The 144,179-nt window shown below is 51.3% G+C and overlaps 2 protein-coding genes across 3 annotated transcripts; one reads left to right on the forward strand and one right to left on the reverse strand.

Annotated features, from left to right (window-relative positions):
• Positions 1-5,432: 5,432 nt before the first annotated feature.
• Positions 5,433-63,110, forward strand: LOC116947298 (protein Smaug homolog 1-like). Its single transcript, XM_076070504.1, has 15 exons — positions 5,433-5,579; positions 10,880-11,278; positions 43,584-43,927; positions 44,119-44,326; positions 44,652-45,089; positions 45,936-46,045; positions 47,167-47,253; positions 48,104-48,259; positions 49,331-49,424; positions 49,724-49,809; positions 52,080-52,201; positions 52,852-53,065; positions 53,716-53,845; positions 54,972-55,055; positions 56,626-63,110. The coding sequence occupies exons 2-15, from the start codon at positions 11,083-11,085 to the stop codon at positions 56,652-56,654; spliced, it is 2,298 nt and encodes a 765-aa protein (XP_075926619.1). The 5' UTR covers positions 5,433-5,579; positions 10,880-11,082; the 3' UTR covers positions 56,655-63,110.
• Positions 63,111-64,189: 1,079 nt separating this feature from the next.
• PAF1 (PAF1 component of Paf1/RNA polymerase II complex) lies at positions 64,190-79,404 on the reverse strand. 2 transcript variants are annotated; one of them, XM_032962860.2, is made up of 15 exons: positions 79,320-79,404; positions 76,759-76,791; positions 76,422-76,514; positions 75,132-75,253; positions 74,834-74,900; positions 73,683-73,784; positions 72,463-72,568; positions 72,266-72,334; positions 70,592-70,695; positions 69,970-70,086; positions 69,363-69,491; positions 68,621-68,732; positions 67,575-67,659; positions 66,916-67,167; positions 64,190-65,944 (listed from the first exon to the last, which is right to left on the reverse strand). In XM_032962860.2, the coding sequence occupies exons 1-15, from the start codon at positions 79,361-79,363 to the stop codon at positions 65,760-65,762; spliced, it is 1,620 nt and encodes a 539-aa protein (XP_032818751.2). In that variant the 5' UTR covers positions 79,364-79,404; the 3' UTR covers positions 64,190-65,759. The 2 variants fall into 2 exon arrangements, with proteins under 2 accessions (XP_032818751.2, XP_032818753.2); XM_032962862.2 differs by having other exon boundaries at positions 76,759-76,788; positions 79,320-79,378.
• Positions 79,405-144,179: the final 64,775 nt, after the last annotated feature.

Genomic DNA, 144,179 nt, shown 5'->3' on the forward strand with positions numbered 1-144,179 from the left:
GTCGTCACCTCGTGCTTGCTGCGCTGCCCTCCACTGGCCACCACCACCACCTTACAGGGCTCGCAGCGAGTTATGAAAATTTCACAAACGTCCACCGTGATCCACCAACCCCTTGCCTGCAGAGCGCTAGAAAAGAAAGCGCGTGTGTGCGCCACTAGTCTGCCGGTGCCCGGATCTGGTCTCAAAGGCCGGACACACAAGGCGACGTACGCGTGCGGAAGCTCCCAGCCCGTGCAGCGAAACGTCGGACACCGTGCCGAACAACATGTGGGAGAGCTTTGTCGTGAGTTTTGTCCAAAATTTTGCAGGCGTCTCTTAGCCATTAAAAAATAGATAAATCCGGAAACTCATGACCCCCAACGTGGCTGTGTCCCCCTCCCACCGCCCTCTTGCTCCCCCCCCCCCCCAGAGCTGAGAGTTGGGGTCGGGTCGAGAGTTCATATCCTGCGAGCGCTCCCCGCTGCGTGCCTATGCGTCTCTCCCCGTCTCCCTTCTCTCTCTCTCTCCTCGTCCTCCGTCCCCTTGTCTCTCCACATCCCCTGTCTCTTCCCGACTCCAGTCCCCTGTCTCTCCCCGTCTCTCCGGGGAGACTCGAGGCGGTGGGGGCGACAATGCGGAAGCGCTCGGGCGGCGTTCCGCGGATTGGGATGAATATTTGATGTCTTAAAAGGTGCAGCATCCGGGGGAAGCTGTTTGCCACATCCGTCGTGGTCTGTGCGTTTGTGTGTTTGTTGTTTTTGTCCCGTTGTTGTCTACGTTGCTGTTGTTTGTTGCTGATTTCGCAAAAAAAGTGATGATGACTTTGGACCCGAATGTCGCTTTCTGTATGTTTTTTTTGTCTTGGTGCGTTGCGTTTTCCAACACAGGTAAACATACCTGTCAACCCCTTATCAGTGCCTACCTTATTACAGGCCAATTAAGATCTCATAGGCCACCCCGTGTCCTTATGAATCTCAACGTTATTTCTACAAAGCCCCATCACAAGGGAGAAACACAAACAAATCGTCACATTTTTTTGTGCCCGTATTGAAACGGCTGTACGCCGTATGGACCTGAAAACCCAATTTCCCTGGACAAGAATACGGGGTGAACCATATGGGTCGAGAGCTTTGGGTAAAACGCGTTAACGCACAGCGGACAAGCTTCCATTGGCGGGGTGTCTCCTCGGCTAGAAGACGATTCGCTACGGTTACGGGCTCGATATAGATGCGAGTGTTATCGCTTTGTATTGTTGTAATTTGAACTTCTTTCGCACAGTACGTAGCCAACCGTGCAAATCGGAGGTGCCGGGGAAGGACAACAAACTAAACACAAAAAGCAGTATGTTTGTAATTCTGTCTCAAATGTTGGACACTTTGCCAACGGTCGTGGAGATGATCCGATCCGAATTCAACTATAGTGTCGAGTTGTGTTGCTCATAGGGACTCGTTTGATATAAATTTTCAAAGATTACACTCGTACTCTTAAAAGAAGTCCTAAATTCATCTCAAAAGATAATTAATTCATTAATGTTAATGTGAGTCGATTTAAACGTTTATTAAAATATATTTAATAGCCCTATTTGATTTGTTAAAATAAATACAATAACCCTAAGTCTTCTGACATTTGGGCCACCCTGAATACAAATAATAATAGTCACACCACCAGTTCATAGAGAATACTGGGCAACAGTGCATGAATCACCCTATCATGAATATCAGCAGTCATTAACTACTAAATAAAACAGAATCATTCTCTATCACCTCCTGGATGAATCATCAGCATCAACAATTGCTAACTAATGATGACAATAGGTAGTAGTAGTAGTAATACTACATTTAAAAGCAATGTGCGCCTGGCAGACTGATGCTATCCTGGCCTTGCGAGTTCTCTCACTCTTTTGTTAAAAAACTGAAAATAATCTCGATGTTGAGCGACGTCGCTTAAAAACGGCGTGCTCGAAGGGCTAAAGAGCTGAACGTTGGCACGAGTCTTTTGCTTTAAACTCAAATAAATAACAAAACCACATGAATCGAACTTGGGACCCCCCCCCATGCACGTAAATTACGGCGTGGAGGTTAAACCGCTTTAACTCTGGGGTCAGGAACATCTCAATTATTCACAACAGAGGCTTTTTTGGTTAGATCGCGTAAATATGCGTGTGTCGTTAAACCGGTCACCACCACCACCCGCCACAGCCAATTAGTAAGGTGTGTCGCGTGAACAGAACGTGCCAATTCGTCACGAGTACAGGCACACACCGGCTGCGTGTTGGACAGTAAATCCACAACATTTGCATGTGTTGGGTGGTGACGGGTTATAACGACACATTTATATTTACGCGATCTCACCCCCCCCCCCCCAAACCTCTATTATTGATAATATTGGTCGCGAAAGCCCGACTGCGTGTGACTCTCAACAGTCATGAATCGGTTCATAAAATGAATCGCCCTGGCTTTGACATTCCTCCTCATCGAAGACACCGGTGGTGTAACCATCAGCAGCATCGGAACGTCTTCGACAGGCCGACGCTGCACCCCAGCTCCTTCACGAATTAAAACTCAGTACAGACGCAAGCCACAGGGGTGAGATCGTGGCCCGTGTAAGCGAAACTATGGGACCATATCGTTGACCAATAGAGACCCGTAGATTTGCATAGAGACTCACGGAGATAAATAGCGTTACATCGAAGACAAGCTGCAGCAGGAAGGTGACCATGCAACACAAGCTATAGCCCAAACAGTAAACCCACTGCGGTCTGCGCTCTCCTTCAACGGAGGAGGAGGAGGAGGAACAGCAGCCACACGGACACGAACTCTGTCTCTGTCGTCGTGACAGCAGCAGCAGCAGGACCTCGACATTGGGCATCGAGCTCCTGAACTTATCGCCGCCACGCTCAAGAAAACAAAAAAGAAAAACCGCCGTACGCAGCCGCTCAAGCGGTAACATCGTCACGCACTTTGGATGAACGCTGGTGGGCTTCGTTTGCGCTGCTTGCAATACGCAGTGTGTCCGCCAGAGGGCGCCGCCACACCTGCCCATCCGATGCTTTCTACCAGGAGCCCGAACGATGTTATTAACCGGGTGATTCGGTGGTGCTGCTGCAGCTGGTGCTCAAACAACAACAACAACTCAACACGGAATGCCGGTATTCAAGCGTGGTGCACTAACCACGGCGCTACCGCTCGGTTTAAAAACAAATTTAAACTAAACTTTCTTTTATTTTACCAGCTAAGGCCCACTGAGCTTTACAGCTCTTTTTGGGAAGCCGAACTGGCAACAAATGACGGCTCAACGAAGTTGGCTTATATTCGTGTGGAAATGTATAGCAGCCAAATACTCCAAACGCACGTTTTTAAATTTGGAGAGATAAACCGCGGGACCCGGAGAAAAATCCACGCGACCACGGAAAGAGAGAACACGCAGATTCCAAATGTACAGCAGGCGTCACGGTCTGTATCAACCCACTACCTCTTGTATACCAGGCGAGGTAGTTTACATCTCGCTACCGCGGAGCCCATATCATGACGCTCTGGATGGATGAAGTTCTGTCTCCTTGTGTATAGTAGGCCTTAAGGGTTGGACTGTGTCACCTTCTCGCTGGGTTGAGACGTAGAGGCAAGAGAGAGGGAGATCGCTGATTATGATGGTGGTTGACGATGGTGCCACTGATGAGGATAGTCTTGACCACGGCGAGGACAATGTTACATGGGCAATTCTTTAAAAAAAAACCTACAGCAAGACATGCAGTGTTGGTGGCGAGATGTTAACTACCTCGCCTGGTGTTCACGAGGTCGTAGGTTAGATCCCGACCCTGATGCCTCCTGCTGTATATTTGGAGTCTGCGTGTCTCTCTCTCCGGGGTCGTGTGGATTTTTCTCCGGGTCATCCGGTTTTTCCCTCCACATTTAGAATCAACATCACGAGCTTAGAGTATTTGGCTCCTGTAAATTTCCACACGATTATAAGCCATTTCGTTGAGCTATCATTTGTGGCCAGGTCGCTTCTGGAAAAGAGCTGTATAACTCAGTGGGCCTTACCTGATAAAAAATAAAACATAGTTGTTAGTATGTTTGCTCCGTTGTCAATCCACTGCTGGATGAGAGCCTCCCGGGGGTTTATTTGAGCGAACGTGTCGCTTGTCAGTGCGCGTTGGTGAAGGGGGGGGGGGGGCATAGACGCAGGGGCATAGTACAGGACAACAATAGCTCTTTTTTTCTGCACTGCCCTCTGCTGACAACGTAACTCCTACACATTTTTACAAAAGAAAAACAACTATTGCATTTAGGAAGAGCGTCTGAGTATAGTTATATTTTGCACTGCTAAATGGACACCCAGTAACGTTAATATACCTTTACAAGGCTGTTGGGAAAAGTGCCGTTTGGGAGTAGCATCCGTGAAGGCCGGAACGGCACAGGAGGGGTTGGGTGGCCAGCACAAGGCCCGGCCGCCTTTGTCTCCCCTGTACTGGCTACTTATTTGAGGGTGAGTCGACCGTGAGCGGGAATCAAACTCGTAACGCATTGCGCTAGCCACACAATGGCACGCTGACATAACAACAGCAGCCGACAATTGTCACTAAGTGGCGGTGACGCCACCAGAGCGCTTGTGCCAGGCGCGGTGCACTTTGAGGCCACGTGAAGTGTCGAAAGCTCGCTGGCAGGTCACAGAACAGACCCAGGTGCCACGGGTTAACTGACCGAGATGATGGGCAGCTGCACCACCTGTGCTCCCCACTGTAGCAACTTGCTGCGTTTTATCCGCCCTGTGCTCCGTCCGTTGTTGTGAGCATCGCTCCTCTGCCCTCCGTTGTTGTTAGAGGGCGACTGCCTCCAACCGCCCAGTGGCAGCGTCCTTCACGAGCCTCCTCTACAGAGGCCGATTGACCCCGCTGGTACCATTCATGTGAGAGTCCACTCTGACCCACATCCTCCTATACCACATCAGCTCCATCTCCTCCCCAGCCCGTGCCGCGCCCGTTTCGCCCCCTCAACCCGGCCAAACAGAAGCTGCTTGGGCATGCGGTGGCTGGGCTCGCGGGGGCTACAATTACCCAGCCAACGCAGCATCCCTGGCGTGTCTTAGTAGCTATAACTGATGGAACTCTGACCACACACACACACGCACTGACACATACCATACACACACATTGACCCTTCCACTGAACTCCTCCCCCCACCACCCTTCCCAGCCTCCCCCCCCCCTCATTGCCAAAGCTCAGTACCAAATACAACCTGTGGTGACGTTTCGATCCGCCCCCCCATATACGGAATCTCCTCCCATCTCGCTTTCTCACTCCTCCCCGCCGCCTTGCCCTAAGCGCACTAACAAATCCAACTCCATTTCTTATCCCCCCCCCCTCTCTGTCACTCTCGCCGCCTTTGTCTAAGCGCACTGCGAAATACAATCGTCAGTGACGTCACGCTCCGCGCCCCCCCCCCCTATATAAGAGACCTCCCCCACCCCAGACGCGGCCGCCCGCGACGATGGCGGAGCGTCAGCAGAGCGCAGAGAGACGCGAGGATCCGTGACCCCCCCCACGCCTTACTCCCTTCCCCACACGCATCGCCTCCCCTCCCGTCTTTCTCCTCGCCTCGCAGGTAACCACGCAATCCCGGGTCGCGGCGGGCGGGAGGTTGGTCTCGCGGCCCACCTCGTACGTGAGATTATCGCCACACCGCCTCCCACCTCTCTCTCCGACTGGGCGGGGTGGGCGTGGGCCACCCCGGTTGGACGGCTCTCCGCGGCGCCCGAGCCCGCCGAGCGTTTAGGAAAGGCGTAAGGCTGCGGCCGAGGCCTGCTTTCTTCGGTCTCCGGTATTCGAAGGTGTTTGGGGAGTCGTCGCTTGCTGTGTTCGCTTTTTTTATTTTTTGGGCCGCTGACCCGAAGCTCGCTGCGTTTGCGCGCGAAAGGGGAAACTGTTAACTGGCCGTGCCCAGCCGTGAGATAATGGTTTATTAGCTTTGATGAAGCGGCTCTCTCTGAGAGAGAAGGGATTGGTTGTGTGGGGAGGGGACGCGTTCATTTGTGGCGAGATGGAGGTGGTACGGCTACTACTGTACCAGTTAATGATCGTCTCGCGTCCGTCGGCGCGCGACTCTTGGCCACCACGACGGCATATATAAAGCTCGCCGGGTTTTGTTGTTGTTGTTGGCCAACGATACGACGGACACTGACATTTGCGCAGACGCACAAACCTCCCACCCCCCCCCCCGTACGACAATTTGCACGTACGGCAAAAACGACCATGCCGCGCCCGTCCAGGCTACGGTCTCTCTGGCTGCCGTCTCGACGCCGCACGTGTTACGAGCCCCTGCAGTTCCCTCTCCGCACATGTTGCGAGCCCGTGCCGTCCCCTCCGCACGTGTTGCGAGCCCGTGCCGTCCCCCCTCTCCGCACGTGTTGCGAACCCGTACCGTTCCCTCTCCGCACGTGTTGCGAGCCCGTGCCGTTCCCTCTCCGCACGTGTTGCGAGACCGTGCCGTCCCCTCTCCCCACGTGTTGCGAGCCCGTGCCGTCCCCTCTCCGCACGTGCTGCGAGCCCGTGCCGTCCCCTCTCCGCACGTGCTGCGAGCCCGTGCCGTCCCCTCTCCGCACGTGTTGCGAGACCGTGCCGTCCCCTCTCCGCACGTGTTGCGAGCCCGTGCCGTCCCCTCTCCCCACGTGCTGTGAGCCCGTGCCGTCCCCCTCTCCGCACGCGTGCAGCAGCAGCCTCCAGGATTTCTATCAAAGCTTCTGCTGTGGCACCACCACGACTAACTACTACCACACTTACTGCAGCGCTACATAAGACATTCGCCATTACCACGCGCGATCAATTCTTATGCGTGTATCGATGGGCGTCTGCGTTTTTTTCTTTCTTTCTTTTTAAATCTTTGAAGTTGCGTTAAAGATCACCGGATGACGATCCGAGCGGGTGAGTTTGGTTCGGAGGCTCGCGGTGTTTTTGGTGATGGCTGTGGCGTGCTCGCATCACCAAAGCACCCACCACCACCACCCTTGCTTCGCGGTTGCACGATCGCCTCGCGGTGTTTGCGTGGTTGTTCACTGGACATGTAACGAAGTGTGCATGCAGTTTTGTTTTGTTTTAAATAACCCCCCCCTCCCCTTCCCAGGTCGACTCGGCCTTGATTGAGTTCCTGGCACGGTAGTGGGGGGGGCACAGGTGGTGCATCGGCCAGTCCATCTCAGTCGGTCAACCCGATGGCACCTGGGTCTGTCCCGTGACCACCTGCCAGCGGGCGTTCGACACTTCACGTGGCGCTTAAAGTGCACCTAGCCTGGCACGAGCCGCCGTGGTGACGTCGCCGCTAACTAGTGGCGAATGGCGGCTGCTGTTTGTGTGTAAACATCAACATCTTGGGGAGACGAAGACGGCCGGGCGTGGTGTTGCACCGCCCCCTCCACCACCACCTCGGGGTTCCCTAACAGCATTGATTATAGAGGGGTGTGGGGGAGATCTTGTGTTCTTTGTTATGTCATTTGTGCAATGTATCTGTTTCGCGGGTTGTGTGGAATGTGGTGAACCTTGGGCAGAGGGGAGAGATTGTACACAAGTTACGCTACGTGTTTGTGTGTGTGGTTTAATGTGGTGAACCTTGGGCAGAGGGGAGAGATTGTACGCAAGTTACGCTACATGTGTGTGTGTGGTTTAATGTGGTGAACCTTGGGCAGAGGGGAGAGATTGTACACAAGTTACGCTACGTGTGTGTGTGGTTTAATGTGGTGAACCTTGGGCAGAGGGGAGAGATTGTACACAAGTTACGCTACGTGTGTGTGGTTTAATGTGGTGAACCTTGGGCAGAGGGGAGAGATTGTACACAAGTTACGCTACATGTGTGTGTGTGTGGTTTAATGTGGTGAACCTTGGGCAGAGGGGAGAGATTGTACACAAGTTACGCTACGTGTGTGTGTGGTTTAATGTGGTGAACCTTGGGCAGAGGGGAGAGATTGTACACAAGTTACGCTACGTGTGTGTGGTTTAATGTGGTGAACCTTGGGCAGAGGGGAGAGATTGTACACAAGTTACGCTACATGTGTGTGTGTGTGGTTTAATGTGGTGAACCTTGGGCAGAGGGGAGAGATTGTACACAAGTTACGCTACATGTTTGTGTGTGTGTGGTTTAATGTGGTGAACCTTAGGCAGAGGGGAGAGATTGTACACAAGTTACGCTACGTGTGTGTGTGTGGTTTAATGTGGTGAACCTTGGGCAGAGGGGAGAGATTGTACACAAGTTACGCTACATGTGTGTGTGTGGTTTAACGCGAGTGTGCAAAGTTTGCAGAGGTGGTGTTAAAAAAAAGTGTCTCGGTGTGGGGTTTCCTTTTTTTGAAGGTTGAGTACAACGGTCTGTCTATTACGGGGACGTCCACGTTTTAACACGCTAAGATACAACGACGAGGACGACAAAAACACCTTTTACACTTGTCAATAAAACTGCGACCCTTACAATAAAAAAAGTAGTTAATGGTCGACGTTTCGGGCAGTTGCCCTCGTGCGTGGCGCGAAAGGATGGATGGTGTGAGAAGACAAGTGATCAGTGTGCCAAGTGGGCGCATTTTAAATCTGTGTGGCTATCATTGTTTTTATAAGATACGTAAAGGTTGCATGCGGGGAGTGCAGCAAAATAAATAATTGGGTTCCATAAGAAATGTCGTGGCGACGACACGTGTGTGTGTGCGCGAGAGGGCACGTGAGAAGTTTAGAAGTGACCAAATGTTAACTTTGCACGTGGTGGGTTCCTTCGTGTGTTATGGGGAGTGGTAGTGCAGCATTTGGTGCGCTGCAATGCGAACCTGGCGACCGGAGTTCGGTTCCCGCTCACGGCGACCACCGGTGACTATCTGACTCTGTTCTGGGCCTCCCCTAGGTCGACTCTGCCTCGAGTACCTGGCACGGTGTGTAAACATCGCCACTAAGGGAGACAAAGGCGGTCTGTGTGTGGTGCTGGCCTCCCTCCCCCTCGTGAGCTGTGCCGGCCTTCATAGGCGCTCGCCAACAGCACTTGCCCCAACAGTCTGTTAAGGTTATACGGGGTGATCTTTGTCTTTTTGTTGCACGGTACAAGTCAACGTCGCGTTACGGGAAAGTTCGAACAGATTAATTCTTAAGAGACCATGTCGGCGTGATGACCTCCTATAGAGGTTGTCTGATAGAAGTGTCCACAAGTGTGCAGGTATACAACGTATGGGACTGCTTGGTTTTATAAGGTACACTTACAAAGTTACGTGCTGGAAAGTTCACATCCCCCCCCCCCTCTCCCACGTGTATTAAGACCCATCTTGATCCGTACATGTGTGGAAATATATTTATTTCCTTGATGAAGTGGGCAAAAAATGCAAATGCTCTAATCATATATCTCAGAAGCCAAGGAGGGGGGGTTGAACCTGGATTAGATGGGGAGATGGCCACCACAGTCCACCAACAGGTTTCCATAGGCTGCTTGTTGGGCTACTTGGTGGGGCAATTCAAGGCAGTGTAGCAAAAACCATTGTTGTAATGTACTATACCTCCCCCTCCACGTTTATACTCCCCACCTTCAACCTCAACTCACCAGCCCAGCGCGGTGAAGTATGGTTTAATAAATCCCACGACATTGTGTGGAGGGGCCCTCCGTCCAACAAGTGTGTGACATGTGGGGTGCTGTGGCGGGGGTAAGCCTAGTTAAGGCATTGCTCCAGTGGCCTGGGTTCAATTCCTGGCAACGATGCACAACATCCGTGGCAGGTGGTATCTTTAACCTGTGCTGGGTCTCAACAAAGTCTTCGGCCTTAAATGAGTAACCCTGGTGCATCGTCAACGGCAGCGCTGGGCATGTGTCGCGCTAGCCGTGCCACTGGCCCTGTGTGCACTCTCCTTAGTAGGCGCTCGCCTAACATCACTGTCCTCCGCATCCTTGTAATGTCGAATGGTGCTAGTTTGTGTGCAAATGTAATGTTTATTCATGCATGCAGATTATGACGCTCCACATTCAAGCTTTTGCATTCTGCTTCGCATAAAGTTGTGCCATCAGTGAACGTATACAATGAATAAAAGATTAATAAAGACACCTACGATAGTTAAATTCTGATGGTACATTTTTTTAAATTTTCTTTTCAATTAAACTGGATACATTTTAACGACGTTGATTTGCATTCAGGAAAAGCTGCTTCACGCGTTCACTAGACCGATTCTAAGAAACCAGATGCATAGGCCGGTCAAAACCCTAGGTTCGCATTTAGCTTGCTACAACTGCCTGTGTTAAACGAGGTTCTCAGAATCAAAATATTTTACACTGTAGAAATCCGATGAGTTGTCCAGTAGGACTTGTCATGTCTACGGATCGGATGTTTTCACCCCAGTCACCAATGACGACATAAAAAAACGAATATTGCGATAAAGTTGGTCCTGCGCTTTATTTTTGACTAAAATTCCAGATCTAAAAATATCGGCTTCTATCATAGTGCGCTCTTGTACCAGGGTAGGTGTGAAAGTGCCGCTCAATACCATGTCGACTCAAGGGTTGTCTTGAAGAGACCTCGGGCGGTAGCTCTTTATCATGATATCCACTTCCGCGAGTGGTTAACCAATAAAGACTTTCTCTCCGACCGTTCCGAATGGGGTTCTTCGTCTCCTTGACGTGACGCCGACGGCAACATCTCGCTAAAGTTGGTGGAAAATGACAAACTGCAAAAAATAAATAAAGTTCTGGAACACAGCTCTAAGCCACACTGCCTGTTACCATATCGCTCAAATCTTGTCTTGTCTGCACATCCTCATCGCTCACTGTGGAGGATGTTGCTGTTTGCTGTATTCCTGTTGCTGTATGCCCCTGTTCTGCTATGTGCGCTGATGCCTACTTTATGGGTGATATTGGAACGTAAAGTAAATGTGTATTGATTCGCCCTTTCCCGTCTCCAGGTTGGCAAGCGTTTGTAACGTGCCAAACGCTACCAACCCAGCGCGCCACGACGGGCCGGCGAAGTTCGTGAGCGGTGACGGCGTGGGGGCAGAGCGCGGGCGCCGGCGCTCCCGCTACTGCTGCTGTAGCGCCGGCAGCGGGGGTGGTGGGAGCAGCGGTCGCTGCTGCTGCTGCTGCGGCGGTGGCGCCGGCGTCGTCTGCGATGATGTTTCGCGACCAGGTCGGCGTCCTGGCGACCTGGTTCAAGGGCTGGAACGAGTGCGAGCAAACCGTGGCGCTGCTGTCGCTGCTCAAGCACGTGAGCCGCACGCAGGCGCGCTTCCTGCAGCTCTGCCTGGAGCACTCGCTCGCCGAGTGCGCCGAGATCCACGCCCTGGAGCGCGAGGCCAACGATCCGGGTAAGCGGCGCCAGTCGCCACCGTGGCCTTGGCTCGCGTTGACACCACGCGTGTGGGCATGGCGCCACGTGTGTGCCCGAACGTCCTTACGAATGACTTGTTCTATGCACAGGTTGTCCTTGCGAAAGAGGCAGTTTTTTTGTGCATATAAACCGGGTCTTTATCCGCGATGGCACATGGCAATGTCGTCCCCTGCTGTGAACTTGGCAGGACCCTCTTGAAAATTCATCTTGACACTCGGTGAGTGTGTGTAAACAAGCATAATGGAAATTAAGTTGTTTTGAAAACTCTGGTCCTTGCTCCTCTGGTCCACCTTTTCGTGCTTCACCACTTGTCGTCTGGTCAAATCCTAATTTGAGTTGCGCAATACTCGCGGCGAATTGCTAAATGTCTGTATCTCAGCAATTTTGTAATCCTGAAGATGGGGTTCTTGTGGCCTTGTACTTTGTCCCACTTGTCATTCTTGGTCAGTCTACGGCTTTGAAGGCCAAAGGCTTCCTTGAGCCATCGCTTTGTCGCAGGCTTGTGATGTAACAGTCCGGCCTAGTATCTGCAAACGAGAGCCGATTTCATTGCTCCCGCACCTCCGAGTAGCCCCAAACCTCCGATTTTTTTTTGCACGATTGGCTACGTACATTGTGAATGAAGTTTCAAATACATACACACCTCTGCAGCGGGCCAATCTTCTTAGGTGCATTTGCTCCGTTGGCTGCCACTGCCGTTGGTCTCGAGCACGGTTGTGCAACACTCCTAACTGTTTGCTGAATACGCTGCGTGCGATGCAGTGCTGATTTTCAAATGGAGATGAAGGCTCCCTCCTACACTGAGGAGTTGTTGAGAAAGCTAGTCCACGAGCCCGGATACAGTGGACTTGGCAGTGCCACCTGAGGGCGACGTAGATTTGAGTGGTTCCAATTACGTTGTGGTCAAAAAAACCCAATTTGTCAATAAACCATGCTATCTTTAGTTAGAATAGCAGTCTTATTTAGACTGGAGGAATCCGATGAGCTATGAAGCTTTTTTTTTCAGATGTCCAGTAGGGCAGCTCTGCAAGTTGCAACAATAAATACAAATCAATGGTAAGAGTGCAAAAGTAGAGAAGGTACGCAAGTCATTTAAAATTAGTCGGTTGAGTTGCGCACTCTTATCGTCCGTGATATTTAAATGGATTGCAACTAAATTTGGGTGCCAATTATCCCGCTCTGGCCCATGGACGAATCATCAGCTGGTTGCAACCTGTAACGAATTAACTTGCATCTTAAAATCTCACCGAATCTCAAGGTGTACTACAGAAATGGCGGGCATATTTATATAGAGGGGGCAGGCGGTCCTGGGCAGAGGTGAAAAGGGTCGCATCTTGGGCCTGGACTCCACCTTCAAATCTCAATTTAAAACTCATCTGTTCAAAAAAAGGTCTTACAATCTGGCTTGATTTCTCTCCTTTGCTCTACCACCTCGTATATTCCGTCCCTTGAATGTTCTCTATGCTGCTCTTATCTTTTATACATGCTATTGTTATTTTCATGTAACATTTTTTAATCTATAATATTGAATACTTTTTCCTGGTTAGTGCTTTGAGCGTGGGCAAAAGTGCTATATAAAAAAATAATTATTATTATTACTTGAACAGGGGTAGGGAGTTGCTTGCACGGATGGCTGGAGGAATGGAGTTCCAGACTGGTGGTAGCAGAGGAGATCAAGCGGCCCCTCGCACTTCAGCCGATGGTTTAACTGTGGGTTTCAACCAGAGCTTCGGGACCAGTACGTGGTGGAGGGGAGTATTGAGATGAGAGAAGGAAGGGAGCTAGATGGGGGGTGGGAGGGGGGTGATGAGTTCCTCATGGACGATCTTGAAGAATGCGTGCGATCTTGACGTTTGCTCTAGGTTTTGGACTGGGAAGCCGGTGGAGTGAACCGAGTGTGGGGCGGGGGGGGGATGTAGTCTTGTTTACAAGTGCCGGTGACAAGTTGGGCAGTGCGGCATTTTGCTTGTTGGATTTCCCGGGGACGCGTAGGCGGCGGCCGAGGGTTTGTACGTGCAAGATAAAGAGCTCTTTTGGTTTTTGGATTCTGCCTCCATCTAAGCTGCCTCGAAGGACGGCGAGTTCTGTTTTTCGTGTATAATTGGATGCATCATCGCCTGGCTCATGTGAGCGGCTTGTATTGAGAGGGAACATTTTGTGAATTTTATGGAATTTTGCACCGCGGCGTCATGGCCAAAAGTGACTACAAGTGGTCTGGTCAGAACAGATTTGTTTATGTACAAATTTAATAGTAATAATTGGCTCTCACTTTTGGGTTTTCTCAGTCTTGTCATGTGTTGCAACACTTTTTTTTTGGGGGCGTGCTTCTGGTGAACACTGCCTCCGGGTTGGAGCTACTTTACTCGGGCAGTGTTTGCGTTTTGTTGAAAATGGTAAGGTGGTTTTGGGTAGGCCACAACGCTCTGGGGATGATGGCTTGGAGGAGACGAGTGATGGAATAACAGCCGAAGGGGGAAGAACTTTCCAGGGGACTTCCACTGCGGAGATGGAGCGATGCAACATTTCCATTTCTTCTTTTGCACATAGTTGCGCAGTGTGTTCACTTGAATTTAGAATTTATTTTCACATCTCTCAGTATAGTTTGTTTCCATTTGGCTCGCTAAAGTTAATTCCTATAAATGAACTGGCATGCGGTGTGTGTATAAAAAAACTATCGTCACCAAAACGTGAGCGGTCTCGTTGTTTTGGCGTTCTTTAGTTTTGCCTTTTCTTTAGTTCGTCCTGGAATAACCTTGGCGGAGCGTTAATTTTATTTTCGTGGCTTAAACGCGAGGCGGCCGTGGTCAATGTCGCTGGAGGATCCTCCCGCATTAGTGCCCTCCATCACCAGCTGATAAAGAGCCGCTTTGTTTTTGCATCGCTTCCCCCCCCCCCCACCCCAAGTCTAGGGCTGTTTTTTGAGCCCCTTTGCCAGCTGCTGCCCGTGGAACTTTGTCGTTGCTCCAAACCAGAGGGCTGAGGAATTGAACGGCAATTGCTGGTTTGTTACGGCTGCGTCGGTTTTCCGCCGTTGTGCCACGTAGCCCTCGGTGTGTACTCCTTCGGGTCGTACCGCGTGTTCGCGATGCCCGACGTTTCGTTCTACGTGCCGGGAGCTTCGTTCGGTTCTTGATGATGCTGATGTGTCGAAACCGCTCCAGAGTTGTATTTCTTTTTTTGGACCAACGGTTCAAGCTTGCCTGGCCCTGCTGATGAGTCACCGACTGTGGAAACCACTGCAGAGTTCGCTTCATTTGAGCCAATGCTGCTAAAATGACACACTCCCCATAGGCCATGTGGCTAATTGGAATATTAACAAATTAAATACTATTTGTATTGGAGGGACTTATATGGGGAGGTGGTGGGTCTTATGCGGTTGTGGGAATGAAACTGCCAAACTGGAGGTAATCAATGATGAGATTCCTCCTTCAACTCATCAGGTTCATAGTGTAGTGCGTAAACCCATGCGCCACCACCCCTCCCCTCCCCTTATCGTCTGTCTTGCCTTTAAACCAACTTGTGAGCAGCTCATAGGCTTGCCTCTAATTTATCCTTGTTTGGAAAGCACTTTTCATTTAAGAATCAAAATGGGTGCACTTTGTCTACATCGCGATTCCACCCCCCCCCTCCCCCACGGTCAGTCTAGAAACTCTCCCCCAGGAGGGGCGGGTGGGGGGGCGGTCGAGCCGCCATGCTTACTGCGGATTTCACAACAAAGATTTCAAACGGTCGCAGGTGGCCAAGTGGTGGTCGTGGTCCCTCTCCACGTGAGAACCGCTCGCTCGCTGCTTGCCGTGCCAATCCACGTCGCACGCCGCCAACGTGATTTTTTTTTCTGGCATCCCGTGCCCGAGCGCTTGCGTGGCAACCCCCGTGGTTGCTGCCCGTGCACGGCAGGGTTCCGCCGATTTCCAGGTGACGGCGCGCGAAGGCCGTGACCAGACGGGGGTGGGGTGTGCTATTTTCGGGCACTTTTCTCCCACCGGCAATCACCGCCGGCATTGTGTTTTTCGCTATGAGAAACTATGGCAACTTTGCACGCCATTGCCCGTGTAGTTGTCTAGCAAATGAGAACTGTTACGTTTGTTTTGTTTAACCAGGCGAGACCTCGAGACCAGGATTCTCCTAATGCAGAAGTAGGCTACGCGCGCAGTCATCTGTCGTTCGGGGCGTGCGTTAGTCTTGTCAGTGGGGTTGGGGGGCAATGATCCCTGCTATTGGTGCATAATCCTACTTGAGTAAATTTGCAGATAATTTTCCAACTTTGCGTATTTGTCCCCTGACGTTGGTGCGCTGGCCTGCTCTCGCGAATGACGTCACGGGATCTTTAACATCCAGTGCGAAGCAGACGGCGTGTAGTAAAACGGTTAAATACACACGCGGGGGTAATGATCGGGGGAGGTCGCTCGATTCAAACTGCGAACTTCCACAATAAGCGGCGAAACCGCGACCGCTGGGCTGCGTCCAGCGGTGATTGTCGTCAAGTGTCTCCCGACCAGTGATGTTGCTCTGCGTGATACAAAACTTCGAGGTATCCATACCCGTTCATTGGCTGTGAGTCTGACGGGAGTGCCATCACATTTGTGCATGAATGGAGGCACGGATGAAATTGGGTCGGGTTCAAGCAACAATTATTTTTTAACTTTTTAAACCAACTGCAAACTTTGTATTTGACCAGGCGAGGCCCACTGAGCTATACAGCTCTTTTTCAGAAGCGACCTGGCCACAAATGATAGCTTGACGAAATTGTATATCGCAGCCAAATGCTCTAAACGCGTGTTTCTGTAATGTAGAGGGGGAAAACCCAGTGGGCCCGGAGAAAAATGCACGTGACCACGGGGTAAAAAGATGCACGCAAGCCCCAGATATACAGCAGGCATCCAGGGTCTGGATCGAACCCACGAGCTCCGTTGTATTTTGCGCTACAATAGTGCGACCAACGGCGGGTTTGCGCCAGCTGCTGCCGATTGACGGTGACACCAAAAATCTACACCGGCATGTCGTGGCCTAAAGTAAATAATGATTTTTGGCGGGGAACGGGGGATTCTCCCGAAAGTTCCGCTGATAGTCTTTTTATATTTTGACGCTTGCAAAAGTAGAGCAGTTTTTTTTTTATTTTAGCCCCGTGGACTTGCAGGACATTATTGCATTTTGGGTTTGTCTGCCTTGGACGGTCAGTCCGTAGACATTGTTTGGTCTTGAGATCACATCCTGTTCAATTTCCCTCTGAGCTTGGAGGAAAGGAAAAAAAACTAGGTCAATGTTTACATGGGAAGGAGTTCGAGGGGGGCGGGGTAGAGGCTACGTCCTCAACAGCGTGTCTCCCACATACCTCCTTTCTCTCGCTGTGGAATCTTGGTGTTTTTTTTACTCTACACCGTGGCGTGCCCGAGGCTTGCCGTGCGTGCGTTTTGGTACTGGGAAACCCTCCTCGAATGTGGACATACGTTTCCAATACTTTCAAGGGGTGGCTAAGCCATTTAGTTTAATCGCGAAGTGACTTTGTGGGGGTGGGGGGGTGGAGAAGGTTTTTGATACGGTAGCTCGCAATCGGAAGGTTGCGAGTTCAAATCGTAGCTGGTAATTGGCTCGGCCCATCAGCCTTCCAAGGGTAGATAAAATAGCTACCACTTTGTGTGGGGAAATCAACAGTAGTTATCTGAGTTGAACCCGCCCCTGCCATAGTAATCTGGAACTTCCACCACTGGCTCTGGGCTGTTGATGGAAGATGAGCGTCGCCTCCATATTAATTTGAGCAGGAAATCCCTCTGACTTAAGAACGTAGTCCCAAATTGGTTGACGGTTCAACCAATGTGTCCACCTTTTTTAAATGTTAAAGTGCTGGGATGGTGACGGTGCGTTCACTTGTGAGTGCACGTGCGTCCAAATCAAATGAGGAATTTCATAGTAAAGCTTTCGATGGTTACCTTTTTATTTTCACCTCCGTAATGTACTATAAAAAATGAGGAGTTGTATAAAAAAATGTTGAGTTTAAGTTCATTTGTGCTGAACGGCAAACCTGCGTGATGGATAAATGACGCCGGGGTAACGGGGGGGGTGGATGGCATCGCCTGGGCAGGACCAACACCACCCTCTGAGCTCTCTGCTCCTTTGCCCTCCAATAATGCGGTGCAGGAAAACTTGTTGGGGGCTGGGGGGACCCAACATTAAACCAGCGGTGGGCAACCTGCGGGTCGCATGCGTCCCACGGACCCTCTCGCGGTGGCCTGGTCTGAACCCGGCGACCTGAGGGTTCGATTCCCGCTCCATGGTCAACACCAGCGACGATTATCTGAACTGGTCCTGGGCCTCCCCTAGTTCGACTCGGCCTCAAATGAGTACCTGGTGCGATGTGTAAACATCGCCACTGGGGAGACGAAGGCGGCTGGGCATGGTGCTGGCCACCAACCCGCTTCGTGTGCCGTGCCAGCCTTTATAGATGCTCGCTAACAGCACTTGCCCCAACAGTCTTAAGGCTACACGGGGGATCTTGTGCTCCACCTGAGGATGAAGGAGCGGGGTTGCTCAAACCTAACATTGTTAGGTTTAGGGGTGAGATTACCAAACCGGCATGGCTGAGAAACCTGCGTTTCTAAAAATAAATTGTTAGGAAGTTGATTGGCACCTCCCACTGACCCTGTAAAATCTGGACTTGCCTTAATTTGGCAATTGGTTAACGATTATAATTTTAAAGACTATGAACTTTTGTCGTTCGTTATTTTTTTTCCTTTGATACCCCCTATCTATTCGAAAAGAGCAATGTTGCTCATGCGGTGCCAGGCTCGGTTCACCGTGGGTCTCACCGGAGGTCTGCGCGAGCTACATCGCCGTGGATTTCATGGCCTTGCCTCCATGGGCCGGGCTACAAAGCGGGGTTTTCATTTGCAAAGTGAAGCAATATGGGCCGTCAGAATGCCCTTTGGCGAGTCTGGTTCCTGTGAGTACAGTGCGTATTTAGGCAGATTGTAGTGCGAATGGCTGCAGGAACCGATGGCTTAGACCGGCTTGCAGATACAAAACTACTATATTTTTTTACCGTATAAAGCCCACTGAGCTATTACCTCTCCGACCAGGCGACATGGTCACACACGATGGCTCATCAGCGGTGGCTTTTATGATCCTTGGTGGGAATTTATAGTTGCAGCCAAATAATGTAAAGCTATGTTTTGAAATGCAGAGGCCAAAACCAGAGCACGCTAAACTCCAAATAATACAAGCATTGGGGTTCGACTCGCGACCTGCATACCAGGCGACATCTCTTAGCCACCTGGCAGGCCAGTAACTTTGGGAGTTTCATAAATCTCAACTTGATCCACCAACGTTTGCCTTCAGAGCGCTGGATCGCAGTGTGCGCGTAGTCACCGTCCACGCACCACGGTCGTCGTTTTGGTGTCTATAATATTACATAATATAATACTATCTGGCAGTTCACCAGCATGGGTTTAAAGCAAACCCTGACGATGCTGATGAGACGCCGAATGGCGAAACCCTGTCCGGGCGTATTGCTTGTATTGGGCCAAATGCTGCCGAAAAGAATGCACACCCGCAAGAGAGGGCCGTGTGTGGCTGCTGGGGTCGTGAATGAAAATCTTTTATTTACGTGGAGGGATGCATCTGTGAAGGCAACGGGGGCTATATTGTCTGCCTATTTATTTTGGTTACTAATTCTCCACGACGACTATCGATTTTGTCTTTTTGAAGTTCCCCACTCGTGTGGTGTAGTAGGACCCAAAACAGATTTCGTCGTTATTGTAAACCATCCCCCCCCCCATCCTCTTTCCAAAATGGGTAAAGCAAATGTTTCTCGAGCTGCCTTATTTGGTAAAAATGGTTCGACTGCTTCCTGTTTTTTTTTGGGGGGGTGCGAGAGGGGTCTGTAGGAATGGGAGGCGGTGGCGGTGGGGTTGGTGTGCAGCTCTGTAATGTAAAATACACCCGGCCATGCATGCGCGCACGGCTCCGCCGACATTCCTATCCGTTGGAGTCATCCCGGGCTGCCTCTTTGCAGAAAAACCCAAAGCACTGCTCCAAATCTCCGGCCATTCTCAAGAACCAAACCTCGACGCCCTTCGCACCCAGCACACGCGCACCGCTCTTACCTCCTCCCGCCAATCCCGCCATCCAGAACCACTCCCTTGTGTCTCTCTCACCCAGCCAAACGTTTGCCCACCTCCTTAACGCTTACTCGCTCAACCACCCGCTCGCCCTCTGGGTCCACTCTCGTCGCCCCCCTGCTCTCTCTCGTGTTTTCAGCCGCTTGCTCAGTCACCCACTAGTCCAAATGCCTACTCGTTAGCCCAACGGAGCCATACATTCGCTTACCTTCTCACTCTACACCCTCCCCCCGCCTCCAACCACTTTGCCGACATTCCCATTCATTCTCTCTCCTCCACCCAGCCTCACACCACTCTCTGCATCAATCCCACCCCCCCCAGCGGCATGCGTGGGTTCGCGAACGGCACCGTGCGTCTTGCAAAGTGCTCGCCCCGCTGAGAAAATGCGTTGGAAATGAATCCTAGTGCCCGGTGGGAAAACCAACTTAATGAATTTCTTCGGACTCGAGCACGGGGACTTGGATTCAGACTTTGAAATGGGCCTCCCTGTTTGCAGGCAACACTCCTTAAATGCTTGTTAATTTGTTAACGATCCTTCCCTTCATTACCACCCAGGAGATGGCAATTCAGCAATGAATTCTTGAATCCATTTTGTGCCGCTGGCCTTGTTATTCTCCCCCCCCCCCACCCCTTCCTCGTATGTATGGTTGGATATTTGGCCAATTCCAATGTAGCAGGGACCCTCCTTTTGAAAAGCAGCGAGACGCATCAAGTCTCAAGTCTGTTGCCGGGTGAAGTGTATTATTATTGTGTATGCAAACATTCAAGTAATTGTAAAATACTCTGCATCTACCCGAACAGACTGGCTATGCTCGGTAGAAGACCCCTGCGCTTAAATAACAAACACATGATGATGGTAATGCCTCGTATTGCCTAACAAGCCCCTTCCGTTAATGTGAGGTTTGGCTTCGTGGGGGGGGAGGTGGGAACCGGTGGCTCTGGAGAACATACCCCACCTGAGGGGGGGGGGGTTTACAACGCAAAGCTACACATTGGTTCAATAATACACATTTGATGTGGTGTCCTCTCCTAGCAACCTTGCGGCCCCAAGTTGGGCATCTGCCGTCTGTGTTTTTTTTCCCCCCGTGCAGAAGGTCTCCCGTCCACGTGCGCTGATCGTGTTCGACACTGCTTGCCTTAGGACGGGCTTATTTTTCAACTGGTTGCCTGCAGGACAGACGTGGCTTACGAGGGAAGGCTCTCTTAGTGTGGGCCCCGCCAGGGAGATGCGCGCCTCTCCTCCGTGAGGATGTACAGAGATGCAGATTGGCGATTATGGCTCTACAATGGGGAGAGCTGTGCGAGCTGCAGACGAGAGCTCAAGATTAGTGGGATGACGATGCCGTTGGTGAAGATAAAAGAGAGACCTCGAGGCAGATTTTAGCGGTTGTCTGTACCGATCTTATGACGCCGTGACCTCCTCTCCCCCCCCGTGTTTGTACACGTGACATAGAAAGTCACGTGGCTTGCCCATGAGCAGCACTCCAACGTTATTGTTTGTCCCCCTGCAGAACAGCTGAATGGTCCCTCGTATACGAGATCAGAGCTGGAGCAATTGGCCAATTTAAGTCTGTAAATAATCGATACCCTGCCAATGAATGACCTTTCTGTACAGCGGCACTCGTGGGCACGCTTTTACTTGCGTGGTCAACCGATAATTATCGGTCATTAGATTTCAGTCACGATTATCTATTGTTTTAATAACAGGATTGCTGTGCGCTATCAATACAATCTGGCTGCATTCGGCGGCATCTGGTCCGTAGATGGCTGCCCGTGCCGCGGTTAGCCCACTGAGGCCGGTTACGCGGCAGCGGCACAGCTGCTGGGACGCGTCGGCGTCGCCGGCCGACCATTCGCCCGCCCGCCCGCCCGCCCGCCCGTTCTGCGTGCCGACGATCGGTGCGGGGTGGGGAGGGGACGCCGACTCGTCATCGGCGGAGTTCGCGGCGGCGGCGGCGGCGTCGCCGTTGCGGCGGCGGCGCCATCCCCTACGGCAGCTGTGTGACTCGGTCTGCGGTCACCGCACATGCCGGGGATTTACCGTCTATGACTGAACGCCGTGAATCTTCGTCGTAGAGCCGCCACCACCCGCCACCTTTTTGGAAGCGCTGTTGCGGGAGTGGGTGGGGGGGGGGCGGGGCCCCCGAGAGGAGGAGGAGGGGTTGCAACCCCGGAACGATTAACACGGCTGCGGCCGTGTTAATCGCTCTGAAATCGCTGCGCACAGAGCGTTTTGAGATGTTTGGCCAATTTACTTTTCGTTGCTCACTTGCGATGTTTGAACAATTTCCCAACGCGATCCTTCTCTGCATTTGTTCAGCCGATTTTTTTTTTAGCATTGGGTCCTGCGACCCTTGTTTGGCCAATTCCAAGTTGATTGTGGGAGTGGTTGCCTTGACATGTTTGGCCCTGTTGCATTGAAGAGTTTCTAGCAAGCGAGAAGAAACCTGATGGACTGGACACAACCCCCTACCGTGCATTGGGGGGGGGAGGTGGTGGCAGTTGTAACTCGTTCTGTGACGTCATATTCCCAGGGTCTGTTCTCCAACGCGCGGGGCGTTGTCACACGCTGCCTCTTAGGAAATTTGTGAATGGAAAAAGTCGTCTGGTTCGTGCCAGCGCTGTGCCACTGGCACGCTGGAATGTTAATTGAGGAATGAAGGAAAAACAAAACCACGGTGGGGGAGGAGGGGGGGGATACAATCGAGTTTGATGCAAAAAGTGTTTGGAGAGGTTGTCGATTGTTCCTTTCCTGGCCCCTCTTCCATGTGGTGGCTTGGCCACGATAGATGGACTCTACCCCCTTGCCACACGGGGCTCTCGGTCACCGGCGGTCAATGCAACCGAATTTTGCCATATTTTTTTTTTATGTAGCCCGTTGCAAGCAACGGCGTCCGTTACTAAAGCATTATAATTCCGCAGCAGTTTGTGCAGCTTTGAAACGCTGGCAGCATAAATACTTCCTCATGGCGATGATGATAATAAAGGCAATGGTGTCTTCCTGCAATTGCATCGTCGTATTTGCACGTGGCTACGCGCACAACTTTTGCCGATAAGGAAATGCCGACGGCAACACCGTCACGTAAGAAAGATCGGGGCTCTGCTGTGGTTGGAGTATCTCGTGGAATTTTACTGGCGTTGACTGCATTCTGAACGCCCCGTCGTATTTGACTTGGGACGGCGCTCTTGCGTGATGAACGATTTTTCAGACGTTGAAAGTTTCGATCGGCGGTGGATGGTGGCGAGATGGAACACTGCGGGGAGCGGTGGCGTAGCAGTTTTGCATCCTGCGCTACGAACCCACCGAATGGAGTTCGATTCCCACTTGCAGCCAACACTAGGTGGCGTTTTTTTTTAGCTGAACCTGTCCTGGGCCTCCCCCTAGGTCGACTCTGCCTAAAATGGGTTTCTGATGTGTGTAAATATCGCCACAAGGGAGACTAAGGCGGCTGGGTGCAGTGTTGGTCACTCCACTTGCTTGTGTGTCGGCCTTCATAGTTACTCATCGCTAACAGCACTTGCCCTGACAGTGTTAAGGCTACAAGGGGGGGGGGTATTTGGTATATTGTGTGTAAGGCCATCTCCTCAAGACGTCTGGTAAACGTGTAAGAGTAAAATAATATACCCTCTAAGAGTTCACTTTCGCAGAAGCCCTTTCGCCAGCAGTGGCGTGAGCAAAGCAATTGCAGGGCTGCACCTTTCCCATAATCTTACCTAAACTAGCTCCTAGCACGGAAGCTGTAATATCAAATATGTAAATTAACATTTTATTTTAACACGTAGGCTTTCGCGACCAATATTATTCATAATAAAGGTTTTTGGGTTAGATCGCGTTTATTTATAAATGTGTCGTAACCCTCCACCACCCGACACGGCCAATCAGCAAAAAAAGTCACGTTGACAAAAGACAAATAATTCACTACTTCAGCCCACCGGTGTGTTGAAGAGTTAATCCACATTTACAGTTTGAGTACGACGTTTCGCTGGTAAATACATCCAGCATCATCGGGCAATTCGCCAGAATGTTCTGCCACTGCCGACAGTTGTGTTTGAGAATTTAATATTTCTCTGATGTTCTTTTAGTCTTACGCTGATGTTACGTCCCGTCTGCCCAATGTAGCAGTCTTATCAAGACGCTCATACATCGGGCCAAAACAGTGTCAGATGGTGAGTCTAGTGAGAGAGATTAAACACGTTAAAGACGCACTACGACAGAATGGCTACAATAATGCTCAAATTAACAGAGCACTGAATGCCAAATCACGATCGCAAAGCAATACTGCTGAAAGCGACCAGATTGTTAAAACAATAAAAATTCCATATATCTCAGGAGTAACTGACAAATTAGCCCGTGTTTTGCAAAAGCAAAACATTACAGTAAGATTTGGTACAGTACACAAAATTCAAAAACTAGTATCTTGCACTAAAGATGCATTACCTAAACTATCAACAGAAGGTGTATATCGGATTAATTGTTCATGTGGCAGCTGCTACATTGGGCAGACGGGACGTAACATCAGCGTAAGACTAAAATAACATCAGAGAAATATTAAATTATCTCAAACACAACTGTCGGCAGTGGCAGAACATGCTTGTCAACAAGGACACTCAATTGATTTTGACAATGTTGCAGTGGTGTGTAAAACTAATTATTACTGGCAAAGACTAATTAGAGAATCCATTGAAATTGAGAGGAACAAGAATAACTTTAATCGCTCTGACAGCTACCGGCTTAGTGCGGCCTGGAAGCGTATTATTAAATAATACACATTACATTTTGATTTAAAGAATTACTAATCTACAACTCATTACTAATCATAACCAATGACTGATTACTAATCGATTATATAATTACAATACCCCCCCTCCGCCTCTAATCACTGCACCTGATATGAGTTAAGTGATGACGTCACCCTGCTGCCCTATATAAAACCGGGAGCAAGCGAGTGCTTTACCATTCTGGCGAATTGCCCGATGATGCTGGATGTATTTACCAGCGAAACGTCGTACTCAAACTGTAAATGTGGATTAACTCTTCAACACACCGGTGGGCTGAAGTAGTGAATTATTTGTCTTTTGTCAACGTGACACTTTTTTTGCTGATTGGCCGTGTCGGGTGGTGGAGGGTTACGACACATTTATAAATAAACGCGATCTAACCCAAAAACCTTTATTATGAATAACATTTTATTTTGGGTCTTTCAGTAGAGCCACGTAGATAGAAACAATAACAAATTTCAAAATCATAACGTTCTGATCGCAACACAGCAATCGTCTTCAGGTGAAAAAAAAGATTGCTTGTGTTGCGATTGAAACGTCGTGATTTTGATTTTGTCGTTTTTTCTATCTACGTGGCTTTACCGATAGACCCAAAGAATATGAATTATTGCCGTCACGAAAGCTCTAAGTCAAGATGTAAATTCACGTTTTATTGTGCGATTGTTAATTTTATTAGGAAATGTGGCACAATTTTCTTAACTTCTTAAATGAAATTGAGGACTTTGGACGATTGCTCGGTATGCGATTATTTTGTGTGAATCTCGTATCACTGTTCAAAAGGTTTCCCTGCAGTTGGCTATCCTTGATGAAAACTTTGATCCGCTGAGGATATTTAGATCTAGACAGAGCCACGGACAACTGACCCTGCAACTTGTTGATCGTCATCGCATACGCAGGAATTATCGGAATTTGCCGTCGTTTCAGTACGAAAGGAGGAGTGGCATCACTTAGAGCAAGGTCGAGTCTCGGGATGAAGACGATTTCGCCTCGGTTGCAAAGGCGAACAACAATCTCTGTGGCTGTTTCATTTGAAAAAACCCGTAGCTTCACTTTAGCACTGTTTTCAAATCACCTGAAGCTGTTAACTGGCTAATTTATCTTCACCGATGGATGCTTGATAGCAACGAGTGAAGAAAGTCGAGTGCTGATACTGTTTGAAGCAACTTAGAAAATAACGAAGACCAAAGCGAAACGGTAGAGTTACGAATAAATTGATCGGAGGATAATTTTATCTTGTCTAAATGTAATGGCAGGGAATATTGAAAAAAACCAATGTCGTCAAACACTTCACTGCATTTCACTGTAGCACTGTATTAATGGCAGTGAATGTTGCACAAAAGGAAGTTGTAAAACACCTCGCAGCATTTGAAGCAATTGGTGGGACTCCGGGGTCCCATCACTGCCCCGGGGTGGGAAAACCCGCGTAGCGACACGAGTCTTGCTGCCTTACCGACAACAACAAAACTAGTGTCAATCGATTGGTCCTCGTCGAGAGCTACTCGGGGCACTAAGTTTCGTAAAAAGTTGAAAAATTACATAAACACGTTAAATTCACTGCCTGGGGGGGAGCGGGCGGGGCTCGCCTTGGCAAAGAAGCTGAGGATCGACGGCTGACCGGAGGGCGTCGTCGCCGCGCGCGACTGCGGCGGACGCCCCCCGGGGCTTGCGTTTGTCCGGTGGGGTGGCGCCCATCGTGTCGATCGCCGCCTGCTGCTGCTGGCGCTTGTTGGCACGAGTCTGGGCGGGCGGCGCGTTGCTGTCGGGATCACGTAGTGGGAGGACTGAAAAATAATAATTATTATTGACCTGATTTTGGCGGGACCTTGGGGTCCCTCCAAATGATTCATTTGACCGCAGCACTGCATTAATGGCAGTGGTTGTTGCGCGCAACTGTGTCATAAAACACCTGACGTAATGTCACAGTGGCACTGTATTTAACGGACGTTCAATTACTTGAAATTCACTGCTCTGATACTTGCTTATCTTCCGCTTTCGCTCGCTGGGGTTGAAAACAATTGGAGTTCGATACGACATCTGCAAAATAGCGGAGAAATGTTCATCGTAGCATTATTTGGAAGTGTAAAGTAGACGCCTGCCTTTTGTTGGGCGTGCCGAATAAATAAATAAAGGCACCAAATGCACTGCGATGCTGCGTAGAATTATTTGTTGCCTTCACTTTCTATGAAGATAAGTGAAATCGAAAGCAAATTTTGCGTAAAAAAATGATCATAGCCGCTCGACCTTCTGCGTTAGTCAAAAAATCCAGGCACACGTGAATAATAATGAGGGGGGGGGGGCGCCCTGCCCGCATGTGGAGTGACGTCACGCACGGGGACACACACGGCCTTTTTTGGCTCGTTATATTAGTTGCTGCATTCTCTTCTTTATTAGCTTTACTTTCCATCACCTGTTCATGGTGATTAATGACGGGGGGGGGGGGAGGGGGTTGGTGTATGTGGAGGACCCCACCCTCTTAATGATTATTAATAAGGGGGGGTTGGTGGACGTGGAGTGACGTCACGCGCGTTACACACAGACATTATATTAGCAATGGCGTCAATCCCACCGCCACGTCTTCGCCAATGTTGGCCGTGGTTGGGAATTTAACTCTAGCCTCCGGGTTTGTGGCCGTGTTGTGCAAACGACCGACTGTTGCTGGGTTGTTTGTTCATTACCCACGTAAACGAATAAAATACAATCTCCGTGCCACCCCCTCTCCATTACAAACGGAGACGACAATGGTCCCCCGTGTGGCTCTGCGCGGCCTGCGGGGGCAAGTGCCGTTCGCGAGCACCCAATGAAGGTTGGTGCACGTCACGCGAGGGGGGATAAGGTGGCCGCCTTTGTCTCCTGTCTCCCCAGTGGCGATGCTTACACACCCGCACCAAGCACTCATTTTGAGGCCGAGTCGACCTAGGCGGAGGCCCAGGATCGGGTTCAGATACTCGGCGCACTGGTGTTGGTGGCTGTGAGCGGGAATCTAACTCGGGGGCCACCGGGTTGGTAGCGCATCGCGCTGACCACTCCACACGCACAGTGGCACACAAACAGACCATCTACACACAAGGTCTTTCCCTCTCTTTAAAGTCGCAACCAAAATATTTGCTCCCCCCCCTCCCCCGCCACAGACCAGAGTCGTGTTTGACTTGGCAGTGCCAGCGTTGGGTCGCCCAGCTTTGTTCAAAAGACTCTTCTGTTTTGGGGGCCGGCGCTGCTGTGGTTGTGACAGCGGTGCCGCCGTGTTTGCCCCGTCTGTTTTGCGTGTGGCCCCGTTTTTTTTTTTCTTGCTAGCACTGGGAGGACAGGGCAAGTGCTGGCTGAGTCGAACTGTGCGGGAGTGTGTGGCGCGTTGGGCTCTCGCGGTGCGTCCTCGGCATTCTCGACCTGCGTGGCGGCCGGTTCCCTCGGTAGCGTCGCCACCGCGCGGCGTGTTTTTTTGCGGTCCCGTGTCTGCTTGCCAGACGCATTTGCGACAACCCCTGCTCTGCTGTGGTTTTCTTTTTTAATGTTGGTCATCTCCTGGTCATCGTCGCACCTTCCCCCCCCCCATCGGCCACGTGGCGTGCCCTCCGACCCCGGCACTGCAGTATTTCGGCGGCCGTTGGGTTGAGCACCGTCGTCGTCATCGTTGGCCATCCAGTGAACAGATTTTGCCCTGCCACGTCCGTCTGTAATTCGCTCCTACTTAGAGTTGTTTCCTTCACTGTTCAGGCCATGAGGTTACGTGGTGGGGGGGGGGTTGCCGGTTTGGGAAACAGAGGGGGCGGTGGCATTTTTATAAAAAAATGTGTTGTTCCTTGCTGCTATTCCTACGCTGCGTTTATTTCTGACTGCCCCGTGGTTTTTCGGCGACTTATTTCTGTAGGCATTTTTGGAATAATAAAAAAAAATATTCCAGATTTGCTCGAACCCTTTTTTAAAAAGTGACTCACTTATTGTGCCAAAACGCGTGCCTTCTCCATTCCCGGAGGTGTTGGAGAGGACGGTATTTCTAACAAGGGAAATGCTAAAAATGGAAGGATGAATGCGTGAGGCTACGTTTGTAGATTACAGAGTTGGTGTGGCAGGGGGCGGGGAGCGTGCTGGGGGAGCTGGCTGGCGTGGTGACGTTGCTAGCATCACTAGTTTCTAGCATCAACTGCAGTGCAAATCTTTTTTGTTTTGAGGTGGCTCAGTGATTTGGGTGGGCGTGTGTAAAATGATGGTGTCGAACAACGGACCCGGGACACCTTTGTTGCGGCGTTTAAGTCTAGGTTTTGGCTTGCTGTGGTTTTCTTTAGCAAGTTGATGGGTTTTTCAGCCTGGCCACTGGCTGTGTATCCAAGATAAAAATCCTCACCCCCCCCCCCGTCCCCGTGGTATAGCCTTAACAGGCTGTTGGGGAGAAATGATGTTAGCGAGCACCAAATGAAGGTGGGCACGCCACACGAGTGGGTGGGTGACCAACACCACTCCCGCCTGGCTACCTTTGTCTCCCAAGTGTGGTGATGTTTAAACACTGCACCAGATAATCATTTGAGGTGGAGTCAATCTCAAAGAGGCCCGGGACTGGTTCAAATAATTGTCGCTGGTGTTGGCTGTGAGCAAAAAAAATCTAAATTCTGGATGCCAGGTTCGTAGTCCAGCACGCGTTAACCTCCTAGACTTCCGCTCCCCATGTGTGTTTTATGTACGTACGTATAATACACGGTCAAGGTATTTCTTGCTCGCATGAGCATTTAGGTGGTGCTCGTCTCCTGTTTGCCAGTGGTGGAAATGTGAAATACCGCAAGGAAAGAAATGTGGATGGGGGGGGGGATAACTGAACTTTTCTTTTGTTTCTTTGCCACGGACACTTGGCGCCGATTTTTTTCTTTCTTAAAAGCCACAGATTCTTCCAGGAAACTCCTTAAAGGGACGGCTAACCCGTTCCACATGTGAACAAGGCCGCGCTTTCCACGGCGCACTACCAGATCTCCCGTTGTTATTTCTCTCGTGCTCGGATAACATTTTGTTCCTTCAGGGAGAGGGGAGAGGCCTTTGGTACGAATGGATTTCGCTGCAGAGCAGGTGTTGGCCAACGTAAAAAGCTAGTCCTTCGATTACTTTTGAATTGTATAATATAAGAAAAAAAAATAAAAAAAAATTGCGGTGGTGGGGGGCCTTCATCCAGCAGAGTATATTCATCACAGATGGTGAATCTTGCCATGTGGTGTAGTGGTACTAAAGTGCTGCGGCTTGTAATTGGACGGTCGTGAAATCAAATCCCTGGGCTTAGAGGTTGTCTTTGCCCATCCCTAATCCGGAAGTCGCTACAGGAGTTGTGGCTCCGGCCGTAAGACCGTTATCGTCGCCACCATGATGTCACGGCTGTAAACGGGAGTTGATAACTCTGCCCACATTTCGCGTTACCAGGGAAACACTGTGTGTCGACCGGTTCTTTAAGTAATTCAATTCGTGGGTGATTGCAACATTTTTCTTTTATTGATGTGCATTGAACCCACTCTATTACAGCTGGCGGTATTGCACGGTATTTGACGTCCTATTTTCATTGGCGAACTGCACACTTTTTGTATTTTTTCCCTGGGGTAGATTTTATTGTACTGTTATTGTGTAAATTGAACTGTCGAACTGATGGAGCAAGGTCATGCTTTAACCAGTCCTCTGTTGGGACTGCAAATTAACTTTCCTATAAATCAATGAGATCAAGAAAACTAAACAAACAAATAAAAACATTTATTTTTGCCGGGTAAGGCCCACTGAATTATATAGCTCTTTTTCGGAGGCAATTTGGCCACAAATGTTAGCCCAATGACGTGGCTTATGTGGACATTTAGAGCAGCAAAATACTCTAAACACATGTTCATTCTAATTGTGTACAGAAAACTGGAGGAACCGGAGAAATCTATGCGACCGTGGGGAGAGCAACATGCAAACTCCAAATTATACCAGGCGATTGTAGTTAACGTCTCACTTCTGCAATATGGCCAGAGGTGTTGATGCAGCCACGTCTCGCCAACGTTTTCTACCCTCTGGAACAGCTGCGGGATGTGGCGGAGTCAATGCGCTACCTCCCAAGATTGCCCCGACGCTATCTTGTTTTGGACATGTTTGTTTTGTTGTAGTACGGAGTTAGACTGATGGCCTTAATCTAAGTTTTCTTGTGGTTGTTGTTGTTGTTTGACTTGCATCCCACTGGGATTTTTTGCACACAGCGTTGGTGTACGTTGCTTTTTTCAGGAATATTTTGCTGTGTTTTTTCATGGATCTTCGGTTTGCACAGTCACACAGTCACTTTAAGATGTTTTTTTTTTGTTCGTGTTTTTGTTTTTTTGTGGTTACACCCGATTCAAGAGCCGAATGGCTCACAGGGCTATATCAAAATAAATAAACTGAAAAAAAAAACTGAAACTGAAATCTTAGCACCTGGCCGGAGGCCTTCTTCCCCTTGGGTCGCCGGACTCGTGGAGCTCGCTGCAATCCTTGTCTCGGCGATAGGTCTTTACCACCATCCATCCTTACCACATGCCACCCAACACAACCGTTTCTGCCTTCTGCCTACAACACTTCTGTTCCCGACTTTCTGCATCGCTCATCCCGTCTTGCCATGGAATTCCCAGAATCTTTCTCACACACCTGGTGTCACATGGCAGCAACTTTATTTTTTGAGTTTCTTAGTTGGTTTTCTGCTCTCTCTCTCTCCGATCCATGCAGTTATACGGACAGCGCCGTGGATTGTGCTCTCGGCATCTTATTGTGAGACGGCAATCCATTTCCGATCTTTCGCAGAGCGGTGCAAGAGAACGGCCACCAGACAGCGGATATCACAGCGACCACCTGGGCTCCCCTTTCCCAAGTCGCCTCTGGCCCACACAGTGAAGGGGTGGTGGGGGGGGGTAGCACTTTCGCACTCACTCTGCATGGGAGCATGTTCATTGCATTGCCGTCAAACCGATATTTGAATTCTCAGAGCAGGAATTTGGTGAAACGTCGTGTGGAGAACCACTTGTGTGCGGTCATTGGTGACCGGACTAAGACTTCAAACTCTCTCCTGGTTTAATCATCATCACACGTGGCTGAGACCTGGATTAGAACCGATGATGGATGTCAACAGTGCCGGATCGGCCATCCGAGCCACCCGGCCACTTCCAAGAATAATTTTGTTCTGAATCTTTATGCATTGCATCAGCAGCCTTGGTGGTTTGACACCAGTAGGTTATTACTATATTATTAGGCTTGTTTACCTAGCAAAGCCCATCTCAAATGTCTCCTTTAGGAGGATCTTGCCAAGGTTTGGCAGTCAGGGGCCTATGCTGCTGTGCAATCTCAATAGAGTAATTTACAGGTCATATTTCAGTATTGGGATGCATGGTCAATACGAAGTGTATTTGTGTTTTCCCTTTTTACCTAATGGGAGGAACTGGAGAATCCGGAGGAATCCTATGCCAGAGCCAGGTGGAGAACCTACAAACTCCGCACACCACGCGTCTGGAATCGAACCCCCCCAGGCCCTTGTCGCCGCGGGGCACGAGCGGTCGCCACCTGCGCTCGCCCACCCTTTCCTGCCCAAGCGCTTCTCGCGGGCAAGCGAAGAGAGCTCCTGCGTCGTCTCTCCCCTCCCGTGAATATAACCATTTAAAGGGGCCAGCGTCCCTGCAACGACGGCGTGATGTTGCGGTCGTATTTTTAGGTTGACCTATTCATAGCGAGAGCCGCCCTTTTAAATTCCTCTTTTTTTGCAGGCCGCCCCCCCCTCCCCCTCTTCACTAAACATAGCCATTCCGCAAATAAAATACTCGTCGTTTGCATGCCTCGGGCTATAATAAAAGGCGGCTCGGGCGTCCTGTAAACCGGCGCACGGTTAGCAAGTGTTCGAGAGGCTTTGTACTGTACGCGCGCTCCTGGTCCCGTGTCCTCTCTCTCCTCTTCCGCCTTTGTCTCACCCGCCGTGTTGACGATGGGGGGGCGCCCCCCAGAGGTCGATCCCTGCTGCGGAGCGCTGGCCTGCGCATGCTGTTGTGGGTTCGACTCGGAGCCTGACACTGGACATTTCGAGTTTGCATTGCGCGCGCTCTCTCTTCCTCTCTCTTCCTCTCTCTCTTCCCGTGCTCGCGTCCTCTGGGTTGTCCCTCCGTTTTAGAATCGACATGCCTTTTTAGAACATTTGGCCGCTGTAAATATCCACATGATGCGCCACTTTGAGCTATCATTTATGTGACCAGGTTGCTTCTGAAGAAAATAGTTACCTCCTGGGTCCTCCCTGGTAAAATATATATTAAAAAAAGTAGCTTAGTGTGTGACAAAGCAGACTAAAGACGCAGAACACGGACATTGTCATTGCCGTGTGCCGATACTACGACCTGGGAGCGGTGATGCAGTTGGGTGCATTGCACTACAAGCTCGGCAACCCGCGGTCGATTCCCGCTCGCGACCAATAACGGTGGTGAAACATTTTAACAGGTCGTGGACGCCTACATCGTGTGTAATGTAGGTCGACTCGTCCTTTAAATGGGTAACCGGTATTGTGCGTCCGTTTTAACATCGCAGCTGGGAAGATGAAGGCGGCCGAGCTTGCGTTGCGCTGACTGCACCACTCCCTCCTGTGCCGTGCCGGCCTTTTTTAATAGTTGCTCCACCGACACCACCACCACCACCACTCTCCCCAGACGAGTCTGTTAAAGGTTGCTTGCTCTTTGTTGTTTGAGACTCGAGTGCTATTCTGGAGCCGACCACGGTTACGTAAGACGAAGGGCGAGGTGATGGAGAGAGAAATGAGCCTGCGGTTGAGGCGGTCTGTTATTTTTTTTTTTAACCAACGTAGCTCTCCGGGAGAGTGCCCCCGCGGCACGCCGTCGGAATTCCGTTGAATGCCACCCGTAGGCAACGCCCCGATACAGACTGAGAGAGAAAGGAGAGAGCATAGTGTGGGGGTTTTGGCCAAATGTTGAATTATAAATATTTCCACAGGGTTCGATGTACGTCTCTTACGTTCTTTTTTTTCCCCTCCCATTTTTTTTCTCTCCTCCCCCCGTTTTCAAGCGTTGCATCTCTTCTAGATTTGAAGCTTTCGCGACTGCTAGGATCCATACTCTTTGGTTCCATTGGGTAAAGTCACGTTGCATCGTCCGTACAATGTCGGCGACGGAGTTTCTGCTCCTGAGCTCCCCACCGAGCTCGCGCTGCACGTTTACACCACTTTTTGTGATCGCTGAGTAGCTCGGGAAGACGATGCCTTAAAACCACATCTGCAGTCCCGTTCACGAGGCCACTTAATCCACACTAGGTGTGCCATCGTGAACCCCCCCCCCCCCGTCTCGGATATAAAGTGCTGCCCTCTACCATGTGTGGACCCCTAGGTCAATGGAAAGATCTTGAAGGTAGCTCTGTGATATCTGCTTCCATTCGACCCTTCTCCAAGAGCTCCAGTTTTATTATTGGACACGATATAGCTGCCATTTGCGACGACGTCATCACGGCGCTTTGCCAGGTTGGGTGCACTTTGAGGCCACGTGACGTTTGTCTGTGGCTTGCCGGCAGTAGGCCAAGGGACGCACCCAGGTCTCATTTGGATGACTGAGATGTCATGATATGAAGTGTGTGTATAGCGCATTGATCCCGTGATGGGCGCCATCCCTCAGGCTTGGACTGGGAATCTCAGCAGTGGCTCCGTCTCCATCGCTGCCACGACAAAACCCGCTCTAATCCACGATGCCACCGTGGCAATCGAGTTTTGCAGCTCGATGGAAGTGTGCCGGCGGGTGACGATGCTCGTCGCGCTTAAAAACCAAGCATTTTTTTTTTCAGATTTGTCCATAGCGTCGTATGTTAGGGAACCAAATGACACTAACTGGGATTTTTCGAGCGATTGGCTACATACGGTGCAAAAAAAGTTCTACATGCGTACCTACAAATGAGATGGCAAGTCCTTGTAATGACACTGACGGGTTGGACGACGAGGCCATACCGATGACGCTGACGGCGCGCAAGTGGCACCCGTACAGAGGAGACCCAGACGGTAACCAAAGTGAGACCCCCTCCCCCCCCTCCCGCTGGTATCGACGACTTTCCCACAGAACGGCGATCTTGAATCGCAACGCCGAATCGAGGGTCGTCGCGGGTGATGTGTGCGTGCGTGGCGAATCGTCACACGAGGCCGTATTGGACGGCCGCGGGGGCTGGGATTGGCTCCAGAGTAAATAGTTTTGTTCCTCGCGTAAAGCCGTGTGCGCAAAAGGGGGGGGGGGGGGAGGTTGGGGGCAAAATATTCCGTCGCCGTAGGATTTTTACCGTTTGGAAATCTCTTGCGGCAACATCCTGTTATCATCCAAGGGGGTGGGGGTAGGCGTGTACAATTTGTGCCAGAGAGCAGCACGCACGCGTACACAAATTGGCAGCGTGTCGTTTTGAGCTCTCCAAAACGATATATACAGCTTTCAAATGCACGTGCTTTATTTTGATGCACTTTTCATTCTTGAGAGGTGTATTGTGGCTGTCGTTGTCGTGTGATGCAATGTTTTTATTATTGTGGCGTGCCGTGTTGCGAGGGGGTGCGGTGGGTAATACTATAAAAAAAAACTAAACTATTGCATTTTACCAGGTAAGGCCCACTTGAGCTATGCAGCTCTTTTCATTCAGAAGCGACCTGGCCACAAATGATCGCCCTAAATAAAGCGGCTTAGGTGCACATTTATCGCAGCCAAATACTCTCTAATGCATGTTTCTAACCGTGGAGGGGGAAAAAAACTAGAGGGCCTGGTGAAAAATCAACGTGACCACGGAGGGAGCACACTCGGGCGTCAGGCTTGGGATCGAACCCACAACCTGCTGTATACCAGGCGCTGTAGTTAACGTCTCGCCACCGAGCGAACAGTTTAACGAATTTCATTTTTACAACCCAAAGCATGAGGGCAGTTTCCTATTCCCAGCGTTTTGATTGAAAGTGTTTAGTTTTTTTACTGTCGCATTTGCTCGTGTTTGTTCGGTCTCGTTTGTATCTATTTTGTGTACTCCTTTAGCCTAAAACACAACGTTGGCTTCTCTTCAGGTGTGGCTGTGGTAGAGCGAGCGGAAGGCAGCGGAGTTGACGTCCCAGATGGGGCGAATTAAAAACTCCACCCCCCATCATCCCTCCATGGCTATTTTTTAAAATCTAAACATCTCTGTTCGTATCCATTGCACGCAATGGGTTCAGTTGACCGCCCCCTCGGCCACTGGAGGTATTCACAACAATGCATTGGCAAATGTTTCCTTGGGCCAATGGAACAAGTGAGGTAGAAATAGGGCCGTTTCAACGTAGATTTCAAATTTATTTAACTTTTGGCGGGGGGGATGCCCCCCACCCCCCTTTACGCATTGACCAGCGTGGTGGAACATGGTCTTGTTGGGAGGCCTTCACCCATTGGTCGATTGACAGTGGCTGCTCAGAATAATAATAATTACTTTTATATATAATATTTAAATGGCCAACGCTGTTATGCCATCCCAACCCGAAATTCCACAGCTCCTCTGCCGCCCAGAAATAATTCCAGGAAGCGTTTTTTGTTACGTGGGCTGATGTAAAATAAAGTAATAAAACAAAAAGTGAAAATTTTGCAAGTAAAAATAACAAAAACACAAAACGTTCCGTTGCAGCCGGCACGCGCAAGTCCCCATCGTCGTCATCGGCACCGCCGGTTCAATTGTTCCCGTGCCGGGGGGGGGGGGGGGGCTCCTTGATAACAAAGGGGGGAAGGTGTTCCCCGCTCAGACCGACTCTTGGCCCGGGACTATTGGCTCGGGAATACTCGAGGATTCGCGATCGCCCAGAGATGGATTAACGTACTCACCCCACCCCTCCTGCCCCTCCCCACCCCGTGGCTCAGGCCTCCCCCAGCAGTCCTGGGCTTGCCTCTTGATGATGACGACGGCGACGTGAGACTGGTGGTGGTGGTGTTCACTGGTTGATGGTGGTGGCTCCAATCGGGAAGGGTTAATCGCCTCCCCTGTTGCCCACCCGCCCAGCAACCCTCGCCACCTGAGGTGGTCTTAGTCCTCACCTCCCCCCACCCACCGCACACCCCTGGCCCAAAGGTGTTGTGACCAGGAGATGTCAGCAGTCCATTAAGTCTGTTCGTGAACCTGGCTGTGTAACCACCTCGTTTCCAGCCACCTCCTTCCTGATGACGTCTCCAACACGTTCCTTGCTGTACAGCGTTCACTTAAATTCTGCGTTCGTTTAGGAACGAGGGGGGGTGGTTGGCGGTAGGAGTGAGGCGACCGCTAGACCGTTCACAGCACGCGACTAGCCGCAGCGTTCGCTTGGCGTCGTTGAAACTTTCCGCGAATCGTTCTCTAACTTTTTTATTGTTGTATTTAAGATTTTTATTTGGCCAAAAAGTGGTGTTGGGGGGGGGGGGGTCTTCTCTTACCGTGATTTCCTATATGCCGATTTTAAGGGCCCCCATCTGGATTGTAAAAAAAACAATGATTCACCTCCCCCCGACCTAAGTCGCATTTTTCTGTGGTTTTTGGTTTTCCTGTTTTGAGGGTTTGAGAATTGCAATGGAGTCTGCACTTCAAGTTCAAATTGTGCGTGTCCCTCGCTGGCGTCCTTGGCCGCCTCCCAAAGTCTCGCTACGTCCTCTGGAATCCTGACGCGTTACTCTCCCCCCCCCCCCACCTCCTTGCCATCTCATTTTCATTTGTGGAGGGCGAGAGTGGCGAGCCTGAGATTCCTTTACACGTGTCTGTCCATTGTAGGATTTTGAGTGGGGCTCTCGTTGACCAATGGATTCACCCTCCTGCCCCTCCCCACCCCTCCTGCCCCTCCCCACCGTGGCTCGTGCCTTCCCAAGCGTTCCTGGGCTTGCCGATGACGATGATAATGACGACGACGATGTGAGTGGCTTGCAAGGGGTGGGGGGAGGTTGAGAGGAGAGCATATAAGCAGTGCAGGGCCAATGAGCTGCAGTATCAGGTCCTACAGGGTTTTGTTTTTTTATTAATTTTGAACTGCTCAATCGCAGTCTTCCAAAACGTCTGGCCATTTTGGAAGAGGAGGCCAAACCTCTACTCTCTCCTCACAGGGGCTCTAAAACTCCCTTCTCCTGGTCTAAACTTCGAACGTCTGCATTGAATGGGAACTGCAGCAAATGCCGGCTCCTCCTCTGATATCCCATCTGGCATCCTCGGCTCTAGCGTCTTGAGCCAGGGGGGCAATTCCCAATGAATCCCGAGAATGCCGAGCCACCCGGCGCCAGCTCCCACCTCTCCCTCCCACCCCCTGCCTCGCGCAGCAGCACTGCTCTCGCCGCTTCCCACCAGCCAAGCCCTTTGCGCCAACCTTCGCTCCTCGCTGCCTCCCGCACGCCCCCCCCCCCCCTCCCCCCCCCCCGGCCCCCGAACCCGGCAGTCTTTTCCACCGAATCCATGAGTTCGACCTTTACTCGGCGCTGGGCCAGGGTGCATCCCTAACCTAGGTGCGTGATGGTGCGTTGATTTTCAAGTCTGGTGATGACGGTTCGTGCATCGTCTGTTTTGTGGTAATTGGGGAGAAAGTAAGCGTAGTGCTCTGCCCATGCTGGACGTCTGTGCAAATAAAGCTTCATAGCTCATGGTATTCCTGCTCCAGTCTAAAATAAAGATGCTGTTTTGTGAAGCGGGGTTGGGGGGGGGTCCTGCTCGCAGCTAACGCCAATTAATTCCTTGCACTGGGCCCCATGGCAACCACGCTAGGCCAATGTTAGAGCGCTAGGTGAGTAATACTTACGGTACACGAGACGGTGCAAGCAAGAAGTACCAACAAACTAGGTGTGCCCTCCGTAGCAATCGACCCAGATGGATAACGGGCTTTTTACAAACGAAATGGTATTACGCCACGCGACCAAGAAATGACGGCAATAGGATTCAAGGACTCGCACCCGAATCTTCGAGACAATTCGTGGAATCGCCGAGTAGCGTGGGAGGGGAGGTGAATTTGCGTCTCGCTCGGCTAACGCAGAGCCCATGCGCTGCACAAAAACGAAACTCGCTCCACATCTGCAAACGGTTTTTGTCTCCCCCCCCCCCCCTCCCGCACCCCACTCTCTCGCTCTCTCGCTCCCTCTCCCATCGGCATTTTTTGGCAATGCCGCCGTTTCCGCCCGGCCTCTTGTCAGATGCAAAAAAAAGAAATGGGAGCTGTGTGTTTTGTGGTTCTGGGGTAGGGGCAGGAGGAGGAGAGATGATGATGTTGATGGGAGGGTTGGTGGTGAAGGGAGCCCAGAGGTGTTACTGTTGGGTGAGCGCAAGTCGGAAAAAACCGTCACACGTCATTAACGCTGCCCTCTGCCTTTTATGATTAAAAAAAGTTTATCCAGTTTATCCAAACCTTCCTGCATGAATTTGAATTGAAGCTACTCTCGGCCACCTGTAGGGGCAAGCATGGTCATGCGGACGTTAAAGATGCCATGACATTTGTTTAGATAAAGTGTAGTAGGCTATGTGTGCTGGCGTTGCGGTGTAGATTTGCTATATTTGGAAAAAAATAAATCGCTTGATTGAAAACCAATAACATCCCCTGCCGGCAGACTAATGCCCGCTTGCAGGCCAATGTTGCGTTGCCTTGTGCCGCACGGGATGCCTGCCATGAGGTGAGGTGTCCCTCTAGGCTAAAACGAGAGTCGATACAGTTAGGCATTGGACCGTTGAGTTGAACGGCACTTTGAAATTCTGGGGAATTTTGCGGGGGCAGTGAAGTGCCCTGTATATGCATATTTATATTAATCAAATGTAAAAAAATGAATCAATGTCCATGGAGAAATAATTAACAATAAATGAGCCAACTCGCCTCGTTCACATCTGGTAGGGAGGGGGGGGGGGGCGGGTAAGCGAGAGGTTTTGACGGAACAAAACCTTGCCTTCACGCCGAGCTGCTGGCTCGCATTGGAGATGCAGGGGGGGGGGGGGCTGTCTCCCCTCCCCCTCGATGGCCCCTGCCACCCAGTGATGGATGGAAAATCTCACAAGGCTCTCTTTTTGAAGCGTACCTTGCCAAAGGTCGTCGTGTGCCGAGGCACTCGCACTCCGCGGGCCGAATTAATATTCGTAATAATGAATTGCACTTTGGAATAACGAAGAGGAACTCGTGAATTGGAGAACGTGCTCACGTTAATAAAATTGCTAAACTATAAGCATTTTTTTTTTCACCAGGCAAGGCCCACTCTGCCATATAGTTTTTTTTCAGACACGACCTGACCACAAATTATAATGCACCGAAGTGGCTTATGTGGAAATGCTCTAAACGCATGTTGATTCTAAATGTGAGAAATCCACGCCACCGCATGGAGAACATGCAAACTCCAAATATACAGGCATTGGGGTCGAGACCAAACTCACGACCTCCTGTATACCACGTGAGGTACTTGACGTCTCACCACCATGGCACTACAAGTGGCAAAATTTGGATTGTTGGGAAAGGTGGACTTGGGCAGGACCCGTCATGGCCAGAAGGGATGATGTATGGACAAGACTAATAACGGAGTGGCAGCCAAGGAATGTCGAACTCCTGGTGAGAGGGACGTCTATCGAGGAGGAGCGGTGAAATCTGCTCATGTGCAGTTGCTGGATGAATTGTTGCATGGCATTATTGTGATGTGCATGATGGCGGTATGAGGAGGCCTTAATCTATCGGTGGATTGATCATGGCATGATTATGATGCTCATGAATAACAGCTAGTACGGTTTTAAGTTATCGGTTACGGAATAGGTCTCTTCGGGGCACAATGCACGAGATGACATAAACGTACGAAAGATCGCATGTACACCTCCTGAGGCTTCCACGTGCGGTTGTAGTTCGGCATTTGTTTTTCAGGTTGTGGTATTTTCGTTTTATGATTTATTTTTTTCCGACAATCCCCGACATTCAGAATTTCTCCTCCACGGTATCTATGCCGCAGCCTGCACCTCTAAGCGGCTTTCAAGTGGATGCACGACCCACGAGTTGAAAACCCGCTGCATTGTTGCACGCACTGTTTTTTTAACCAAATCTAAATAAAAGTAACGTATATCGATTCGTGATTTTTTTTCGGTTTGGGCTTCGAAACGATCTGGCCCAATTTCTGTAACACCCTTCACCACCGGACCCGTAGGCAAACAAATTGCATTGTCCACGTGTTTAATTCGTATCTAAAGTTGCTTACATTTTGGTTGCGGGAATTGGCCCATTGTTTAAGTGGCTGTACACAACCACCGATATTAATGCCTTTGCCTCTAGTCGAGTGGCTAGCCCAGAAATCGATTCCGTCTCATAATAGTGCTTTCCCAAACCCACGTGTAAAAAAAAAAAATATTCCTGACGGCTCGTGAATACGTTACTGTGCAAGGAGGCTCTGAGTGGCGCGGTCTCTGCCGTCCCACGGTGGAATTTGTCGCTCGAGTGGGGTCTGTGCACTCCCCCCACTAACGGCTCGTTGGCTGTGCAGGAGCACGGGGTATCGCGCGGCGGTCACAGATGCCTCGGGGCTTTGTGCGCTCCCCCCCCACGTTCCCGTTCTCTCGCGCGAAATCCGGAGCCTGGCAGGCCCTTGACTATAACCAGACCGCGGTGGTGGTTTTTTTCTTCCCATTATCGATGTCACCGTCCAGCGACGGTTGTGGTTATTCGTAACTCATTTTCTGTCGTCGGCACGAATCTGAGTGCAGAGAGGGAGCGCTTTTTTTATTAAGGCGGTGGGGGGGGGACGCTCTGTCTGGCCCCTGTCCGCCTCACTTTTCTCGGCCTACTAGGAATGAGCCCTTGGCATTTAGCGCACGTATATCAAGGTGCGAATTTCGCGGGCGAGATAGTAGCAGCAAAAGAGCGATGAGGAGGAGACGCCTATAAAATGATGCTGCTAAATCCACTCGTGACCCGGTGAAAGCAGGATCGTCTGATAATGACAAGCCAATTAAACCACTTGGGCATTATCGCACACGTGAAAATGCCATTGCAACGTTGGAGTTTTATGTTTTTACCGTTGTCCGTGCACGTGTCCCTGTGCTCATATTTTGTTAGCTTTTTTGTCCCGGTTATTAGCGCATAGGGCGTTTGCCGTGCCATCATGTTTGTGTTTTTACGTGCTCGCTGCCCACCTGAATAGATGTTCTCTAATATCACGGTTTGCCCTGAGTGGAGCCAGGCTTGAAATAATGATGTGTACAGACGTGAGCCAGTGGGGGGCAGACGGTGTGTGCTACCACCAGGTTGTTTGTACGCGAGGTGTTTGTGCTGCGGGGCTGGCTGGGTAGGGCAGAGGTAGTGTAGCGGTTAGCGGGCTGAGATACGAACCTGAGGGTTCGATTCCTGCTCACGGCCAACACCAGGTGACATATTTTACGTGAACTGTTCCTGAGCCTCCCTTAGGTCGACTCTGCCTCATGATTACCTGGCGTGGTGTAAAACTAAAAATTACCACGAGGGAGACAAAGGCGGCCGGGCGTGGTGCTGGCCACCCACCCCCTCGTGTGCCGTGCCGGCCTTCATCGGAGCTCGCTAACAGCACTTGCCCCAACAGTCTGTTTATGCTGTATGGGTGTTCTTTGTCTGTTGTATTTGGCTGGTAGGGTCTAAGATGGCACGAGGGTGATGTAAGCTGCTGGTGCTGCTGAAAGATTTCTGATTTGGGAAAGAGGCCAGAAACCACTTGTACATTGTCAAAAGATTTCCATTTCACCTCCAGTATTTGTTTTTTTTAATGACTATGTACATATAGGAGCGTGGCAAATGAGGGAATGGTGGTAGCACATTGTTGCCAGGCTACACACACACGCTCCGCCAAACTAGGATGAGCTTGTGTGCGTGTCTTGTGTAGTGTTTGTGTACGTTGGCGGACACACGAAGTTTAATGTTTCGTGTCACTGCCCAAGTTTATGCGCGTGAACGTTGCCGTGTGTCGTCGTGGTTGCCGCGCTGCACCTACGAACCCGGTGACCCAGAGTTCAATTCCCGCTTACGGTCGAGATCGACTCTGCCTCGACTCTCAAATGAGTACCTGGGGCGGTGTGTGTGTGTAAAATATCAGCACCTGGAGAGACGAAGGCGGCCAGGCATGGTTGCTGGCTGCCTACCCATTGACGACCTTCATAGCTGCCTGCTAACGGCACTTGCCCCAATGGTCTGTTAAGGCTACACGGGGGGGGGGTGGTCTCTTTGTCTTTGTGCGTGTGCCTGTTTCCGTGCATACGAGTGTACGCTCACGTTTCCACGTTTCACTTGTGTGAAGGCGAACCCCATCGAGTGCTTTGTTGATGAGGTTGTGTAGGAGGGGTGGGTGGGTGGGGGGGGTGCTGTTGACAGAAAATTGCGATGTGCACCAGGAAAGACAAAGGATTATTTAGCAAGTGTGTCCTTAACTAAAAGTGGTGATGCATAATATAACGGTGTGGGATGTGCAGCGGGGGGATGGGGGAGAGCCTGCCCCCCCCACCCCCCCCCAGAAGTGGTATGGCGATCACTCACCACTGGTGTTCGCCGTGGTTTGGGAGTCAAATGTGGGTCACGTGGGTTAAGGGGGCAGTGTGCTCAACCATAGCAGCAGCACCACTCCTGCAGTGTCCTCGTGCAGGCAGAGATTTATTCTTGAGTCGCCACAAATTGATTGATCGAATTCCATTTAAAAAATGTAATCTGATTCCAGTGTTGGTTCAACAGGTGAGGTTTAGATTCGAATCTTCCGTGACTGCAGGAATGACTCTTAGGTTCTTTCGGTAAAGTCACGTGGAAAGACATTAAATAATAATAGAATACGACGTTTCGATTGCAACACAAGCAACCATCGGGTACAAATAAATGAGAACTAACATGGTAAACTCATTCATTTGTACCTGATGACGGTTGCTTGTGTTGCAATCGAAACATCGTATTCTATTATTATTTAATTTCTTTCTACGTGACTTTACTGAAAGGTTTATTGTATTGCCGCAAATGGTCAGTTGCCTACAACACGTACAAATTCAAATGTACAATTTAATATGCATCGTCGGTGAATCTGTTGTTACACCAGTAATGCCTAGTACACACCAGGAATTTCACAATTTATAACCGTTCATAACGTGCCTTGTAATGACCACCTATGTGGAAGTAGGACTGTCTAAAGATTGCTGCCCACGTCTGTCTCTCTCTCTCTCTCTCGCAAACGCACGCGACCACACTCCTCATATGCGCGTACCCGCACCCACGCCATGCACCTACATACCCATCCCACCTACCTGCAAATGCCCACCCACATACCTGCGTGCACGCATCCAACCGCCCATGAACGCACATTCACACCCGCCCACGCATCCACCCACCCACAAACCCACCCACTCGCACGCCGACTCCTCGCCACATGCGCTCGCTCGACCCCCCTCCCCCCCCATCCCCCCCCAACGCACGCACCACTCGCCCGCCTACTGGCACCGGCGCGCGCTCAGCCTGCGTGAGCCAGTGGTGGCAGGAGCCCAAGGAGAAGGCGCTGGCGCTGCTGCTGACCCACTTCCCGCTGCTCAAGCCGCGCAACGCCGAGGCGAAGGCCGAGTACATGAAGCTGCTGCCGGGGGTGCTGGCGCACGCCATCGAGAGCGGGCACCGCGTCGAGGAGAGCCGCCAGCTGCTCTCCTTCGCGCTCATCCACCCGGCCGTCTCGCTCGAGGACCGGGGCTCGCTCGCCGGCTGGTTCTCGCACCTCGAGGAGCGGGTGGCCGTGCCGGGGCCCGCGACGCCGTACAGCGGCGGGAGCGGTGGCAGCGGCGGTGGGAGTGGACACGATCATCCCGCGGTAAGTTCGCTTGTGGGTTTCCGGTTGCACGGGTCCATCCAGCCCCCCCCCCGGGGGTGGTGGTTAAACTCGCCCCGCTTCCCAGTGACAAATTTGCGTTTGTGCACCACCACCGTCAACGTAGCAGTGTACCGCCAAATAATTGCTCCAATAATTTACTGTAGTTTCACGCGGCTGTACGTATCTCTCAGTCGACGGCGCCAAGCTTCCCCTTCGAGCCGCACCACCAGAGGCAAAGCTCGGGTGGCAGCAAACTCAACGGGTGGCAGCAGCAGCAGAGAGAGTTCAGCGGCGGCTGGCAGGACCACGGCGGGCTCGGTGAGAACGGGCATCACCAGGCTGCGCCGGGAACCAACTCCCCGTCGTACAACAGCCTGGGCATCAACACCACCAACCCCGGTGAGCACACCACGTGGCTGTCGGAGCATAAGCGGAGCCGCTGATGTTGCCGTGTCGAGACGCGGGTTTGAAATCGTTTCGACTGTCACCAGAGTGCTATGGTTTCATTGTGTGCATGTCCAAGGGGAGCAGTTGTAGTGGTTAGCGCGCCGCCCTATGAACCCGGCGACCCGAGTTAAATTCCCGCTCACGGCCTACACCAGTGACGATTATCTGAACCTGTCCTGGGCCTCCCTTAGGTCGACTCGGCCTAAAAAGAGTACCTAGAGCACTTTCTCAAAGTCTGTTAAGGCTAAACAGGGGGGTCTTTGTGTGTGCATCCCAGCTCTGTCGGGACAGACCCAGCACGGCTCCCTGAAGCGCTCCGTGTCGCTCACCCCGCCCATCTCCCTGTCCACCGTGGGCCTCTCCAACGAGTGGCTCTCCCACGAAGACCTCCGGCCTCCGCGCTCAACCGGCAGCGGCGTCTCTCCCTCCACCACCATCTCCTCCTCCTCCTCCACGCAGCAGCACTACGTCTCCTCCGACCAACACCACCACTCCCTGCCGCACCACCACCATCACCACCACCACCACCATGGGCCTCCGCCTCCGCCTCCTCCTCTGCCGCTGCCGCACGGCCACGGCCACCACGCGCCGCTCTCCCCGCAGAGCAGCGTGGCGTCGTCGGGCAGCGGAGGTAGCGAGCACCCGGAGGATTTGATCCTCCTGCCGGGGGCATCGAACAGGAACACGTTCCACGAGGAGGGCACGGGCATGAGGGGTGAGAGCGCGGGCACGCACGGTTTTCCGCTGAACCACGCGCTGTGGACTGCTTTGGGAGGTTTGGAATGAAATGGTTGGTTAAGTGGATCTTGTTGGTGTGTGTGTATGCACGTTGAACTTCTTTTTCACCCTATGTAGCCAACTTATAATCGGAGGTGGTCGTGGGGGGGGGAAGGACCACAAACTAAAAAAAAGTTATGGCACGGAGGAGGCACGCGCGGGGTACTTGATGCCTCCGACTGAGCCGGCATCACTGAGAATCCCGAGGTCCGGGGTTTCTTTTTGGCCGTCCGTGGTTTGTACGTCCTACGGGTTCACGTGAGACCCTTGCTGACACTTGGTCCCCTGCGCTGACCATGTTTGCAGCGATCTTGGCCAGGTGGCTCGGAGAATTAGAGCGCTTGGGCCGTCACCGCGGAGAGATCCAAGATTCGAATCTGGGTTTTGTTGTCCTTCCCCCGCACCTCCGATTAGCACAGTTGGCTACGTACGGTGCAAAAGAAGTTCTACATGTTAACTACCTCGTCTGATATACAGGAAGTCATGAGTTAAATCCCGACCCTGATGTCTCCCCGTGGTTGCGTGGATTTTTCTCCCGGTTCTTCTGGTTTTTCCCATTTTTAGAAATGTTCGTTTTAAGTATTTGGCTGCTCTAAATTTTCCCAATGATAAGCCGCTTGATTGAGCTATCATTTGTGTGGCCAGGTCGCTTCTGAATAAAGAGCTATATAGCTCGGTGGGCATTACCTGGCAAAATAAAATGGTTCGGTTTTAAATTTTGTGTGCTTCGTAGGGACTCCCGAATTGTCGGCCGTATGGTGTCCCCCTGTTTCTTTTGCCGCAGACGTTCCCGCCTGGCTCAAGAGCCTGAGGCTCCACAAGTACGCGAGCCTCTTCTCTCAGCTCAACTACGACGAGATGATGGCCTTGTCCGAACAGCAACTCGAGTGCCAGGTGAGTTTATTTTCTGTATTTACTGCGGTCTGGTGGGGCGGTTGGGGTGGAGAAGTTACTGGCGCTTGTTTTCTGTGTCGATGTTCCCGTCCATGGGGATTTCTTTGTTTTTATCGTTGAGTTTCCGCAGGGCCACGAGCGTAATACAGAGTGAGAATTTGGTGCCCATTCCTGCCATCTGATGTACCCCGCCCGCTACCCACAATCCCACGTGTGTCGGCTAAGCCCACCCTTTGGCCCTGATGCTTATGAAATGTGCAACAACAAAAAATAACAAACTGTGTGGCGGTGAAAGGACAAAGGGCATGAAACTTAATGGGAAGTGTCGCTTTTAATATCGCTTGTCATGCTCGCGATACGTGCATCAGTCCACAAGTGTAAAGAAAGGATTTTTTAAAATTCTACATCTGTGTGCGAGACTGAAAGAGGCTTGGACAAGTTGCAGGTTGGGCGTCATTTAAACCGTTAGTAGAAATGTGGGCTTTGGCAGTAACTCGTCATTGACCACAATCTTAAACATATAATCGAATCACGACCCTGGGCAGGGATGCCCTTTGTCTTTTTGGCTTTTTACCCAGACAGAAGCCTCGACCAGCTTTCGTCTTTTTGAAATTGAATAGTGTCAATCTCCGTTCGCTTGACTTGGATGCTAGCGGGCTGAGTGCGCCACCTAGTGGCGATCTTTAGAACTGACTGAAATTGCGTTCGCTTGAATGAAGCGGCAGGAATTGCCATTTTCAACCGTCAAAGAATTCCCCCCTCCCCCATTCATTCCATGGTAAAACTGGCAGATCACCCCCGGAGGTGCACTACCCTCGCCCTTGTGAGAGTTCCCCGAGACTCGTAGCTGCCGTCCCTGTGGCTCGCTGTCATCGTTGGTGCTGGGCCCTGGCTGCTTTGTCTTCCCCATGTTTCCCTCCCCGGAACTGCTGCCTTTTCCCCCAACGGCCCAACTTTCTTACCTCCTCCCATATTTATAAAGAGTCTTGAGGTTGAAAATGTAAAATTGTTGCCGCCGCCTTTCCACGAGGAGTCCCCTGCGTGTTGCGGTCTTTAGCACGGTTGGCTACGTATGGTGCGAAAGGGAAGATCGACCAACATACGTGTAACGTACATTGCAGAACGTGACGAAAGGAGCGCGGCACAAGATCGTTCTCAGCATACAGAAACTCAAGGAGCGGCAGAACACACTGCGGGCGCTGGAGAGGGTATGTTTGTTGCCCACGTGTGTGTTCGTGCCAGCTGGCGCTCCCGTTCGCTTTTTTTTTTTTTGCCGGAAGACCGCGAAACCGGTCTGGGAGACTCGCGTAGAATCGGCCCATTGAGTCGCCGCGTGACGCGCCTGTCGGTGATGCCGTGGTGCTGCCGACAGGATGTGGACGACTTGGCCCCTGCCTTGACGCATTCCTGCAGCAGGATATGATTTTGTATTCTGGGCAAACAAACGTGTCTACCAGTTTTTAAAAAGTCTGCCCTCTCATCCTTTCCACCTTTCGGCCACCCACCCATTGATTAATTTATCTGTCATTTGCCTGCCCTTCCATCAACATACCAGTCCATTCACCACTTTACCCACTCAACCATCCACCAATCTTCCCCGTCAGCCTGTCCCACCCATGGTGCGTTTTAGCTGGCGTCCACTATTTTAGGGCAGTGATTCGGCCCAGCAGTAGCGAGTTTGCCTCTCTTTGCAGAGGTTTACAGTTCGAATCCAGTGGCCTCCCTGAGTTTTAATACTGTGCTATCAGCTTCACAGTCGATGGTCGGCTACGTACGGTGCGAAAAGTTCTATATCCATGAAGGTCTGCGATATAATTCGCAAGAGTCGGACGTTGTGCTGGCGTGCGAGGGTAGCAAATTGCCCACGAATGAATCGATGAGGATTATACACGCACAGCAATTGTCGCCCCTTACTGAGAACATTTGGCAGGGGGGGACCCTCTTGGGGGAAAAAACGTCGTGAGACTCTGCGAGGCCTTCCTAAGTAAGCGAGCGGAATTAATACAAATAATCGTAGTAACGATAACAACCACGCTTTGTATATCTGCGTATTGGCAGGAGGTTCTGGAGACTGGAAACTTGCGTAACGCGCTGTCGGAGCTGCACCAGACGATTGTCACGCCGATCCAGCCGTTCAGGCCACACCGTCCCGACCAGGGGCCCGGCACGGCTGGCAGCCCCCCTTCCGTGGAACCGCCTGGTGACGGCAAAGAGGTGGGCGCTGTGGTGGAGGTGGGCGCTGTGGTGGAGGTGGGCGCTGTGGTGGAGGTGGGCGCTGTGGTGGAGGTGGGCGCTGTGGTGGAGGTGGGCGCTGTGGTGGAGGTGGGCGCTGTGGTGGAGGTGGGCGCTGTGGTGGAGGTGGGCGCTGTGGTGGAGGTGGGCGCTGTGGTGGAGGTGGGCGCTGTGGTGGAGGTGGGCGCTGTGGTGGAGGTGGGCGCTGTGGTGGAGGTGGGCGCTGTGGTGGAGGTGGGCGCTGTGGTGGAGGTGGGCGCTGTGGTGGAGGTGGGCGCTGTGGTGGAGGTGGGCGCTGTGGTGGAGGTGGGCGCTGTGGTGGAGGTGGGCGCTGTGGTGGAGGTGGGCGCTGTGGTGGAGGTGGGCGCTGTGGTGGAGGTGGGCGCTGTGGTGGAGGTGGGCGCTGTGGTGGAGGTGGGCGCTGTGGTGGAGGTGGGCGCTGTGGTGGAGGTGGGCGCTGTGGTGGAGGTGGGCGCTGTGGTGGAGGTGGGCGCTGTGGTGGAGGTGGGCGCTGTGGTGGAGGTGGGCGCTGTGGTGGAGGTGGGCGCTGTGGTGGAGGTGGGCGCTGTGGTGGAGGTGGGCGCTGTGGTGGAGGTGGGCGCTGTGGTGGAGGTGGGCGCTGTGGTGGAGGTGGGCGCTGTGGTGGAGGTGGGCGCTGTGGTGGAGGTGGGCGCTGTGGTGGAGGTGGGCGCTGTGGTGGAGGTGGGCGCTGTGGTGGAGGTGGGCGCTGTGGTGGAGGTGGGCGCTGTGGTGGAGGTGGGCGCTGTGGTGGAGGTGGGCGGCTGTGAATTATACGACTGGGTGACGTTAACATTTCAAAACCGTTCGTGCGTCTTGGTGGATTGCAGTTCCTTTGACTCTCAGATCTCATTAAACTTTCACGTACATTTATTTTTTTTTCCTTTCAAATAAAACGTATTGAGGAGAAGGGGGTTAATTGGACGATAATCGCAACAGCGGTGCGCGTAACGATTGTGCGATGCAGCCCGCGGGGGGGTTCGCATGGTGGGGGGCGGGGGACTGACGTGCGTGGTTGTGGCTTTGTCCGCACAGGTCCACCAGACTCCTGGGGGGGAGGTGGAGTCGGTGGCGGCCCTCATCGCCGAGGGGGACATCCCGGGACAGTTCACGCGCGTGCTCGGGAAAGGTGATGATGATGATGGCGGCGGCAGTGGCTATGATGGTTCCATCTTCGGCCGTTATTGTCCTGAATTAATCGACCAGTCGGATAACGTGGACGATTTAGTTGCGCGTGAACGAGACGCATGTCTGTCTCTCCCAGCGTGTACCGTCTCACGGTGTGTATGCATGTTGAGCTGCCTTTGCACCGTACGTAGCCAACTGTGGTAATCGGAGGCGCGGGGGAGGGGAATGACAACAAACTAAACACAAAGCAGTTCAAAAGAAATCTCCCCCCCCCCCCCCCCCTCCCGCTGCCCCTCTCAGCTTGCACGCAGCTGCTTGTGTCTCGGCCCGACGAGGAGAACGTGAGCTCCTACCTGCAGCTCCTGGACAAGTGTCTCACCCACGCGGTGAGCGAGGGCACAGAGCGAGCGCCATCCCTGCCGGGCCCCTGCAGCCCTGCAGATGGCAGACGGCGACCGGACGGAATCGTCGCTCGCGCGCGCCCTACCCACACCGCAGCGGGTTTTGTCAAATCCACTGACTATACTTCACCGTGCTGGTCCGTGCATGTTGGTTAAAGTGGGTGGGGTGTTGGGGGGGGGCGGGCGCCCGTTGGCACAGTAGGGGGGGGGGGAGGGGGCACAGGTGGTGCATCTGCTAGTCATCCCAGTCGGTTAACCCATGGCACCTGGGTCTGCCCCGTGACCTGTCGTGAGGCCACGTGAGGTGATGTGGCCACGGTATGGGCGCCGTGGTGACATCACCCTCACCTTGGTGGCGATTGGCGGGTATTGGAAGGGGGGCGGGCCCGTAGAATTACAGTATAACGATGTGTTTAGCTGCCCTCTGCTGATAACGTGGGCCTGCAGCAGCAGCCCGTGATGACAAATGCGTAGGTTTCCACGGCCGATGTCATGGTTCGTATTTGTTTTGCGAGGGTTCGATTGCCAAAAGTACGGAGTCCGTTGCCTGGCTTCTTTCAGCAGACACCAGTGGGCACGTGTTTTTTTTTCCTCGTGTGACCTACTATACGCGATTTTGTTTGGCCGTGTCGGCTAGAGGGGTGTTGTACCACGCCCATTCAGCTTTGTGTGTTCTCATTCACAAGCCCACTGATTGCGAATCGGCCGATTTTTAAGAACCTGTCGGTCCGTACACTGTCAAGACTCCACCCTGCTTATCTTCTGTGATCCGGTTTAACTGAGCGCATACCGGATGATTTGGTCATGGGCTCATAGCTTGGGGGAAAAAACATCATTCATATTCCTTGGAAAAGCACTTGATGCTCCCTCCCCCAACCCAGCCACGCGTTAATTTGCCTTGCAAAGCAATGCCACCGCCGGCATTCTTCTCCGCGTGTAACGCCGCATTACATCGCCTAGCGTCGGGGGGGCATGGGGGGGGGGCGGGGCGGAGTTGTCGCGCGCTTTGTGTTTTTGACGGCATCATCAGCAGCAGTGCGAGCATCTTAATGGAAATACGCGCGGCTGGGGGAGAAGAACGCTCGCATTGGAGAACACGCGGGAAGACGCCGGCATTTGGCTGTTGGAGAAAGAGCGCGCGCTTGCGTGATACTTGCCGCAAGAAGGGGGGCGGGGGGGGGGGGCTAATGGTGGAGATGTTATTTCCCTCGCCAGGTATGCAGGAGGTCACGGGTTTGAATCCGATCCTTGCTGTATATGTGGCGTGTGCCTGTCTCGCTTTCCGTGGTGGGGTGGGTTTTTCCTCTTCGAGTCGTCCAGTTATTTCCTTCCCCATTTCGAATCGACATGCGTTTTAAATTATTTGGCTGCTATATAAATGTCCACGTTATGATGAGCCACTTCGTAGAGCTATAATTTGTGGCCAAGTCGCTGCTAAAAAAAAGTCTCTCTTGGTGGGCTTTACTTACCTGGTAAAACATTTTTTTGTTAGTGTATTGTTTCCCGTGCCTGTTTCCATCCATCTAACACCTGTTGAACAGGCCGAAGAGGGTTGACTTCACGGAGATGAAATGATAAAATTGGCTTCGTTGCCGCATTGCGCGCTTTCCGCTGTGCTTCTGTGGCCGTCTGGAATGCTCTACCTACCTTCCGATTATTAGGAAACCACTGGAGCTATACACTTTTAAATCATCTCTATTGAAAACTCAATTTATTTAGACCTTCGTTTTGTTTAATTTTACCTTCCTCTGATTAGCAAGTTGGCTGTGTGCAAAACAAGTTCAACATACATGTTGCACTGCAGAATAATGAGATGGTAACAGCTTGTGGAAACCTTTACCCAGCAGTGGCTAAATCGTGTCTGATGATGAATGTGGGTGATGAGACGATGCCATTGGGGGTGGGGGAAGCTTTTGTCCAGCACCAGATGGATTATATCTGATGGTCAAAAGTCAGTGCCTTAATACTCAGTTGAGGCATTGGTTTATGTCCCCGATCCACTGGATGGAAAATCCACATTTCCACAATGTCACGAAGCTTGTTTACCCCAGAGGGCTGATGGATAGAGTAAACACCCCCCCCCCCCCCCCCCACACAACCAGGAGTTGGAACGCGACATTCCGATTTGCGAGCTGCTTGCTCATAACCACCAAGCCGCCTGGCTGTGTTTGGCCGGCGTGGTGGTGATCTATAGTTTTTTAAGATGTTGGCCCACCCAAGTTTGCTAACGGTCGATTTTTGTGTATGCTTTTTAGGCCTTCACTGAGACTCAGAAGAAGAGGATTCTCTCCTGGAAGCAGCAGGTTCAGAAGCTCTTCAGAGCCTTTTCCCGGAAGCCCATCATGGAGATGCAAGCCTTCCGGCAGCAGGGACGCGGGTGGGTACCGCACACGGCGACAACAGCGGCCACCACCGAGCGACGGCGATGTCGTCGCGAACCCGCCACCGTTTGTCGTCATCTTCCAGGGCCGTTCTCCGCACACGGGGTGATGCGCTGCTAGCCGCGAGTGTTCGGAATGTGCCATGCCCCCCCCCCCCTCCCGTCCTTTACGTTACCCTGATACAGTCACGAGGTTGACGTGAGCCCTGGCTTAAGGAAATGAAATGGTGGGAGTGGGGGGGGGGGTACCCCATTTCCAATTTTTTTTCCCTCTCCCCCTCCTTGTATGTGTAGTTGAATATTTGTCTAATTCCAGTGTAGCAGGACCATCCTTTTGAAAATGAGGTATGACACTCGTCAAGTCCATTGCTGGGCGAAGTGTGTTTTATTATTGATTGCATCGAAGGATTCAAGTTTATCGTTAAATACCCTGCATCTACCCTGACTGGCTATGCTCAGTAGATTGTCGCCTGTCCACCGCTACAGGCCCCGTGGTCCCCAGTGCACCTGCACACTTGACAGCTACCCCCCACCCCACTGTGCGCCACTTGGACAATTTGGAATTTAAATTGAAGAACCGTTCCCAATTCTCGGTGACCTTTTCTTTTCCCCCCCCCCACCCTCACCCCGATGCCTTCTCCCTGCAGGTGGGGAGTCTTTGGACAGCCCCTGCCCCTTCCTCCTGGTGCCTTGGCCAGTGGCCTGAGCCTGCCCTGGAGGCCACAGCGCCCCTTCCCGCTGGGCGCCCGAGGCCTTCCCACGACGCCACAGGGGACGCGATTTGGGCTGTTGGGTCCGACGCAGAGAGGTGTGGCCGGCACCATGCTGGGATCCTCGGCCGTGCTGAGCAAAGGACGTCAGGTACCACAGCCGCCGCCATGACGTCTCCACGGCGCGTGTGCCGGGCTAGGTGTGCTTTGAAGCCGTCGTGTGAAGTGTCGAAGGCTCTCCTGCTAGCAGGAGGTCACGGGATAGGCCCGACGTGCCACGCACACACGCATGCACGGTGCTTCTCTTGATCCGTTTCTGGACGATGGCTGCTCGTCACATCGTTGCAGGTCATCGGAATTTGCTGTTCGGGTACACGAGCAGAGGAAACATCATTGCAATGGAAAGTGAGAGACGGCTGGCGGTTGCATGCTCCTCTCTCAATGTTCCTCTACTTGGAGCACTAAAAATAATCTGCCAAATGTGCTGTGATCATGTGTATTGTGAGATGTTTTTTAAAATTATATATTGTGGCAAAGTATTACATTAAGAACACATTGAAAAGTGAAAGCAATTATTTTAAATGATCCGGTGTCATACTCCTGTATTTGTTACGCTGTCTATGTGTGTGTCTCGTGAAAATCTTGTGACGTTCGTGCATGGGGAATATCCCATTATTTGGCTTTTTTTGCCAACTGCCCCACCCTAGTGTTGGTGGCAGCGGTGTGGCCGGCACTGTGGTGGGGGATCTTTGCGTGTTGTTATTTGATGGCTGTTGCCGTTGTCGTTTGATGCGTGTGCAGAACATCTGGTTCGGTGCCGGCGGCGGCGGCAGTAACAGCATGCCGAGCCGCACCCACAGCTCCGTGCAGAGGACGCGGTCGCTGCCCGTGCACACCTCCCCACAGGCAATGTTGCTCTTCCAGCAGCCAGGTGAGATGAGGGAGGGCGGGGCGGGGGGCATTTCTCACACATTTAAGGCCGAGTCGAACTCGTGGGGTGCCGGGGTAACTGGTTGAGCCGTGGCTGGAGATTGCGGGGACCCAAGCCGGCGGTGTCCGTGGCGGCGCGGTTAACGTCGCCATTGGTGCCACGCGCGGCAACTTACGGCAACGCCGGCGAAAATGCCCGTCGTTTGCCGATTTGAGGAGGTGGAGACGTTGCCGCGGCGCGCTTGTGCCAAGCTAGGTGCACTTTGGGGCTGTCTGAAGTGTAAAAAGGCTCTGGTAGGAGGTCGTGGCACAGACCCAGGTGCTATGGGTTGACTGGCTGAGACGACTGGCACCTGTGGTCTCCACTGTGCCCACTACACAGTGACGCATACTACACAACAACAACACCCGCCATTTGCCTCTAAGCGGCGGTGACATTTCCACTGCGCTTGTGCCAGGCCAGGCCACGTGAAATTTCGAAGGCTCGTTGACGTGAGGTGACGGGACAAACCCAGATGCCATGGGTTGACTGGCAGATGCACCAGCTGTGCCCCCTGCGTGCGATACAATCGCATGTACATGTCATGTCGGCTTGACACACTTCTCTTGAGATGGCACTTTGTTGACGACACATTCACTTGACATCGGGCGGCGATGCAACAGCCCCGAGTCTCCCTCACATCTCCGTTGTGTATCAACACGAGGCCACGCCCCCCTTCTCGATCCTTCTCGCTGACTCTGGACGCTGCCTCTACTGGAAGACTCTACCGACCTTTTCCGTCGCCTGACCACGCTCCCTGTTCGAACATTCCTGTAGCCACCAGTCCCTTAGCACTCGCAGCTCGTACCCCTGTCATTACCTTCCGTGGCCACTAGTCCCCTCACACTGCATGCAGGCCCTATTGTCATTACACACACATGCAGTACTACATCCTCGCACACAACACATCCCGTATACCTGGTGAGGTCGATGTAAGGCACAGCCCCTGTGACCTCTCCCATTGAACCCCCCCCCCATGCAAGTTATACCTCATAATCTAGGCGTCCGAGAATAATGAGCTATGTGTATTTTGGAATCGGCTCCGAGAGGCGAGTTCAGCGCCATGAATGGTCTCTTCCTGTTGCAGAGTTCCCGGTTCCCGTGACGGAGCCCGAGATCAACAACCGGCTCGAGTCCCTGTGCCTGCGCATGACGGAGCACGCTCTCGGAGGTGAGTGGCACACCCCCTTCTCAGCGTGATCCGCCAACCCCACCCCCCCAACACACGAGCGATCACTGCCAAACAGACTACTAATGAGCGTCGTTATGTCAAATGGAAATAAAGACAAAGATCCCCCGTGTAGCCTTAACAAACTGTAGGGGCAAGTGCTGTTAGCGAGCACCTATGAAGGCCGGAACGGTACACGAGGGTGTGGGTGGCCAGCACCACGCCCAGCCGCCTTTGTCTCCCTAGTGACGATGTTTACACACCGCACCAGGTACTTATTTGAGGCCCAGAACCGGTTCAGATTATTAATCGTCACCGGTGTAGGCCGTGAGCGGGAATCAAACTCGGGTCGCCGGGTTCGTAGCGCAGCGCGCTAACCGCTACACTACCGCTCATACGGAAACGAGCGCGTAGTGACGCGCACAAGACAAAGATCCCCCATAGCCTTCGTGGACTTTGGCCAAGTGCTGTTAACAAGTGCCTGTTAACACCGCTACGAAACACCGCCTAACATTTAATACTGCTGCACTTGCGCTGCCGCACATACTGGCACAATAACAGCCGCCACCTGCCGTTAAGTGACGGTGACATCACCCCCGGCGCTTGTGCCAGTTTGGGTGCAGTTTGAGGCCACGTGAAGTGTCAAAGGCACGCTTGACAGGCGGTCACGGCGACACCCTGGTGCCATAGGTTGACCAACAGATGACTGACGGTCGTCCAGGCACACATACAGTCGCACACGGACGCTGGCACACACTACTGCCCCCACCGTTGTATACTCGCTATGACGCTTGCTCTCAAACACACGCACTATCATGCTCGCTATCACATCCAGATATCGTAAACATTGTTTAAGTGCAAAGTTATTCCATGAACGTGCCCCTTGTATATTAAAGACAACACTTGGCTTGAGACTTGTGAACGCACGGGTAGTTTGTTGTCTTTCCACCGCACCTCCTGATTTGCACGGTTGGCTACATGCGGTGCAGAAGAAGTTCCACATACACACAGGACATGTTACCCGTGGCATACTACAGGAATGGAAGCGTAGTTGGGGGATGTGGTGGTGGGGGGGGAAACGGAAAAAACGGGAGGGGGAGGCTGTGACTGAAGTCCCCCAAGATGGATGGAGAGGAGGCGACAGGTCAAGATGGGCAGCAGGGAGAAGGAATGACCAGGCTGATGTCGGATGAGAGAGGGGGAGTAGGAGAAGCAAAGAGTGAGCAGATGTGAGCTGCGCAGAGGGGCAGTCTTTTTTTTCAGTGGGCTGTGGGGAGAGGGCAGATGACGAGTTGGGGTGGCCACAGGCAATTCGTGTTTTTTTTGTTTATTTTATTTTAACGGGAGAATGAAGCTGATTTTTAGAATCGACACTCAGTTCGAGTCTTTGGCTGCAGCTTGTAAGCTTTCGCTTGATAGGCCACTTTGTTGAGCGATCATTTGTGGCCAGGTCGCTTCTGAAAAAAATCTGCTAAAATACACAACGGTTTAGTTTTTAGAATTGAGTTTATCTTTATATTATTGAAAGCGCGCAATTTGAATCGCAGTTTGTTTTTCATATCTCTGCCCACAGATGGAGTGGACCGGACCTCGACGATTTGAGAGCTCCGATTTTGTTGCCGAGTTTTTACCGAGAGGGACGGGGGGGGGGGGCCCACCGCTTCCTCCCCCCTCCCTCCCTCCCCTCCCGACCCCATCTCACTCACACTTTCGTGGCTCAGGCTCCCGTATTGAGCCAGCTTGGGAAAATCAAACTTCTCTCAAAAGGACACTAATGGAATCTTGTGTAAAGCTGCGGTGGCGGCTAATGGGCCTTGAGTGCTTTGTTTGGTTCTGTTAAAGTTTGAGAATTTATATTTTAACTTTTTTTTCCCGGTTACGGCTGCGCGTGCGTGTTTCTTTTTTTCAGATCGCCAGTTGTGGCTTAAGGCACCGGGGGTGTGCGCAAGGATGGCGCTTTTTGAGCCACAACTGGCGACGATGATGATGGGCCCCCCGCGTGCAGTAATGCCTGAATGACGGTGAAATTTGTATTCGTCGCTGCGGGGGGGGGGGGGGGGGAACTGCCGCGAGTAGTTTTTAACGTTTTAACCTCCTTGGCGGGTTCGTTCCGGTCTATCAAGATAAACGCGCGCCACCATTCGGTCCACGTGATGCTCTTCTTCAGGTCCGTTTTTAAATTTCGTTGGTTCTCGGTAACGTTACCATTCTTACCATCTTTTTTTTTATTTTTAATCAACTCGCTCTATTGGTGGTGGTGGGGGGGACGAGTGGATTCGTGCAGAGGTTGACCTCCACCGCGTCGCTACATTCCACACCGCTCCAGACGACCCGTCCCTCGCTCCCTCCGCGTGGGGGTTTCCCCTTCGGACATTGCGGGGGGTCGCGCTCGTCAACTCCGCAGTGCTAACGAAACGCGGTCGCCTCCTCCGTGCTGTTTTGCGTTTCAAACACTAAATAATATTATTTTGTTTTCAATATAATGTTGCTTTTCCTTCCCTTGGCTTGTCGCTCACGTTTTGAAATATCACGGAATATTTAACGGTCACTTTACCCTCATTGAGTGCACAGCGGTGGATTTCTCTCACGGGTGTTATTTTTCTCTGCGGTGGTGGCGTTTTTAACGTTTTCGTTTCTCTGCACGTTTGGGTGCATTTGTTGTGAATGGGTTTTTTTTTTTTCACTTCGCACACACACCCCCCCTCCACCTCACATTTTTTGTTTGGTGAAAACAGCACAAAAGGAATCGGCAACTTTATATTTTTACGTTCGACATTTAGCACAAACGGCACATGGGGACGGGCAAAGTTGTCGTGGGACTGGCAGGCCTACAGCAATACCGCCCTCGTCTTTTCCACTGGCACATGTGTGCCGTGCTGGGGTTGGGACCAGCCCCAGTGCGGTTTGTATAAGGTGCCGGTGGCAACGGGGAGCTATTACTAGCCCCACCTAGCCCCTTGCTCTATCCGATGAATGATTCATTTGCTGGGTAAAATTGACGGGGGCAGCTGTAGTTTAGTGGCCGTCTTTAACCATCCAAAATGTGTGGAGAAGGTTGCCAAATCTCACCCCAATGCACACCGGAATCGGAGATTGGCCTGGTTTGTTTAAAGCATCTCTGATTTTTATAGGCAAGACTTGACAAAAGGCTGGCGACTCAAATCTACGCAACGAGCGTCATGGCGACTGCTACCTGCAGCTCGTGTGTGTGTGTGTGTACACGCGCACCCTGTTGCCGTGGTGCCCAGTTCAGGTGTTGTCCGCTTGATGCGCGACGCTTCTTGACCCTGGAGACGATGGGGGGGGGGATGGTAAAGCGAGCGACCGGTGAACGCGGCGCTCCAAATATTTTTCTACCGAAACCAAATATGGCTGTACAGGCTTGCGGGGACGTCCATAGTTTTAATTTTTTTGTAAAGATATTTAAAAGTTATCGCTTTTATGTTTGCTTTAAAATGGTTTTATTTCTTGTCATTAAGTTGTTTGCGAGCTGTTTTGCGTTTTTTTAAGATGGCCCGGGGAGATGCCGGGGATCTGTGCTGGCTGGAGTGTTTGGCTCTCCTCTTCCTTTTTGTCTGGTGAAATACAAAGTGGGGTTTTCCAAAAGGGGGGGGGGGCAGGGGATGGTGGTGAGTGGATGGCGGTCGCAGCGGATGGAGAGAAACCCCTGTAGAGTGGTGGGGGGGGGGGGGAGCCTCGCGTGGTCCGCGCCGGCGATTGTGGTCGTGTGGGTGCTTAAGTGAAAGTTTTTATAATGAAATATCAAGAGGAGGCTGTGTTTTGAAGAAGCGAGGGATTAAGTCGTTGAACGGGGTTCTCGGTGCGTGTGGGATCTTCAGGACGTGTTTTTATTTTTTTTGCCGTTGAGTTTTAAGAACGGAGGGTCCAGGGTAGCGTCGGGGTTTATTTAGACGTCCACTCTGTTTTTTTGGTGGAGGGGGAGGGGGGGGGGAGTGCATTTATCGTCATCCCTCTCCCACACGTTTTTAAAATTAGATTTTTTTTTAAACCCGAAATTCGCTCCCATTGAATCCAAGCAAAGCCATTTTCATTTCTGATCAAATGACGTTCACGAAAAACCTCCTCCTCCCTGCCTCCGATTTTTTTTTCCCCGCTTGAAAACTTGGGAGATGGCCATAATGAAGCGTTTGTTTTCGTCGCGACGGTGGCGGTGTCACTTTGGAGAGCGATTTGGCGTTGCAGCGTTGAGGGGTTGTCTCGGTGTGTTTGGCTGATTGGGGGGTGTTTGGGGCATGTCGTCGTTGGAGTTGGCCGTGTTGCGGTAGGTTCATTCTGTTGGCGTTTGGTGATGGAACGATCGGCACGCCGACAAGAGGCGCTGTGAATTTGTACAAAGATGGCAAATGATTATTTGCTGTTTGCGCAAGTTTGGAAATAAACGTAGTGTTTCTTTTTTATTCTCTTGGCCAGCTGTGCTGTTCACTTTTGAAAAATGCAGTGTTGGATAACAAAAAAAATCCTTAATTTTTAATTCTTTATTTTTTAAACGATGGCATGGGATTCCAAAACCGCACTTCGTGTTTCCTGGCAGATGTATTACGTTGGGGAATGTGGGGTTTTTATCTAGTTTTAGGATGTGCACGGTTCAAAAATGCTAAATCGGGCATGGTATTATTGGGGGGGGGGGGTGGGGGGGGAAGTGCGTGCGTGCCGGGACCTTAGCCAACAAAGTTTGAGCAACTGCACACGCACAAAAACCTCCTCCCACCCTGACAGTTTTTTGTTCCCCCCCCCATGCGGGGGCGGAAGATGCGACCGGAGTGCTGCTTGCACCGATATTTGACGGATTGATAGCGGCCAAACTGGACCGTGAGCGCGGTGCCCAGCGTGGCTGTATTTTTATCCACGAACATCTTAGCAGACCGGGATAACCTCCTCCCTCCTGCTTCAACACCGGCACACGAATCTTCCCGCACGCTAGAGCCCCACCCCCCCCATCCCGCCTCCTCCCACCGGCAGTCAGGAAGACTGAAAGCGCGTGAACTTGCCCCACTTGTGACGCTAAGCTTACTACTTTTTTTTTTAGACTAATTTTGTACGAACTAACTTTTTTTTTTGGTCATTTGCTTAAACCATATATATAAATATATATTTTCCCTTTACCCCAATTTTAGATTTTTATGTTCATATTTATTGCATTGTAAACACCCCCAAACCCCCCCCCCCCCCGCGCCTTCCTGTTTTTTTGGGCAGATTTTCGTCGTCGGTTTTTGTCCCCCCCATTATTCCTCTTTCTCCTGGTCGACGCAGAGCAATGGTAAATGGCTGGCAACCATTTGTGTAGTCGTGTTCTGTGTTTTTGTTTTCCCCCCCCCCCACCCCCATTTACCAATATTTCTTTTTTTACGTACGCAAGAAATAAATGCAGAAAAATGTAAGAAAATATTAAAAATCGTATTTTCATAGGAAGAAGCATAAAAATGAATGATACAATATAAAGTTTGTTACCCACGCGAGAGGGTCGGTCGTGCGTGTCAGTTGCGTTTGTACTGCGGATGCAACGTTGGGTTTATTTTTATTTTTGCAAAGCGCTGCCCGCTCTACGCCCGGTGGTCTCGTGTCCGTCGACATTCGTACACTAAAAGCGATGGGGGATGGCATTAAAAAGTCAAATGTAAAAATAACCAATTGTTTTAACGTCAAGAGATTTAAACAAATATATTTAACAAAAATTACTTGAGCCACGGGGCAACTTTTTTTTTGTACGACTCCAAAATGCATCGGCCAATACTCGGCCAAAGGCTGCGTTCATGCACTCCTCCTACTCCTCCTCGCGCGCGTCGCATGCGACGGAACATTTTCAGACTTCACGTTCGGTTTTTTTTGTTTCTAAAAAGCTTGCAAGGACAATGGATGTACCGTGTTGAGTGCGTGTCGAAGAGTCCTCTCCTATATGAACGATACGCACGTGCGCGCCGTAATTCGTATTGTTAATATTACATTGGGCTGCCCTTGTCTTATGCCGTGCAGGATTTGCAGCGAGCGGCTTGTTTTGTCCAGTGGGGCAGAGGGGATGGGGCAGTGTGCCTGGGGATGCCCTCGCTGGCCCAGAGGACGATCGATCGATCCTCTTGAAGCCTTACTGACGTTTGCTGTGAAGTTTGGTTTTCACCTAAAGGGCTTTTAACTCTCAATGCTGCACTTAATTTTTCACTTGTATAATTCTCTTCTCACTTGTTCTACGTTATCATTTATTGTTACTATTACATAACAAAAGCGGAACCCAACTGTAAACGTTTCTCGGTAACACCGTGGCGCCGAAAGTTAAACGTCAAATAGTGGTGGCCGTTTTGTGGAATGGTCCTAATTCATAGCACGTAAACTAACCCACACAACATGGTAACTTAAATGCCTCCACGGTATTATTGACGGACGAGTTGTTGTTTGTGTTCGTACACCACTGCCAACGCAGCAGTCTCACCAAATACTTTGTTTAGTTATTATTACTATCACCATTGCTATTGTTTAACCTTTTACAAAAAAAAGACTCCCAATTCTTTCAGACACTTTCACAGCCGGTTTGTCGATGTTGTGTTTTGGATGTTTCGTTTTTTGTCCCATCACCCCCCCCCCCTTTTCTAATCGCACGTCTGTGCACGCAGGACCAAAATGGGCTTTTAACTCTCCCCTATGGGGGGGGGGGGGGGTGTTGTTGTGTGTCGGGAGCAGCGCTCCCTGGGTCCGCCGCTCCCCTCCCCCCCCGCAGCGCACAGTCTTGCCCGCCACGTCTGCCCGGCCACAGTGCTTGCACAATCGGCTCGACAGTGCCAAGGGCCCTGCCACCGCCGCCATGCCAGGCGTTGGGCAGGTGCCCGAGTAGCGGTATACCTCCTGTCGGAATCGCGTCGCCCACCCCACTGGTCACGTCTCTAAATCCAGCAACCCCCCCTTCGTCACCACTCCACAATCGAGAAGCCATACCCACAAACTAAATATCGCTCCTCGAGCGTGGGGAAAACATGTGGTTTTATTTTTTATTGTAACGCTATTTTAGTAAGTGGAGGTGCGCACACAGGATGGGTGGGTGGGTTTGCTAGCGAGAGCGCCTGTACGTCTGTTTTTTTTTCTTCTTAGTTCCGTTAGTTGAGTTTCTTTTCCCGGCTCCTCCCCCGTACCCTCCCCTCCTTTTTTTTGTGTATCGCGACGATCTCAAAATTCAAATGACGGGAGGAATTTCTCCCACGTCCCCCGTGTTGACACGACAGCGGTGATCTGCGGTGCTGTCAACATGCACGGCGGTGGTTGAAGTTGGGGGGTTTTTTAGTTGGTTGATTGGGGGTGGAGGGGGGAGGCGAGTCGGTGTGGTATTTGACGAACTCTTGACAAGCTGGCAAATATTAAATTGTAAAGCCTCCGATTTTGTTTTTTTATATGCGTACTTTCTCACCCAGATGTTTCCGATTTATTTCCCAGAGGCGCGTGCAAGCAAACGGAAGCCGGAGGCTGGTTTAAGTCGATTATAGCTTATTATTTTAAATTATTCTGCACATCTCATCGCCGATTACAGTACTCACTGGTGGTACCATGCCTCCTTTTACGCTTGACACATCCCGAGCCCTCCCTCACGATGTGGTTTCATTTTTTTAAAAGGATTTTTGCAGCATGCTTTTTTTATAGAAAATTTTTAATGAAAATTAAAAAAAATATATGAAACTTGCGCAATTTGGGATTTTCAAAGAGAAAATGTGTCTGGGGGGGGGGGTGGGGGGGTGTTGGTATCACAGCCGATTGCAGCATCGGCCGCAAAAATACATTTTAACAAAAGGCCTAACTTTTGGCAACGTCGCACCGTTTTTTAAAATAAAATGTTATTCTTAAAAAGCTCAAACCACAGGGTTTTGCAGACCGATGATAAATATATAAACAAAAAATATGCAGTTCTGCACATTTTTCGAATAAATCTTTACAGCATGTTATTCTTGTTTTAAGTGTTTACCTTTTGGCTATTGTTTTAAACGTGTAACACGGTATTTGTTACCGAGAGAATGAATGGAGAGCGGACATGTTGGAGATGCCGAATAAAAACCTTGTATAACCTCCGGTTTTGCCAGTTTTTTTTTGTCTTTCATACAGCAGTGCTCCGTCGAACAGAGGGAAATATATTAAGGTGGTGAAGGCCTGCTATTGGAATATTCTGCCATTGGCAGCAGCACGAGCATGTTGAACTTCTTTTGCACCGTATGTTGCCAACAAACTAAACACACGCAGGGTCCCTCCACCAGAGCACTTGAACCCCACCTCGAGGGCATGTCCTGTTTACTACACTCCATACGTTCTACAAATGCAAGTTATTTATCCACGAAAGTCACACCGGACCCTCTTGAACGTCTTTTCCAAGAGGGTCCTGCTTCTTTGGGTTTTTAATTAAATGACTTTACGGGCATGTCGACAGGTCATGAGACGTACCGGCTCCCAGGTGCGAGGCGTGTGGCACGGTTTGGCGCCGGATATCGTAGAGTGCGGTCGTGTTGCCACGGTTGTCTGTGGTGAGTACAGTCTTGTTAGTAACGGTTCTGCTACTGCTCTCAATAAAATTGAAGCCCAGTTGTTTTTATACAAGGTAGGGAGGAAACCCCAGGCCTTACACGAGGGGGGCACCAACACGCTATCCCCATAGATATTTAGTTGACTTGATATCATACCTTTTGGCGACCTCGGCACCTGTGGGAAGAGGATGTTTTGCTGCATTGTGCGAGCCACCAACCCTCTTCTCCACTGCTGGATTACAGGCATGTGCCATGACCAAGTCCCTTGGAAGACGTGGGAGTGACCCACATTTGACCCTACCCAAATGCGAGCTGCCGATCGACTGGTGTACACACTTGGGTGGACAGGTGGGCAGAGGATTTGTGTATGGACTTTTGCGCCGTACTTAGCCAACTGCTCATCATAGGTGCCGGGGAAGGACCACAAACTAAAAAGCAGAAGCATGTCGATTTGTTTAACTGCGCTGTGAGAAGGAATCTGATGGACAGGCCTGTGGATGGCAAGCCCTGGTGTGCTTCTGTCACCCTATAGTAGCAGCATTTCAGTGCCTGCCCCCCAATTAAAGGGATATTCTCAAACACCCGAGAGCTCTTTCAACACCTGGGAGGGGGGGACAAACACACGATGGCTTTGCACGTCTTAAAACAATTTTATTAAACTCGGCACAAGTTAAAAATATAGACAGGCTTGGTATACACGAGAAACTTGAATGGCCAACTCTACATTAAAAAAAAAAGTCCTAGCAATCGCTCACCAACTAAGTCGTTGACTTTGCGTAAGGTAATCTATTTTTTACACGTCTCTTGCTTTGTCCTTTTACTGTTTGTCTCTTGGTGTCCTTTGGTCGGTAGTACTTGGACCAGGTCCTAAAACAGACACTGGTCCAGGCCATATCTGTTTCAAGGACCGTGCATTATCAACGCATTTCTTTGCACAGTTTACCAAATGCACTTGGTGCCTTGACAGGTCTCCCTTGGTGGGTTGAACATCGTAACACCTCCCTGTATTTCTGCTGAAAAGGGGGAAAGACTTTTTGGTTTTTCCATAATTCACTGCTTTAAAGACCTGTGAAAGTATGGTGGCAACTTAATTGGCCTCTGACCATGAGGGTTGGATGCAATCTCCTGAAATTATAACTTATTTTGTTTCTTGGGGAGGGGAACCTTAATCCAGCAGTGGATCGATCATGGCCGATGCGGTGCACATTTAATCTATTTATCAACACGCGCGGGGGTCTGGCCCTAGACTTTTGAAGTTGAACCAACGATGACCACCATGACTACGTTAACGTCAAGACGGGAGACGTAGTTAAACTCTTTCGAATCTAAACCGCCTCCGTTTTCATTTGCAATAGGTTAGAGTTTTTATTTTTATTTTCCCAAATCGCAGTGGTTTCTGGTTAATGGCCACCACCACCTGTGTGGTGATTAAATAGTTTTTTGTTAACAGTTCTGTTCCTAATAGCTGCAATCAAGATCGATGGATTGGCCACGGAACGTCCTTTGCCAAAGAGCAACGAGGTGAAGTACGGTGAAACGACACCCTGACTGGCATGGCATCGAGAGGGGGGCCTCCTCCATCCAGAAGCAGATCGAACGAAGGGGGCTGCAAGTAAATTTTAATCCAGTTCGTGAGTAGGACAGGTTTTCTTCGGAACAACCCTTTTTAATTGGTTTTCGTTTTGCTAGTGACCTTTAGCCAGAGCTACCCTCAATAGATTTTAAAAATGGTGAACTAGAAACCACCCTGCAAGGATTGTGATGGGCGCTCCCCCTCCCCCCATTGTGACACACGCTGTAGACAGAACGCACGTGCCACCGTGATCTTAGCGTGTTCTAACATAGGCTGCATTGGGCGTCGCAGCTACGCTCGATAGCAAAACAAATAAACATAAGTCCACCGAGCCAGAGCAGAAATCGGTACCAACACCAAGTTAACAAAACGCTAGCGGTACCCATTTATTACTCTAACGCCCACTCATTTCCAGTGGTCATCGCGCACAATTCACCGTTACCGTTTCCACGCAGAATGAAAGCGGAACCACGAAAGTTGCGCCACCCCAGGTGGTAACGTCCGGGCTGACGGAACACTGCGCTGTCGGGCGAGGCGTGCAGGCGGTGCGACTGCGGCTCAGCACGGCGGCGGACTCTCGCCGTCAACCTGCGGATGAGGACGACGACGAGCAGTGTGGAGCTGCCCTTAGTTGTCGTCGTCGCCGCTTGCTTCGCTGGCGTCCGATCCCGCCTCGCTGCTGCTGCTGCTACTACCGCTGCTGCTGCTGCTCCCGCCGCCGCTGTTGTTCGCTCCGCCGCCGCCGCCGCCGCTCCTCCGAGTGTCTCCGCCGGCTCCTCCGTCGCTGTCGCTCCCTTGTCCGCTCTCGCCCCCTGTTCCGGCGCGCACGAGACAGACGGAGCGAGAGGGATTCAACTTGCTGCACTAACAGCGGACATGGCGACCACGACGGCCATGGGAAAGGGAATGAAGTGCAGAGGCATTCGTGATCCGTCAGCCCTTGCTGCTGGATTATAGGCCATGTGCGTATCGCTCTCAGCTCTGATTGGCACCATCAGCTAGGTAAGGTACAAAAGCAGTTTACCATGCACGTACAGCAACAGGACCGGGTCACATAATTATCAAGTGTTGGTCGTGAGCGGGAATTAAACTCGGGTCGCGGGGTTTGAAGCGCAGTGCGATAACCACTTCCATGAAGGAAAAAAAAATAATCCCCGGTATAGCCTTAACAGACTGTTGGGGCAAATGCCGTTAGCGAGCACTATATAGGCTGGAACGGCACCTGATGGAGGTGGGTGGCCAGCACCACACCCAGCCACAGTCGTCTCCCCAGTGGTAATGTTTTCACATCATGCCCGGCACTCATTTGAGGCTGAGTCGACATAGGGGAGGCCCAGGATCGGTTCAGATAATCGTCACTGGTATTTGCTGTGAGTGCTACCATTGTGCTACCATTGCACGACCGCTGCCCACACACACGCGCACACACATGCAGACTAGACAAAGAACCTTAAGACTTATAGCCTTAAGACTTTCGGGGCAAGTGCCGTGAGCCAGCACTTACGAAGACCAAGACAGTGCACGAGAGAGCGGGTGGCAAGCACCACGCCCGGCCACCTTTGTCTCCCCTCGTGGTGATGTTTACACACCGCACGCACTAGGCTACTCATTTGAGGCCGAGTCAAACCCAGCGGAGGCAAAGGCCCAGTTGAGATAATCGTCACCGGCCGTGAGCGGGGAATCGAACTCGGGTCACCAGGGTTCGCAGCGGTTAGCGCGGCCGCCATTCCGCGCACGCACGGCCTCGTGTATCCCCCCCCCCTCCCCCCACCACCACACCGACCTTCGTCGCTGTCGCTGTCGTCGATGCCGCTGCCAAAGATCTCCTCCTCGTCTCGTGCCTCCCTCGCTTGCCGGTCGTCTCCGCTCTCGCCGCTGCTGCTGCTGCTGCTGCTCCTCGCCCGCTCCCCTTCCTCCTCCTTGCCCTTCCTGCCCCCCGCGGGGGGCGTCCCCCTGCCCGCTGCGGCCCCCTCCTCCGCGTCATCCTCGCGGTCGCTGTCAGATTTCTCGTCGCCGCTAGCGCGATCCTCCGCGCCTGGGGAACCGCCCGCCCCCCCCCCCACATCATCAACATGGTTAATGTTATCATCTTGGTTGGTGTTACGAATGTTATCGACACCACGATCACAAATATCACCAATACTGTCAATGTCACAACCACCATCCCCCCCCACCACAACCATCATCACAATCACCATCATTACCACCATCATTACAGTCACCACCGTCATTATCACCGTCATCATTATCACAACCACGACCATCACCATCATTATCATCACAATCACCACCATCATTATCATCACAATCACCACCATCATTATCATCACAATCACCACCATCATTATCATCACAATCACCACCATCATTATCATCACAATCACCACCATCATTACCATCACATTCACCACCATCATCATCATTATCATCACGGTCACACACCTGATTCGCGATTCTCCTTGTCGGGCTCGATTTCCTCCTCGTCCTCCTCCGGCTCGTGGTTCTCCAGCTGCGCTTTGCGTGCCTCCTGCACGGAGCAAAGTGGCGCCGGCGTAAACACTCCACGTCACGCGAACGCTCCCGGTCCTTTCAAAGGGCCTCCACTAGAGGGCGTTCCGGAAGGTATTGTAACTCTGAACCTTATAACCCACCTCTCACCCCGTGTACGGATAGTTGAATTTGAATATGCTATTTAATTAAGACACCACATTGTGTTGTCTTGCTGTGGTCTTGGACTGTTGTTATTTTGCCATCTTGCCCAAATCGGCGTGAAATTATTTATGACTTTCGCACCTTTTCTCTATTTTGCACTCCAATCGTTTGTTTGTATTGTTTGTTGTTGTAACTTGCTGACCCGCCCCCACTGGACATCTGTGAATCAGAGCTTCATAGCTCATGGGATTCCTCTAGTCTAGATAAAGATTCTGATTCCGCACTGGCTAGAGGTTTTGGAAGGGGTGGGCGGGAATACCCCCCACACTCAAGCCCACCACACGTGACCTACCGAACTTAGACTAACTTTGGTGTAGCAATTTATACTGCTGGGTGCAGAGACTGAAAACTTGCACCTATTGTTTCAACAGCCACGCCGGGAGAGATGGAATCGAATCGGCGACCTTTGGGTTGCAAGTCCGCTGTGCGAACCATTACTCCCCGCCATGGCAGCGTCCCCAGGTCTACTCGCAACAGTCGCACGAGTGGCGGCGACGTTGCTGCGGCGCTTGTGGTGCCAGGCTATGTGCACCTCCGAGGCATTCGCGTCGAGTGCTCAAGTGCTCACCGCTGTCACGAGGTCACAGGACTGACCATGACCTTGACTGACCGAGACGACCAGCAGATGGCTCCACGCACAGTGAGCGCAAGAGACCCGACGACAACTCTCACCCCGAGCCCAAAGCCTTCACTCACCGTTCTCTCACCCCTCCCCTCCACCCACGCACCTGCGCCCACCCCTGCCCACGCACCTGCGCCCACCCCTGCCCACGCACCTGTGCCTCGAGCTCCTTCTCGTTCATGTGCCGGTGCCTCACGCCGAGCACCGTGTTGGCGCTCGTCTGCGCGCTCTGCCCGGCCTTCGCCCTCCGCTTGCTCAGCCGCACTCTGCACGAAGCAACAAAGCCACACACTTTCCATTAGCACAACCACGGAAATCCACCCCCTCCCACCCCCCTATAGCCTGAACAGACTGTTGGGGGCAAGCGCTGTTAGCGAACACCTACGAAGGCCGGAACGGCACACGAGGGGGTGGGTGGCTAGAACCACGCCCCGGCCGCCTTTGCGATGTTTACACATCGCACTGGGTACTCGTTTGAGACCGAGTTGACCCACGGGAGGCCCAGCACCGATTCAGAAGATCATTGCTGTTGTTGGCAATGAGTGGGGAATCAAACTAGGGTCTCCCGAATTTGTAATGCAGCGTGCTAACGGCTACACTGCTACCTCATTAACGCACACACGGACGCGTGGACAGACAGGCAATTAGGCACACATACAGAGGGATGCACAAACAGATGGGTAGGCAAGCGGACCAGACAGACAAAGGGGGGCAGACAGAGAAGGCTTGCAGGCAGACAGATTGACGGATGTAATGGTGGACAGACGGACAACCTGGCAAGCAGGCAGACGGACGGGAAGACACACACTGGGTTTCCATGAACTGGCAGGCAGAGGGGATAGACATACGGACGCAGAGACAAACAAGACAGGAGGGGGGGGCGGATTCGTGCTCGCCTGGTCTCGAGCTCGTTGTAGTAGACGCCGTCGCCCTCCCGGAAGATGAAGAAGTAGTTCTCCTCGTAGCCCTTGCTCGCCTTGTTCTTCACGTTCCAGTTGTACTCGCGCGCCATTCGGTACTCGTAACTGCAGGGACACGGCCGCGAAGAGGAGGGCGTCATTACTACGACGACTGCCACCCACGCTCGTTTAGACGTTCCGACACCAACCAGAAACCTATTGCAAGGCATCATCAAGTCTGCTTTAACCGCACATCACGCTTGCGGTTAAACACGCGAACAAACATGCTTTGATACTGTACGCATTGCCCTTGAGACAGGATTGGCCTACACCAGAGTCGGCTCCATTTGTGGCCTTGCCTTCAACACTGTTAGAGCAGAGAACGCCAAAAGGCGAACAGCACAAAGGCAACGCAGGAATCAAAGCATTAATGGCCTGGCGTTTCATTCTTATCGGATCGTTTTCTGGGAGTTATCATGCACCCTCCACCCTCGCCCTCCCTGCATTACAGAAAGACAGAGACGGACGGGGTTAATGCACCAACGCTTTTTAACCCTGGTTGGAAAGCGCGAGTAAAAGTGAAAAAAAACGAAAACGTCCTTACTCGTCTTCGGCCATGAAGTCCAGCTCCTCCTCCAAGTCGCGCTTGCGTTTGCGCATCGTGTCTTCCGACGGCAGGAAATATGCCACAAACTGGTTTCCCTCCTCGTCCATCATGCCCCTGGGGAGGTGAAGGCAACGGTTAAGGCACGACGGACGGCTCGACGATCAACGCTGCCGACGGGGTAGCGGTTGACTGCTCAATGCAGGAGATGGGGAGCGCTTCCTTACCGAGGGGCGTGTAGGAATCCACCACCCCTACTGCCACGACCACTACGGCCGCCACCATTATCACTTTGAACACCCCCATCACCACCCCCCCACCCCGATCACATCTTCCACTACCAACAACTCGCAGCCACAACTTGCTTTTGTTTTTTAACATCTTAAACAACGAAAAATAGTATGTGTGTATATATATACACATTTTCTCATTGTTTTGAATTTTCTGATGTTATGTTTCAGTATGAATGTGATGGCGCTTTGAGTGGCAGATTTGTAACAAAGGTGCTACATGTGTAAACAAAAACAAACTTGCTTTGACAGCATCACAACCGCCAGCATCACCACCCGCACCCCTATCACATCTTCCACCGCCACGTCCTACGGATCAACACGCTGCGTACCTGATCATGGCCTGCGACATCGTCTCCACAGCCGTCGTCCCGGGCATGTCCTTGGGTGCCGGGTCCGAGTCGAAGATCACCTGAGCGCACGGGTTGATCCACATCTGCAGGAGGTGGGGGGGGGGGGGGGGGGGCAAACACGGACATTAATTATTGCACAAATGTATTGTTTTGTTATAACGGTATTAAACGACCCATCTATACTTAAACGCCTTCTTGTCTTCTTCCCTGTCACGACGATTCTGCTAGCTCTGTCGCGTCACAAGACGAAGAATCCGTTGATAAATCTGGCAGAGCAAGCGCGACCCCCATAGCGTTAAGAGAATGGCCCGCACAAGCGGATATCACAGAGCTACCTCTGAGATCCCTTCTTTGGGCAACCTCTGTTTCACGCATACGGGGGCAGCAATTGACTCACCCACCTTGCTTACAGGAATACCGTTCGCCGGACAACAGTCAAACTGGCATTTTTTGCAAGATTAATCGCAGGACCCAAATTTCATGCGTTGCAGTCACGATACATATTGATGCTGTGCAGTAATTAGTCAGGCCGAAACCATCAACGTATGTATGTTGAACTTTTTTCACCGTGCTAATCGGAGGTGCGAGAATCAACACTTGAACACCACGATCGCGGGCGGCTGAAGCTCGGATTCAAACCCAGCATCACTTCTGTGCCGGCTCAGTGGGTGGGGAAGTGGTAGGTGGATGGCGTTAGTCAGGGGCTGGGAAATTATAAAAAAACAATTATTTTATTTTACCAGGTAAGGCCCACTGAGCTATGTGGCTCTTTTTCAGAAGCAACTGGGCCACAAATGATAGCTCAACGAGGTGGCTGGCTTATCATGTGGAAATTTATAGCAGCTCTAAACGCACGCCGATTCTAAATGTGGAGGGAAAAACCGGAGGACCCAGACAAAAATCCACGCCACTACAGGGAGAACATGTAAACTTAAAAAATACAGGTGTCAGGGTTGGGATCAAACCCACGACCTCCTGTATACCAGGCACGGGAGTTAACATCTCGCCACCGTGGCGCCCATGGGGGTGAGAACAACATTGTGGCGCACAGCCTGGGTTAAGACAACCGATGCCCTCCACCACAATAATGACAATTGGCACGACTACGGGTGTGTAAACGTTCTCGCGCGGTGTCAATGCAAATTAACTCATCCACATTCATCACGCATCGTCAGCGAAGGACCATTTCGCCAAACGTGTGACCTCTTGCGACAGCATTCGCATAAACTGCTCTTGCTGCCGTCCAGTACCGGTGCCTCAAGCGGTTTTGTTTGATCCGCGGATCTCGGGGGGGCGGCGACCATGGGGCGGCGCCATTCCTTTGAGGGTCGCACTCCCCACTTCCAACGTTGACCCCGAACCGAAGTGCGCAATTTGCTGCTGTAGTTTGCGTGTCAAGACGGGGCGACGTATCCGCAAAGTGACAGCCGTCCCCTCCCTCGAACTAAGCTCTCGATCGCGAGGAGACCGGTTGCAGGTGCAACGGTCACATTTCCGATCAAGTAGAACCATCGGCTGCCAAGAAAGCCGTCTTTGGCATCGCGTATGGAAGGACCGCAGCCGATCCAAATCAGCTCGAAGCAACGTCCAGGCCTCCGCACCACCGTACAACGAAACTGACAAAACACAGCATATCTCTCTTCCACGACTTGCCTTGAAATCCGGGAAGACTGGCATGACCTCCACAGGGACAACCCGCGGCTTGCTGTAATGCGCCTCGATCTGTGAGGGCGAAGGAGACACAGGAGGGAGATCAATCTCAAATGGAACCAATGCATCACTCCGTTAGTTTTCAAATCCCTGTCGATTGTCGCCAGCGACGTGGGGAGAGGGGGGGGGGGGCAGAGCACCTCTTTCTTGGCGTCTTCGAAGGTCTTCTCGATGGCGGAGATCTGGCTGTCGCGATCCTTGTATATGTCGTCCTCTGTGAACTGCTGCTTGACGGACACGCCGATTCTGCGGTCACGGGAGGGACGGAGGGCAGGTTAGCATAACGCATGGAAAAGACGGGAGTGTTTTGTATGTTGAACTTCTTTCACACCGTACATAGCCAATTGTGCTAATCTGAGGTGCGAGGGAAGGACAACAATCTAAACACAAAAAGCAGTACTAAATAAAAACAGTTTTCAGTTTAGATTTAAAAGTGCATAGCTCCAGTGACTGCCTCATCAGAAAAGCGTTCCAGATGGCCACGGAAGCACATCTGAAAGCACGCAATGCAGTGTCCATCTTTGTTCGACGGTTCGCCAAAAGCCGCTGCGAGGATGACCGGAGTACGCGTGATGGTTTATAAGCTCCTTGACGAGATCAGCCAGGTATTTTGGTTCACTTGTGGCAAGCACTTTTGGGCGTAACGAGCGCGACCTTACAATGTATTCGTTCAGCAATCGGAAGCCAATGCAGCTCGAACGGAATCGAACAAATTATCCGGCGGCATTGCTGCTGCATTGGCGGTGCGCTGCACAGAGCACGAGCAACACAAAAACTCCACACGCACGTCGAGAACAACAACGACGACGACGACGACCGCTCATCAGGATAACATTCTTGACACCGATTTCTCATCCAGGCCTCTCAGGCCTCTCCAATTCATGTGCTATGACGGGAACTTTGTTTGAAACGTCGCCTGTTATATACTTTTCTTTTCAAGGGCACAGTATCACTGACGAATGTGTCAAATCAAATAATTTATAGCCCACGGGCCAAGGGTGTTTGTCGGGTCGCACCTGCCAGTATACAGGACATCTGAGAAAAAGAGCTTCACAGCTCATCGGATTCCTCCAGGATGAATATTCTCGATTTGAAGCTTTCGTGACTGCAGGAATCCATACTCTTTGGTTCTTTCGGTAAAGTCACGTATGTAGAAAATAAAATAAATCACGACGTTTCGGGCGCAACACTAGCTTCAGCATTTAATACGGAGGAGCAATGATCATCTTTCTAGCCCTTTCCAGAACTTTTCTGAACAAGCCACTCAGACATGATGCTCGGTGAGTTTTACGCTGGGGAGCGGTGTGTGTCGGTGTGTGTGTGTGAACCGAGGGCCTGTGAAGGGGCAGCAGAAACTCACTTGATCTCAGGCTTCTCGTTGCTGATGCCGTAACGGTTGAACTCGGTGGAGATGTATTCCGTCTTCCTCATCCACGGCACCACCTTCGCATGCTGCTGGGACCTGCAAAGTAGGAACAGTTCACTGCCGGGTGAAGCCATCACCATCTCTCATGAACCCGCGATGCAACGATCAACCTAGCACCCACATGATGAAAGAATGAATAGGCTTTACCCTTTGCGGAGAGAATACAGGAGATGTTAAGATGTTCAATCACCAAATAGGCGCCTATTGCAAGACATCAAGTTTGCATTAAACCACACATCTCCCACCATCACCACCACCCCTATCACAGGTTCCACCAAACAAACGTGCTTTTCTCACATATGCACTGTCCTGGAAAGAGCGTTTTTATAAATTCGAAATAGAATAGTCCTTGAAACGGATTGGCCTACACCGGAGACAGCCTCCTTGATGGCCTTGTCTTAACAGTGTTAAGACCAGAAAACGCCAAAAGGTGAACAGCACAAAAACAATGCGAATATCAAAGCATTAATGGTTCGGGTCGAGGAGTTATTTCTATGGGACCCTTGATACTGGCAAAAAAAGAGTCCCATAGAAACAAGATTCTACACACGAGCTGATTTCACCTCGGTGGACGCCCCCTCTGGCCCACGTTCACCCCTCCCTTGGCTGCCACACTGCCGCTAGCCTCGCCCACCGCCCATCATCCCTTTTTAACCGTGACGTGTTCTAGCCAAGCCCACTTGCTGTCCTCAAGTCCCAACGATGGCTCTAACTTGTGCACGTTTTGGTAGTCGTAGTTAGCAGTCGCTATGTCATCAACGGGGCTGTTTTGAATGTTTCTCCAGGTGTTGCGAATCCATCGTCCCTAGCCAGGCCGCCTGAATAAGCATGGTCCGCCTCATCGAGTGCGATGATCTGTGGGCAGCAAAAAAATTGAGCTGGGGGGTGTCCCTTTGGGGGAGCCCACGTATGGCCAGGCTAAGGTCGAAGAGCTCTTATCTTGTTGCCGTGTTGCGTCTCGATGCGAGTTGCATCTTGCTTTGCGAGTTCAACAGTGGCAAGCATGCTCAAACTGTGTAAATTAGATATTTAATTTCAGTCCGATTTTGTTTTTCCAGGTGAAAAAACTCCCGGGGTCTCTTTACCTCCGCGATCCCTGTGGTGTTGCGATCTCTTCCTCCAGAAGCTTCTCATCAGCTGGGTCCAGGTACGCTGCATACAGAATAGGCACACTTGCATCACGCGACCAAATCTAACACACAACATGGTACACTGCTCACTTACAAGTTTAAATGTAATTTGGGGAAAAAGGCAGGAAAATATGAACAAAAAATGGCATTGTCTGAGAAATATGAAAAATAACGTTTGGATTGATTTCACTATTTGTACTTATCCTAGCAATCCTAACAATTAAATCTGTTGATTTATACAACCGCTACGTACCATTGGGATCGATCTTGTAGGTGTCAGGGTTGATTAGGTCGATGGTGACCCCCAGGTCAGGCTCTGTGAGCAGCTCATGCTTGTGCTGCTTCTCCAGCGACGTCGCCTTGTACTGCACGAACCTGCAGCGGACGCCAGTTACAATTCCTGCTTATTCTTTTACGTATCAGAATATGTATTTATACTGGAGGAATCCGATAAGATATAAAGCTATTTTTCAAAGATGTACAGTAGGGGCAGGTCAGAACGTTACAACAATACAAACACATGATAGGAGTGCAAAGGGTTAGAAAGGTAAACAAATCACTTTCAAAAAACAGACGCAAAAAATGTCTTTCCATGTAAAGCCCATTAGCTTATTTTTCAGAAGCAACCTGGTCATAAATGACAGCTCAACAAAGTGGCTTATGTGAAAATTAAAAGCAGCAAAATAATCTAAATGCACGTTTGTTGAACCTCTTTCGCACCGTACACATAGCCAACCACGCTAATTGGAGGCGCGGGGGAACGACAACAAACTAAACACACAAAAATCCACTGCTGGATGAAGGCCTCCCCTATCCACCGCCACCTCCCATGATGTGATAATCCGCCGAGCACATGGACATGAACCGATTTAATTGCTCCATCTCCTCGGTAGACATCCTCTAAGAAGCATTCCATTCCTCGGCGACCACTGCATAATTATTCTTTTTACAATTCTTATTCTAACCATCCATCATTATTGCCCTCGAGTGACATGTATTGCCCAAGCCCACTTTCTTTACAGTTTTAACATCATTAACCTGTCTTTCCATGTAATTGCAAGCAAGCACCACTCCATGCTTCTTTGCACACTTTTCAGTGTTTATTGTTTTTTTATAATTATTCTTAACTGTAAACTAATTTTATTATTGATTTCTGGTTATGATTATTACATACAGTAGAGTTCATTATCAATCCACTGCTGGATGAGGGTCTTCCTACTCCTTTCAGTCATGGGGTTGCTTGGCCATACTTCACCACGTTGGACAGTGTGGGTTGATGACAGAGCACGATAGGGTGGTGTGACCAACAACACATTACACCAGGTCAAGGCCGTAGTCATGGAGTCAACATTGGGGGGGAATGTGTCCCTCCCAAACGGCCTTGCACCGGTTCAGATATCACTCACCACTCGTACTAGTAGTTGCCAGGAATCAAACTCAAGCCGCCCAATGTACATCACAATCTGCTAACCACTGCACCCACACCTATTAGTACAATTAATAAGGGATGTGATGCTGTGTGAAACTGGTGTTAAGACTTCACCTGTTCGCCTCGAATGGGTAGGTGATGAACTTGGGGTCAAAAGGGATGTCGGGAAGGGTGTTGCAGTATTTGACTCGGCATACCAACCCGGACCTGGAGATTTAAACACAACAATCGCGATTACTACTGATAGTATACACACAGGCGTGTGTCAATCCACTGCTGCTGCTGAATGTCATATATTTCACAAGTGCCACTGCAGTGACCTCACTGGATGGACCAGCAAGAATCACTTTCATGTGGCCGCAAAAATACGTGATGTGTAGCGACTAGAAATTAATCACAGATGTTTGTTATTTGTGTAGGTTGAGTCTGAAAGAAGAAGTGGTGAACTTACCTTTCTGGAGCTCCTCTGTGTGAACTCGACCTACTGAACACAACAAGGACAGAGTCAACAACAAAACTGCACATAACCAGGACATCACATCCACAATCATCAATGTGTGTAATGGATTAAAACATTTGATTTAAACACGGACTCCATGAGGTGAATTTAACACACAGGCTTTGATGAGCAATATTGTTTAATAATGCATTCTTTGGTCAGATCGTGTAAGTGAAATGTGTTCACGTGACAACTCTATTCATTGGCTTTGTCAGGTGGAGGAGGGTTTACAGCACACATTTTACTTACTCGATTTGAACCCAAAATTCAAGTATGACTCTAAATGTGGCTGATTTGCCACTGCCAAGAACCTGGGTTTAAGTCCAAACAACCACCTTGTAATTAAACTGGGGCCTAGTCTCAGCTCCACAACAAAATTACTTATGTAAATAATATATTTTTAAACTTATTTTAAAAACACGCTTTTATTAAATGTACTAGTAATGGAAGAACTCCACGACTCCAGGAAGTGGCCCCGAAGCTTGCCATAACGTAAGGAACCGTGGCCAAATACAGCCAACGTCAGTTGACTGTGGACAATTAGACCCAAGCCGAAACAACATTTAAAAAATGTTTTAAAAAGTTATTTTTTTATGATAGAATATAGTATTGTCATCAATATGACATAAGTATACCAAGTTTGCAGTCGATACCACATTGGGAAGTGGGTTAAAATTGAGTTACAAGATTTGAGAATACAACAGAGTAAAAAAGCGTGTAAAATATCGGTGTGGATGTCATGCATCGCACACTACCCTCTCTGTAGCAGCATGGGTGTTACAGGTCGCTTAAAATGATCTAAGCGGTAGTTCCCAGATATCGGTTTATGGCGGGCTTGTTTTCCAACGCGATGGGTTGTAATTATCTGCTAGAGTTCCGACTTGATTCTTGGTCTCGTTAAATAACACCGAGGGAGATGTCCTCTCTCACGCGTTCTATATTCCTTGGCTGCCACTCCGTCACTAGTCTTAACTATATCGGCCATCATTCCCTTCGAGCGACGTTTCCTGTGACAAGGCGCACCGACTTTCTACTGACAGTCTAAATTGTCTTTAACCTGCCTATGTTCTACAATCCGTGTTTCCCACTGGCAGTCTCTTAAATTACAATGCCGTCGTTTGAGCTTTTGTTCCACTGTATTATTTTTGGTTCATGAAAGTATTTCTAAAACCACGTCAGAGCAGGCAGTACGCAAGCGCTAGGGGGCCATCCATTTAGTGGGTACGCAAAAATCTGTCAAAACTTGACCCCTTCCCCCCTCCCTGTACGCATGCGGACTTTTTACACCCCCACTTGAGTACACACGCGGACTTACTACACCCCCCCCACCTGAGTCCTGAGTACACACGCGGACTTACTACACCCCCCCCCCCCCACCTGAGTACGCACGCGGACTTACTACACCCCCCCCCACTTGAGTACACACGCGGACTTACTACACCCCCCCCCACCTGAGTACACACGCGGACTTACTACACCCCCCCCCCCACCTGAGTACGCACGCGGACTTACCCCCCCCCCCCAACCCCGAATCCTATAGAACGGCCGATGTTGAATCCACGCAGAAACGATCAAGGATTAATAATATTAACGTGTTTAAGCAAACAGATAGTCCATCGCCGGACTATCTAACTCGTTTGAAAGCCAATGTAGACATTATCGAGGCTTCACCACCCCCCCCCCCCCCCCGTTTCCTATGCGTACGTAACATTGGCAGTAGACCCCCCCCCCCCCATACGCAAGCGTACGCATTTGGGTTAAACCCGAACCCTCCATGCGTACGTACTAAATGGATTGCCCCTAAGTAAAAACCGTTTGTTCTCGAGGCACAACGGGACGTTACTTTTCATTGTCAAGTTTCCATCACTTGCCAGTTCCCGTCCTCACGTTTCATAATTGTAATCCCGATCCGCCTGCAATCGCTACCCTAGATAGATACGTTAATATATTGTGTCCCTCCGACGGACAAGTCTCCAATTGTTGCGCGAACTTATTGCAATACCGTACACAACCTCCTTTGTGTTCACATTTAAATCCTGAGCCCAACTTTCCCCATACTTCTTGGCACCAACCGACCCACATAAAAAAAACACACACAACACAAACGCCACCACTGCAAAGCCGCAACTTAACAATCGCCACACACGCAGCCCTGCCGCGATACCGACATCGCCGCACAACCTCCCCTGCCAAAATAAAACCACGTCAATTATACCGACGCGAAACGATACAATTAAAATCAATAACAATAACTGCGACACCGAAAAAACGGGGGGCGTGCTCGCCTAGTCTCCCCGCCGTGTTCGCACATCGCAAAGCGGCAGCGATTCTAGGCCAGCAGCGCCTCGCCCTCAGTCCTCGTAGGCCGAGTCGCTATTTATACCCCGTGAGACCGCGACCCCGGGGAAGTTTTAGGTTATATCCCCATTCCGGGATCCCCGAGCACCGGCGAGAGGCGTCCCCCTCGATTTGGGGTTTCGGGGGGTTCGGGGTATTCGGGATGGGAACCGAACCTGGACTCTGCGTCTCTCTGAGCACTCTGGATGGTCGGCGCCATTGCTGGCTGTGAAGGGGGGGGGGAGTCACGTGGTGACCGCAAACAACACGTATTCGATATCGACCATCGATTCGATTAAGAGTAATCGATTATTATCATCGATTACTCGGTGATTGCTTGCAGTGGCACACAATGAAGCGTCGAATTTCGATTTAAAGCTTTCGTGACTGCAATGATTCATCTTCTTTGGTTCTTTCGGTAAAGTCACGTAGAATGAGAATAAAATTATAAATTGGTAAAATAAAATAACACAAGAATATTATTGTGTTATTATATAATAAATTGGTAAAATAAAATAACACAATTATATTATTGTGTTATTGTGTTATTTTATTTTACCAATTTATTATTTTATTCTCATTCTACGTGACTTTACCGAAAGAACCAAATAAAATGAAACGTCGATGAACACCGCGCTGCCTTAAAATGAAACGTGTGTGTAATACTCCGATTGTAAATGTTGTTGATTTGCTCTCCAACACACAACCGGTGTTGCTGTACTCGTAACGAATTGCCACGTTCTGTTCACGTGACAAGCCTTACTAATTGGCTGCGTCGGGTGGTGGCGGGGTTAACGACACATTTATATATACGGGATCAAACCCCCCAAAAAACCCTATATTATGGATGGATGTAATAGGCGACTTTTCGGGAAATGGTCCTAAACAAAATGTGTGTGTACCATGAAGAAGGTCCATTGGCCGAAACGTCCGCCTTTTGTTCTGTACAGTATATATGTTTCACTTCTTGACCGAATGTGAGTTTTTTCTCTCTCCCAATATTGTACATAGATCGAATGGCATGCCAATTAATCGCTGAACTGCACAAGGTTCAAATATTAATCGATGGCTACCTATTAAAATCGATTACTTGATCTCGAAACACATGGATGGAATCGCGGGTGAAATCTATTGATTTTGATGTGCGTGTTTGTTTATGTGTGTGTCGTATCGTGGACAGTACTGTAATGGGTTGATCACATCAGCCACTAGAGGCCGCTACATTGGCCACAGTATTTGTTTTAATCGATTATTGAGTGGAACCGTGATCTTACATTAAGGAAATTCGTTGAATCACGAGATGCCTGTAACCATGTATAGATTATTTTATGCTTAAGTATAATGGAATCCTTCGTGTAAGAATCGATTATTTATTTACAAATTAATTTATACTACTGCTTAGTATAAATTACACTTATTACTGCAGGGTATGAAATCAATGATTTCTCGTTTGTATCGTTTCGTTTGTAAGTCTCATTGTATGCGAGGTGGTAGTACAGCAGTGGATTCATGAATCTGTCTGTGCGGAGATGTGAGCGTTGATCCCCTCACTTGAGTTGTTGGTTTTCCTTCCGGGCAAACTGGATTCTCTTCATCAACTTATTCCAAACAATTCCTAAATATATTTTCTATATTTTTTAAATTATTCCGCTCGCTTACCCAGGAAAGCCTCACTGAGTCTCAAGACTTTTGCTGCAGGAGGGTCCTGTCAAGTTGTCGCAGAGGGGTGACAATGCTGCTGCTGTGTATGATCCCAATTGAGTAATCTGCATGTAATTTTCAGCATTAGGATGCATGGCCAATACTAAACTATTTTTTTCTTTAACCAGATACGGCCCACTGAGCTATACTGTATAGCTATTTTTCAGAGTTCAGAGGCGACCTGGCTATCAAAAATGATTGCTCAAGGAAGTGGCTTCTCACGTGGAATTTTATCGCAGCCAAATACTCCAAACGCATGTTTCCAAATACCAGTGACATTGCAGGGATATGTTTGTGTAGCTATGGGAGGAAACCCAGCACAGCGGGAGGTGAACATACAAACTCAGCACAGAAAAGCGCCCGAGTCGGCAATCGAACCCATGTACATCTTGCTGTATAGCACAAGCGTAACCACTGTGCAATCCTACCCGCACTCTGTGTACGTGTGCTATAACGACTATACCACCAGAAATATATATCTTGTCCATGTATATATGCGCGATATCACTCGCAATTGATGCGAGCCGTGGCTTGTGAATCTAAATTCACGGGGCAGCTTGCGCAGTGGGCCGACCACTGGGCTACCGCTCCCAACAATTTATTAACACCACGGACACGCTATTTGACTTGACCCATCAATTAACGGGCACAATTAGCTGGTCAATTACCTCGTAAAACTTGAACAATCGATGTTGAACATTTGAATGGGCGGACATTTGAATGAACGGTGATTGAAGGATCGATGATTGAGCGAGCGAAATCCCCTAAGTGTCGAGGGGATAGCAAGGGGATTGTACTGGGGCCCGGGTCTGCTGGTCCCATTTCCCATCTCTCTGCGCGACGCCAACCCCTAATTCTCTGGGGGTTTCATCCCCGTGCCTGTGACAGATGTTCATTGGTTTCCCCGCTCCTCTGCACAAAGACCCCCCCGTTTAGCCTTAACAGACTGTTGGGGCAAATGCTGTTTGCGAGCACCTATTAAGGCAGTCACGGCACACGAGGGTGTGGGTGGCCAACACCACACCCGACCGCCTTTCTCTCCCCAGTGCTAATGCTTACACACTACGCCAGGTACTCGACTTAGGCTGAGCCGACCAAGGGGAGTCCCAGGACCTGCTCGGGTATTCGCCACTGTTATTGGTCGTGAGCAGCAATCGAACTCGGCGTCGAGTTCGTTAGCGCAATGCGCTCACGTATAGCCTCGAGTGCTGTTAGCGAGCACCTCATGAAGGCCGGCACGGCACACGAGGGGGTGGGTGGCCAACACCACGCCCGGCAAAAACACACACATACACTCAGGCACATATACACACCGCCTCTGGACCGCATCCACTCGTTAGGGGACGGATGAGCACACAATAAAGGCTGAGTTAGTCGCAATTTTCCGCTTAATTAGAAGCCATTTAACGAGCCCTCCGTTCGTACTGATTTTAACAAAGACAATAATCCCCCGTGCAGCCTTAACAGACTGTTGGGGCAAGTGCTGTTAGCGAGTAGCACCTATGAAGGCCGGCACGGCACACGAGGAGGTGGGTGGCCTGCACCACGCCCGGACTGATTTTAACACACACATATATACACCCTACCAGCCGTGTACGTGTGCGTATGTATGCATGTACAGCGCCTTCGTTAATCTACTGCTTGATGAGTGCTTCCCCACGCAGTGTCGGTCATGGAAGTTGTCTTTAGATGAAGTTCCATTTTCACTGACACAGATACAGACAAAAATCCCCCGTATAGACTTTAATAGACAGTTGGGGCAAGTGCTGTTTGCGAGCACCTATGAAGGTCGGCACAGTACACAAAGGGGGGGGGGGGGTTGTGGCCAGCACAACGCTCGTCCGCCTTTGTATCCCAATTACTGGTGTTTAGAAATCGCGCCAAGTCCTCTTTAGGCTGAGTCGACCTAGAGGAGGCTCGGGACAAATTCAAATATAGCATTCGCCAGTGCCAGCTGGTATTGGCCATGCATCAGTTCGGGTCGCCGGGTTCGTAGCGCAGTGCGCTAACGGCTACACGACCGCTCCCTAAACTGACACGCACACAGCTCACGCACGCACACATCCACGCACACACTCACACGCAAAGACAAAGATCCCCCGTGTAGCCTTAATGGACTTGTGGGGTAAGTGCTGTTAGCGGGTCGCGCCTATGAAGGCCTGCACGGTATACGAGGGGTGTGGGTGGCCGAAACCACGCCCGGCCGCCTTTGTCTGCCTTAGTGGCGATGGCTACACATCGCACCAGATACTCATACGCACCCTCAAAGACAAAGACCCCCCGTATAGCCTTAACAGACTGTAGGGGCAAGTGCTGTTAGCGAGCACCTATAAAGGCCGGAACGGTACACGAGGGGGTGGGTGGCCAGCACCAGGCCCGACCGCCTTTGTCTCCCCAGTGGCGATGTTTACACACCGCACCAGGTACTCATTTGAGGCTGAGTCGACCTGGGGGAGGCCCGGGGCCGGTTCAGGTAATCGTCATTGGGTGTTGGCCGTGAGCGGCAATCGAACCTGGGTCGCCGGGTTCATAGCGCAGCGCGCAAACTGCTAAACCACCGCACCCTCCACACATCCTCTCACACTCACCCACCGCTGTTTCCCCTTTGCGGAAACAGCGAAGCATAGGAATCGTGAGCAAACACGGCGGTAAATATTATTTCTGCTTTGAGTATTGAGACGAGCCATTGCATCAATGTGTCGAATAGTCCACTTCCCACAATTAGCTGATTTATTACAACCAGCTTCATCAGGCAATAAGCCAGAATTATGGCAAATCGCAACCGAAACGTCGTACTCAAATTGAAAATGTTGTAGATTTACTCTCCAACGCACCGGTGTGCTGAGGCAGTAACTAATTGGCACTTTTGTTCACGTGACAACCTTTACTAATTGGCTTTGTTAGGTGGTGGTGAGTTAACGACACATTTATATTTACGCGATCTAACCCAACAAAAGCCTTCATTATGAACACAGAGACTCACGATGACAAGCCACATGAGTGCGATTGTGGTTATGCAACCCAAACTATTGACCGCACAGCCAAGACCACGGTGGTCTTCGCTCCTTCAACGTAGGAGGAACAACAGATCGACACGATCTCTCTCTCTCTGCTACAGCTCTCTCGTCGTGACCACCAGCAGCAGCAGGAGACCTCGACATTGTCATCGACCTCCTGGACAACAACATCGCTGCCATTCGCAATTATGTAACGGAACCACCAATACTGAAATGCCACCAGCGGCTCCCAATCCAATCCCGGATACGTTTTAAGATCTCAAAACACACACAAAAAAAACAACAACAACAACAACAACAAACCCAGAATTCTAATGTATTCTCAATCTATTCATTCTGCTTCGTTCAGCGAAATTATCCAACATCTCTCTTGAGGGCCGCCGCAGTGAGATCGCGTTAGTGGGCCAATCATCCCGTACCGACGGCGGTAACAAGATTACAGTCGGCAGGTAATCGGCAGACCGACCGCTCCTCGCCTTAGATATTAATTAACCATGAATAATTTAAGGGAATTCGTTAATTCGGGCCGCAACACACACCGGTGTAGCCTTTAGCATGCATGGCCTGTTAACCACAGGGCACCGTAGAAGGGAGTGCACGCAGTGCTATTATAAATGAAATTGCAGCAAGTAGGATGTGGTGAGGTGTGTTTGACGGATTATTGAGGATATTTTTTTGTCTTTAGTGTGCGTGTGTGTAAGTGTGGTGGGGAGCTGAGTGGAATTGCCGATGACTGGTACCAGAGGTGTCAAGATCGGCCTCTGTGGAGGAGGCTCGTGAAGGACGCTACTGGGCAGTTGGAGGCAGTCGCCCTCCAACAACAACGGAGGGCGGAGGAGCGACGCTCACAACAACGAGCGGCGCTCCGGGCGGATAAAATATAGCAATTTGGCACAGTAAGGGGTACAGCTGGTGTATCTACCGGTCATCTCAATTCGACAACCCATGGCACCCGGGCCTGTCCCGAGACCTCCTGTCAGCGAGTCTTCGACACTTAACGTGCCCTCAAAGTGCACGTGGCCTGGCACAGGCGCCGTGGTGACGCCGCCGTCACCTAGTGACGAGTATTGGTGGGGAGCGGTAGTGTAGCGATGAGCGCGCTGCGCTACGAAATCCGCACGCGTGTGAGAGTGCGCAATGTATGTGCGTGTGTGTTACCGTATAGTCGTGGTTAGCGCATCGCGCTACGAATCACACAAATAAAACAAAAAATTAACAATGGCGAATGTTTCTATCGGTTCTGAGCCTCCCCTAGGTCGACTCAGCCTCAAACGAGGACCCGTGACCGTGTGCAAACAGCAGCGCCGGTGAAGATAACGTGGGTCGGGAGTGAGAGTGGCCACGTCACTCGGCCGTGTGCTGGGCCGGCTCTTGTAGGCGCGGATCGCTATACGGGCGATCTGTGCCTCATGGTACCTGCGTGCACCTGTGTGTGCCTGTGTGTGTAGTGCGCCAAAACAACCCCCTACCTCCTCGCGGTGCCGGACGGGCAACTTTGTCCTGGACAATGCTGTGGGGGGAGGTCCAATTCCGATTGGCTCCTCCCCTCATGGCGTCTGTGACCACCACAGGGGCTAAACGGGGGCTCTGGACGGGTGCGAGGGGCTGGTAACCCCTCCACCTTCAAAAATTTACCACTAAACCACGACTAAAATATGTAACTAATAAGCGTGTGCCGGACAGGCGTCGATGACGTCTCCTGGCCAAACCCAAACTGGCGGAGCCAGGAGATTGAATCTCTACCCTCGGGGCTCCTCCAGAAACAACGAAAAGCCACTTCGTGTGGCCACGTGCAATGTTCGAACGCTCACTGCGGAGGAGAGGCTGCCACTCCTCTGTCGGGAGCTGGACCGGTACCGCCTGGATCTCTGTGGCATTCAGGAGGTCTGGTGGACCGGTTCTGGCTCCTGCCACCATGAGGGGTGGACAGTCCTCTACTCGGGGCAGCAGACTGCCAAACAACAAGGTGTGGCTCTTCTTTTGAACAAAAGAATGAAGGGGGCGTGGGAGCATGGCGGTGAGGTGTGGGAAGCTGTAAGCCCCAGACTACTTTGGGCTCGCCTTCCCATCAACCGGAGGCGAGGAGTAGTGGTCGTGGTTACTTATGCCCCCACCGAAGACGAATATCCGTGGAGGGATGCAGGCAAAGCCGATGAGTCAGATGCCTTCTATGACCTCCTGTCACAGGTGCTGGCTAAAGTGGCCCCTCGGGATAGAGCCATCTTGTTGGGTGATTTCAATGCCCGAGTTGGTCATGATGCTGGCACCTGGTCTGGAGTGATTGGAGGGCATGGGCCAGATCAGCTCAATAGCAACGGTAGGAGGCTGCTAGATTTTTGTGCAGCCCATGGGCTTGTAATTACCAACACAATGTTCCGGCATCGGCGCATCCACACAACATCATGGATGCATGCTGGGTCCAAGCAAGAACATCTGCTGGACTATATAGTCACGGACCAGCGGATGCGAGCCCATGTCCTTGACACAAGGACCTACCGTGGAGCTGATCTGCCCTCTGACCATTGACTAGTCATCTGTAAGATGCGCCTGCCATTCTTCCACTCCGGTGGTGGGTGTACACCCAGGACCCCATTCCATCCTAAAGTGGCCTGGTCTCAGTTATCTGATGAAAGTTGTAAGCGAGAATTTCATCATCGCTTGTGGCTGGGGTTGGCATCGTCCCCCACTCCTCCTGATGTAGAGGGTAAATGGGCGAGGTTTAGGACTGTGACTCATGCAGCTGCAATGGCTGCTTTGGGTACGCGTTCCAGACCTCCCCAGAGACCCTGGCTGACAGAGGAGGTGTTCAGGATGGTTGAGAAAAAGCGACAGGCCCACTGTCATCAGCTACAGAATTCCACGTCAGAGAATGAGGCTTACCGCAGCCTTCGCTCGGAGGTTTGGAGAGCCGTGAGGCGCTGCAAGGATGAGTGGTGGTCGCGGGTTACTGAGGAGATGGAGTCTGCCTCAGTGGCACGCGATCACAAATATCTATTTAACTCCATCAAAAAAGTAACCTGCAGCACCACACCTATTACCTGCTGAGGCTGCAGTGCCTCAAATATTGGAAGAAGTCACCCTCTGTGAGTGGCTGGCTGAGGTGCCATCTGTTGAGGAAGTAATGAACGCGATCCGGAGTCTGAGACCAGGAAAGGCACCGGGTAGAGATGATCTCCCAAGCGAAATGCTGAGGGAGGGTGGCGTTTGTGCACAGACTGTCCGATATGACATCATAACAACAGTCGGGACCACTGGACGGGTTCCGCAGGATTGGAAGGATGCCCTGGTGGTCCCCTCTTTAAGAAGGGGGACCGCACAGACTGTAACAACTACAGGGGCATCTCACTCCTCAGTGTGCCGGGAAAGGTCCTGGCAAGGATTATTCAACATCGCCTTGCCAGGCACGCTGAGGAGAGGCTTGCGGAGCCCCAATGCGGTTTCAGGAAAGGGCGGTCCTGCATAGATGCCATATTTTCTGTCCGTCTGCTACAGCAGAGATGTAGGGAATTCCAACAAGACCTACATCTCTGCTTTATTGACCTGGTCAAGGCCTATGATACCATATGTAGGCCTGGGCTCTGGGTTGTTTTTCGTGCTTTTGGAGTCCCTGACCCTCTGCTCACGACCATTAAGGACGTTCATGATGGTGAGCGGGCCCGGGTAAAACTACGTGGCCGGGAGTCAGAGCCATTCCCTGTACACCTTGGGGTGCGACAGGGATGTCCTCTGGCTTCCACATTATGTAACATCTATTTCGACCACGTAGTTCGTGAAGCCTTCAATAGCTGTGCCGGGGGAATTTCCATTTGCTACAGATATGATGGGAGGCTGATCGATGCCCGGGTGCGGTCAAGGGATGGCTCCCTATTGCTCAACCACGTTATGTATGCCGATGATTTCGTAATAGCTGCTCATTCAGAGGAGGAGTTGGAGATGCTGCTGCTGAGACTGGAGCGTGCCACTAAGAGATGGAACCTTACCATCAGCCCCACCAAAACTAAGCACCTGCCTGGGTATTTTGTACCATCGGACACTCCACCCCCACAACTCCCAATCGGTGATGGAGCAGTTGTTGAGAGAGTGGAGAGAGTGGAGAGTTTCCCATACCTGGGCAGTGTGCTTATGACCGGCTCCAGTTTGACAGCAGAGGTCTCACTCCGAATCAGTCGAGCGGCAATATCTTTTCATCGGTTGCGTAACGCTGTGTGGAAGCTACCTGGTCTGTCGCTCCGCACTAAGCTTCAGGTCTTCTTGGCCACGGTCATTCCCTCCCTTCTCTACGCTTGCGAAACGTGGACCCCTCTAATGGAACATCTTCTCCGGTTATAAACATTTAGGCTAGCCTGCATACGATCCATCCTGGGTTTAACCAGGCTGGATTGTGTGAGGAGCTCACAAATCTTTGAAAGATCTGGGCAAGGTCCCATCGGAGAGCTCCTCCGGCAGGCAAGGCTGCGTTGGCTGGGTCATGTAGCCCGTATGCCCAGCCACCGCATGCCGAAACAGCTTTTGTTCGGCCGGATCGAGGGGGCTAAACGGGCGCGGCACGGGCTAGAGAAGAGATGGAGTGATGTGGTACAGGAGGACGTGGAGCTGAGTGGACTTGCCGATGACCGATACCAGCGGTGTCAAGATAGGCCTCTGTGGAGGAGGCTCGTAAAGGACGCTACTGGGCAGTTGGAGGCAGTCGCCCTCCAGCAACAACGGAGGGCGGAGGAGCGACGCTCACAACAACGAACGGAGCGCCGGGTGGCTAAAGCACAGCAGGTTGGCACAGTAGGGGGCACAGGTGGTGCATCAGCCAGTCATCTCAGTCATCTTAGTCAGTCGACCCGTGGCACTTGGGTCTGCCCCGTGACCTGCTGCCAGCGGGCGTTCGACACTTAACGTGACCTCAAGGTGCACATGGCCTGGCACAAGCGTCGTGGTGACGTCACCGCCACTTAGTGGCGAATGGCGTGTGTGCGCCTGTGTGTGTGTCCGTGGGGAGCGGTAGTGTAGCTGTTAGCGCGCTGCGCTATGAACCTGGGGACCCGGGTTCGATTCCCGCTCACGGCCAACACCAGTGACGATTATCTGAACCGGTCCTGGGCCTCCCCTAGGTCGACTCAGCCTCAAATGAGTACCTTTTGCGGTGTGTAAACATCGCCACTGGGGAGACAAAGGCGGTCGGGCGTGGTGCTGACCACCCACCCCCTCGTGTACCGTTACCGGCCTTCATAGGTGCTCGCTAACAGCACTTGCCCCTGCAGTCTGTTAAGGCTACACGGGGGATCTTTATCTTTGTGTGCGTGCGGGGAGCAGCAGCGCTACGAACCCACAGCCTCGAGTTCTACTCCCGGCCACGGCTAACATCATCAGTGCTCGAATGATGCATGCAGAAGTCGTGGGTCTCCTTACCACTAGGCCGACTCAGCCTTAACACCCCCCCCCCCCCGCTCACCCCCACCAAGCGACCTTCCACACCCTTCCTCATACAAGGGCTGAAGGACGGGGGTGGGGGGGACATTGATTTGCATCGATAGGACCTGCAGATCCCCAGGGTTAGGAACTTGGGACGGTTCCTATATATATGGGGGGAATAGTTAGTAGGAGCGTGTGCTGGCGCCGGCTAGGCTGAGCTAGTGTGGGCTAGTGATACCGCGTGTTAGTGTGGAAATAACCTGTGTTCGTGTGGGTTCGTGTGTGATGGTTGTTGCTCGCGTGCGTTGGTGTGGGCTAGCGTGGGATAGTGCGGGACCAGATGTGTACATCATTTAAAACACACGCGTATCTAATATGAGATAGAGAGAGAGATCCATGCATGTACGTTCTAGAACACAGTGTGATATTATAGACAATATAATTAAATATATGTTGATTCTATAAAAAAATAGAAATATCGTCCTAGGCATTGATTAATTTGAGCCGGAGGAAAAAGTACAGAACGCTCATCCGGGAATTAACTTTGCCACCCACTGACACGCAACGGTGAGTTTACAGGCATCTATAATGTGCACGAACGTACGCATCCGATTCTAGTAATAATGCAGGGTACAATAGTATCGGATTATTATAGAGAGGCGGGTAGCTAGCACTGCTAGTGATATTTCCTTACGCCCGTAATCCCTGTAAATTCCAAGCCCGGTCCAGTCCAGCAGCCTTTGGTAAAATATCGCGTGAGAAATTAATACCTGATTATATACACAGGAGTATATACAGTATATACAGTATATATACTATATATACATTGTATATATGTACTATAGAGAATAGTTAGTAGGTAAGGGATGTGTAATCATGGGTAATCTAAAAAGCTGGTCGGGCTGGTAAAGGCGCAGCCCTGCAATGTCTTGCTCCCGTCGCTGCTGGCAGAAGGAGCTCATCCACTTAAAGGGAGCTCCACAGAGCACCCGACGAGACGGGGGGTGGTGCCTTTGGAAACGCTCTTCCACGCAGGCCAGGCCGTCTTGCAGAGGTGAGCATCATGTATTCATGTATATCTACATAGAGCATATTTTAATATGTTATATATAAGACACAGTCATATACAATGCATGTATTGCCTATGTGTATAGAAACAGAGCATGTATATATGTTATAGAGAAAACGCATCGATAGAATATGCATATATTGTCTAGGACTGTCATAGACAATCTATGCGTTGTCTGTGACTTTGCATATATAGCAAAGTATATACGTTATAGCCAAGGCCCAGTCATATACAATCTTTGGATTGTCTATGACTTTATATGTATTATAGATAAGAGAATGCATATATATGGTCAATGACTGTCCAAATATACAGAGCATATATATGTATTATAGCCAAGGCACATATACAATCTATGGATTGTCTACGGGATTGTCTATGACTGTGTATATACAGGGAATGTATATGTGTTATAGATAACAGGCAGTCATAGGCAACGCATGCATTATATAATGTAGAGAAGTCACAGGCAATGCAATAGGCAAGATAATACAGGACAAAAATGTTTACCCAGTACACACAGGTTGAGAGAGTGGGCAACGTCTGAGCGTGAACCTATACAGTCTATACAGGGGCCGGGGGAGGCAATGTTCTTTTAACTATATATTTTTATTGTACCAGGTAAGGCCCTCGTAGATGTACGGCTCCTTTTTCAGAAGCGACCTGACGATCACAAATGATAAATCGACGAAGCGGGGCTCTTGTCACCGTGTGGACTTGTTCAGCAGCCAAATGTTCTAAGCGCGTGTTTGTTCAAGTCGATGGGGAACCCCCCCCCCCCTCCCCCCCCGAGTAGGCGGAGAGAGACGCCGAAAAAAATCCCACAAATGCAGCAGGCGTCAGGGTCGGGGTCGAACTCACGGACTACCTGTATACCAGGCGAGGTGTTAACATCTCGCTCGGCGGTTGAGCTGGGGAGTGGGGGGGGGGGAGTTTGTACACATATGGTCGAATTTATGCTGACAAATTAAAGTTCCGTAATTTAAAAAAAAAACTCGAATATTTTGGAACCCAGAAATTAACGGCACCGCGTGGGGTGATGAATTTAAGTCACGGTGGCAGGCTCAAGTCAAAACAACCCGTTGCGTCGCACGCTCAACGCACTCTACCACCGTCACAGGGTGAACCGACGAATTCGCCACGCTCGGAGCGTGACGCTAAAGCCCGCGGTAAGCTCGCGTGGAGTTCGCGAAATTGCTGCCACTTTAACTTCGAGCGCGCGGTCTCGTGTTCAAATCGACCGCAGTGGTTAGCGCACTGCGCTACGAACCCACGCGGAACCCTGCCTCGTTCGATGCCCGGCCGCGGCTAACATCAGCGGTACATCGCAAAATCGCAATCTGGAGACGCATCCTCGTGTGGTGTGCACCGCGTACGTACGTTGGACTTCTTTCGCACCGTACGCAGCCAATCGCGCCACATCAGAACTATGGAGACAAAAGCCGGCTGCTAGATTACTCAACGAGTGCGGCGTACCGGCCTCCAAAGGTGATCGTTAAGAGCACTTGCCCCCAACAGTCTGTGTGGACTACACGGGTGACCTCTGTCTTTATTTTCGTTTTAAGTTCGAGCCGATTGTCGAGTCTAGTAACGAGCGACTTAGACATCAGTAGCACTACTCACGATATATATATTTGCAAAGTCTGCATCAGCACTGAGGAGACAAAGGCGGCCGGGATACAGCATAATTTAGACATTATCGTCACGTATATGGCGATATGCATGGACACACATTATATAAATTAAACGAAAATAATTCTTTCGGAGCGGAGCTACTTACGCCACCCACTTCTTCACCACTAACCGACGTCAAGTAACAATCGTGTGTGTGTGTTTAGATGTATGTACATGTGTGTGTGTGTGTTTAGATGTATGTACATGTGTATGTGTGTTTAGATGTATGTACATGTGTGTGTGTGTGTTTAGATGTATGTACATGTGTATGTGTGTTTAGATGTATGTACATGTGTGTGTGTGTGTTTAGATGTATGTACATGTGTATGTGTGTTTAGATGTATGTACATGTGTGTGTGTGTGTTTAGATGTATGTACATGTGTATGTGTGTTTAGATGTATGTACATGTGTGTGTGTGTGTTTAGATGTATGTACATGTGTGTGTGTGTTTAGATGTATGTACATGCGTGTGTGTGTTTAGATGTATGTACATGCGTGTGTGTGGTTAGATGTAGGTACGTGTGTGTGTGTGTTTAGATGTATGTACATGCGTGTGTGTGTTTAGATGTATGTACATGTGTGTGTGTGTTTAGATGTATGTACATGTGTGTGTGTGTTTAGATGTATGTACATGCGTGTGTGTGTTTAGATGTATGTACATGCCTGTGTGTTTAGATGTATGTACATGCGTGTGTGTGTTTAGATGTATGTACATGCGTGTGTGTGTTTAGATGTATGTACATGCGTGTGTGTGTTTAGATGTATGTACATGCGTGTGTGTTTAGATGTATATGCATGCGTGTGTGTGTTTAGATGTATGTACATGCGTGTGTGTTTAGATGTATGTACATGCGTGTGTGTTTAGATGTATATGCATGCGTGTGTGTGTTTAGATGTATGTACACGCGTGTGTGGTTAGATGTATGTACATGCCTGTGTGTGTTTAGATGTATGTACATGCGTGTGTGTGTTTAGATGTATGTACATGCGTGTGTGGTTAGATGTATGTACATGCGTGTGTGTTTAGATGTATATGCATGCGTGTGTGTGTTTAGATGTATGTACATGCGTGTGTGTTTAGATGTATGTACATGCGTGTGTGTTTAGATGTATATGCATGCGTGTGTGTGTTTAGATGTATGTACATGCGTGTGTGGTTAGATGTATGTACATGCCTGTGTGTGTTTAGATGTATGTACATGCGTGTGTGGTTAGATGTATGTACATGTGTGTGTGTGTTTAGATGTATGTACATGCGTGTGTGTGTTTAGATGTATGTACATGCGTGTGTGTTTACATGTATGTACATGCGTGTGTGTGTTTAGATGTATGTACATGCGTGTGTGTTTAGATGTATGTACATGCGTGTGTGTTTAGATGTATGTACATGCGTGTGTGTGTTTAGATGTATGTACATGCGTGTGTGTTTAGATGTATGTACATGCGTGTGTGTTTAGATGTATGTAAATGCGTGTGTGTTTAGATGTATGTACATGCGTGTGTGTTTAGATGTATGTACATGCGTGTGTGTGTTTAGATGTATGTACATGCGTGTGTGTTTAGATGTATGTACATGCGTGTGTGTGTTTAGATGTATGTACATGCGTGTGTGTTTAGATGTATGTACATGCGTGTGTGTTTAGATGTATGTACATGCGCGTGTGTGTTTAGATGTATATGCATGCGTGTGTGTTTAGATGTATGTACATGCGTGTGTGTTTAGATGTATGTACTTGCGTGTGTGTGTTTAGTTGTATGTACATGCGTGTGTGTGTTTAGATATATGTACATGCGTGTGTGTTTAGATGTATGTACATGCGTGTGTGTGTTTAGATGTATATGCATGCGTGTGTGTGTTTAGATGTAGGTACATGCGTGTGTGGTTAGATGTATGTACATGCGTGTGTGTTTAGATGTATGTACATGCCTGTGTGTGTTTAGATGTATGTACATGCGTGTGTGGTTAGATGTATGTACATGCGTGTGTGTGTTTAGATGTATGTACATGCGTGTGTGTTTACATGTATGTACATGCGTGTGTGTGTTTAGATGTATGTACATGCGTGTGTGTTTAGATGTATGTACATGCGTGTGTGTTTAGATGTATGTACATGCGTGTGTGTGTTTAGATGTATGTACATGCGTGTGTGTTTAGATGTACGTACATGCGTGTGTGTTTAGATGTATGTAAATGCGTGTGTGTTTAGATGTATGTACATGCGTGTGTGTTTAGATGTATGTACATGCGTGTGTGTGTTTAGATGTATGTACATGCGTGTGTGTTTAGATGTATGTACATGCGTGTGTGTGTTTAGATGTATGTACATGCGTGTGTGTTTAGATGTATGTACATGCGTGTGTGTGTTTAGATGTATGTACATGCGCGTGTGTGTTTAGATGTATATGCATGCGTGTGTGTTTAGATGTATGTACATGCGTGTGTGTTTAGATGTATGTACTTGCGTGTGTGTGTTTAGTTGTATGTACATGCGTGTGTGTGTTTAGATATATGTACATGCGTGTGTGTTTAGATGTATGTACATGCGTGTGTGTGTTTAGATGTATATGCATGCGTGTGTGTGTTTAGATGTCGGTACATGCGTGTGTGGTTAGATGTATGTACATGCGTGTGTGTTTAGATGTATGTACATGCCTGTGTGTGTTTAGATGTATGTACATGCGTGTGTGTTTAGATGTATGTACATGCCTGTGTGTGTTTAGATGTATGTACATGTGTGTGTGTGTGTTTAGATGTATGTACATGCCTGTGTGTGTTTAGATGTAGGTACATGCGTGTGTGTTTAGATGTATGTACTTGCGTGTGTGTGTTTAGATGTATGTACATGCGTGTGTGTGTTTAGATATATGTACATGCGTGTGTGTGATTAGATGTATGTACATGCGTGTGTGTTTAGATGTATGTACATGCGTGTTTGTTTAGATGTATGTACATGCGTGTGTGTGTTTAGATGTATGTACATCCGTGTATGTTTAGATGTATGTACATGCGTGTGTGTGTTTAGATGTATGTACTTGCGTGTGTGTGTTTAGATGTATGTACATGCGTGTGTGTGTTTAGATATATGTACATGCGTGTGTGTGATTAGATGTATGTACATGCGTGTGTGTTTAGATGTATGTACATGCGTGTGTGTGTTTAGATGTATATGCATGCGTGTGTGTGTTTATGTACATGCGAGTGTGTTTAGATGTATGTACATGCGTGTGTGGTTAGATGTATGTACATGCGTGTGTGTTTAGATGTATGTACATGCGTGTTTGTTTAGATGTATGTACATGTGTGTGTGTGTTTAGATGTATGTACATCCGTGTGTGTTTAGATGTATGTACATGCGTGTGTGTTTAGATATATGTACATGCGTGAGTGTGTTTAGATGTATGTACATGCGTGTGTGTTTTTAGATTTATGCACATGCGTGTTTGTTTAGATGTATGTACATGCGTGTGTATGTTTAGATGTATGTACATCCGTGTGTGTTTAGATGTATGTACATGCGTGTGTGTTTAGATGTATGTACATGCGTGTGTGTTTAGATGTATGTACATGCGTGTGTGTGTTTACATGTAAGTGCATGCGTGTGTGTGTGTGTTTAGATGTATGTACATGCGTGTGTGTGTTTAGATGTATGTACATGCGTGTGTTTAGATGTATGTACATGCGTGTGTGTGTTTAGATGTATGTACATGCGTGTGTGTGTTTAGATGTATGTACATGCGTGTGTGTGTTTAAATGTATGTACATGCGTGTGTGTGTTTAGATGTATGTACATGCGTGTGTTTAGATGTATGTACATGCGTGTGTGTGTTTAGATGTATGTACATGTGTGTGTTTAGATGTATGTACATGCGTGTGCGTTTAGATGTATGTACATGCGTGTGTGTGTTTAGATGTATGTACATGCGTGTGTGTGTTTAGATGTATGTACATGCGTGTGTGTGTTTAGATGTGTGTACCTGCGTGTGTGTTTAGATGTATGTATATGCGTGTGTGTTTTTAGATGTATGTACATGCGTGTGTGTTTAGATGTATGTACATGTGTGTGTGTTTAGATGTATGTACATGCGTGTGTGTGTTTAGATGTATATGCATGCGTGTGTGTGTTTATGTACATGCGTGTGTGTTTAGATGTATGTACATGCGTGTGTGGTTAGATGTATGTACATGCGTGTGTGTGTTTAGATGTATGTACATGCGTGTGTGTTTAGATGTAGGTACATGCGTGTGTGTTTAGATGTATGTACATGCGTGTGTGTGTTTAGATGTATGTTCATGCGTCTGTGTGTTTAGATGTATGTTCATGCGTGTGTGTGTTTAGATGTATGTACATGCGTGTGTGTGTTTAGATGCATGTACATGCGTGTGTGTGTTTAGATGTATGTACATGCGTGTGTGTGTGCACGTGCGTGTGGAGCGGGGTTCGATTCCTGCTCACAGCCAACACCGGTGACGATTATCTGAACCGGTCCTGGGCTTCCCCTAGGTCGACTCAGCCTAAAATGAGTACCTGGTGCGGTGTGTAAACATCGCCGCGAGGGAGACAAAGGCGGACGGGCGTGGTGCTGGCCACCGTACCGGCCATAATAGGCTCTCGCTAACAGCACTTGCACCCACAGTTTGTGAGAGGCTACACAGTGGATCTTTGTATATTTATATCGTTGTGCGCGTGCACTTGATGCTTGTATTTACGCATCGCGTGTACTCTATCTGCGTGCGAGTGAATATGTATGTGCGATCTGCATATCAGTAAGGCAACCCACCTGCTGGGTCTGTCCTAGCCTTGACGTGCACCTAGCCTGGCACAAGCGCCGTGGTGACTACATTTGTGGAGAGCGGTGGTGTAGTGGTTAGCGCGCAGCGCCATAGCACCTAGCGACCCAAGTTCGATTCCCTCTCACGGCCAACACCGATGACAATGATCTCAACCGGTGCTGGAACTCCCTAGGTCGACTCAGCCTCAAATGAGTACCTGGTGCAGTGTGTAAATATTGCCGAGCGTGGTGCTGGTCACCCACCCCTTCTCGTGCCGTGCCCGTCTTCATAGATGCTCGCTAACAGCACTTGCCCCAACAGCCTGTTGAGGCTATACGAGGGGAATCTTTGTCTTTGTATACTTCGCCTTAATCCCACGAACCACGTGGGATTCCACCCCTTCAAACAAAGTCGGTGGTTCCTCTCACATCTAAATCAGCCTGTGATTTTAAAACGTAGGCTTTCGCGATCAATATCATCCATAATATCGGGTGTTTTGGGTTAGATCACTCCAGCGCTGTCCTCCAGACAGTCTCGTCCCTTCACCTGATGAAGGCCGCTTGTGTTGTGGCCGAAACGTCGTGATTTTTTGTTATTTTATTTTCACCTACGTGACTTTACCCAATAGAACCAAAGAATATAGATCACGTGAATCTAAGTGTCGTTAAACCCGCCACCACCCGACACAGCCAATTCGTAAACAGATCGTGCCAATTCGTTACTAGTACAGCACACCGGTGTGTTGAAGAGCAAATCCACAACATTCACAATCTGAGTACGACGTTTCGCCAGTAATTACAACCAGCTTCATCAGGCCACAGTCACCCTGCGATGTTAACCTATCGATTCTCTGTGATAATTTCACGTGAGGTTCCTTCTGACGGCGTATGATCAACCAACGTCTGTTTACACGCTCGTACAATACCCCCCCCCCTCCTCTCTCTATTCGTTGAGCTTGTTCGTAACTTAATGTCCCAATCGTGCTGTGATCGGTCTGACTTAAAATCTGTTCCCTCGGTTACTCACGCGACAAGGTGTCGCGCTTTTGAAGATCGAATTTGTAATTTCGTGCGATATTTTCAACCTCTCAAGTTACTTGTGTTTACTTTGAGTTATATTTTTTAGTTTTGTTTTCGACAATTTCGTGAGAACCGAGGCCACTCGAGATTCCTACCCTGGTCTCTTGACTTATCACTCCGTTTAACAACAAAAACGAACAACAACCACCACATTGATATCGATCAATGAATGCGAGTTTTACACGTAGGCTTTCGCGACCAATATTATTCATAATAAAGTTTTTTGGGTTAGATCGCATTACTTATAGATGTGTCGTAGCCCTCCACCACCCGACACGGCCAAACAGTAAAAAAATGGGTCACGTTTACAAAAGACAAAGAGTTCACTACTTTAGCCCACCGGTGTGTTGAAGAGCGAATCAACATCATTTACAATTTTGAGTACGACGTTTCGCTGGTAATTACATCCAGCATCATCTTTATTATAACTGAATACGATTCTCACAGGTGTAGTGACTGTGTGCAGCACACAGTGACAAGTAGTCACTACACATGCATGGATTGCGTATATATACGAATATTGGTGGCACAGTTGTTTGCGTACGTACTTAGTGTCTGTTTCGGGTGATAAAACCATCAGTAATGGGGATACAAAGACGGCCGGGAGTAATACTGGCCACGCCACGTGCGTCGTTCCGCCCTTAATAGATGCTCGCTAACAGCACTTGGCCTAGCAGTCTATGAGGATTAAAACGGGGGGGGGGGGGGGGGGGCGAAGGGGAGAGGGTGGGGGGGAGGAAAGAGGGGATCCTTTGTGTACTGTATGTGTGCTGAATATATGTATGTATGTGTTTATGTACGTAATGTATGTGTTCATATAAGCAATGTATGTGTTTGTGTATGCAATGCATGTGTGCATCTGTGTGCCGACCCATGCATATTCAACACGTAGAGGTTTCTCGCCCCACACGCGTACACCGATCCATATGTTGCAAGGTCACGTGGTATTATTGTTGTTAACCCTCCACCACCGGACAAGATTTCCACGTTCACAAACATATTATGAATATATAATTTAAAGTGCAATTCTATTCGGGGACCGTGTGTTGTTATCTCGCTGTGGTCTGTGACTGTTGTTTTGCTGCCTTGCCCAAGCTTGCATTTATTGTTGAATAATCAGCAGGAATTGATACACTTTTGCAATTTATACTTTATTTTTATTAATATATTTTAGTGACATGCTCACTCTGCACTCCCGTCGGTTTTTTGTGTCGTTGTTGTTGTAACTTTCTGACCCGCCCCTACTGAAACATCTGTAAAAAAAGAGCTTCATAGCTCATCGTGGCCAAACGTGCTAATCGGTGGTGCGGGGGAAGGACGACAAACTAAACACGCAGAAAACAATTCTCAAGAGACGATGTGCTCGCGTACAATGCGAAAGAAGTTCAAAATACACATATATATAATTATTATGACACGTCCCGCCCAATCCTGTTCTCGTCGAATCCACGTGTTCTGTGAGACACGTGTTAATCTACAAACTAAATTATTACCAAACGTTTTTATTTTTTTATTTTAGCAGGTAGGGCTCACTGAGCTACACAGCGCTTCTTCAGAAGCAACCTAGCCACAAATGATAGCTCATCGAAGGGGCTTATCACGTGGACATTTATAGAAGCCAACTACTCTCCAAACGCACGTTCATTCTAAACGTGGAGGGGAAAACCGGAGGACCCGTAGAATAATCCACGCGACCACGGAGAGAGCGAGAGAGAGAGAGAGCATGCAAACTCCAAATATACAGTAGGCGCCAGGGTCGGGATCAAACGCACGACCTCCTGCATACCAGGCGAGGGAGTTAACATCTACGCCACCGCGCTCTGCCCTAGGCCGCTTACGTTGAATCCACGTGCTACAACGACTCCTCCTGGCTCCCAGCGTAACTCCACGTAGGGCACGGAGCTAAGTCTCCGCAAGCGAATTCTCTCCGCTCGAGCGAGTCCCCTTCACGTGTGCAGCCAAACCATAGACATCATCATCGTCGCCGTCGTCGCCGCGAGACGCACATCGGAACACGTGGACAAAGGGGGGGGGGGGTGGGGGGAGTGGGGGGCGTTTACAGAGGGGGGCACGGGCTGTGGAGGTAGAGGGAGGGGGGGTAGCGAGAGCAGAATGCGCGATAAACAAAGCAGATCGTATAGCCGCCACTCTTTGTGTTGATCGTTTAACATAAAGTTTGTTTACCATGCACGCTGTCGTGACATGCATCTTTTATGAGTCTCGCTTAATACGGTCGCTCAATTGACCTGCTTTACACCGACGATTCCGTTACCGTGCCAAAGGTCCTCCTCCCTCCCCCCCTCCATCCCTGTGGTGATGATCGCGCTGTGATGCTGACCACCTGAGTTAGATTCCCGTTCAACGGCTAACAGCAGTGGCCAGTGATGTCCGAACCGGTACTGGGTCATCCTGGCACAGTGTAAACTGACATCTCCAAACACCGGTCAGTCCATTTTCCTGCACCTCCCCCCCCCACCACCTTCTCTGTTAACTCTACTCTGCAAAAGACTGCTTGCCCGAAACGTTATCTACATGTTATCCGTAACGATGCAATCACGAACAGCATTGAACCAATGCTGTTGGTCAGCACGGGTTCAAGCAAAGCGCTGCTGCTGCTGATGATGATGATGATGATACAGTGAATGTCGAAATCAGCCCTAGCCTATAAACTGATCGTGAGGTTTTGCTCGTCTTGAATCGATGCAGCTGGAATTACGCACTTCCCGACGGCCGTGCAGCTGATGGGTTTGGTGAGAATCACTTTGTTTTAGTGGGTTTTTTTTGAAGTGGTAGAGACGGAGTAGTATATGGCAGGGAGACCGACGGATGGGTGATTTGCGATATTTTACAGTCATCGTCGTTGTGAGACTGTTGATGTGTTCGTGTAAAGAAAGTCGCCGCGCGCTTTGGGATGCGCTTCTGTGGCCCTCTGGAACGCTCTTCCTTTCGATATTAAGACGCCGCTGAAGCTATGCACTTTTAAATCACCTAGATTGACAAACTAATTTCTTTTAGAACTGCTTTTGGTGTTTACTTTGCGTTGTCCTTCCCCCCGCACCTCCGATTAGCGCGGTTGGCTACGTATGGCGCCAAAGATGGTTCACAACATACATACGGTACGTGTGTTCATTCCCACCGTAATCATCATCGTCGTCTTCGTACGATAACCAGGCTAACGATGTCGTTACCCAGATGTTCCTGCATGCCAAGCTGGTGGAGCCGGGAGGCACTGCGCTCCACGAGAAGCCGAGCGGCATCGAGGAGCCTCCGGGAGCCGAGTTCACGGGCGAGGGGGGCCGCGGGCAAGTGGGGGGCTCGACTCTGGGTATGAGATGTAATGTGAGAGGGCGGTGCGCGCGCGCGCGCGTGTGTGTCTGTGTGTCTGTGTGTGTGTCTGTGTGTGTGTGTGTGTCGGTGTGGGGAGCGGTGGTGCAGCGGTCAGTGCGCTGCGCTATGAACCCGGCGACCCGGGTTCGACTCACGCTCACGGCCAACACCGGTGACGATTGTCTGAGCAGGTGCTGGGCCTCCCCTAGGTCGACTCAGCCTCAAATGAGTACCTGGTGCGGTGTGTAAACATCGCCACTAGGGAGACTAAGGCGGTCGGGCCTGGTGCTGGCCACCCACCCCCTCGTGTACCGTTCCGGCCTTCATAGGTACTCGCTAACAGCACTTGCCCCTACAGGCTGTTAAGGCTATACGGGAGATCTATCTTTTGTGTCGGTGTGTGGAGCGGTAGTGTAGTGGTTAGCGCCACGCTGCGCTACGAATCCGGCCACCCGGGTTCGATTCCCACTCACGGTCAACACCAGTGACTATTATATGATCCGGTCCTGGGCCTCCCCTAGGTCGACTCAGCCTGAAATAACTACCCGGTGGCGTGTGATAAAAATCACTATTGGGGAGACAAAGGTGGCCGGGCGTGGGGCTGGCCGCCCACCCCTCGTGTGCCGTCCTGCATAGGTGCTACTCGCTAACAGCACTTGCTCCTACGGCATGTTAAAGCTATACGGGGATATGGGGGATCTTTGTCTTCGTGTGTGGGGCGCCACGGTGGCTAGGAGATGTTAACTACCTCGCCTGGTATACAGGAAGTCGTGGGTTCGATCCCAACCCTGACGCCTGCTGCTGTATGTTTGGAGTTTGCGGTGTCTCTCTCTCTCCCCGTGCTCGCGTGGATTTCCCTCCGAGTCCTGGCCACCCACCCCCTCGTCTGCCGTCGTAGGTGCTCGCTGACGCACTCGCACCCCACGCGTCTTTTTTTTTGTGTGTGTGTTGTTGTTGAAGGCTATACGGCGGGGATATTTGTCTTTTGTGTGCGTGTATCGCGTTTCATTGCAAGTATGCGAACATTCGCGGCCGCCACCAAACATACGACTCTGCCCCTAATTAATTACCTCTCTGCTCAAATCCGACAAAGATTTCAGGCAGCCTCACACTTTAATTCTTTATTTAATTGTTTTTTTATTCTTCTTCTGCTTCTTCCCTTCCGCGCTCAGAGAACAGGATACCAGACCACCCGGCCTGTACAGGTGTGCGCCTGTACACGTGCACACCTGTACAGGTGTGCGCAGGTGCAACCGAGTCTGCCGGCGAGCAAATCTCCCGAGTGCGCTGCGTGTAGCGTACAACAACAGCACTTGCCCCAGCAGTCTTACAAAAAGAAACAAATGGGGGTCTTTGTCTATTTCGGCGACCCAAGTTCGAGTTCCGCGCACGGCGATGGCTGAGCCCGTCCTGGGGCCTCGCCACGGGGTACGGGGTGCTGAAAAAATGTTTTTGTTGTTAACACTTCTGATACATTTGCAACAGACACCACGAGAAATGCGCGAACAAATGGGAGACTCTTTAGCTTTTTTTGAAGCCGAGAATAAGTTTTTTTTATTCTTTCGTCTGGCAAAAAACAAAAAGACCTTTTTACAAGGAATCATTTCTGCATTAACCACAATACTTGTGGTCAGAATGCAAACCAAAAACACTCTTTGAAACTGATTGGTCCACACCAAAGACAGCTTTCTTTTGAGCCTCTTCTCAAACGGTGTTAGACCAGAGGACGCCAAAACCCATTGACGTACATTTGTTATCACGTTCCATTGTATTATCCGTTCTTTTTCCATAAAAAAATATAGTCCCGTTTAAGTGTTAACATTTTTTTGGAGCGCCCCGTATAATAATCGCCGTGCGGGTGTTTCAGCATCGACGGACGCCGTTCAGTGTGGGGTCAGCGGTGGGGCAGCGATCGCTGCGCTGCGCTCCAAACACGATCGCCCGAGTCCCCTGGAATTTGCAGAGACACGCGGCCACCGCACCTCCGATTCGCGCGGCAGCCTACGAACGGTGCCCAAATGAATTGAACGCGCGCACACTCGGCCACCAGCACCAGTGGCGATTATCTGAATCCGTCCTGCACCCCGCCAGGGTCGACTCAGCCCAAGATGAGTATCCTGGCGCGGTTGTGGTAAACTTCAGCACTGGGGAGACAAAGGCGGCCGCGAATGGATTCTGGTCGCAACCCACCCCCGTCGTATGTGCCGTACGGGCCTCCAAAAGGTGCTCGTTAAACAGAACTTGCCCCCAACGCTCTGTGTAGGCTACACGGGGGGTCTTTGCCTTTTGTGCCCGTGCGTGTGTGTGGCTCTTGGGGGGAGGGGGCGGGGGGCGTCTGAGTTAATGCTGTGGATTTTCTCTCTCTATGGTCCCTGACAGAAGCATGAACGCCGAACAGAGCCCGGCAACATTCCCTCTAATGCGGGGGAGATTCCGTGTTGATTAATTTGGGTCGTGGGATTGTTTCCCTCTCGCTCGCTCGCTCTTTTCGTGAGAGGAGAAGGAGGAAGAGGAGGGCGAGATTGGCTCAGAGTGTGGGCTGTGCGCCTCCATTCAGCTGCATAGAGCTCCATTATCCTGGGGAGACCTCGTTAGGTCTCATAGAGACCTGTGAGCTACAGAGACCACCACTCACTCTCATAGAGACCTGTGGGCTACAGAGACCACCACTCACTCTCATAGACACCTGTGGGCTACAGAGACCTCCACTTACTCTCAAAGAGACCTGTGAGTTACAGAGACCTCCACTCAGTCTCATAGAGATATGTGACCTACAGAAACCTCCACTCACTCTCATAGAGACCTGTCAGCTACAGAGACGACCACTCACTCTCATAGAAACCTGTAGGTTACAGAGACCACCACTCACTCTCTTAGAGATCTGTGAGCTACAGAGCCCTCCACTCACTCTCATTAAGACCTGTGAGCTACAGAGACCTCCACTTACTCTCATTGAGAACTGTGAGCTACAGAGACCTCCACTCACCCTCATAGAGATCTGTGAGCTACAGAGACCTCCACTCAATCTCATAGAGATCTGTGAGCTACAAAGACCTCCACTCACTCAGAGATCTGTCAGCTACAGAGACCTCCACTCACTCTCATAGAGACCTGTGGGCTACAGAGACCTCCACTTACTCTCATAGAGACCTGTGAGCTACATATACCTGCACTCACTCTCATAGAGACCTGTGAGTTACAGAGACCTCCACTCACTCTCACAGAGACCTGTGAGCTAGAGACCTCCACTCACTCTCATAGAGACCTGTGAGCTACAGAGACCTCCACTCACGCTCATAGAGACCTGCGAGCTACAGAGACCTCAACTCATTCTCATAGAGACCTGTTAGCTACAGAGACCTCCATCACTCTCATAGAGACCTGTGAGCTACAGAAACCTCAACTCACTATCATAGAGATCTGTGAGCTACAGAGACCTCCACTCACTCTCATAAAGACCTGTGAGCTACAGTGACCACCACTCACTCTCATAGAGATCTGTGAGCTACATGGACCTGCACTCACTATCATAGATACCTGTGAGTTACAGAGACTTACACTCACTATCATAGAGAACTGTGAGTTACAGAGACCACCACTCACTCTCATAGAGATCTGTGAGTTACAGAGACCTCAACTCACTCTCATAGAGAGCTGTGAGCTACAGAGACCTCCACTCACTCTCATAGAGACCTGTGAGTTACAGAGACCTCCACTCACTCTAATAGAGATCTGTGAGTTAGAGAGAGCTCCACTCACTCTCATAGAGATCTGTGAGCTACAGAGACCTCCACTCACCCTCATAGAGACCTATAAGTTAAAGACACCTCCACTCACTCTCATAGACATCTGTGAGCTAAAGATACCTCCACTAACTCTCATAGAGACCTGTCAGCTACAGAGACCTCCACTCACTCTCATAGAGACCTGTGAACTACAGAGACCTCCACTCACTCTCATAGAGATCTGTCAGCTACAGAGACCTCCACTCACCCTCATAGAGATCTGTCAGCTACAGAGACCTCCACTCACTCTCACAGAGACCTGTGAGCTACAGAGACCTCCACTCACCGTCATAGAGATCTGTGACCTATAGAGACCTCCACTCACTCTCATAGAGACCTGTGAGCTACAGTGACCACCACTCACTCTTATAGAGATCTGTGAGCTACAGAGACCTCTACTCACTATCATAGATACCTGTGAGTTACAGAGACCTCCACTCACTATCATAGAGATCTGTGAGATACAGAGACCACCACTCACTCTCATTGAGACCTGTGAGTTACAGAGATCTCCACTCACTCTCATAGAGACCTGTGAGCTACAGAGACCTCCACTCACTCTCATAAAGACCTGTGAGCTAGAGAGACCTCCACTCACTCTCATAGAGACCTGTGAGTTACAGAGACCTCCACTCACTCTCATAGAGATCTGTGAGTTACAGAGACCTCCACTCACTCTCATAGCGATCTGTGAGCTACAGAGACCTCCACTCACCCTCATAGAGACCTGTGAGTTACAGATACCTCCACTCACTCGCATAGAGATCTGTGAGCTAAAGAGACCTCCACTCACTCTCATAGAGATCTGTGAGCTACAGAAACCACCACTCACTCTCACAGAGATCTGTCAGCTACAGAGACCTCCACTCACCCTCATAGAGATCTGTCAGCTACAGAGACCTCCACTCACTCACATAGAGACCTATGAACTACAGAGACCTCCACTCACTCTCATAGAGATATGTGGGCTACAGAGACCTCCACTCACTCTCATAGGGACCTGTGAGCTAGAGAGACCTCCACTCACTCTCATAGAGATCTTGCGAGTTACAGAGACCTCAATTCACTCTCATAGAGACCTGTGAGTTACAAAGACCTCCACTCACTCTCATAGAGACCTGTGAGCTACAGAGAACTCCACTCACTCTCATAGAGACCTGTGAGCTAGAGACCTCCACGCACTCTCATAGAGACCTGTCAGCTACAGAGACCTCCACTCACTCTCATAGAGACCTGTGAGCTACAGAGACCGCCACTCACGCTCATGGAGACCTGCGAGCTACAGAGTCCTCCATTCACTCTCATAGAGACCTGTGAGCTACAGAGACCTCCACTCACTCTCATAGAGACCTGTGAGCTACAGAGACCTCCACTCACTCTCATAGAGACCTGTGAGCTACAGAGACCACCACTCACTCTCACAGAGATCTGTGAGCTATAGAGACCTCCACTCACTCTCATAGAGATCTGTGAGCTACAGAGACCTCCACTCACTCTCATAAAGACCTGTGAGTTACAGAGACCTCCACTCACTCTCATAGAGACCTGTCAGCTACAGAGACCACCACTCACTCTCACAGAAATCTGTCAGCTACAGAGACCTCCACTCACTCACATAGAGACCTATGAACTACAGAGACCTCCACTCATTCTCACAGAGACCTATGAGCTAGAGACCTCTACTCACTCTCATAGAGCTATGTGGGCTACAGAGACCTCCACTCACTCTCATAGAGACCTGTGAGCTACAGAGAACTCCACTCACTCTCATAGAGATCCGTGAGCTACAGAGACGTCCACTCACTCTCATAGAGACCTATGAGCTATAGAGAACTCCACTCACTCTCATAGAGATCTGTGACCTACAGATACCTCCACTCACTCTCATAGAAACCTGTGAGCTACAGAGACCTCCACTCACTCTCATAGAGACCTGTCAGCTACAGAGACCTCCACTCACTCTTATAGAGATATGTGAGCTACAAAGACCACCACTCACACTCACAGAGATCTGTCAGCTACAGAGACCTCCACTCACCCTCATAGAGATCTGTCAGCTACAGAGACCTCCACTCACTATCATAGAGATCTGTGAGTTACAGAGACCTCCACTCACTTTCATAGAGATCTGTGAGCTACAGAGACCACCACTCACTCTCACAGAGACCTGTGAGCTAGAGACCTCCACTCACCCTCATAGAGATATGTGAGCTACAGAGACCTCCACTCACCCTCATAGAGACCTGTCAGCTACAGAGACCTCCATTCACCCTCATAGAGATCTGTCAGGTACAGAGACCTCCACTCACTCACATAGAGATCTGTGAGTTATAGAGACCTCCACTCACTCTCATAGAGACCTGTGAGCTAAAGAGACCTCCATTCACTCACATAGAGACATGTGAGCTACAGAGACCTTCACTCACTATCATAGAGACCTGTGAGTTACAGATACCTCTACTCACTCTCATAGAGATTTGTGAGCTAAATTGACCTCCACTCACTCTCATAGAGACCTGTCAGCTACAGAGACCTCCACTCACTCTCATAGAGACCTGTGAGCTACAGAGACCTCCACTCACTCTCATAGAGACCTGTGAGCTACAGAGACCACCACTCACTCTCACAGAGATCTGTGAGCTATAGAGACCTCCACTCACTCTCATAGAGATCTGTGAGCTACAGAGACCTCCACTCACTCTCATAAAGACCTGTGAGTTACAGAGACCTCCACTCACTCTCATAGAGACCTGTCAGCTACAGAGACCACCACTCACTCTCACAGATATCTGTCAGCTACAGAGACCTCCACTCACTCACATAGAGACCTATGAACTACAGAGACCTCCACTCATTCTCACAGAGACCTATGAGCTAGAGACCTCTACTCACTCTCATAGAGCTATGTGGGCTACAGAGACCTCCACTCACTCTCATAGAGACCTGTGAGCTACAGAGAACTCCACTCACTCTCATAGAGATCCGTGAGCTACAGAGACGTCCACTCACTCTCATAGAGACCTATGAGCTACAGAGAACTCCACTCACTCTCATAGAGATCTGTGACCTACAGATACCTCCACTCACTCTCATAGAAACCTGTGAGCTACAGAGACCTCCACTCACTCTCATAGAGACCTGTCAGCTACAGAGACCTCCACTCACTCTTATAGAGACCTGTGAGTTACAGAGACCTCCACTCACTCTCATAGAGATATGTGAGCTACAAAGACCACCACTCACACTCACAGAGATCTGTCAGCTACAGAGACCTCCACTCACCCTCATAGAGATCTGTCAGCTACAGAGACCTCCACTCACTATCATAGAGATCTGTGAGTTACAGAGACCTCCACTCACTTTCATAGAGATCTGTGAGCTACAGAGACCTCCACTCACTCTCACAGAGACCTGTGAGCTAGAGACCTCCACTCACCCTCATAGAGATATGTGAGCTACAGAGACCTCCACTCACCCTCATAGAGACCTGTCAGCTACAGAGACCTCCATTCACCCTCATAGAGATCTGTCAGGTACAGAGACCTCCACTCACTCACATAGAGATCTGTGAGTTATAGAGACCTCCACTCACTCTCATAGAGACCTGTGAGCTAAAGAGACCTCCATTCACTCACATAGAGACATGTGAGCTACAGAGACCTTCACTCACTATCATAGAGACCTGTGAGTTACAGATACCTCTACTCACTCTCATAGAGATTTGTGAGCTAAATTGACCTCCACTCACTATCATAGAGATCTGTGAGTTACAGAGACCTCCACTCACTTTCATAGAGATCTGTGAGCTACAGAGACCACCACTCACTCTCACAGAGACCTGTGAGCTAGAGACCTCCACTCACCCTCATAGAGATATGTGAGCTACAGAGACCTCCACTCACCCTCATAGAGACCTGTCAGCTACAGAGACCTCCATTCACCCTCATAGAGATCTGTCAGGTACAGAGACCTCCACTCACTCACATAGAGATCTGTGAGTTATAGAGACCTCCACTCACTCTCATAGAGACCTGTGAGCTAAAGAGACCTCCATTCACTCACATAGAGACATGTGAGCTACAGAGACCTTCACTCACTATCATAGAGACCTGTGAGTTACAGATACCTCTACTCACTCTCATAGAGATTTGTGAGCTAAATTGACCTCCACTCACTCTCATAGAGACCTGTCAGCTACAGAGACCTCCACTCACTCTCATAGAGACCTGTGAGCTACAGAGACCTCCACTCACTCTCATAGAGACCTGTGAGCTACAGAGACCACCACTCACTCTCACAGAGATCTGTGAGCTATAGAGACCTCCACTCACTCTCATAGAGATCTGTGAGCTACAGAGACCTCCACTCACTCTCATAAAGACCTGTGAGTTACAGAGACCTCCACTCACTCTCATAGAGACCTGTCAGCTACAGAGACCACCACTCACTCTCACAGATATCTGTCAGCTACAGAGACCTCCACTCACTCACATAGAGACCTATGAACTACAGAGACCTCCACTCATTCTCACAGAGACCTATGAGCTAGAGACCTCTACTCACTCTCATAGAGCTATGTGGGCTACAGAGACCTCCACTCACTCTCATAGAGACCTGTGAGCTACAGAGAACTCCACTCACTCTCATAGAGATCCGTGAGCTACAGAGACGTCCACTCACTCTCATAGAGACCTATGAGCTACAGAGAACTCCACTCACTCTCATAGAGATCTGTGACCTACAGATACCTCCACTCACTCTCATAGAAACCTGTGAGCTACAGAGACCTCCACTCACTCTCATAGAGACCTGTCAGCTACAGAGACCTCCACTCACTCTTATAGAGACCTGTGAGTTACAGAGACCTCCACTCACTCTCATAGAGATATGTGAGCTACAAAGACCACCACTCACACTCACAGAGATCTGTCAGCTACAGAGACCTCCACTCACCCTCATAGAGATCTGTCAGCTACAGAGACCTCCACTCACTATCATAGAGATCTGTGAGTTACAGAGACCTCCACTCACTTTCATAGAGATCTGTGAGCTACAGAGACCTCCACTCACTCTCACAGAGACCTGTGAGCTAGAGACCTCCACTCACCCTCATAGAGATATGTGAGCTACAGAGACCTCCACTCACCCTCATAGAGACCTGTCAGCTACAGAGACCTCCATTCACCCTCATAGAGATCTGTCAGGTACAGAGACCTCCACTCACTCACATAGAGATCTGTGAGTTATAGAGACCTCCACTCACTCTCATAGAGACCTGTGAGCTAAAGAGACCTCCATTCACTCACATAGAGACATGTGAGCTACAGAGACCTTCACTCACTATCATAGAGACCTGTGAGTTACAGATACCTCTACTCACTCTCATAGAGATTTGTGAGCTAAATTGACCTCCACTCACTCTCATAGAGACCTGTCAGCTACAGAGACCTCCACTCACTCGCATAGAGATCTGTGAGCTACAGAGACCTCCACTCACTCTCACAGAGACCTGTGAGCTAGAGACCTCTACTCACTCTCACAGAGACTTGTGAGCTAGAGACCTCTACTCACTCTCATAGAGATATGTGGGCTACAGAGACCTCCACTCACTATCATAGAGATCTGTGAGCTACAGAGACCTCCACTCACTCTCTATAGAAACCTGTGAGCTACAAAGACCTCCACTCACTCTCATAGAGACCTGTGAGTTACAGATACCTCCACTCACTCTCATAGAGATCTGTGAGCAACAGAGACCTCCACTCACTCTCATAGAGATCTGTGAGCTACAGAGACCACCACTGACTCTCACAGAGATCTGTCAGCTACAGAAACCTCCACTCACTCACATAGATACCTATGAACTACAAAGACCCCCACTCACTCTCATCGAGATCTGTGAGCTACAGAGACCTCCACTCACTCTCACAGAGACCTGTGAGCTAGAGACCTCTACTTACTCTCATAGAGATATGTGGGCTACAGAGACCTCCACTCACTATCATAGAGACCTGTGAGCTACAGAGACCTCCACTCAATCTCTATAGAAACCTGTGAGCTACAGAGACCTCCACTCACTCTCATAGAGACCTGTGAGTTACAGAGACCACTCTCATAGAAACCTGTGGGCTACAGAGACCTCCACTCACTCTCATAGAGACCTGTGAGTTACAGAGACCACTCTCATAGAAACCTGTGGGCTACAGAGACCTCCACTCACTCTCATAGAAACCTGAGCTACAGAGAACTCCATTCACACCTGTTAATTAAAGAGACATCCATTGATGGTGATGACGAGTCTATCCATTGCACAGCAACGTGTCACAGCTTGTACGTGCGCAACCGTTTTGTCACTCTACTGCTGGATGAGCGCCTCATCATGCCGTGCGGGTCGTGGTGGGTTAGTGGGCCATACTTCACCACGCCGATCAGTGCGGCTTGATGATGGCGGGGGAAATGGTGGGAGCATAGAGGTGCAGTACAGCGGCGCGCCGCACTGCGCTCCGTTGCCCGCAGAGCCGCAGCCGCCCGTAACACCGGTCATGCGTGACCATCACCCATCCAGGCAACGTTGTGGCGCGAAGGGAGAGCTGCCCCTTAGCCCCACCCCCCTCCCTAAGGCTGCTCGTAGAGACGAATGCCATCGCACGCGCGATTTTTGACAACTGTGGTTGAACTTCCACACCGTGGACTGGGGTTGAACTCCCACGCCGTGGACTGGGGTTGAACTCCCACGCCGTGGACTGGGGTTGAACTTCCACACCGTAGACTGGGGTTGAACTTCCACGCCGTGGACTGGGGTTGAACTTCCACACCGTGGACTGGGGTTGAACTTCCACACTTCCGACTGGGGTTGAACTTCCACACCGTGGACTGGGGTTGAACTTCCACGCCGTGGACTGGGGTTGAACTTCCACACCGTGGACTGGGGTTGAACTTCCACGCCGTGGACTGGGATTGAACTTCCACGCCGTGGACTGGGGTTGAGCTTCCACACTTCCGACTGGGGTTGAACTTCCACGCCGTGGTCTGGGGTTGAACTTCCACGCCGCCGACTGGGGTTGAACTTCCACGCCGTGGACTGGGGTTGAGGCCTTTTCGGCGTCAACCCGCTCGCCCGGACGTGGACAACAGCAGCCGCGGGCGATTGCGATCAGTTGCGCGATGAATCGAGGCCTCGTTTGGCCGACCAGCGCAACCAGTCGCTCACACGTGGGCCCGACTCGCCAACGTGAAATGAATCGTTCGTCGTTTGTGCAATTAATGATTTGACGTATCGATCGAACAATGTAGTCATCGCCTAATTATCCGACGCATCTTCTCGTCCCCCTCTGCAGGGCTCGAGGCCGCATTCATCAAGAAGCCTCTCCTGGCGGCAATTGCTCCGTGTTGCGACGGACAGCAGCAACAGCAGCAACAGCAGCATCAGCATCAGCAACAACAACAACAGCAGCAGGCGGCCACGCAAGGCGACGCAGCCGGTCGCTATCCCTCCACGCCGGCTCGTCGCCGTCACCGCACCACCTTCTCGGCCGAGCAGTTGGAGAAGTTGGAGAGCGCGTTCGGGAGGAACCACTACCCGGACATTTACCACCGGGAGGAGCTCGCTAAGGACACGAAACTCAACGAGGCGCGCATCCAGGTGACGACGTGATTATAGGTGTGCGGTTCAGCACAAACGAACACATTTTTTTTTTAAGTCGCGGAATAAAAAAAATGTCGCCGCGTCGGAAGGAGTAGTAGAGGGGTTTGAATCTTGATTTGAAGCTTTCGTGAGTGCAGGAATCCATACTCTTTGGTTCTTTCGGTCAAGTCACGTAGGTATACATTTTTATTTTATTTTATACCTACGTGACTTTACCGAAAGAACCAAAGAGTACGGTTTTGTTGTTGTTGACAGGTGAGGTTGCCAAAGGTGCTAACCACCGCGCCACCGCTCCCCATAATTATAGTCACGTGACGCGCACAAAAAAACATACGCACACGGCATGCACGCGTTCACGTTCATGCCCTGTAATGCAACAAAACAAAGACAAATATCCCCGGTATAGCCTTGAGAGACTTTTGGGGCAAGTGCTGTAAGCGAGCACTATGAAGGCCGGCACGGCACACGAGCGGGTGGGTGGCCAGCACCACGCCCGGCCGCCTTTCTCTCCCCAGTGGCGATGTTTACACACCGCACCAAGCCACTCATTTGAGGCCGAGTCGATCCAAGGGAGGTTCAGATAATCGTCACCAGTGTTGGCCGTGAGCGGAAATCGAACCCGGGGCGCCGGGTTCGTAGCGCAGCGCGCTAACCGCTACATAACACAAAGACAAACACACACAGACACTGGCGCACACACTACTAGCTACAGTCACATGTGTACACGTGTGTCGGCTAGAGAAGAGATGGGCTGATGCGGTACAGAATGATGTGGTGCTGAGCGTAATTGCCGATAACCGGTACCAGCGATGTTATTATTGTTGTTGTTGTTTCCAGGTGTGGTTCCAAAACCGCCGAGCGAAGTTTCGCAAGCAGGAGCGCGCCATTAATAAAATCCTCCCTCCCTGTGCTGGGGTTGTTCCACCAATCTACCCACACCCGCACCACCATCACCACGCACACCACCACCACCCCCCACACCACCACCAACAACAGCACCACCAACATCACCCCCACAACCACCAACAGCAGCAGCAGCAGCAACAACCACACCACCTCCTTCATCCGCACCATGCTCACCACCACCACCTGTACGCACCTCCTCTCTCCACCACCCCCACCACCACCACTACGGCCACAACACACACTTTACAGCGATACAACCACGGCTTCAGTACCCACGCCGTGGCCTCCAACCCGGGAGCTCAGGTTTCATTCCACGCCAGGGTGTCGGGAGGGCAAGAGTGGTACAGGGGAGGGCATGGCCTTCTGTCCATGCATCACACGGCTCTGCAACAGCAACCCCAACAGCAGCAGCAGCAGCAATCGCGCGCGGTGGATGCTGTAGCCACGATTTGGCCGTAGGCAGGGCTGGCCAGGTGTTGTAGGTTCGGGGGAGTTGGGGGAGGGGGCTTTCTGCAAGGTGTGGCCAGTAGTTGTTGAGTCCGGTGACCGAGTGGGGGGGGGAGAGACGTGAGACCGGGGGTGGTGGGGAGACCGTCAGGGCTAGGGGTTGTCGCCAGTATGGGAAAGGGCTGCTTTGTTGTCACACCGGTGGCAACAGGAGGAGATTTGTGCCCATATTGCTGTGCTCAACTCCATTGCAGTCTTCTTCTTCTTTCGCATGGAGAAATAGTGGGCAGATGAAAAATTAAATTGTAGGTGTTGTTATCCACTCAATTGCCTGTTCAGCAGCGGATTGGGTGGAGGGATCTCGTCCGTTCCTCCTTTAGAGGAGCGAAAGCAGCGGCGGCGGTGGTGCGTCTACAATGTGGTCCGATGGTTTGGGATTTTGTGGCCGCACACTCGCAGTGCTGCCGAATCTTTGATGGCGCACTTTGTGGCATCGGGTTGCCGCGCCGGCCACGTGGGCCCCTGTTCCTGATTGGGTCGATGGTCGACGATTGGAAGGTTGGAAAACCGAGGGGGAGCTTCGATGGTAGGCTCCTGTGTGAGACGTTGGCCGCAGTCCAGACTTTCGCTTCCATCTCTCGCCTCCGTTTGTATTCGTGGCGTGGACTGAGGGTTACTGCTGCTGCTGTGATCCAGAAGGGGGCGGCGTCGATTGTAGGCGAAGAGGCGGCGCAGTGAAGTTGCGCGGTTCTGATGATGGACCTCGCGCTGATCGAGAGGTGTGGCCCGGGTTTGGTCCACTGGGAAAGGTGGCATCTCAGCTACCAACTCACCCACTCGTTCATTCGTCTGACAAGTCACTCAGTAATTCAACCCACTCAGTTTAACAGGTAGGCTTTCGTGACCAATATTAACCACACAGGCAATGGCAATTCTGACGAATCGCCTGGTTAAGCTGGTTGTAATCACCAGCGAAATGTCGTACTCAAATTGCAATTATTGTGGGTTTACTCTCCAACACACCCACTCATCCACTCACTGGGGTTTCCACCTGTGCGATTTTGAACCGCGCAGTTTGGGGATTTGTACCTGTGACCGATAAATAAGTCTCGTCTGCGGGAAAGGTGGCAGTCCTGGTCAGGGCAATATGTTGGGAGGTCGCCTCTCAGCTGAGCAGCAGCAGCAGCTGTGAGATCTAGCGAAGGATGGGCGCCACGGTGGCTTTGAGATGTTAACTACCTCGCCTGATGTACAGGAGGTCGTGGATTCGATCCCGACCCTGACGACTGTTGGATATTTGGAGTTTGTATGTTCTCTCTCCTCGTGGTCGCGTGGATTTTTCTCCAGGTCCTCCGGTTTTCCCCTCCACATTTATAATCAACATGCGTTTAGAGAGAATTTGGCTGCACTACATTTCCACGTAATAAGCCACTTCGTTGAGATATAATTCGTGTCCAGATCGCTTGTGAAAAAAAGCTATATAGCTCAGTGGCCCTTACCTAGTAAAATAAAACGTTTCGTTTATAGAGGCATTGTTGAGGTGTCAGAATCTGAATATTTAGTTTTTTTTTAAATCGGAGAAATCCGATGAGCTATAAAGCTCTTTTTAACAGGGTGGTGGCTGCGCATGTGGCTGCCTGCTAACCCAGCACTGCGTGGAGACAGCAGCCATAGCTTGGTGGACCAGCGCACCACAGATGTCACGAAACTCTCTCCCTTCCTGCGAGCGTCGTGGACGTTTCATACCCGGACTCTGCCATGATGAAAGGCAGCACAGCACATGCGTGGACTCCACCTGTTCCATTCGCAGGGGATAGAGTGTTGCCTCCTCGCACGCGCGGATTTTAAACACATTAATTGTGTGCAAACATCTTTATATATCGAGGACTGTAGTGCTTGGGAAATTGTTGGTAGTCGCGGCGGCGGCGGCGGCGCCTCGCACCGTCTTCCAGCTTTGCCTTCGGCGACTGGACATCGGTGAAAAAAGAGCTTCATAGCTCATCGGATTCCTCCAGAATAAATATTCTGATTGTCGGAGATGCAATTCGCACGAACCACAACGCCGCTGTAGGTAAAAAAAACCAACCCACAACGCTATCTTATGAGACCTCCTTTGCCAGATACAAGATATAGGAATAGGTTTTACCCTTTTAACTACCCTTTTAACTGCATTTTGACTGCTTGTGTTGTGGTTATTGCAAACATGATGCCTTGAATAAAGGTGTCAGTTTTTGTGCCAGTTAAAAGGGTAAAACCTATTCCTATTTCCCACAACGCTATCGTTATTCTTTGGGTCTTTCGGTAAAGTCACGTAGATGGGTTCAAAGAAAATAACAAAAAGCTACGACGTTTCGATCGCAACGCAAGCGGTCGTCATCAGGAGGAAAGATGACGATCGCTTGTGTTGTGATCGAAACGTCGAAGCTTTTTTGTTATTTTCTTTGAACCTATCTACGTGACTTTACCGAAAGACCCAAAGAATATGAATTCCTGCAGTCACGAAAGCTGTAAGTCAAGATTTAACGCTATCGTTACTCAAATCACCACCGGCTTTTGTCACGATGACAGATCGTCTCGGATTCTTGGCTCCGTTCGCCACAGCTCGCGCGGCGGAATTTCTCACCGACGTCTCCGTATCCCTCGTAACCACGTGCAGCCAACAAACAACAACAACAAAAAACCACCATCGCATTAATTACGAATGCCTTCGGGCCATACATCCCAAGTGTAGCCACACAGCAGCCCTCTTGACAAGCAGCCTTGAGACTCGGCGAGGAGTCGTTTGGGGGTAGGGGGATGGTGGTGGTGCCGGTCGTGTGTTTTTGTTGTTGTTGTTGTAAATGTCTCGAACACTGGGGCACGAATGAATGCTCCACTGGGTGGCGAGCCACGTTCGGGCACGCTATGCCTCGGATTGCTCGTAAAGTGATAGAATCACGTCCGGGGGTGGGGGAGGGGGGGAAGGGGGATTTAAATTGGCGGTGCGGAAGCCGAAGGGCGGCGCTCGGGGGTGTGGGGGCGAGCAAAACAAACAAAAAGAGGCGCGTGGTGGCGAATTTGCACGTGCAGCGCTCTCCCGGAGGACTTCGCCTGTTCCCGTGAGGGTTGCACGTCTGGGGGTGGCCGCGATCGTGACTCAACGTGTCCGGTTGAGTCTCCTTAGGACCAGAGCCCCCCCCCCCCCCCGACGGCAAGACAACTTTATAGTGCAGTTTCACGTCTTCTTGTCGTCATTGTTGTTATTATTGTTATTGTTGTTGTTATTGTTGTTGTTATTGTTGTTATTGTTATTATTGTTATTCGTGGTCTTTCTTCTTCACCTCGTCGTGTCCCGTCCACCCAACGTCCGATTGTGCTTCCCAGCGGCGAGGAGGGCGCGGCGATCTGAGCCCTCGTGGCTGGTGGCGCGCTGCGAGACCCCTCGCTGGGGTGCCAGGCGGGGCGGGGAGGGCTGGGAGCGAGGGGGCGCCACGAGGCCCCCTAGCAGCAGTGGCTGCAGCTGTAGCGGCTCTCTGGTCTGAGTGGCATGAGCTCGAGAATATATGGGGCTCGTGGGTGAGTGGGTGGGTGGGTGAGTGGGTGGGTGGGTGGGTTGGTGGGCGGGCGAGTGAGTGAGTGGGTGGATGAGTGCGTGAGCGGAGTGCATGCGTGAGTGGGTACGAGTGGGTGAGAGTGTGTGCGTGAGGATCAGGGTCGGCCTCCAGCAACAGCGGAGGGCAGAGGAGCGACGCTCACAACAACGAGCGGAGCGCCGGGCGGATAAAATCCAGCAAGTTGGCACAGTAGGGGGTACAGCTGGTGCATCTATCGGTAATCTCGGTCGGCCAACCCATGGCACCTGGGTCTGTCCCGAAACCTCCTGTCAGCGAGCCTTCCACACCTCACGTGGCCTCAAAATGCACCTAGCCTGGCACAGGCGCCGTGGTGACGACACCGTCACTTAATGGCGAATGGCGTGGTATTGGTGAGTGGGTGCGTGAGTGGGTGAGCGGTGCGTGAGTGGGTGGGTGAGTGAGTGGGTGAGTGAGTGGGTGCGTGAGTGGGTGGGTGAGTGGGTGGGTGAGTGAGTGGGTGCGTGAGTGGATGCGTGAGTGAGTGCGTGCGTGAGTGGGTGGGTGAGTGAGTGGGTGCCTGAGTGGGTGCGTGAGTGGGTGCGTGAGTGGGTGAGTGAGTGCGTGAGTGAGTGAGTGTGTGCGTGAGTGAGTGCGTGCGTGAGTGGGTGGGTGAGTGAGTGGGTGCGTGAGTGGGTAAGTGAGTGTGTGCGTGAGTGTGTGAGTGGGTGAGTGGGTGAGTGAGTGGGTGAGCGAGTGGGTGCCTGAGTGGGTGAGTGAGTGCGTGAGTGAGTGTGTGCGTGAGTGTGTGCGTGAGTGGGTTGGTGAGTGGGTGCCTGAGTGGGTGACTGAGTGAGTGGGTGCGTGAGTGGGTGCGTGAGTGAGTGCGTGAGTGAGTGTGTGCGTGAGTGAGTGTGTGCGTGAGTGGGTGACTGAGTGAGTGAGTGAGTGCGTGAGTGGGTGAGTGAGTGCGTGAGTGAGTGTGTGCGTGAGTGAGTGGGTGGGTGAGTGGGTGACTGAGTGGGTGAGTGGGTGCGTGAGTGGGTGAGTGAGTGCGTGAGTGAGTGTGTGCGTGAGTGAGTGGGTGGGTGAGTGGGTGACTGAGTGGGTGACTGAGTGAGAGCAGTGGACAGACCAAGAGGAGCCGCGCCCCTGCCGTCGTATCTCCGCCGCAGCAGCAGCAGCAGCCGCAGCAGCCGCAGCAGCAGGCAGCTCTCTCTGGCTTCGCTCAGCTTTGGGGTCATCTCTCCCCGCGTGTCCCGCTGCCCCCCATCGCTTCCCTGAGCTCACCGCACACAGAGCGGTCGGGCTCCCACCCCCGGCTGCACGGAAACACTCAAACACGCCCACCTTAAAATAAATAAGTAATTGACGACGTTTCGGCCAACGGGCCTTCTTCATAGCACGCGCATTGCCCGAAACTTCGCCTGTTATATAAATATATTTATTTATTTTAAGACCACAATGTTATTTACAGACTTTGTTGAGTGTTGTTCTTGTTGTTATTGTTGGCCGTGCTTGTGCACCGATGCCAACGCAGCAGCAGCGGCATCGGCAAATCAAGGCGGTACAGGGGGATGTGGAGCTGAGTGGACTTTCCGATGACCGATACCAGCGGTGTCAAGATCGGCCTCTGTTGAGGAGGAGGCTCGTGAAGGACGCTGCTACTGGGCAGTTGGAGGCAGTCGCCCTCCTTCAACAACGTAGGGCGGAGGAGCGACGCTCACAACAACGAGCGGAGCGCCGGGCGTCTAAAACGTAGCGAGGTGGCACCGTACGGGGTACAGCTGGTGCATCGGCCAGTCATCTTAGTCAACCCATGGGCACCTGGGTCTGTCCTGTGACCTGTCAGCAGCGAGCCTTCCACACTTCACGTTACTTCAAGGTGCACCTAGCCTGGTACGAGCGTCGTGGTGACGTCGTCACCGCCACTTAGTGGCGAACGTCGGTCGTTGTTGTTGTTGTTGAGCTAAAACCTAAACTTCCACTACATGTGCATGTTTAACGATCGGTGACACGTATACGCCGTAGCTGCCGCTGTGCTGTTCATGAATAATGCGTTATATTCAAAGCCGAATAAAAATGATACGCATTTGGACCACAACAATGCACAGTGTTTTTTTATTTGTTGATTCAGACTCTTCCCGTGTTCTAACAATCATCGTTACCCCTCCCCTCCCCAGCACCTACTGCTGTGAAAACGTGGCAAGACCCCCTTCTGTAAACGGGTCGCGAGACTCAGCCGAGGTCTTCCACGCTGTAGCACGCTGCCGTTACTTGGGCTCTGTCCGAAGCACTTCAGAGGGTCTGAGACTCGGAGCCCAGCAGTCATCTGAGATTAAACCGACCAGAATGTGTGTGTGTTGCTGCGTCGGATTAAGCTGAGTGCGGGGCCTGTAGCATATGTTATACAGGGGCCATAAAAAACACACGTAAATATGAAAACACATTTTTAACTTGCATAGTAAAATAATTGAATTTTTTCATTTGCTATATAGCCAGATAATACGACAAATCGCGAACCTTAAACACCCAGTCGTTCATACAAGTTGAAGGCTGTATAGTACTATAGTAATAGAGCAAGTATAGACTATCTGAACCGGAATTGATAGTTTGAAAGCATTTATCGCCGGGGCCCTTGAAAGTGTGGGGCCCGTAGCTACTACTACATGTGTAGTGTAGTACCATGTGTAGTAGCTACTATATGTATAGCTACTTTTGCTACGAGGATGATCCGGCACTGTTCCCGATCGCGAAAAACAACAGCCGCGAATGTCTGAACCGGTCCTGGGCCTGCCCTAGGTCGACTCAGCCTCAAATGAGTACCTGGTGCGGTGCGTGAAACGTCGCCACTCGGGGAGACAAAGGCGGTCGGGCGTGGTGCTGGCCACCCACCCCGCTCGTGTGCCGTGCCGGCCTTCATAGGCGCTGCTCGCTAACAACACTTGCCCCAACAGTCTGTTAAGGCTTTACCGGGGGGTTCTTTATATTTGGTGTTGGTAAATCCACGTCCGCGCACTTTCTCTACAGGGCCACTGGGTGGCAGCAACTCCACGCGTGCGCGAGTTGCAGGGAACTCTGTCGCGCGCGAGTTGCTGAGCTTGCAAAAAAAAGACGGGGAGTGTGGGGGGAGGATACGCGTGGTTTTGTTGTTACATTTCAGCGGCAAGCGTCTGTCTGCTTCAACAATCGGACAGAGTCCGTGTGATGTTCTCCTACAACGAGCGTTGAGTCGACGTCGTTCGCCTCCTGTTTACAACCCTGATGAAGCCAGTGGTGGAAATTCCACATTCATATGGCGGGGAGGGGGGGGATGCGAATCTCTCTCCATGTGAGACGAAACAAAAGGCTATTGTTTGAATTACCCACCACAAAGTGTTAAGATATTTATCGACCCCTCCCCCCCCAAGCTGTGATGATGGGCTGAGTCGACCCCCAACACCCCACGCCCTTTCCCCAACCAGGAATTGAACTCGCAAGCCCAGCCGCTCGGGGAGGAGACGGCTGTCCAGCTGGAACAAACGCTGCCGATGTATGGTGACGTACGTTGAACTTCTTTCGCAACGTATGTAGCCAACCGTTACCAATCGGAGGTGCGGTGGGGGAAGGACAACAAACAACAACAACAACTTTTGGTCTGCAAGGCTAGTAAGTAGACCTGTGGCATCGAAACGTCCCCGTCCATGAATGCAAAATTCAAACCAGAGTAGGTAGTGCGATCGCGGTACAGGCCGAACAACAACAAACAATTGCAAGTAGTAGGGCTTTCGCGACCAATATGGTCTACAAGAGGTTTTGTTTGTGTGGGTTAGATCGCCTAAATATCAATGTGTCGTTCAATCCGCCGCCACCACCCGACACAGCCATTTAGTAAGGTCTGTCGCGTCAACGTTGTGGGTTTACTCTCCAACACACCGGTGTGCTGAACTAATCACGAATTGGCACGTTTTGTTTTCGTGACAGACCTTACTAATTGACTGTGCCGGGTGGTGGCGGGCTTAACGACACACTTATATTAACGCGATAAAACGCCAAAAAAAACCTCGATTATGGAAAACAAAAAATTACGGACCGCACGGTAAACTCGTCGAGACCCACGGCGATCGATGCACAGAGACTCTCACGTGCAGCGGTGGTGAGTGGGTGCCGTGTACTTAATTGTGTGGAACAGAGATGCCGGGGGGAGACATGCTTGAAGATCGGATCTCAGGGCTAGTCTGTAGCCCTGTGGTATCCGCTTCCGCGGGTCGCGTTCTCTCGAAGGGATCCTTCGGCTCTCGCGACGACGCCGATAGCAGCACGAGCGTTGATATAATTGGTTGGGGGGGTTGGGGGAGCGTGGGGGTGGCACAAACATCTGTTTCCGACCAGATTTGTTTTCAAACATGCCGCTGAGATGCTGCAACAGGAGGCAAGAGCCATCCACCTTCACGATGCCACCTCCTCTATCCCCACCCTACGTGTTCCACGACAAGGCCCCTCAATCCGGTCGCGTGATTGTTCAACGCAAAAAAGAGCAAAGAGCAACCAACAACAACACACAGACACACATATAGACACACAGACACACACAGACACACACACAGACACGCACACACACACAACAACAACCGCCATTCGCCACTAAGTGGCGGTGACGTCACCACGACGCTTGTGCCAGGCCATGTGCACCTTGAGGCCACGTGAAGTGTCGAACGCCCGCTGGCAGGTCACGGGGCAGACCCAGGTGCCACGGGTTGACTGACTGAGATGACTGGCTGATGCACCACCTGTGCCCCCTACTGTGCCAACCTGCTGTGCTTTAGCCACCCGGCGCTCCGCTCGTTGTTGTGAGCGTCGCTCCTCCGCCCTCTGTTGTTGTTGGAGGGCGACTGCCTCCAACTGCCCAGTAGCGTCCTTCACGAGCCAACTCCACAGAGGCCGATCTTGACACCGCTGCTACCAGTCATCGGGAAGTCCACTCAGCTCCACGTCCTCCTGTACCACATCACTCCATCTCTTCTCTAGCCCGTGCCGCGCCCGTTTAGCCCCCTCGATCCGGCCGAACAAAAGCTGTTTCGGCATGCGGTGGCTGGGCATGCGGGCTACATGACCCAGCCAATGCAGCCTTGCCTGCCGGAGGAGCTCACCGATGGGACCTTGCCCAGATCTTTCAAGGATTTGTGAGCTCCTCACACAATCCAGCCTGGTTAAACCCAGGATGCATCTTAGGCAGGCCAGCCTAAATGTTTCCAACCTGCGAAGATGCTCCATTAAGGGGGTCCACGTTTCGCAAGCGTAGAGAAGGGAGGGAATGACCGTGGCCGAGAAGACCTGAAGCTTAGTGTGGAGCGACAGACCTGGTAGCTTCCACACAGCGTTACGCAACCGATGAAAAGATATTGCCGCTCGACTGATTCGGAGTGAAACCTCTGCTGTAAAACTGGAGCCGGTCATAAGCACACTGCCCAGGTATGGGAAACTCTCCACTCTCTCCACAACTGCCCCATCACCGATTGGGAGTTGTGGGGGTGGAGTGTCCGATGGTACAAAATACCCAGGCAGGTGCTTAGTTTTGGTGGGGCTGATGGTAAGGCCCCATCTCTTAGTGGCACGCTCCAGTCTCAGCAGCAGCGTCTCCAACTCCTCCTCTGAATGAGCAGCTATTACCAAATCATCGGCATACATAACGTGGTTGAGCAATAGGGAGCCATCCCTTGACCGCACCCGGCATCGATCAGCCTCCCATTATATCTGTACCAAATGGAGATTCCCCCGGTACAGCTATTGAAGGCTTCACGAACTACGTGGTCAAAATAGATGTTAAATAATGTGGGAGCCAGAGGACATCCCTGTCGCACCCCATGGTGTACAGGGAATGGCTCTGACTCCCGGCCACGTAGTTTTACCCGGGCCCGCTCACCATCATGAAGGTCCTTAATGATCGTGAGCAGAGGGTCAGGGACTCCAAAAGCACGAAGAACAACCCAGAGCCCAGGCCTACTGATGGTATCATAGGCCTTGACCAGGTCAATAAAGCAGAGATGTAGGTCTTGTTGGAATTCCCTACACCTCTACTGTAGCAGACGGACAGAAAATATGGCATCTGTGCAGGACCGCCCTTTCCTGAAACCGCATTGGGGCTCCGCAAGCCTCTCCTCAGCGTGCCTGGCGAGGCGATGTTGAATAATCCTTGCCAGGACCTTTCCCGGCACACTGAGGAGTGAGATGCTCCTATAGTTGTTACAGTCTGTGCGGTCCCCCTTCTTAAAGAGGGGGACCACCAGGGCATCCTTCCAATCCTGCGGAACCAGTCCAGTGGTCCAGACTTGTTATGATGTCATATAGGGCAGTCTGTGCACAAACGCCACCCTCCCTCAGCATTTTGCTTGGGAAATCATCTCTGCCCGCTGCCTTTCCTGGTCTCAGACTCCGGATCGCCTTCAATACTTCCCCAAAGGATGGTACTTCAGCCAGCCACTCACAGGGGGTGACTTCTTCCAATATTTGAGGCACCGCAGCCTCAGCAGGGTCATCCTCACTTTGTGCCACGATGTTTTCCTGGCTGAGGGATTTTCCCTCCCCCAGGACCTCACAGAAATGCTCAGCAAATCTGCAAACCTGTTCCTGGGGGTCGGAGATTGGATCACCGTTTTTTCCCCTAATGATGGTAATAGGTGTGGCGCTGCAGGTTACTTTTTTGATTCAGTTAAATAGAGATTTGTGATCGCGGGCTACAGCGCCTCACAGCTCTCCGAACCTCCGAGCGAAGGCTGCGGTAAACCTCCTCATTCTCTGACGATGGATTCTGTAGCCGATGACAGTGGGCCTGTCGCTTTTCTCAACTATCCTGAACACCTCCTCTGTCAGCCATTGTCTCTGGGGAGGTCTGGACCGCGTACCCAAAGCAGCCATTGCAGTTGCATGAGTCACAGTCCTAAACCTCGCCCATTTACCCTCGACATCAGGAGGAGTGGGGGACGATGCCAATCCCAGCCGCAAGCGATGATGAAGTTCTCGCTTGCAACTTTCATCAGATAACTGAGACCAGGCCACTTTAGGTTGGAATGGGGTCCTGAGTGTACACCCACCACCGGAGTGGAAGAATGGCAGGCGTATCTTACAGATGATTAGTCGATGGTCAGAGGGTAGATCAGCTCCAAGGTAGGTCCTGGTGTCAAGGACATGGGCTCGCATCCACTGGTCCGTCACTATGTAGTCCAGCAGATGTTCTTGCTTGGACCCGGCATGCATCCATGATGTTGTGTGGATGCGCCGATGCCGGAACAGCGTGTTGGTAATTACAAGCCCATGGGCTGCACAAAAATCTAGCAGCCTCCTACCGTTGTTATTGAGCTGATCTGGCCCATGCCCTCCAATCACTCTAGACCAGGTGCCAGCATCATGACCAACTCGGGCATTGAAGTCACCCAACATGATGACTCTATCCCGAGGTGCCACTTTAACCAGCACCTGTGACAGGAGGTCATAGAAGGCATCTGACTCATCGGCTTTGCCTGCATCCCTCCACGGATGTTCGTCTTCAGTGGGGGCATAAGTAACCACGACCACCACTCCTCGCCTCCGGTTGATGGGAAGGCGAGCCCAAAGTAGCCTGGGGCTTACAGCTTCCCACACCTCACCACCACGCTCCCACGCCCCCTTCATTCTTTTGTTCAAAAGAAGAGCCACACCCTGTTGTTTGGCAGTCTGCTGCCCCGAGTAGAGGACTGTCCACCCCTCATGGTGGCAGGAGCCAGAACCGGTCCACTGGACCTCCTGAATTCCACAGAGATCCAGGCGGTACCGGTCCAGCTCCCGACAGAGGAGTGTCAGCCTCTCCTTCGCAGTGAGTGTTCGAACATTCCACGTGGCCATCCGTAGTGGCTTTTCGTTGTTTCTGGAGGAGCCCCGAGGGTAGAGATTCAATCTCCTGGCTCCGCCAATTGGAGTTTGGCCAGGAGACGTTATAGACGCCTGTTCCCCCGGGGCCTCCGGCACAAGCTTATTAGTTACATATTTCAGTTTAACTCGTGGTTTAGCCACTGTGGTGGACACAGACGCCATGAGGGGAGGAGCCAATCGGAATTGGACCTCCCCCCACAGCACTGTTGCCCGTGAGGAGGTAGGGGGTTGTTTTGCCCACAGACACACACAGAGACACAGACACATACAGAGACAAAGATCAAAGACAAAGATCCCACGTATAGCCTTAACAGACTGTAGGGGCAAGTGCTGTTAGCGAGCACCTATGAAGGCCGGATCGGCACACGAGGGGGTGGGTGGCCAGCACCACGCCCGACCGCCTTTGTCTCCATAGTGGCAATGTTTACACACCGCACCAGGTACTCATTTGAGGCTGAGTCGACCTAGGGGAGGCCCGGGACCGGTTCAAATAATCGTCACTGATGTTGGCCTTGAGCGGGAATCGAACCCGAGTCGCCAGGTTCATAGCGCAGCGCGCAAACCGCTACACTACCGCTCCCCACACACAGACACACACAGAGACACACAGAGACACACAGAGACACAGACACACACAGAGACACACAGAGACATAGACACACACAGACACAGACACACAGATACACACACAGAGACACAGACACAGACATACACAAACACACACAGAGACACACAGAAACACAGACACACACAGACACACACAGAGACACACAGAGACATAGACACACACAGAGACATAGACACACACAGAGACACAGACACACAGAGAGACACAGAGACACGGACACACACAGAGACACGCACAGATACACACAGAGACACGGACACACACAGACACACAGATACACACAGACACACACAGAGACACAGATACACACAGAGACACAGACACACACAGAGACACAGATACACACAGACACACAGATACACACAGACACACAGAGACACAGACACACAGAGACACAGACACACACAGACACACAGATACACACAGACACACACACAGACACACACAGACACACAGATACACACAGACACACACAGAGACACAGATACACACAGAGACACAGATACACACAGAGACACAGAGACACGCGGAACTCGCTTCACAATGAGTAGCACTGACACTGGGTGCCCCCTGGGCGGCCATTCATTATTGGGGACGGGGGGGCGGGGCGGGGGCCCACGCCGCCCCCCCCGCCCCCCTCTTCCTCGGACAAGAATTCCAGCGCCGGCCCGGTACACGGCGTGCTGATGAACACCTTGATTGATGATGACACCCACCCGAGCACCAGCCACCTCCTCCGCCTGCACCCCTTCCTCCTCCTCCACCTCATCCTCACTCTCACCCTCCCTCCACCTCCTCCTTCACTGCCCCCCCCACTTCACCGCTGCCCTCTGCACCCAAACTCCCTCCCACCCTTCCCCCCACCTCCTCCTCCCCCATCTCTACCCCCCAAACCACCCCCAACATCGCCCCCACCACCCTGCCCACCCCTCCTCCCCTCTTCCCCCCACCCCAGACTTGGATAAACAAAGATTGTCACCTTGTCCAGGTGTGTGTGTTATGGTGTGTGTCCGTGTGTGTTAGGGTGTGTCAGTGTGTGTGTTACTGTGTGTGAGTGTGTGTGTTAGGGTGTGTTACTGTGTATGTCTGTGTGTGTTAGCGTGTGGGTTAGGGTGTGTTACTGTGTATGTCTGTGTGTGTTAAGGTGTGTCAGTGTGTGAGTGTGTATGTCTGTGTGTGTTAAGGTGTGTCAGTGTGTGAGTGTGTATGTCTGTGTGTGTGTTAGGGTGTGTCAGTGTGTGTGTATTTCTGTGTGTTAGCGTGTGTGTTAGGGTGTGTTACTGTGTATGTCTGTGTGTGAGTTTGATGTCTGTGTGTGTGTGTTAGGGTGTGTCATTGTGTGAGTGTGTATGTCTCTGTGTGTGTTACGGTGTGTCAGTGTGTGAGTGTGTATGTCTGTGTGTGTTAGCGTGTGTGTTAGAGTGTGTCAGTGTGTATGTTTGTGTGTGTGTGTTAGGGTGTGTCAGTGTGTGAGTGTTTGTTACTGTGTATGTCTGTGTGTCTTAGGGTGTGTGAGTGTGTGTGTCTGTGTGTGTTAGGGTGTTAGTGAGTGTGTGAGTGTTTGTTACTGTGTGTGTCTGTGTGTGTGTGTTAGGGTGTGTGAGTGTTTGTTACTGTGTATGTCTGTGTGTGTGTCGGTGTTAGTGAGTGTGTTAGGGTGTGTCAGTGTGTATGTCTGTGTGTGTGTGAGTGTGTATGTCTGTGTGTGTGTTAGAGTGTGTGAGTGTGTGTGTGTGTTAGGGTGTGTCAGTGTGTGAGTGTGTATGTCTGTGTGTGTGTTAGGGTGTGTCAGTGTGTGAGTGTTTGTTATTGTGTGTCTGTGTGTGTGTTAGGGTGTGTGAGTGTGTGTGAGTGTTTGTTACTGTGTATGTCTGTGTGTGTTAGGGTGTGAGTGACCGTGTGAGTGTTTGTTACTGTGTATGCCTGTGTGTGTTAGGGTGTGTGAGTGTGTGAGAGTGTTTGTTACTGTGTATGTCTGTGTGTTAGGGTGTTAGTGAGTGTGAGTGTTTGTTACTGTGTATGTCTGTGTGTGTGTTAGGGTGTATCAGTGTGTATGTCTGTGTGTGTGTTAGGGTGTGTCAGTGTGTATGTCTGTGTGTGTGTGTTAGGGTGTGTGACTGGGGGGCGGTAGTGTAGCGGTTAGCGCGCAGCGCTGCGAACCTGGCGACCCGAAGTTCGATTTCCACTCACGACCAATCACAGTGGCGCATATTCGGTCCGATTTCCGCGATGTCGACTCCTCCTCAAATGAGTACCTCGGGCAACGTAGCAACATCGCCGCTTGGAAGACAAAGGCGGTCGGGCGTGGTGCTGGCCACCCCCCCCCCCCCCCCATGTACCGTGCTGGCATTCATAGGTGCTCGCAAACAGCACATGTCCAAAAATTCTGCTACAGGCTACACGGGGGATCTTTATCTTTCGTTGTGGCTTACCTACCCGTCCGTCTCAACCTCCTCCGATTCTGCCACCCCCCACGTCTCCCCCGCCCGCCTGCCCAACACCGCCGCGCCCATCACGAGCGCAAGCCCTGTAAATGTCATTGTTTCTACTCACGTCCAGAGGCGTGCGCGATGGAGGAGGCGGGGGGCGAGCTCAGAGACACCTCGAGACGCCCCGGGGGTTTACGATGGGAGCGGGTTCGGGGCGCTCAGCCCGGACATCGCAGGAGGCCGCTGGGGCCCCCCCCCCCGCCCCCCTGGAGGGCCATCAACGCCTACACACACCCCCCCAACCCCCCCACTATAGCCCGTAATCACCTTACACCTGAGCTGTCCACGTGAATTGTCTAGACGCCAGCAGTGATAATTACAAACATCGGATCGATTGTCAACGGACCTTTGGATTGACCGCGCTGCATGTGACACACTAGACACAGACGCGCAAAGATAAAGACTCCCCACACGAATATGTATCAGTCAGAGCTCAATGAAGGCCGGCACTGCACACGCCTTTGTCTCCCCAGTGTTTCCACGTCGCATCAGCTACTCATTTCAGGCTGAGTCGACCTCGGGGTAGGACCGGGACCGGTGAAGACATTCGTCCCCACGTACACAGACATGCACACACATGCACAGTCTTACACAGACACACGGACATAACACACACACACAGCCACACCCAAACAAAGACAGCATACCCCCTTATAGCCTGCACAGGCAAGTGCACCAGGAAACACGAATACGCACATACACACACGCGCATGCATCATCACAACGTCCGTGGTGGCAGGCTAGGCGCGTTTAGTGGCCGTCACGCGGAGTGTGAAAGTCTCGCTGCTAAGCAGGAAGGTCACGGGACAGACGCAGATGTTGTGGGTTCACCGACTTAGATAAATGACCCAATTATGGACCACCTGTGCCGTGGACAGACTTTCCAGGCTGTTGGGGCGAGCACCTATTAAGGTGCCCGCACGGAGGCGTGGTGTTCCCAGCACCATGCCCGGTCGTCTTTGTCTCCCCAATGGCGATGTTTTTACGCACCTCACCAGGAAACAGGCTGAGTCGACCTAGGGGAGTCCCAGGACCGGTTCAGGTAATCGTTAACGCCGGCAAATACGCAACGTGTTCGCTAAATTGTCTCCAGCAGTCTGTTGTCGAACGTACGTCCTGTGTGGGTGTGTGTATGTTGGACTTTCTTCTTTTGGTCGTGAGCGGGAGTCGAACTCGGGTCGCCGGGTTCGTAGCGCAACGCGCTAACCACTACGCTACCGCTCCCAACAAACAAACTCACACACACAGTCACTCACATACCCACACACACTAACTCACATAACCACACACACTAACTCACATACCCACACACACTCACATACACACACACACTGACATGCATACACACACACACTGACATACCCACACACGCTCACATACACACTCACACTCACACAACACTCACAAATACACACACTGACATACACACACACTGACATACACACACACTCACATACCCACACACACTGACATACACACACACACTCACTTATCCACACACACTCCCATATCCACACACACTCACATACACACACGGACATACACACTCACACTGACATACACACACACAGTGACATACACACACACTCACATACCCACACACACTGACATACACACACACTCACATACACACTGACATACACACACACACACTGACATACACACACACTCACACACATACACACTGAAATACACACACTGACATACACACACACTCTCACATACACACTAACATACACACACACACTCACATACCCACACACACTGACATACACACACACTGACATACACACACACTGACATACACACTCACACTGACATATACACACACATTCACACACATACACACTGACATACACACACACACTGACATACGCACGCACAAACACTCGCTCGCTCTGGGCGTGCCTGGTTTAGATTTTACCACAGGACCTTGGGCGTGGATGTTAAAGGTGCGCGTGATGGATGGGGGCTGTGACCCCCCCCCCCTCCGCCATATCCCCCAAACCCCCACCCCGCATCCTCCTCCTCCTCCTGGCGCCTGCAGCTCCAATGCTCAATCCCCTTGTCAGTGGCTCCTCACGGTGGTCAGTGCACGCCGCGGGCACCACCGCAGTGAACGCGCGCGCGCGCGCCTGAAGTGGACGAGCGGTGGCGCAGCGGACAGCGGCGACGATTATCTGAACCGGTCCTGGGGCCTCCCCCCTAGGTCGACTCCGCCTTAAATGAGTCCCTCGCGCGACGATGTTTGGACACAAAGGCGGAGGGCTGGGCTGGAGTGATGGTGGGCACCCCATTCCGCACGTGTGCCGACCTTCAATTGGGGGCTGCTACCCCGCGAACAGCACTTGCCCCCCAACAGCCCGTGGGGTCTATACGGGGGACGTGTGCCTTTGTCTTTACGCGCACCTATAACTTACAGTGGTTATGGGCAGTGCTGACGGGGAGGGTGTGGGTGTGTGTATACATTACCTTGGTGGAAAGCAAGTCCATCACAGCGCATAGCTTACGTGTTCGCCGAGGGGGAGTGAGGGGCGGGAGCGGGGGGGGGGGGGTCCATTACCGCATTCACGAGTTTCATGTTCGCCGCGTCTGTCTTATCGGTTACACGTGACCAGACGCGAGAAAGGCTAGAGGTGGTGGTGGTGGTGATGGTGGTGCAGGTGATGACTGATGATGGTGCTGGTGATCGTGGTGGTGATGACTGATGATGGTGCTGTTGATGGTGGTGGTGATGGTTGATGATGGTCATGGCTGATGATGATAGTGGAGATGATGATGGTAGTGGTCAATGGCTTATGATGATGATGGCAGTGGTCAATGGGTTATGAAGATGGTGGTGGAGGTTATGATGATGGTTATGATGATGATGGTGGTGGCGGTGGCGATGCACGTGGCCTGTAATCCGGCACTGTGGACGCAACAATGGTTGCTGGATCACCGCACTTATTCGGCTGGACGTTGAGCTCACCATGCTGTGGCTTGCCAGGTTATGACAGTACGGAAAGTGGGATACGTGTCCATCTTCATGCCATCTGTATGGCGTTTGAGTGGGACCGACACTCGCATTCTGGTTTCAGAATTGGAATATTTCAGAAGTAAGAATCTTCATTTATTCTGGAGAAATCCGATGAGCTAAGAAGCTCTTGTGTCACAGATGTCCAGTAGGGGTGGACCAAATATTTATAGCAAAAAAAACAGCAAACAATACAACAACCAAAACGATTCGAGTGCAAAGTATAGGAAAGGTCATCTCAAATCCTCCCACATATGGTCAAACAACCCCAGTGTATAGGACTACAGAGCTCGGGCAAACGTTGGTTCGGGCCGCATTCCAACGTCCGTCTGCGGTTTGGTGCGCCTCCGAAATCCATGGAAGCAAACAAAAAGCTGTGCCGCGCGTTGCAAGTTTGTGTGATGATTTAATTGTCATGTTGTTGTTGTTGTTAACGACGACGATGACGACGATGGTAGCTGTGGTGAAGGCCGTGTTGCAGATGGGTTGTGGCCACAAAACAAAAAAAACACTTTAAAAAACACACTTTAAGCGAAGAGACAAATACTGTATAGAGAAGGAGACATTGTCCGTGCATGTATGGCGGTCGTGGTGGCGGCGGTGATGGCTATGACGAAGGTAGTGGTCGGACAATGGTGATTATTATTAATAATGTTGACGCATTCCTGCAACCGCATTCTTAACTTTTCTAGGGACCTCGCGTCAGATCTTATTCACTAAACTCATTATCTCAATCAGCTGGAACCTCCCGTAGATCACGTGACTCATGTATGCCCCCCCCCCACTCTGAACTCCTCCCCTCTCCCCACGGCCCGCCCACTGTGAGAACAGACGCTGCTCCTCCGTGCAGCATCCGTAGCAGCGCCGTTTCTCCGTTACTTTCTCATCCTCTTCCCTCCAGGTCCCCGTCCTTTCTCTTCTCCCGTCATCCCTTGCCCCGTTCCTTACTCTCAAATTTTTCCGTATTCCAGATATATCCGAGACTACAGCTCCTCTCTCCCTCCCCTTTTTACCTCCCAGCGGTGTTCCAGCGGATTAAAATAAAGCGTTGCTTGTTAAAACAAACACAAAACCTCATTAAGCGCAATCGAAACAAACCTCTGGCCTCTATTGAGTCACACAAAGGCAGAGATCCCCCTTGTAACCTGAACAGACTGTTAGGGCAAGTGCTGTTACCGGGCACCTATGTAGGCCGGAACAGCACCACGTCCGGCCGCCTTTGTATCCCCAGCGGCGATGTTTCGACACCACTGCACCAGATACTCATTTGAGGCCGAGTCGACCTAGGGGGAGGCCCAGGACCGGTTCAGATAATCGTCACTGGTGTCGGTGGCCGTGAGAGGCAATCGAACTCGGGCTGCTGGGGTTCGCAGCGCCGCGCTAACCGCTACACCACCCGCTTGCCGCTCTCAGTCACACACACATAAGGGCAAAGGTCCTCCCGTATAGCCTCAACAGACCGTTGGGGCAAGTGCTGTTAGCGAGTCGCGCACACACTCACATGCAGAGTCGTCGTGGAGTTTGCAGACATCACGTGCTTGGAGGAGAGGCGTCACGTGATCGTTGTTGTGTCCGCATCGTCACAACGTGCCCCCCCTCCTCCTCCTCCCTCGGTTTATTTTTATTTTTAACCCTCAAATGAGTCGCGCGGAGTCTTTGCGGTCGACTGCTACTTAGCTGGTTTCCGCGTGTTTGCGAACTTTGAAAATTGTTATTTTTTGTGGGTGTGTGTCATGCTTGTTTTTTTTGTTGTTGCTATTTAACAGACGCGATAAATATAAGTGGTTGCATGTGTCTGCGTGCTGAGTCTTTGCCTTCGTTTCGTGCACGGGGAGCGGTGGCGCGAAGCTGCCGGGCCCCAGTTCGATTCCCGCTCAGGGCCACCAGCGCCAGCGACGAATGCAAAGCTGTGACAACCCGTGCGGTTTACCCAGTATTCTTGTACAGGGAAATCGATGTTTCAGGTCCGTACGGCGTACAGCCGTTTCAATACGGGCAGAACATTTGTGTGTGTTTTTTTGTCTGTTTGTTTGTGTTTCTCCCTTGTCATGGGACTTTGTAGGATGAACGTTGAGATTTAGAATGGGCACGGGGTGACCAATAAGGTCTGAAATTGATCTGTAATAAGGTAGGGGCACTGGTAAGGGAGGTTGACGGACATGCGATTAGAAGTTGTATGTATGTATGAACTTCTTTCGCACCGCACGTAGCCACCAACCGTAGCACAACGAGACCACCTGAAGCGAATTTGCAACTCGCGGCCCACTTTGGGGTGACGGGGTTGAGAGAGCGGCCACCCCAACTCGCTACGCTCCAGACCCCCGGCTCGAAATCACGGGTGGCCGCAGACTTGGACGCGAACCGGGGTTCCCACCCGTGCCGGTCCGGGTTCCACGGTTCGCTGTGAACGCCCCCCCCTGCCCCCTCCCCCACGCTAAGAGATGGCTCCTGAGTAGCGTCACGAGTGTGGGGGCAGCCAGGGGGGTGCCTTGCCCCCATCTCCCCGTGGCCAAAGCTACGAGTTGTGTGGCCCCCTTAAGAACCACCGTGAGACATCTTTTCAACAAGAGTGTAACGGAACAAAAACACGGTCATTAACAAAGCGGTTTAATTGTTTCTTTCTCTCGTACGAAAAAAGAAACCTCGTCATCATTTACGTCCCCACGTTTTTTTTTTAAATTGTAATCCAATCAGCAGGGGGCAACTTTGGGGTTTCCCCCCAAAGTACTCAAAAATCCACTGTCGAGGCCCCCACGTGACGAGCACCCCGCTCAGAGCTGACGACGCGGCCACCCGCCACGGGCTACTCGCTCGCTATGTGGTCGCTTTCATGCCGAGACTTGCCCCCGTCGTCACCCTCCCTCCTCCTCCTCCTCCTCCTCGCAGGTGACCGCTGACCACAGTGCCGGGTACAGAAATTCCAGCCGCCACCTACCCCCCACCTACCCCCTACCTACCCCCCACCAACCCCCCCACCTACCTCCCACCTACCCCCCCACCTACCCCCCACCAACCCCCCACCTACCTCCCACCTACCCCCCCACCTACCCCCTACCTACTCCCCACCTACCTCCCACCTACCCCCGAGGGCAGAGCGAGGGGAGGCTAAGCGGAGTGTGGGGTGGCAGCGGTGTCTGATTAACCAAAGTGCGGATTCATTCTCCCGGGGGTAATGCCCCACCTGAGCTACGTGGCTCTCTTTCAGAAGCGACCTGGCCATCGCAGATGTGGAGTTGGGGGTGGGGGGGGGGACAGGAGGGCCCGGAGAAAAATCCACGCGAGCACGGGGAGACAGACACCGCAAACTCCAAATATACAGCAGCAGCAGGCGTCAGGGTCGAGATAGAACCCACGACCTCCTGTATACCATGCGAGGTAGTTAACATCTCCGAGCCACCGTGATGATGATGAGAGAGAGAGACACGCGAACTCCAAATATACAGCAGCAGCAGGCGTCAGGGTCGAGATGGAACCCACGACCTCCTGCATACCAGGCGAGGTAGTTAACATCTCCTAGCCACCGTGATGATGATGAGAGAGAGAGACACGCGAACTCCAAATATACAGCAGCAGGCGTCAGGGTCGAGATGGAACCCACGACCTCCTGCATACCAGGCGAGGTAGTTAACATCTCCTAGCCACCGTGATGATGATGAGAGAGAGAAACACGCGAACTCCAAATATACAGCAGCAGCAGGCGTCAGGGTCGAGATGGAACCCACGACCTCCTGTACACCAGGCGAGGTAGTTAACATCTCACGCCAACGTGGCGCCCCTTGTGTGTGAGTGCGGATTTGGGTTTTGTCGATCGGGGGGGGTGGGGGGGGTGGGGGGGTGTGGGGGGGTGTGGGGGGGGGTGTGGGGGGCCTGTCCGCGTCTCGTGACTCTTTGGTATATTTTTTACAGGAGGCTCAGACCAATGACGTTTAGCGAATTTCCAAAGGAGAAATGTTGCGGTGGGAATCAAAAGAAGAAGAAAAACACTAAACGAGTGTTCCTCTGCCAAATTTGGACCGTGAACGCCGGCGAATACGTAACGAACGTGTTCGCTAAATTGTCTCCAGCAGTCTGTTGTCGAAAGCATATCCTGTGTATGTGTGTGTGTTGAACTTTCTTATTTTGGCCGTGAGCGGGAATCGAACTCCGGTCGCCGGGTTCGTCGATGAGGGGGCCATGCCCCCTCCCCCCTCCCCCCCTCCCCCCCTCCCCCCCAGGAGGAAGCGGCTGCAGCAGCAACGGAAAATGTGCGCGCTCCATCTGTTCCATCTGCGTGGACTCGCGTCTGCTCCAACATCGCCACCGCACTAGCCGCAGGTTCGGGAAACGTCGCACGGCGGGGGAGGGAATCTTTGTCTTTGTGCGCGGATGAGTGAGCTGGTTGTCGTGCGTACCGCCGGTCGATGTGTACCGCTCCGCCACTCACGGCAAGCCGTGGCCGTGGAGTCGAACTCAGGCGGCGCTGGGTTCGATCCCCATCGCCGCCTCTCCCGCCGACGGAACCAGGCGGCTGGATGTCTCAGCACCGACCGGGTCTGTCATGGAACCTCCACAGGGTACTGGACCACAGCCGGACGAGGCGACACCGGTACCAGATCCCGACACGGTGCCAGATCCCGACACTGGTACCAGATCCCGACACGGTGCCAGATCCAGACACGGTGCCAGATCCCGACACCGGTTCAGATCCTGACACCGGTTCAGATCCTGACACCGATACCAGATCCCGACACTGGTACCGGATCCCGACACCGATTCCAGATCTCGACACCGGTAACCAGATCCCGACACCGGGGCCAGATCCCGACACTGGTCCCATATCCCGACACTGGTCCCAGATCCTAACACCGGTAACCAGATCCCGGAACAAATCGGCTCGAAGATTGACGCCGATTTCCGGACTGTTTGGATCACAACTCGGACAGGTGACAACCCCTGGTGTGCAGGTGAGTGGTGTAGAGGTGAGTGGTGTACAGGTGAGTGTTGTGCAGGTGAGTGGTGTGCAGGTGAGTGGTGTACAGGTGAGTGGTGTACAGGTGAGTGGTGTATAGGTGAGTGGTGTGCAGGTGAGTGGTGTGCAGGTGAGTGGTGTGCAGGTGAGTAGTGTGCAGGTGAGTGGTGTGCAGGTGAGTGGTGTGTAGGTGAGTGGCGTACAGGTGAGTGGTGTGTAGGTGAGTGGTGTAAAGGTGAGTGGTGTACAGGTGTGTCGTGTGCAGGTGAGTGGTGTGCAGGTGAGTGGTGTGTAGGTGAGTAGAGTGCAGGTGAGTGGTGTACAGGTGAGTAGTGTGTAGGTAAGTGGTGTACAGGAGAGTGGTGTGTAGGTGAGTGGTGTACGGGTGAGTGGTGTGCAGGTGAGTGGTGTACAGGTGAGTGGTGTTCAGGTGAGTGGTGTGTAGGTGAGTGGTGTGCAGGTAAGTAGTCTGCAGGTGAGTGGTGTACAGGTGAGTGGTGTGTAAGTGAGTGGCGTACAAGTGAGTGGTGTACAGGTGAGTGGTGTACAGTTGAGTCGTATGCAGGTGAGTGGTGTGTAGGTGAGTGGTGTGCAGGTGAGTGGTGTGAAGCCGAGTGGTGTGCAGGTGAGTGGTGTACAGGTGAGTAGTGTGTAGATGAGTGCTGTGTAGGTGAGTGGTGTGTAGGTGAGTGGTGTACAGGTGAGTGGTGTGTAGGTGAGTGGTGTGCAGGTGAGTGGTGTGCAGATGAATGGTGTACAGGTGAGTGCGGTGTAGGTGAGTGGTGTTTAGGTGAGCGGTGTGTAGGTGAGTGGTGTGTAGGTGAGTGGTGTACAGGTGAGTGGTGTGCAGGTGAGTAGTGTACAGGTGAGTGGTGTACAGGTGAGTGGTGTGTAGGTGAGTGGCGTACAGGTGAGTGGTGTACAGGTGAGTGGTGTACAGGTGAGTGGTGTGAAGGTGAGTGGTGTACAGGTGAGTGGTGTGTAGGTGAGTGGTGTGTAGGTGAGTGGTGTGTAAGTGAGTGATGTGCAGGTGAGTGGTGTGTAGGTGAGTGGCGTACAGGTGAGTGGTGTGCAGGTGAGTGGTGTACATGTGAGTGGTGTTCAGGTGAGTGGTGTGTAGGTGAGTGGCATACAGGTGAGTGGCGTGCAGGTGAGTGGTGTACAGGTGAGTGGTGTGTAGGTGAGTGGCGTACAGGTGAGTGGTGTGTAGGTGAGTGGTGTACAGGTGAGTGGTGTACAGGTGAGTGGTGTGTAGGTGAGTGGGGTGTAGGTGAGTGGCGTACAGGTGAGTGGTGTGCAGGTGAGTGGTGTACAGGTGAGCAGTGTGTAGGTGAGTGGTGTGTAGGTGAGTGGTGTGTAGGTGAGTGGTGTGTAGGTGAGTGGTGTACAGGTGAGTGGTGTGTAGGTGAGTGGTGTACAGGTGAGTGGTGTACAGGTGAGTGGTATGTAGGTGAGTGGTGTACAGGTGAGTGGTGTACAAATGAGTGGAGTGCAGGTGAGTGGTGTGTAGGTAAGTGGCGTACAGGTGAATAGTGTGTAGGTGAGTGGTGTACAGGTGAGTGGTGTACAGGTGAGTGGTATGTATGTGAGTGTTGTGAAGGTAAGTGGTGTACAGGTGAGTAGTGTGTAGGTGAGTGGCGTACAGGTGAGTGGTGTGTAGGTGAGTGGTGTACAGGCGAGTGGTGTATAGGTGAGTCGTGTGCAGGTGAGTGGTGTGCAGGTGAGTGGTGTGTAGGTGAGTGGTGTGTAGGTGAGTGGCGTATAGGTGAGTGATGTGTAGGTGAGTGGTGTACAGGAGAGTGGTGTACAGGTGAGTAGTGTACAGATGAGTGGTGTACAGGTGAGTAGTGCACAGGCGAGCCCTGTACAGGTGAGTGGTGTGTAGTTGAGTGGTGTGCAGGTGAGTGGTGTGCAGGTGAGTGGTGTGCAGGTGAGTGGTGTACAGGTGAGTGCTGTGTAGGTGAGTGGTGTGTAGGTGAGTGGCGTACAGGTGAGTGGTGTGTAGGTGAGTGGTGTACAGGTGAGTGGTGTGCAGGTGAGTAGTGTACAGGTGCGTGGTGTAGAGGTGAGTGGTTTGTAGGTGAGTGGCCTACAGGTGAGTGGTGTGTAGGTGAGTGGTGTACAAATGAGTGGTGTACAGGTGAGTGGTGTGCAGGAGAGTGGGGTACAGTTGAGTTGTGTTCAGGTGAGTGGTGTGTAGGTGAGTGGCGTACAGGTGAGTGGTGTGTAGGTGAGTGGTGTACAGGTGAGTGGTGTGCAGGTGAGTGGTGTGCAGGTGAGTGGTGTGTAGGTGAGTGGTGTACAGGTGAGTGGTGTACAGGTGAGTGCTGTGTAGCTGAGTGGTGTACAGGTGAGTGGTGTGTAGGTGAGTGGTGGGTAGGTGAGTGGTGTACAGGTGAGTGGTGTACAGGTGAATGGTATGTAGGTGAGTGGTGTACAGGTGAGTGGCGTACAGGTGAATGGTGTGTAGGTGAGTGGTGTACAGGTGAGTGGTGCACAGGTGAGTGGTGTGTAGGTGAGTGTTGTGCAGGTAAGTGGTGTACAGGCGAGTAGTGTGTAGGTGAGTGCTGTGCAGGTTAGCGGTGTGTAGGTGAATGGTGTGTAGTTGAGTGGCGTACAGGTGGGTGGAGTGTAGGTGAGTGGTGTACAGGTGAGTGGTGTACAGGTGAGTCGTGTGCACGTGAGTGGTGTGCAGGTGAGTGGTGTGTAGGTGAGTGGTGTGCAGGAGAGTGGTGTGTAGCTGAGTGGTGTGCAGGTGAGTGATGTACAGGTGACTAGTGTGTAGGTGAGTGCTGTGTACGTGAGTGGTGTGTAGGTGAGTGGTGTGTAGGTGAGTGGTGTGCAGGTGAGTGGTGTGCAGGTGAGTGGTGTGCAGGTGAGTGGCGTGTAGGTGAGTGGTGTGTAGGTGAGTGGCGTGTAGGTGAGTGGTGTGCAGGTGAGTGGTGTGCAGGTGAGTGGTGTGTAGGTGAGTGGTGTTTAGGTGAGCGGTGTGTAGGTGAGTGGTGTGTAGGTGAGTGGTGTACAGGTGAGTGGTGTACAGGTGAGTGGTGTGCAGGTGAGTAGTGTACAGGTGAGTCGTGTACAGGTGAGTGGTGTGTAGGTGAGTGGCGTACAGGTGAGTGGTGTGTAGGTGAGTTGTGTGCAGGTGAGTGGTGTGCATGTGAGTGGTGTGTAGGTGAGTGGTGTGTAGGTGAGTGGTGTGCAGGTGAGTGATGTGCAGGTGAGTGGTGTGTATGTGAGTGGCGTACAGGTGAGTGGTGTGCAGGTGAGTGGTGTACAGGTGAGTGGTGTACAGGTGAGTGGTGTACAGGTGAGTAGTTTGTAGGTGAGTGGTGTACAGGTGAGTGGTGTGCAGGTAAGTGGTGTACAGGTGAGTAGTGTGTAGGTGAGTGCTGTGCAGGTGAGTGGTGTGTAGGTGAGTGGTGTGTAGGGGAGTGGTGTACAGGTGAGTGGTGTGCAGATGAGTGGTGTGTAGGTGAGTTGCGTACAGGTGAGTGGTGTGTAGGTGAGTGGTGTACAGGCGAGTGGTGTATAGGTGAGTCGTGTGCAGGTCAGTTGTGTGCAGGAGAGTGGTGTGTAGGTGAGTGGTGTGCAGGTGAGTGGTGGGTAGCTGAGTGGTGTGCAGGTGAGTGGTGTACAGGTGAGTAGTGTGTAGGTGAGTGCTGTGTAGGTGAGTGGTGTGTAGGTGAGTAGTGTACAGGTGAGTGGTGTATAGGTGAGTGGTGTGTAGGTGAGAGGTGTGCAGGTGAGTGGTGTGCAGGTGAATGGTGTGCAGGTGAGTGCTGTGTAGGTGAGTGGTGTACAGGTGAGTGGTGTGTAGGTGAGTGGTGGGTAGGTGAGTGGTGTACAGGTGAGTGGTGTACAGGTGAATGGTATGTAGGTGAGTGGTGTACAGGTGAGTGGCGTACAGGTGAATGGTGTGTAGGTGAGTGGTGTACAGGTGAGTGGTGCACAGGTGAGTGGTGTGTAGGTGAGTGTTGTGCAGGTAAGTGGTGTACAGGCGAGTAGTGTGTAGGTGAGTGCTGTGCAGGTTAGCGGTGTGTAGGTGAATGGTGTGTAGTTGAGTGGCGTACAGGTGAGTGGAGTGTAGGTGAGTGGTGTACAGGTGAGTGGTGTACAGGTGACTGGTGTGCACGTGAGTGGTGTGCAGGTGAGTGGTGTGTAGGTGAGTGGTGTGCAGGTGAGTGGTGTGTAGCTGAGTGGTGTGCAGGTGAGTGATGTACAGGTGACTAGTGTGTTGGTGAGTGCTGTGTACGTGAGTGGTGTGTAGGTGAGTGGTGTGTAGGTGAGTGGTGTGCAGGTGAGTGGTGTGCAGGTGAGTGGTGTGCAGGTGAGTGGCGTGTAGGTGAGTGGTGTGTAGGTGAGTGGTGTGCAGGTGAGTGGTGTGCAGGTGAGTGGTGTGTAGGTGAGTGGTGTTTAGGTGAGCGGTGTGTAGGTGAGTAGTGTACAGGTGAGTGGTGTATAGGTGAGTGGTGTGTAGGTGAGAGGTGTGCAGGTGAGTGGTGTGCAGGTGAATGGTGTGCAGGTGAGTGCTGTGTAGGTGAGTGGTGTACAGGTGAGTGGTGTGTAGGTGAGTGGTGTGCAGGTGAGTGGTGTGCAGGTGAGTGGTGTTTAGGTGAGCGGTGTGTAGGTGAGTGGTGTGTAGGTGAGTGGTGTACAGTTGAGTGGTGTACAGGTGAGTGGGGTGCAGGTGAGTAGTGTACAGGTGAGTCGTGTACAGGTGAGTGGTGTGTAGGTGAGTGGCGTACAGGTGAGTGGTGTGTAGGTGAGTTGTGTGCAGGTGAGTGGTGTGCAGGTGAGTGGTGTGTATGTGAGTGGCGTACAGGTGAGTGGTGTGCAGGTGAGTGGTGTACAGGTGAGTGGTGTACAGGTGAGTGGTGTACAGGTGAGTGGTGTACAGGTGAGTAGTGTGTAGGTGAGTGGTGTACAGGTGAGTGGTGTGCAGTTAAGTGGTGTACAGGTGAGTAGTGTGTAGGTGAGTGCTGTGCAGGTGAGTGGTGTGTAGGGGAGTGGTGTACAGGTGAGTGGTGTGCAGGTGAGTGGTGTGTAGGTGAGTGGCGTACAGGTGAGTGGTGTGTAGGTGAGTGGTGTACAGGTGAGTGGTGTATAGGTGAGTCGTGTGCAGGTCAGTTGTGTGCAGGAGAGTGGTGTGTAGGTGAATGGTGTGTAGTTGAGTGGCGTACAGGTGATTGGAGTGTAGGTGAGTGGTGTACAGGTGAGTGGTGTACAGGTGAGTCGTGTGCACGTGAGTGGTGTGCAGGTGAGTGGTCTGTAGGTGAGTGGTGTACAGGTGAGTGGTGTGTAGCTGAGTGGTGTGCAGGTGAGTGATGTACAGGTGACTTGTGTGTAGGTGAGTGCTGTGTACGTGAGTGGTGTGTAGGTGAGTGGTGTGTAGGTGAGTGGTGTGCAGGTGAGTGGTGTGCAGGTGAGTGGTGTGCAGGTGAGTGGCGTGTAGGTGAGTGGTGTGTAGGTGAGTGGTGTGCAGGTGAGTGGTGTGTAGGTGAGTGGTGTTTAGGTGAGCGGTGTGTAGGTGAGTGGTGTACAGGTGAGTGGTGTGCAGGTGAGTAGTGTACAGGTGAGTCGTGTACAGGTGAGTGGTGTGTAGGTGAGTGGCGTACAGGTGAGTGGTGTGTAGGTGAGTTGTGTGCAGGTGAGTGGTGTGCAGGTGAGTGGTGTGTAGGTGAGTGGTGTGCAGGTGAGTGGTGTGCAGGTGAGTGGTGTACAGGTGAGTGGTGTGCAGGTGAGTGGTGTGCAGGTGAGTGGTGTGCGGTGAGTGGTGTCCAGGTGAGTCGTGTGTAGGTGAGTGGCGTGTAGGTGAGTGGTGTGTAGGTGAGTGGCGTACAGGTGAGTGGTGTGTAGGTGAGTGGTGTAGAGGTGAGTGGTGTACAGGTGAGTGGTGTGCAGGTGAGTGGTGTACAGGTGAGTGATGTGTAGGTGAGTGGTGTGTAGTTGAGTGGTGTGCAGGTGAGTGGTGTACAGGTGAGTGGTGTACAGGTGAGTGGTGTTCAGGTGAGTGGTGTACAGGTGAGTGGTGTGCAAGTGAGTGGTTTGCAGGTGAGTGGCGTGTAGGTGAGTGGTGTGTAGGTGAATTGTGTGTAGGTGAGTGGCGTACAGGTGAGTGGTGTGTAGGTGAGTGGTGTACAGGTAAGTGGTGTACAGGTGAGTGGTGTGTAGGTGAGTGGCGTGTAGGTGAGTGGTGTGTAGGTGAGTGGTGTACAGGTGAGTGGTGTGTCGGTGAGTGTTGTACAGGTGAGTGGTGAGCAGGTGAGTGGTATGCAGGTGAGTGGTGTGTAGTTTAGTGGCGTATAGGTGAGTGGTGTGCAGGTGAGTGGTGTGCAGGTGAGTGGTGTGTAGTTGAGTGGCGTACAGGTGAGTGGTGTACAGGTGAGTGGTGTACAGGTGAGTGGCGTGCAGGTGAGTGCTGTGTAGGTGAGTGGTGTGCAGGTGAGTGGTGTACACGTGAGTGGTGTGCAGGTGAGTGGTGTGCAGGTGAGTGGTGTGTAGGTGAGTAGTGTGTAGGTGAGTGGTGTACAGGTGATTGGTGTGTAGGTGAGTGGTGTGTAGGTAAGTGGTGTACAGGTGAGTGGTGTGCAGGTGAGAGGCGTGCAGGTGAGTGGTGTTTAGGTGAGTTGTGTGTAGGTGATTGGCGTGTAGGTGAGTGGTGTGCAGGTGAGTGGTGTGCAGGTGAGTGGTGTGCAGGTGAGTGGTGTGCCGGTGAGTGGTGTCCAGGTGAGTCGTGTGTAGGTGAGTGGCGTGTAGGTGAGTGGTGTGTAGGTGAGTGGCGTACAGGTGAGTGGTGTGTAGGTGAGTGGTGTAGAGGTGAGTGGTGTACAGGTGAGTGGTGTGCAGGTGAGTGGTGTACAGGTGAGTGATGTGTAGGTGAGTGGTGTGTAGTTGAGTGGTGTGCAGGTGAGTGGTGTTCAGGTGAGTGGTGTACAGGTGAGTGGTGTTCAGGTGAGTGGTGTACAGGTGAGTGGTGTGCAAGTGAGTGGTTTGCAGGTGAGTGGCGTGTAGGTGAGTGGTGTGTAGGTGAATTGTGTGTAGGTGAGTGGCGTACAGGTGAGTGGTGTGTAGGTGAGTGGTGTACAGGTAAGTGGTGTACAGGTGAGTGGTGTGTAGGTGAGTGGCGTGTAGGTGAGTGGTGTGTAGGTGAGTGGTGTACAGGTGAGTGGTGTGTCGGTGAGTGTTGTACAGGTGAGTGGTGAGCAGGTGAGTGGTATGCAGGTGAGTGGTGTGTAGTTTAGTGGCGTATAGGTGAGTGGTGTGCAGGTGAGTGGTGTGCAGGTGAGTGGTGTGTAGGTGAGTGGCGTACAGGTGAGTGGTGTACAGGTGAGTGGTGTACAGGTGAGTGGCGTGCAGGTGAGTGCTGTGTAGGTGAGTGGTGTGCAGGTGAGTGGTGTACACGTGAGTGGTGTGCAGGTGAGTGGTGTGTAGGTGAGTAGTGTGTAGGTGAGTGGTGTACAGGTGATTGGTGTACAGGTGAGTAGTGTACAGGTGAGTGGTGTACAGGTGAGTGGTGTACAGGTGAGTGGTGTACAGGTGAGTGTTGTGCAGGTGTGTGGTGTGCAGGTGAGTGGTGTGTAGGTGAGTGGTGTGTAGGTGAGTGGTGTAAAGGTGAGTGGTGTACAGGTGACTGTTGTGCAGGTGAGTGGTGTGCAGGTGAGTGGGTGAGGTGGGCGAGTGTCTGTGTACGAG

This window comes from Petromyzon marinus, chromosome 29 (assembly GCF_048934315.1).
Source record: "Petromyzon marinus isolate PM22_M1 ecotype Great Lakes invasive population chromosome 29, UKy_Petmar_22M1.pri1.0, whole genome shotgun sequence".
Classification (NCBI taxonomy): domain Eukaryota; kingdom Metazoa; phylum Chordata; class Hyperoartia; order Petromyzontiformes; family Petromyzontidae; genus Petromyzon; species Petromyzon marinus.

Bases quoted from the DNA above. Each gene is read 5' to 3' on its own strand.
- PAF1 (XM_032962860.2), bottom strand. From the start codon at position 79,363: ATGGCGCCGACCATCCAGAGTGCTCAGAGAGACGCAGAGTCCAG. The intron at 72,335-72,462 runs GTGCTCTGCCCC...TCGCCCTCACAG, and splicing joins TCGAAGACGCCAAGAAAGAG to ATCGAGGCGCATTACAGCAA. The intron at 67,168-67,574 runs GTGTGTGACCGT...GCGGTTCCCCAG, and splicing joins CAAGGAGAATCGCGAATCAG to GCGCGGAGGATCGCGCTAGC.
- LOC116947298 (XM_076070504.1), top strand. From the start codon at position 11,083: ATGATGTTTCGCGACCAGGTCGGCGTCCTGGCGACCTGGTTCAAGGGC. The intron at 43,928-44,118 runs GTAAGTTCGCTT...CGTATCTCTCAG, and splicing joins GTGGACACGATCATCCCGCG to TCGACGGCGCCAAGCTTCCC. The intron at 44,327-44,651 runs GTGAGCACACCA...TGTGCATCCCAG, and splicing joins CATCAACACCACCAACCCCG to CTCTGTCGGGACAGACCCAG.